Source organism: Rhinoderma darwinii, chromosome 3 (genome assembly GCF_050947455.1).
Source record: "Rhinoderma darwinii isolate aRhiDar2 chromosome 3, aRhiDar2.hap1, whole genome shotgun sequence".
In the NCBI taxonomy this organism is placed as follows: domain Eukaryota; kingdom Metazoa; phylum Chordata; class Amphibia; order Anura; family Rhinodermatidae; genus Rhinoderma; species Rhinoderma darwinii.
Window position 1 is genome coordinate 329,423,355 of NC_134689.1, and position 141,986 is coordinate 329,565,340.

General features: G+C 43.4%; 1 protein-coding gene across 2 annotated transcripts; it reads left to right on the forward strand.

The window, feature by feature from the left end:
• Positions 1–48,318: 48,318 nt before the first annotated feature.
• Positions 48,319–115,428, forward strand: DIS3L (DIS3 like exosome 3'-5' exoribonuclease). 2 transcript variants are annotated; one of them, XM_075858316.1, is made up of 17 exons: positions 48,319–48,394; positions 75,445–75,598; positions 92,171–92,299; positions 98,379–98,514; positions 99,766–99,942; positions 100,026–100,104; positions 100,696–100,872; positions 101,011–101,180; positions 101,419–101,580; positions 101,763–102,007; positions 105,159–105,251; positions 106,204–106,731; positions 106,910–107,064; positions 112,063–112,229; positions 112,331–112,476; positions 113,592–113,763; positions 114,708–115,428. In XM_075858316.1, the coding sequence occupies exons 2-17, from the start codon at positions 75,555–75,557 to the stop codon at positions 115,008–115,010; spliced, it is 2,883 nt and encodes a 960-aa protein (XP_075714431.1). In that variant the 5' UTR covers positions 48,319–48,394; positions 75,445–75,554; the 3' UTR covers positions 115,011–115,428. The 2 variants fall into 2 exon arrangements, with proteins under 2 accessions (XP_075714431.1, XP_075714430.1); XM_075858315.1 differs by lacking the exon at positions 48,319–48,394 and adding an exon at positions 71,061–71,301.
• The last annotated feature ends 26,558 nt before the right edge of the window (positions 115,429–141,986 follow it).

Below are 141,986 nucleotides of genomic sequence, written 5' to 3' on the forward strand. Positions count from 1 at the left end.
AGTACCGGGAAGAGCTGGGTACAATCCAGCATCCGACCATCTGAAGTGAAGGGCGGGTACTGGGGTGGCCGCAGGCTGGTAATATCAGGCTCAGAATGGCCAAAAACCTGTGGCCCTTCCCACCCTGGTTATGCTAGGCTGATGCTGCTTTATTGTATCTGGCTGGTTATGAAAAATGGAGGGGATCTCACGTAATTTTTTTTCTATTATTTTTATTTTTTTAAATGACGTGGGTTTCCCGCTATTTTTCATGACCAGCCAGATACAATAAAGAAGCTGCAGCCTAGCATCACCAGGTTGGGAAGGGCCACTGTTTTTGTCCCTTCCCAGCCTGGTAAAACCAGCCTGTGGCCGCCCTGCTGCCTTACCGTCGCTTCAGATGGTCGGGTACTGGATTGTATTCCCCTCGCGGCACTGAGAACCGAGGTAATAATAGGGGTTAGTGATAGCCTTTTTACTGGCTAATGCTAAGCTCCTCCTTAGTAATGGACGCTCTCAATCAGACAGCAGCCATTACTAAGTCCATAATAAAGTATTAAAAAAACAGACATAAGATTTTTTTTTTATTGAAATTTAAACTCCCTCATGCAACCCTCTTTCAACTTTTTTTTTTTTTTAAAAAAAGTAGATCATCGAAGTAGTCCAATGAATCTACGACGTAGTCCAAACGCTCCAGTGCAACCTACCAAAAAAAAGTTAGCAGTATAAAAATTTAAAAAACTTAAATTTGCCACAATAGAAACTAGAGGTCAAGGAAAAATAATTCCCCTTCATGTAACTCTGCTTCCTGTCAACTGAAAAGTCATCCGCCAGAGGGAAAAATGTTTCCCCATGGTGGAGTACAAGAAAGTCTAATTCCCAGGTGAGGCTTTCTTGTACTCCGCCATCAAGAAACATTTTTCCTCCTGGCGGATGATTTTTCCGTTGACAGGTAGCAGAGTTCTTACGCAGCCTTGTTAGGGGGGCAAACTCCCCAATTGCCCAGTGCCCCCAGAATGGGCCACTACTCTTGGGCCAGTGCTGTGTGCTACTTATATGGTCTGCAGATTTCCTGTGTATAACTGGCATCTACCTTTATATGGTCACTGTATGGTGGTAATATTGGTCTATATATAGTGTGTTTTATTCACTAACAGTATCGTGTTTATTTTCTGACACTGTGTTGTAGTAATATGTGATCTTGTTTTTTTTTCAGTATCAATATGGGGGTATTATTCAGTCACTATATGGTTATGGTGTGGCGGTATTATTCAGTAACAGTATGGGGGTATTATTCAGTAACAGTATTGGGTATTATTTGTAATGTTGGTCTTACAATCTATGTAAATTACTGTGGTGTGGGCTGTGGGGAAGTATGAGTGTGGCAGCAGATGATCAGGCTAAAAGACAGTCTGCAGAGTGGCATGTGATGTACTTTGACATGTAGGTGATACTTATGTGTAGGGTGTGGGCCCATAACTTGTGTACAGCCCAGGGCCTAAGATCATAATAATCCACCACTGGCATCGAGCCAGCACAAGCAGACCACTACAATACAGCAGGTAGAGCAAAGAAACCAGCCCAGGACGTGCCGCTTCAAAACAGCGCTAAGCGCGATCCGTCCTGGACTGGCCTGAATGTAACTGCAGAGAGTGATGCCGCAAATGAGACCGGCTGCCGAGGAAAGATATGGGGCAGTGCAGTGCAGACCGTACTATTTGCACTGCACTGATTGGTAGTAAGAAGAATTCTTTAAATCTTTTCTATACTTCAAACAGCACTTTAACAAATAAACATCAAATGTTTTCCTATTTAAAAAATTTATATATTGCGTGTTTGATGTGTAAAGCTAGTAATGAGAAAACTGCGATAGATTTTGGGGGGCGCCTTTTTATAGTTCACATCAGGCATCAGAGGGGCTAGGTTCACCCCTGGCACTGTAGATTGTGCCCACATAGATAATGCTACAGTGCCCACATAGTGCCACAGTGCCCACTGTAGATAATGCACCAATGTCCACATGTTGCCACAGTGCTCACATATAAAGTGCCATAGTGCCCACATATAAAGTGCCCATGCTCACATAGATAGTGCCACAGTGCCCATGTAGATAATGCTGCACACAGTGCCCATGTAGATAGCACTACAGTGTTCCCCCTAGATAGTGTGCATATAGTGCCACATTGCCCTTGTAGAGAGTGACACACCCCTTTGAAGATAGCACCACACACACACCCCTAGATAGTGCCACACACACCCTGTAGATAGCATCACACACACACCATGTAGATAGTGCCACACTTTACCAACTGCAGATAGCGCTACACCCCCCCCCCCCCCTGTAGATAGCGTTACACACACACCACCCTGTAGATAGTGTCACATACACCACACCTTGTGGATAGAGCTACACCCCCCCCCCCCTCCCCTGTAGATAGGGCCACTGGGGCTCCCTCTAGGAGTGGATTTCCGCTCCCAGAGGAGCCCCTGACGTCACTGTCCATATATGGATAGTGACGCCAGGGGCGTCCTCCAGGAGCGGAATCCACGTCCAGAGCGTCGGCAACGCTCTGGCTAGGAATTCCGCTCCAGGAGGAGCCCCTTATGTCACTGTCCATATACGGATAGTGACGCCAGGGGCTCCTTCAGGAGCAAAATTACCGGCCGGATCTCTGGCCGGGGATTTTGCCATCTCAAAGCCACTTTCCCTTGACCAGTTTGGTTAGATACAAAGCCAGAGCAGTGAACTGAATCTTTGCCCTGGGTAGAGAATATTACAAGTGCCATTGTTACTCTCTGTATGGATACAGATATACTAAAAAAAATCCTAAGATTTTCCAATGTAATGTATCGTGAATATATCTATATATATATATATATATATATATATATATATATTTCATAGGACTTGTCCACAGGAAACCTACTCTTTACTGAGCCCCATTTCTTAAAGATCAGTCTTAGTATATTTAGCACTCTTCTGTGTTGTGCCTGGGAGATGCAGCGTCCCCACCTTGTACGTTGGTGACATTTGGAATCTTTGTGGTGGTCACCCCTACTGAGCACCATAAATACAGGATTGATTGATCCATTCCATCTTATACCCTTTTGTAAATCTGGAACAAAGGACAAGCTATATCTGTAGAGGACTTCGAAGTAGGAAGGATGGAGCCCTGCAGAGCTCCAAGAAGCTTGATAGAAAAGCATGACATGGCTAAGAACGGCCATATGAGGCCATCTCCAAGGGCTGCAGTTCTTGAAACTTTCTGTCTGAACTCTTTTAGTTTGGAATATGCAGTTCACTTACTGATAACGTCTGACCAGGATATATCATTTTACAAAAATGTTTTATATTTGACCTTATCTGGTTTACCCTCACCATTAATGCTGGAAGCTGTGCCCATTTATTCTATGTAACTAATTTATCAAATTGGAAGTCATCCAGATGGGCTCAATAAATCACACTCCGGAAAATATTAGTTCACACCTTCATTATTTCCAGTGGAAACGACAGTAACCCCCCTATGATGGGCCTTTATTCACCTCAATAGCTTGAATCTAATTAATGGCATATGCCCCTGTCATCTACATGCCACCTGTCTGTTTAAGGACCTCAAAAATAAAATAGTTACTGTTCTGCATAGTCAGAGCTATTGGTTATATTCAATGTTATATAGTTGTAAATTGTTTCTATATTCCAGGGAAAGTCCTGGGTTTAATTAGAATTATTGTGCATTATATATAAATTGGGATACATGTATTATGTAACTATCTAGCTATCTATACTGTGTATATATTTACACTACCGTTCAAAAGTTTAGGGTCACTTAGAAATGTCCTTATTTTTGCAAGAAAAGCACAGTTTTTTTCAATGAAGATAACATTAAATTAATCAGAAATACACTCTATACATTGTTAATGTGCTAAATGACTATTCTAGCTGCAAACGTCTGGTTTTTAATGCAATATCTACATAGGTGTATAGAGGCCCATTTCCATCAACCATCACTCCAGTGTTCTAATGGTACATTGTGTTTGCTAACTGTGTTAGAAGGCTAATGGATGATTAGAAAACACTTGAAAACCCTTGTGCAATTATGTTAGCACCGCTGTAAACAGTTTTGCTGTTTAGAGGAGCTATAAAACTGACCTTCCTTTGAGCTAGTTGAGAATCTGGAGCATTACATTTGTGGGTTCGATTAAACTCTCAAAATGGCTAGAAAAAGAGAGCTTTCATGTAAAACTCGACAGTCTATTCTTGTTCTTAGAAATGAAGGCTATTCCATGCGAGAAATTGCCAAGAAACTGAAGATTTCCTACAACGGTGTGTACTACTCCCTTCAGAGGACAGCACAAACAGGCTCTAACCAGAGTAGAAAGAGAAGTGGGAGGCCCCGCTGCACAATTGAGCAACAAGACAAGTACATTAGAGTCTCTAGTTTGAGAAATAGACGCCTCACAGGTCCTCAACTGGCAGCTTAATTAAATAGTACCTGCAAAACGCCAGTGTCAACGTCTACAGTGAAGAGGCGACTCTGGGATGCTGGCCTTCAGGGCAGAGTGGCAAAGAAAAAGCCATATCTGAGACTGGCTAATAAAAGGAAAAGATTAATATGGGCAAAAGCACACAGACATTGGACAGAGGAAGATTGGAAAAAAGTGTTATGGACAGACGAATCGAAGTTTGAGGTGTTTGGATCACACAGAAGAACATTTGTGAGACGCAGAACAACTGAAAAGATGCTGGAAGAGTGCCTGACGCCATCTGTCAAGCATGGTGGAGGTAATGTGATGGTCTGGGGTTGCTTTGGTGCTGGTAGAGTGGGAGATTTGTACAAGGCAAAAGGGATTTTGAATAAGGAAGGCTATCACTCCATTTTGCAACGCCATGCCATACCCTGTGGACAGCGCTTGATTGGAGCCAATTTCATCCTACAACAGGACAATGACCCAAAGCACAACTCCAAATTATGCAAGAACTATTTAGGGAAGAAGCAGGCAGCTGGTATTCTATCTGTAATGGAGTGGCCAGCGCAGTCACCAGATCTCAACCCCATAGAGCTGTTGTGGGAGCAGCTTGACCGTATGGTACGCAAGAAGTGCCCATCAAGCCAATCCAACCTGTGGGAGGGGCTTCTGGAAGCATGGGGTGAAATTTCTCCCGATTACCTCAGCAAATTAACAGCTAGAATGCCAAAGGTCTGCAATGCTGTAATTGCTGCAAATGGAGCATTCCAAGACCAAAGCAAAGTTTGAAGGAGAAAATTATTATTTGAAATAAAAATCATTATTTCTAACCTTGTCAATGTCTTGACTATATTTTCTAGTCATTTTGCAACTTATTTCATAAATATAAGTGTGAGTTTTCATGAAAAACACAAAATTATCTGGATGACCCCAAACTTTTGAACGGTAGTGTATATTTTAATATATATATATTTCTATTTCTGCCTATCATTATTGTTATTTGTGCAGTTCGTGTACTTTGGATGATGGCATGACTGGGGAGGGTAGGTAAGCCAGACATGTCAGGAAAGGAAAGAGTTGGTACCTATGCCAGGCCAAGGAAGAGCAGAGCGACAGCAGCGGTAAAAGTAGGCAGCATGGCTGAGGATATGCGGCTAGGGGGATCTGCTTTTAGTGTATATATTGCACAGCAGTGCTTGGTGGGTTCTGTGTGGTAGGTAGGATTTGACTAGAGTAAGTTTATGCACCTAAGTGTGGGCCCCAGATGGTTTAGTTTAATGTTCATTTGAGCTAGGACAGAATGAGCATTCAACCAAATATTTTTTTATAAATTTACGTTTCGACTTATATTATCTTGTTTCAAGAAAACGCATATAACTCTCTCTTGAAGCAAACTGCTAGGTAAGCTAAAACCAGATCCTGAGATAGACTATTCCACAGCTTTACTGCTTTTAAAGAAACTTTTCTTCTGTCTTTTCCAGTGAGTCTGTGTGCCTTCTTGTCTTTTGACGTGACCTTAAAGTGAGCAACTGTTTGCCATTTTTAGTTCGGTCAATTTATATATTTGTACAAAATGATCCCCTTAGACATCATTTCCCAAAAGATGATGCTGCCATATACCTCATTGTAAGCACTGAGCAGGCTCATTCTCGAAGTTTCCTGCATGGCGAAACTGGCAGCCTGTATTACTGCTTCAAATTTGCTGAAACATATCATAATTAGAGTTTTGGGTGAAATAACTTTAAGATAACAGTGTAGGATTAACCAAGGACTGAATGTAGCATGGGAAAAATTGCCCTACAACCTAATCCTCAACATACATGCCTTCTTTTGCGATAGCAACAAGTGTAGTATTATATAGGCAATAATAACACTGTTATTTAGGCACTGTCTAGCACTGTAATGTACTTACTGTAACGCACTATTATGTAGCCACTGTATAGCAACCGCAGCATTAGCAATAGCGACCGCAGCATTTAAATCGTTAGAAAGAGGGGGGCGACCCCCTCTAACAGCTCATCGCGCCCCTCGCAATGCAATCGCGGGGGGCGATGGTTGCTACGGCTGCTTGGGGGCCTAATGAAGGCCCCCAGGTCCGCCATCTTTGTGCACCTATTAACCTAATAACCTAATAGATGCCTGTCAGAATCACGATATACTGCAATACATTAGTATTGCAGTATATCGTGCAAGCGATCTAACGATCGCTGGTTGAAGTCCCCTAGGGGGACTAATAAAAAAAAAAGTAAGGGCATGACCACACGTGGCGGATTTCCTCCGCAACTGTCCGCATCAATGCCGCACAGAATCTGCGTTGCAGATTCTGCTGCGGATCTGCACAAAATGTGCAGTAAATTGATGCGGACTAGCTGCTGCGGACTGCGGTAAAAGTACTTCCCTTCTCCCTATCAGTGCAGGACAGAGAGAAGGGACAGCACTTTCCCTTGTGAAAGTCAAAGAAATTCATACTTACCGGCCGTTGTCTTGGTGACGCGTCCCTCCTTCGGCATCCAGCCCGATCTCCCTGGATGACGCGGCAGTCCATGTGACCGCTGCAGCCTGTTATTAGCCTGTGATTGGCTGCAGCCGTCACTTAGACTGAAACGTCATCCTGGGAGGCCGGACTGGAGACAGAAGCAGGGAGTTCTCGGTAAGTATGAACTTAATTTTTTTTTACAGATACATGTATATTGGGATCGGTAGTCACTGTCCCGGGTGCAGAAACAGTTACTGCCGATCGCTTAACTCTTTCAGCACCCTGGACAGTGACTATTTACAGACGTCTCCTAGCAACGCTCCCGTCATTACGGGAGCCCCATTGACTTCCTCAGTCTGGCTGTAGACCTAGAAATACATAGGTCCAGCCAGAATGAAGAAATGTCAAGTTAAAAAAGCAAGACGTATCCGCAGCACACATAACATGTGCATGACAGCTGCGGACTTCATTGCGGAAATTAGAATCTCCATTGAAGTCAATGGAGAAATTCCGCCATGAGTCCGCCACTGCTCCGCAACAGACAGAGCATGCTGCGGACACCAAATTCCGCTCCGCAGCCTATGCTCCGCAGCGGAATTTTACGCCTCGTCTAAACGAACACTGCTAAATTAAAGTGTAAGTCAATGGACAAACGGCTCCGCTGCGGATTAACGCTGCGGAGTGTCCGCAGCGGAATTTAAGTGAAATTCCGCCACGTGTGAACCCAGCCTAAAAATGAGTTAAATATAGTTGTTTGTTTTTTTTTGTGTAAAAAAAGTATTTCAATTAAAAGTTAAAAAAATATAATTTTCCCTCTAGAGCATAGTAAAAAAATAAATAAATAAACATAATTGGTATCGCCGCGTCCATAAAAGTCTGAACTATTACAATATATCATTATTCAGCCCGCACGGTGAACGCCGTAAAAAAAAATTATAAACACCAGAATCTCTATTTTTTAGTCACCGAATCTCCCACAAAAAATGAAATAAAAAGTGATCAAACCGTCGCATGTACATCAAAATGGTATAATTAAAAACTACAGTTTAACCCGCAAAAAATAAGCCCTCATACCACTTAACTGGTTGCCGACACAGGACGAGAATGCTCATCCTTGGTGGCGAGTACTTGGTGCATTAGGACGAGCATTCTCGTCCTGTCTGACAGCCGTCTGTGCGCGCGATCGAGAGCGGGGCAACGGCTGTAATACACAGCCACGGCCCTGCTCTAACAGTGGAGAGAAGAGAAACATCTTATCTCCGCCGTTAATTCTTTGAATGCTGCGATGAAAGCTGATCGCGGCGTTCAAGCAGAGGGGACTGCACTTTCATCGCGTCACAGAATATAACTGTGACGCGATCAAAGCCCATAACTTGTATGGCCAGACAGCCCAGGGTCCATTGAAGGACCCCAGGGCTGTCTGAACATATTTCCTGTTGTTAGGGCATACTGAGGTATGCCCTAACAACTGCCTGTGTACAATCAGTACACAGGCTAATGTACTGGCATATAGATCTATGCCAGTACATTACAGTTACAAAATCAAAATCAAGAGGATAAATCCCTTTATGGGATTTTAAAAAAAAAGTTAAATGAATGTAAAAAAAATAATGATAAATAAATAAAAAGTAAAAAAAAAAACAGAAACACACATTGTTTTTATAATAAATAAACTTTTTAAAATATTAGTCGCAAAACATGAAATAATATAGACATATTTGGTATCGCCACGACCGTAACAACCTAAACAACAAATGTATAACATTATTTATGATGATCGGTGTATGGTGTGAAAAGAAAAATATTAAAACTGCTGCAGAACTGCTTTTTTCTGCATTTTCGCCAAAATTAAAATTTATAGAAATTAAACGATAATGTATTTGTACCAAAAAATGGTACCTACATAAAGTGCAACTCGTCCCGCAAAAAACAAAGTCTCATACAACTACGTTGTACAAAAAATAAAGGAGGTATGAGCGTCGGGATGCAAAGAGGGAAATATAAAAAAATTGTTCTGTTCTCAAGGCCAAAATTGGCCGTGTCCTTAAGGGGTTAATCGACGGAAAAGTTATGGCTCTCGGAATTTGGCGACACAAAATAAATTTTTTACACTTAGGTTTTTACTTGTAAAATTAGTAAAATATACAAAAAAACTATACATATATTTGGTATCGCCGTAATCGTATTGACCCACAGAATAAAGTTAACATGTTGTTTTAATTGCACAGTGAATTCCGTAAAAACGGCGTGCAAAAAACCATGGAGGAATTGCTGTTTTTTTCATTTACTACCCCACAAATAATTTTTTTCCCTTTTCCTAGTACATTATATGGCAAAATAAATGATGCTACGAAAAACTACAACTCGTCCCGCAAAAATCAAGCACTCATAGGACTATATCGACGGAAAAATAAAGACGTTATGGTTTTTGGAAGGTGGGGAGGAAAAAACTAAAATGAAAATCTGAAAAAGGGCTGTGGCGGGAAGGGGTTAAAGCACCATAAGTCGTTATAATTAACACAGTACGTGTAAAAATGCATTTGCACATTTACATTCCAGTTTAGTGTACAATTTTTATATATTGTACATAACTAAATAATTGAAATATGCTTAGTAAGAGTAACATCAGGTTTTTCATGATGTTCTCACGCAAAAAAAAACTGCTTCCACTGTAATCTCTGTTGGGACCTATCATCTCTCTCTCTGGTTGTCATCAAATAAACATAACACTAAACTAAGAAATTACTGTGAAAAACAGCTCAGAAATAAAGACATTCAACTATTAGGGTATGTTCACACGGCCTATTTACGGACGTAATTCGGGCGTTTTACGCCTGGAATTACGTCCGAAAATACGTCTTGAAAGCGTTGACAAACATCTGCCCATTGAAAGCAATGGGCTGACGTTTGTCTGTTCACACGAGGCGTATATTTACGCGTCGCTGTCAAAAGACGGCGCGTAAATAGACGCCCGCGCCAAAGAAGTGTCATGTCACTTCTTCAGACGTAAATGGAGCCGTTTTCCATGGACTCCATGGAAAACCAGCTCCAGTTACGTCCGTAATGGACGCGGCGTTCAAGCGCCTGCACATGCCGTTACGGCTGAAATGACGGGGCTGTTTTCTCCTGGAAACAGCCCCGTAATTGAACATACCCTTAGGCTGCAAGGAAAAAAAAGAGGGTCCTTCACATTCCTGCTTTCTCCATGATTGACTAGAGTGCCATAATGGTACTGGTTTAGATAAGGTGGTGGGACTTAGAATTACTTGGCACCGTTAAAGACAGAGCAAAGTGGGAGGCTTCTGCAGCAGCAAGATGCCTCCCAGGCAGTAACAAAGTCACTTAAGTCCTGGCTTTTTTTCCATCTATTGTTTACTTGCTCTAGTCCCTAGAGACAGGGAAGGGAGAAGACAATTTTCACCTACCTTTAATCGGAACACTATAAATACAGCCCTCACTGGGAACGTGGTTGCCTCTACTGCTCTGGGCCTTGGGCAATGCTGAGACTCTGTCTGGACTATCATTCTACAGTCAAAATTACTCAGATCCCATTTCGGTCTGATCACAATTGAACTTCTTGACCTTGTGTCAATGCTTTAAAGCTGCACATGATTGGATCATTAGCTATTTGCATTCAGGTATCAGCTATATATATATATAGTGAGCAGCGATAGTGTTTATATTTACAGGCATCCTTTAGATATTCTCTAATAGCAGTCCATTGTAAGAACGCTCATAGCATTACACAGTGTGATCCCAACATGGTCAATTTGGGTAAAGCTCAGGTCTATAGATGCATACGCAGTGAGCAGCGAGCAGTACGAGGTACTGGAGATCGAGGGAGTTGATGCTGTCACATCCAGACCCAGCATAAAAGGAACTAAAATTATTCCATCATGCCAACGACAAAATCAATTCCTCTCTGATGGGGAACATTGAATATAAATCCTGAACCCTGTGATGTTGCTGAGCTGTGCCTTGAAGTGGATGGAAATGCCATCTGATTTATGAAGACTCCTAGAGTGATGAGTTCAGCTCACGTATATTATGCCTTAATAAGTGGCCTCACACATACCACAGAGTGTCTTATTAACCTCTTCATTGCCAGGATAACGCCGACAGACAAATGCTTGTTTTGCTTGGTTTAAATATTATTAAGATAAGAAAGGACTGTGTATAATCCCTCAAGTATTCTATACAGTTTACATTAATATGATTTTACAGGAAATATTACAGCGGTACAGTTACTATGGTTAAATGTACTATATCGGCCTCAAGAATAATCATGACTAGTGCAATCTCAACAGCGTATTTTGCAGAACTAGTCATCTATAGAAAGCAACAACTCCATACTACTGGGCCTTATTAGCAAATATGGACTATCTTCCAAAGGAGACATTTTCAGTTAACTATAGGGTAACTGTTTTGTTGACCATACCATACCCCCCGCCGCCATCCTATCTCCTTTTAACCCAGTAACTTTAGTTATGTAATTTGGATTACAATGGCTATAATTTGTGTGATGAAACCTATATAACAAAAACGTTCCTGTTATCTTTGGTGGCTGCTTAAATAAAGCCCTTGGGCTGTCTCATGCCATAACACTCAGGTGTGACTGCTACCTTTGGGCATAGAAATAAAAAGAGGATGACCACATAGAAAAATTCAAAATAGGGATCATGTATGCAGAAAATAAAGTCCAAAAAGCAGAGGTCCTTGACCTTGGTTAGTTTGTGAGACGCGTCTCAAATATAATAGGTGCTGTTGAGCCACACTGAATATTAAAAGCTAAAAAGACTATCCAGGTGTAAAAGATCTGCCAGGCACAGCGGGGTTAACTCCCAGAACTAATCAGTCAGCACCTGAGAATACATCCCTGAGACTGACTCCTGCTTCCACCATTCAGGCTGGCAGGCTTAGGAGTGGGAGAGCCTATCGTAACCTGGCCAGACTCAGCTAGCTCCCGCCCTCGGTCTATTCAAGCCTGCACTTCCTGTCCCTCGGTGCTTGTTATTGCTTTTGTTTCTTTCCTTGTGGTTCCTGGCCCAGCTACAGCTCCTGCTATTTTTGATCCTGCTCCATACCGACCCTGGCTTACCGACTACTCTTCTGCTTTTCGTTTTGTACCTCGCACACTCCTGGCTTGACTCGGCTCGTTCACCACTCTGGTTGCTCACGGTGTTGCCGTGGGCAACGGCCCCTTTTCCTTGCTTGTGTTCCTTGTATGTTTGTCGTGTTTGTCGTGCACTTACTGAGCGCAGGGACCGCCGCCCAGTTGTACCCCGTCGCCTAGGGCGGGTCGTTGCAAGTAGGCAGGGACAGAGTGGCGGGTAGATTAGGGCTCACTTGTCCGTCTCCCTACCCCCTGCCATTACATAATAACAAGCCCATACCTAGTCTACCCCTGGTCCCTGACACCACTATGGATCCCCGTGAGACCCTGGCTCAGCAAATTCAGGGTCTCTCCCTACAGGTCCAGGCCCTGGCTCAGAGGGTCAACCAGCCCGATGCTACCCTGGTAGTTCCCCGCACCGCACCTCTTGAACCCCACCTCAAGTTGCCCGACCGGTTCTCAGGGGACCGGAGGACTTTTCTCTCCTTTCGGGAGAGTTGTAGGCTTTACTTTCGTTTAAAGCCTCATTCCTCAGGTTCTGAGAGCCAGCGGGTGGGTATAATTATGTCCCGGCTCCAGGAAGGGCCCCAAGAGTGGGCCTTCTCCTTGGCTCCTGACGCCCCTGAACTTTCCTCCGTTGATTGTTTCTTTTCTGCTCTCGGACTTATTTATGACGAGACTGACAGGACTGCCTTTGCCGAGAGTCAGCTGGTGACCTTAAGTCAGGGTAAGAGACCTGTTGAGGAGTATTGCTCTGACTTTCGGAAGTGGTGCGTAGCTTCTCGGTGGAATGACCCTGCCTTAAGGTGCCAGTTTAGGTTGGGTCTGTCGAATGCCCTGAAAGACCTGCTAGTTAGCTATCCCTCTTCTGACTCCCTAGACCAGGTTATGGCTTTAGCGATACGACTTGACCGACGTCTCAGGGAACGACAACGTGAACGTTTATGTGTTTTCTCCTCCGACTCCCCCATGATGCCTCCCGAAGCTCCGTTGCTTCGTTCCTCCCCGAAAGATTCAGAGATACCTATGCAACTCGGGGCCTCCGTGTCCCCCCAACTACGTAGAGAATTCCGCAGGAAGAATGGTCTCTGCTTCTACTGTGGGGACGACAAGCATCAAGTGAACAACTGTCCTAAGCGTAAGGTTGCAGCCAGAGAACTTCCGCGTCTCAGTGATCATCGGGGAGGTCACTTGGGCGCACAGGTATTTCCCGTAAATATGAAACGTACTAAGATCTTGCTTCCCTTTCAGGTCTCTTTTGGTGGTAGGTCTGCTACCGGCAGTGCTTTCGTGGATTCAGGGTCCTCTACTAATATCATGTCTGTGGAATTTGCTATGTCCCTTGCTATGCCTCTTATTGATTTGCCTAAACCTGTCCCGGTAGTGGGTATCGACGCCACTCCTCTTGCTAATGGTTATTTTACACAGCATACCCCTGTTTTTGAACTCCTTGTTGGCTCCATGCATTTGGAGCAATGCTCTGTACTGTTGATGCAGGGATTATCGTACGATTTGGTTCTAGGTCTTCCCTGGTTGCAGTTGCATAATCCTACGTTTGACTGGAATACTGGGGAGCTTACCAAATGGGGTAATGAATGTTGTACGTCATGTTTTTCTGTTAATTCTATTTCTCCCCCTAAGGAGGCGAATACGCTACCCGAGTTTGTTCAGGACTTCGCTGATGTTTTCTCTAGGGAGGCCTCCGAAGTGTTACCTCCTCATAGAGAATACGATTGCGCTATCGAATTGGTACCAGGAGCTAAGCTTCCTAAGGGTAGGATATTTAATCTTTCTTGTCCCGAACGTGAAGCCATGAGAGTGTATATCCAGGAATCCCTGGCCAAGGGTTACATTCGTCCCTCTTCTTCTCCGGTAGGTGCTGGCTTCTTCTTCGTGGGGAAGAAGGATGGTGGTCTTAGGCCATGCATTGACTACCGTGGCCTGAATAAGGTCACGGCAAGGAACCATTATCCCCTTCCTTTGATTCCTGATCTCTTTAATCAGGTTCAGGGGGCCCAATGGTTTTCTAAATTGGATCTACGGGGGGCGTATAACCTTATTCGCATCAAAGAGGGGGATGAGTGGAAGACTGCGTTTAACACGCCCGAAGGCCATTTCGAATACCTCGTCATGCCCTTTGGGTTGTGTAATGCCCCTGCGGTCTTCCAGAATTTCATAAATGAGATTTTGAGAAATTACCTGGGGATTTTTCTGGTAGTGTACCTTGATGACATACTGGTGTTTTCCAAGGACTGGTCCTCCCACGTGGAGCATGTCAGGAAGGTACTCCAGGTCCTTCGGGAAAATAAACTGTTTGCCAAAACCGAAAAATGTGTGTTTGGGGTACAGGAGATTCCATTTTTGGGTCAAATCCTCACTCCTCATGAATTCCGCATGGACCCCGCCAAGGTTCAGGCTGTGGCGGAATGGGTCCAACCTGCCTCCCTGAAGGCGTTACAGTGTTTTTTGGGGTTTGCTAATTATTACAGGAGATTTATTGCTAACTTCTCGGTCATCGCTAAGCCCCTTACGGACCTCACTTGCAAAGGTGCTGATCTCCTCCACTGGCCTCCTGAGGCTGTCCAGGCTTTTGAGGTCCTTAAGAAGTGCTTTGTCTCGGCCCCGGTGCTGGTTCAGCCCAACCAAATGGAGCCATTTATCGTGGAAGTTGACGCATCTGAGGTGGGAGTGGGGGCTGTGTTGTCCCAGGGTACCAGGTCCCTCACCCATCTCCGCCCCTGTGCCTACTTCTCCAGGAAGTTTTCGCCAACTGAAAGTAACTATGATATTGGCAACCGCGAACTCTTAGCCATTAAATGGGCATTTGAAGAGTGGCGCCACTTCCTGGAGGGGGCTAGGCACCAGGTAACGGTCCTTACCGACCACAAGAATCTGGTGTTCCTAGAATCTGCCCGGAGGCTAAACCCGAGACAAGCTCGATGGGCGTTATTTTTTACCAGATTCAATTTTTTGGTTACCTATAGGGCTGGGTCTAAAAATATTAAGGCTGATGCACTGTCGCGTAGCTTCATGGCCAGCCCTCCTTCGGAGGAAGATCCTGCTTGTATTTTGCCTCCAGGTATAATCATTTCCTCGATCGATTCTGATTTAGTCTCTGAAATTGCTGCTGATCAAGGTGCAGCTCCCGGGAACCTTCCTGAGAACAAGCTGTTTGTTCCCCTGCAATTCCGGCTAAGGGTACTTAGGGAAAATCATGACTCCGCACTATCTGGCCATCCAGGCATCCTGGGTACCAAACACCTCATTACCAGAAATTATTGGTGGCCTGGGTTGCCTAAAGACGTTAAGGCCTACGTCGCCGCTTGTGAGGTTTGTGCTAGGTCCAAGACTCCCAGGTCCCGACCAGCGGGCTTACTGCGTTCGTTGCCCATTCCCCAGAGACCTTGGACACATATCTCCATGGATTTTATCACCGATTTGCCTCCATCCCAAGGCAAGTCGGTGGTGTGGGTGGTGGTGGACCGCTTCAGTAAGATGTGCCACTTTGTGCCCCTCAAGAAACTACCCAACGCCAAAACGTTGGCTACCTTGTTTGTCAAACACATCCTGCGTCTCCATGGGGTCCCTGTCAATATTGTTTCGGACAGAGGGGTACAATTTGTTTCATTGTTTTGGAGAGCCTTCTGTATGAAGTTGGGGATTGATCTGTCCTTCTCCTCTGCCTTCCATCCTGAAACCAATGGCCAAGCGGAGAGGACTAATCAGTCTCTAGAACAATACTTAAGGTGTTTTGTCTCTGACTGTCAATTTGATTGGGTCTCTTTCATTCCCCTCGCCGAATTTTCCCTTAATAACCGGGTCAGTAACTTGTCAGGGGTCTCTCCTTTTTTTTGTAATTTTGGGTTTAATCCACGGTTCTCCTCCGTTTCACCTGGTAGTTCCAACAATCCTGAGGTAGAGGTCGTTCATCGGGAACTGTGCACAGTCTGGGCCCAGGTTCAGAAAAACCTAGAGGTGTCCCAGAGCGTACAAAAAACTCAGGCTGATAAAAAACGTTCTGCTAACCCCCTGTTTATGGTCGGGGATCTGGTGTGGTTGTCGTCTAGGAACTTGCGTCTCAAGGTTCCGTCCAAGAAGTTTGCTCCCCGGTTTATTGGGCCGTATAAGGTCATTGAGGTCCTCAATCCTGTCTCCTTCCGGCTGGAGTTACCCCCGTCTTTTCGGATACACGACGTGTTTCATGCCTCCCTCCTCAAACGCTGCTCCCCGTCCTTGGCTCCCTCGAGGAGACCTCCTGTTCCCATCCTCACCCTGGAGGGGGTGGAATTCGAGGTGGCCAGGATTGTGGACAGCAAGATGGTCCAAGGCTCCCTCCAGTACCTGGTCCATTGGAGAGGATACGGGCCCGAGGAGAGGACTTGGGTACCCGCCCGGGATGTTCACGCTGGGGTATTGGTCAGGAGGTTCCACCTGCGTTTCCCCAGTAAGCCAGGTCCACTTAGAAAGGGTCCGGTGGCCCCTCATAAAAGGGGGGGTACTGTAAAGGATCTGCCAGGCACAGCGGGGTTAACTCCCAGAACTAATCAGTCAGCACCTGAGAATACATCCCTGAGACTGACTCCTGCTTCCACCATTCAAGCTGGCAGGCTTAGGAGTGGGAGAGCCTATCGTAACCTGGCCAGACTCAGCTAGCTCCCGCCCTCGGTCTATTCAAGCCTGCACTTCCTGTCCCTCGGTGCTTGTTATTGCTTTTGTTTCTTTCCTTGTGGTTCCTGGCCCAGCTACAGCTCCTGCTATTTTTGATCCTGCTCCATACCGACCCTGGCTTACCGACTACTCTTCTGCTTTTCGTTTTGTACCTCGCACACTCCTGGCTTGACTCGGCTCGTTCACCACTCTGGTTGCTCACGGTGTTGCCGTGGGCAACGGCCCCTTTTCCTTGCTTGTGTTCCTTGTATGTTTGTCGTGTTTGTCGTGCACTTACTGAGCGCAGGGACCGCCGCCCAGTTGTACCCCTTCGCCTAGGGCGGGTCGTTGCAAGTAGGCAGGGACAGAGTGGCGGGTAGATTAGGGCTCACTTGTCCGTCTCCCTACCCCCTGCCGTTACACCAGGATTTGTTGACAACAGCAGGGGAACCGCATGCAGGAGTACCGAGAGCACTATAGGGCACCATAGCCACTAGTTGAGGAACACTGTTGTAGACTTAAAAGCATCCTGATCCTCAAGACGATTTTCATCTTCCTAATTTGCCAATGTTGCAGCACTTGTGGAGAGGGAAGCCTCCAGGAAAGGGTATTGGGTTTGCCTGTGCTGGCGCGTTTCTTCTCATGGGCCCTTTAGAAACTACTTGGCATGTACGCTCTTGGGAAAGGGAGATATGGAAAACTAAACCTTCTACTTCAATAAATACGAACGCCCTTTCTCCTTAGCTATCTATCCGTATACATCTTCAGTTGATAAAGTGCGTAATGTAATGTTTACAAAAGTAGCAAAATATTACAAAATATTATATGCTAAATGTATTGTGCATGAACGCAGAGTATAAGAAATTCAGAAAGCATTGTTCATCAAATAACAATCATTTCTCTATAATTACTTTGTTTAATAGCACACCCAGATTGAATTTGGTCTGGTGCACTCCTTCAGGCTCTTTGTATCCCAGTGAGAGATTTGCAAAAGTCAAGGTAACTTGTTGTTTGTGTTGACTATGTGAAGTAATTCCTTGTCTTTAAATATGGATGATAAAATCACAGACAATGGGGGTCATTTATACAACTGGACAGAAACTGGGGAGATGCTATACATACACTGGAGGAGCTTCTATTCCTTAACAGTTGTCAGAAACTTAAATAAAACCGCACCATTACACTTAGTACAATTTAACATTTCCAAATATTAAGTGAATTCCACCCTAGCTACTAAGATATGACATACAGATCATAAAAGAACGACTTTGGGTTGGCTATTCTGTGTGATCTTAGTAAGTGTTTCATGATGAAGACTGGTGGATCTTTGGATCTACGATTAGGAAGGTCAGAATTTTACACCGCTCTCCTTCAATGAATTGTTTGGGCCCACCAGACACATGAATGCCTAATAACCTGTGCTATTATTGGTGTCAGTGCTCATCTTTCTTTTCTTACAGTTAATCCTGCAAGCCATTTGAAGTTCACCGGCAGAAATGAAACACATTTCTATCACTAATGACAGAGCAAGTTTCAAGAAGTTCTTTGGCAGTCTAGAACTTTTTCTTGGGATTGTATGCATGTACCAATTATAGTCAATGCCACCTTGCATGGCTTTGCTTAGTATATTAGTTATCATTATGGGGTTCTGCTACACTAGATTGTTGTTAGGCTTCAATTGATCATCAAAATGTGAATTGCTATGTAAACAGGCTGTTTAAAGGGGTTGTATCATCACAGAAAACCATTTTTGTCTGAGAGGCACCTACCGATGCCCTGGCAAATGCCTATTCTCGTTAGATTATCATTTCCCCTGCAGCGGCCAAGAATGGATTTCCGCTTGCTAGCAAGCTCGCTGCTCTGGCTCATAGAGGGGGTCTCCAGCTGGAGACCCCACTCTATGTTGTCCATATGTCCTAATAGGGCATTTAAACAGCGGTTCTCTTGATGGAACAACTCCTATAACTTGACTCTATTTAACATATGTATTTGATGATTAGAATGAGACTATTCTTATCATACGGGTTGACAGAATAAGGCTTTACATACTGCACTGATTTTTGAAATAATATACTGCACTGTACGTATTGCTGCCCCCATCCCCAGAATACGCTGAGTTTAGAATAACTATCTTTAGACCAGGTTCAGACTTGCCGGATTTGTAATGGATCTTCACTGCAGAGTCTGCATTGGAATCTGCAACAAATGACAGTACAGTTTTTAAAACCCCATTCACGTATAGCAGAAAAAAAAATCTTTGCAATACGGTGGATTTTCAAATACGCAGCATACCTATGTTGTGGAATTGCCACTGAAAAACTCTGTTGTGTCTGAACCCAGCCTTCGAATGTTGCTTTTATAGTGTCCCAATGGGTCCCATTGGGGCTCACATCTACTATGTAATACAAGTAATAAAAATGGGGGCACTGTGATTGGTACTATCATGGGGGCACTGGGAATCTGGAATAGTGAAGCATCTGAAAATTTTGACTCAAAAGTTGGGTGGGTTGAATAGTAATGCAAATATTTAAAATAAATCAGTTATGTAACAACTAGAAAAAAATGCATAGAAGACTGCACCTCTTATATCATAGAAAAATCTTTATGACATCACAAAAATAAGAAAAACAGACATTTGTGTAAAACAATTAAAAAGTGTGCAAACGTGCCTAGCCTCGCACTCAGTAGGGTTAGGAAACATTTCACAAATGAGAGAGACAAATGATCAACCATAGAGTACTTTATATTTCTAAAATGCACAATAATAAGAAAAAGTAGCAATAGTTGCCAATGAAACGAAAAAATGCAAAAAGACACAGAAACCCAAGGCCTAGACATACAGTATCGAGAATACAGATATGGCAAAAAAATATTTAGAAAAACTTCCAAACAGGCATGTTCATAACACTATAACTGCAATTCTGGATCTTCATGCACTTGTGCATATCCAGCGTGGTCATCTTCTATACAGCACCACCCAGGGGCATAACTACTGCTGTAGCAGACATAGCAACTCCTATGCCACCCATGGACTTAAAGGGGCCAGAGCCGGTATATTTTTTTTTCTTCCACAAGGTGGGAAACATTAAAAACGAAATAATATAGTCGTCATGTTTCCCTATGTTGACCACCAGAGGGAGCACTTCCCATAATTACAGCAAGGTGAATGAGGCAATGCAACCTGACTCACAGCTGCTGTAAATACGGGAGGGACACTATCCCTACTAGCAGTGGCGTAGCTATAGGGGTCGCAGCCAGTGGCGTAGCTATAGGGGTCACAGCGGTTGCCATTGCGACGCGGGCCCCCAAACCACATCGATAAAAAGTTATTATAGTAACTCGGGCCACGAGCCCCTGTTAGTATAGTAACTGACAGTACTTACCTTCCTGGTTCCGGAGAGCAGCGGAGGTCCTGATGTCACAGCGCTGTGCGCAGCGCATGACGTCACAACGCTATGCGCCACGCACAACATCGTGATCCTGGATAGAGTCAGGACAGAAGAGGAGGGTAAGATTAATATCCCGGTCTGCTGAAGCTGATTGGCGGGGTCCATCTCCCGGGAGCCGGCCAATCAGCTGTTTTGAAGGGGCCTCAACACTCGTACGAGAGCTGCTTCCCCTTCATTCCGGTCACTTCATTCCGGTCACTTGCTCACACTGTGAATCCGTGTCGGCGATTCACAGTGTGAGCGAGTAAGGGAAATGAAGGGGAAGCAGCTCTCGTACGAGTGCTGCGGCCCCTTCAAAACAAGTAATTGGCGTGCTCCCGGGAGTCGGACCCGGACACATTAGCTATTGATGGCCTATCCTTGTGGTAGGCTCAGATACAGGGTCACACAGACAGTATCACACATGGGCCCTGTATCTAAGCCTAACACGTGTTACTAATCGTTTTTTGTGTGTTTTCTTACAGGTTCGGTCGTTGGACTACGTCGGATTCCAGGACTACTTCGATGACATCTTTTTTTTTATTAATAAAATGGTTAATGAGGGTTGTGTGGGTTTTTTTTTATTTCAATAAAATATTTTTTCTATGTCTTTGTGTTTTTTTTTTAAACTATATTACTACCGCCTTAGTAATGGCCGCCGGCTGATTCACAGCATCCATTGCTAAGGCGGGGCTTAATGTTAGCCGATGCAGAGGCGAACACTAACCCCCTTTATTACCCCGGTACCCACCGCCACCAGGGGTGCTGGGAAGAGCAGGGTACGATCCAGTGCCTGACCATCTGTAGTGATGGTCGGCCACTGGGGTGGCCGCAGGCTGGTATTATCAGGAGGGGAAAGGACAAAAACAGTGGCCCTTCCCATCCTGGTAATGCTGCCTGCTGCTGCTTTATTGTATCTGGCTGGTTATGAAAATGGGGGGGACCCCACGTCATTTAAAAAAAAAAAAAAATAATAATAATTGGAAAGAACGATGTTGGGTCCCCCCCAATTTTCATAACCAGCCAGATACAACACAGCAGCAGCAGGCAGCATTACAAGGGTGGGAAGGGCCACTGTTTTTGGCCTTCCCCAGCCTAATACTACCAGCCTGCGGCCACCCCGGTGCCTGCCCGTCACTACAGATGGTCGGGTACTGGTTTGTACCCGGCTCTTCACAGTACCCCTGGTGGTGGTGGGTACCGGGGTAATAATGGGGGTTAGTGTAGCCTCTGCACCGGCTAACATTAAGCCTCGCCTTAGTAATGGAGGTTGTCAATCAGCCAGCGGCCATTACTAAGGCGGTGATAATAAAGTTTAAAAAGATACAAGCACATAGAAAAAATATTTCATTGAAATAAAAAAACACAACCCTCATTAACCATTTTATTGAGAATAAAAAAAATGCCGTCATTGAAGTCCTCGTATCCGAAGTCCAACAACCGAACCTGTAAAAAAAACACAAACACACAAAAATAATCAGCAACACATAAAGAAGCAAAATTATTATTCTTACCTATCCTGGGTCCAGCGCTGGAGCCGCAATGTCAGCGAGCTGGGCCCTGTGTCTAATCCTATCATGTGTGATACAGTCTGCTGAGCTGTGTATCTAATCCAATCATGTATGATACTGTCTGCTGGGCCCTATATCTAATCCGATCATGTGTGATACTGTGCTGAGCCACTGTATCTAATCCTATCATGTGTGATACTGTCTGCTGAGCCACTGTATCTAATCCTATCATGTGTGGTACTGTCTGCTGAGCCACTGTATCTAATCCTATCATGTGTGATACTGTCTGCTGAGCCACTGTATCTAATCCTATCATGTGTGTACTGTCTGCTGAGCCACTGTATCTAATCCTATCATGTGTGGTACTGTCTGCTGAGCCACTGTATCTAATCCTATCATGTGTGATACTGTCTGCTGGGCCACTGTATCTAATCCTATCATGTGTGATACTGTCTGCTGAGCTGTGTATCTAATCCTATCATGTGTGATACTGCCTTCTGAGCCACTGTATCTAATCCTATCATGTGTGATACTGTCTGCTCAGCCACTGTATCTAATCCTATCCATAGTTTATAGGGTCGTAGTGCTATAGATATGCTATGCTGTCTCATATACACACTTTTTTTTGGGCGGACACATATGTATTGGGGCTATTTCCCGGACATTTTAAGCCCTGAGGGTATGTTCACACGGCAGCGTCCGTTACGGCTGAAATTACTGTGCTGTTTTCAGGAGAAAACAGCACCGTAATTTCAGCCGTAATGGCATGTGCAGGCGTCTTTTGCTGCGTCCATTACGGAAGTAATTGAAGCTGGTTTTCCATGGAGTCCATGGAAAACGGCTGCATTTACGTCTGAAGAAGTGACAGGCACTTTTTTACGCGCCGCCTTTTGACAGCGACGCGTTAAAAAAAATGACCGTCGGCACAGAACATCGTAAGACCCATTCAAATGAATGGGCAGATGTTTGCCGACGCTTTTGAGCCGCATTTTCGGACGTAATTCAATGCTAAAACGCCCGAATTACGTCCGTAAATAGTGTGTGTGAACCCAGCCTTAGTGACGCCCCCGGCTGCTAGTGCTGCATTGTTGGGTCACTTAGGAGACCCAGCGATGCAGCTGAAAGCGGACCGTCGGCCATGAGAAGTTTGCGAGGGGGCGGGGCCCAGTAAGAATTTTTGCATCGGGGCCCATGAGCCTCTAGCTACGCCCCTGGTGGGAAGGGTCACTGTTTTTGGCCTATCCCATCCTAATGCTAACAGCCTGCAGCTGCCCCAGTACCCCTGGTGGCGGTGGGTACCGGGGTAATGATGGGGGTTAGTGTTAGCCTCTGCACCTGCTAACATTAAGCCCCGACTTAGTAATGGAGGTCGTCAATCAGCCAGCGGCCATTACTAAGGCGGTAATAATAAAGTTTAAAAAAATACAAGCACATAGAAAAAATTGAAATAAAAAAACACAACCCCCATTAACCATTAACCATTTTATTGAGAATAAAAAACGCTGTCATTGAAGTAGTTCTGGAATCCGAAGTAGTCCAACAACCGAACTTGTAAAAAAAACACAAACTCACAAAAATAATTCATAACACATAAAGAAGCAAAACAATTATTATTCTTACCATTCTGGTCCAGCGCTGGAGCCGCAATGTCAGCGAGCTGGGTCCTATATCTAATCCAATCATGTGTGATACTGTCTGCTGAGCCACTGTATCTAATCCTATCATGTGTGATACTGTCTGCTGAGCTGTGTATCTAATCCTATCATGTGTGATACTGTCTGCTGAGCTGTGTATCTAATCCAATCATGTGTGATACTGTCTGCTGAGCTGTGTATCTAATCCTATCATGTGTGATACTGTCTGCTGAGCCGCTGTATCTAATCCTATCATGTGTGATACTGTCTGCTGGGCCACTGTATCTAATCCTATAATGTGTGATACTGTCTGCTGAGCCAATGTATCTAATCCTATCCATAGTTTATAGGGTCGTAATGCTATAGATATGCTATGCTGTCTCCTATACACACACACATACGAACACATATTTTTTGGGGCTGACGCATATGTATTGGGGCTATTTCCCCTGACATTTTAAGTCCTTAGTGATGCCCCTGGCTGCTAGTGCTGCATTCTTGGGTCACTTAGGAGACCCAGTGATGCAACTGAAAGCTGCAGACCGTCAGCCATGAGAAGTTTGCGGGGGACGACGACCCGATAACAGCTTTTGCATCGGGGCCCATGAGCCTTTAGCTACGCCCCTGCCTACTAGCTGCGACTGTTTTATTGTATCTGACTGGTTATGAAAAGGGGGGAACCCACGTCGTTTTCTTCAATTATTTATTGATCATTTAAGAAACACAAAAAAAGAACATGGGGTCCCCCCCATTTTTCAGAACCAGCCAAATATAATAAAGCAGCCTAGCATTACCAGGGTGGGGAGGACCACGTTTTTTGTCCCTTCCTAGCCTCATAATACCAGCCTGCGGCCACCCCAGTGCCCGACCATCATTCCAGATGGTCAGCTACTGGATCATACCTGGCTCTTTCCGATACAAGTGGTGGCGGTGGGTACCGGGTACTAATGGGGGGTTAGTGTTAGCCTCTGCACCGGGTAACACTGAGCCCTGCCTTAGTAATGGACGTTATCAAACAGACATCTGCCAGTACTAAGGCGCTAATAAAGGATTAAAAAACACAAACACATAACAAAACATTTTTTTAACGAAATATAAAAAATTCCCCCACACAACCCACTTTGACCATTTTATTTAAAAAAGAAAAATGTAGGTCATCGAAGTAGTCCAACAAATCTAAGATGTAGTCCAAACGGTCCAGCGTAACCTGCAAAACTAAAAGCAAAACAAAAAAGTAAGCGGTATGAAAAATGAAAAAAACTCATATTTCTGTACTCTATATTCTATTGTGGTGCACGGGACGTAGACATGTGCCAGAAATATTAATATTAATAATTCTGGCACGTCTTGGAGGTCCCTTGCGGCAGAAAAAGCCAATACAGGCACTCCTAAAGTGAGTCACTGCTTTCAGGAGCGGATTAAGGGTACCATGGGCCCCGGGCACTTTTTCAAGTCTTGCCCCTCCCCCACGAACTCTGAAGACGCTGTACCGTATATATTTGCAGATTTCTGTTTAGGCGGCCACAGATCTGGAACGGTTTTGAATTAGCTGTAAAAGCAGAATGAGCCATACAGAAGAGAAAAAGCAGAATATTTTGAGACACTAAAGTGGTCAGAAGCTTTATAACTTTTTTATTTTTGCGTCAATGGAGTGGTGTGTGAAGGATCATTTTTTTTGTGGGAGGAGTTGTAGTTTTTATTGCCACCATTTAAAGTACCATATAATGGGTGAATTGGAAAAAACTTAAATTCCTCCATGGTTTTCTGGGTTTAGTTTTTACTGTATATATTTACCTTCTTAGACCCAGAACCAAGCGCAGTACATATATACCACACCAGAACCAAGCTCAGTACATATATACCACACCAGAACCAAGCTCAGTACATATATACCACACCAGAACCAAGCTCAGTACAAATATACAGACCCAGAACCAAGCTCAGTACATATATACAGCACCAGAACAAATACAGTTCATTACAGAGATCATTTGCAAATTCAGTTTAACCTCTGCTGTATAAATTTGTACGACATAAAACAACAGCTCCCAGTATAGCCTGAACAATGGTTAGGTTATGCTGGAAGTTGCTATTTAACAAAAAAGAATGCTACCATCCGTCATCTCGCTGCAGATCATACAGTGACTACAGTACTGATCAGTCACAGGGAGAATAAAGATTTACATTGAGTGACTCACAGGTGATGTCTCAGATTCTTTTTCTCTTTTTTTCTCCATCCGGTCCAGACTTCTTCCGGGCACGGCCCATTTTTGCAGTTTGCAGCTCAGATTTCTTCAGCTCCTCACTTTTCCAATATTTCCGCACCTATAAATGAAGATTACATTTCTCATGATGCCACACTCTAAATATAATAGTATCATAAACTGTGCCCCTGAATATAATAGTACTTTACACTGTACACCTGAATAGAATACTACTATACACTGTGCTCCTGAATATAATAGTACTATATACTGTGCTCCAGAATATAATAGTACTAAACACTGCACTCCTGAATATAATAGTACTAAACACTGTACTCCTGAATATAATAGTACTATACACTGTGCTCCTGAATATAACAGTACTAAACACTGTACTCCTGAATATAATAGTACTAAACACTGTACTCCTGAATATAATAGTACTATACACTGTGCTCCTGAATATAACAGTACCATACATTGTGCGCCCCTGAATATAATAGTACTATACACTGTGCTCCTGAATATAATAGTACTATACACTGTACTCCTGAATATAATAGTACTATACACTGTGCTCCTGAATATAATAGTACCATACACTGCGCCCCTGAATATAATAGTACTATACACTGCACTCCTGAATATAATAGTACTATACACTGTGCTCCTGAATATAATAGTACTATACACTGTGCTCCTGAATACAATAGTACTATACACTGTACTCCTGAATATAATAGTACTATACACTGCGCCCCTGAATATAATAGTACTATACACTGTGCTCCTGAATATAATAGTACTATACACTGTGCTCCTGAATATAATAGTACTATACACTGTGCTCCCGAATATAATAGTACTATACACTGCGCCTCTGAAAATAATAGTATTATACACTGTGCTCCTGAATATAATAGTACTATACACTGCGCCCCTGAACATAATAGTATTATACACTGTGCCCCTGAATTAAATTGTGTCAAACACTGTAAAGTAAAACTCCACATACACTAATAATGCCCCCTGTAGATAGCGATAATCACAATGTCCCCTGTAGATAGTGCCAGTTACAATGCCCTCTGTAGATAGCGCCAGTTACAATGCCACTTTTAGATAATGTCCCCCGTAGATAGTGGCAGTTACAATGCCCTCTGTAGATATGTCCCCTTTAGATTGTGCCAGATACAATGCCCTAAATAGATAATGACCCCTGTAGATAGCATCACTTACAATGTCCTCTGTAGATAATGTCCCCTGCATCTTTTACTCCCAATACTGCCCAGGACAAAAAAAAAACATTCTCACCTGTCCCTGTTCCCGCTTCTTCCTCCAGCGACGCAGGACTGGTCAGAGACCAGACGGCGTCATCCAGCGTAATGGCATCATGACATCATCACGCCGACTATGTCATTAGTAAAGCGCCGAAGGGGAGGAGGGGAACGGATAGTTCCCTGTCTCGCCAGCGCTACAGTAAGCTACAGTAATATAATTGGGTGAGAGGTCCCGCTTCACTCCGGTTCTCTGAACCGGCTGTAAATTTAACAGCCGGTACGGGAAAACCGGGGCGAACTGGGCCCCCTTCCAGCCTTGGCCCCGGGCACTTGCCCAGATTTCCCTCATTATAATACGCCCCTGACTGCATTAGCTATGTGACCGGGGTTACAATCGGTCACATTGAAAGCAGGTCAGTGGCCTACTTTTAATGTGACTGCAGGTGACCCCGGTCACATTGAACTGTCTATTCATAAGAAATTGATGGCCTATTCTCAGGATAGGCCATCAAAATCTGATCGGCCGAGGTCCGATTCTCAGTACCCCCGCCGTTAAGCTGTTTTGAAGGGGCCGCATCGCTTCAACAAAATGGCGCCCATCTTCCCTGTTAAAGTGAGGGTCACTGTGAACTGCGCATGCACTGCTAGAATGGCTCCAGCTTAGGCGATAGAGTCGGCTCCCGTCCCTAGTCTCTTATGGCCAGGGTGTGTGCCATATAGCACCTGTGTATGTGTCGTGCAGAGACACATACACAGATCCTAATAAAGATGGCTGCCCCCACAAAAGTAAAAACATAGTCATAAATAAAATTACATTAGGAAACACATTAAAATAAGTAGAACAAATTTGCCCATAACTTAAAAACACATCAAATAATATAAATGAAAAAAATATTTGTGACACTTTTCCTTTTACCCATAACCATCCTAGACCACCATGAATAATTGATATCAAGATTAACCCCTTCATACCAGAGATACTAAGTATTAACTGCTTAGCCACTCTAGACCCCCAGAAATATTACAAGAATAATATCACTAGCCTTTATACCAGGGGTCTCAAACTCGGCCAGGTAAATGGGCCGCACATAGAACAAATTTGAAGTTGAGGGGTTGAATTACTATCAAATTTGATGCAATACAAAATTATTGTTAATTACTTATTTGAACTACTATAACATTACTACATTACTATAATACTGCATTACTATAATACTACATTACTATAACAATACTATAATAATACTACATTACTATAACAATACTACATTACTATAATAATACTACATCACTATAATACTACATTACTATAACAATACTTTATTACTATAATACTACTACATTAATATAACAATACTACATTACTAGAATAATACTACATTACTATAAAAATAGCGCTAGGTTTAAACTTACCGGAAATTTGCGAGTTTACTCCACGTGCTTATTTGAACAACCCAGTTTTGCAGTTTAAGTATCGCTAAATGTAGTCTAGCTACTCAGTTGGCAGCATTTGGCAGACACAAGAATGTAAAGATTGGACAGCCCCTTTTTAGATAGTGCCACAGTGCTCTCTGTAGACAATGCCACAGTGCCCTCTGCAGATATTGCCATAGTGCCCTCTGTGGATACTGCCACAGTGCCCTCTGTGGATACTGCCACAGTGCCCTCTGTGGATACTGCCACAGTGCCCTCTGTAGATAGTGCCACACCCCCTGTAGATAATGTCACAGTGCCCTCTGTAGATAATGCCACAGTGTTCTCTGTAGATGGTGCCACATTGCCCTCTGTAGATGGTGCCACATTGCTCTCTGTAGATGCCACACCTCTGTAGATAATGCCACAGTGCCCTCTGTAGATAATGCCACAGTTCCCTCTCTAGAAGCAGAATCCCCGACCAGAGCATTGGCAATGTTCTTGCCGGGTATTCGTCTCCAGGAGGAGCCCCTGACTTCACTGTCCATATATGGACAGTAAAGACAGGGGCCACCTCTGGGAGCGGAATCCCCGGCCAGAGCATTAGCAACGCTCTGGCTGGGGATTCCGGTCCAGGAGGAGCCCCTGACGGGACAGTTACATCAGGGGCTCTTCCAGGAGAGGATTCCCCGTCCAGAGTGTCGGCAACGCTCTGGCTGTGGATTTCACTCCTAGAGGGAGCCAGTGGAGCTATCTACAGGGAGGGGGGTGTAGCGCTGTCAACAGTATGGGGTATGTGGGGAGCGATCTACAGGTGGGGGGGACACTATCTACAGGGGACTGTGTGGGCCGCTATCTACAAGATGGTGGCACTTTCTACTGGGGGGGTGTTCGGCACTTTCTACAGGGTGTGTGTGTGTGTGTGTGTGTGTGTGTCACTGCTCCTTTGGTCTGCTCTCTGCTGTCCCGAGGATGTCTTGGGAGCTTCGGTGCCCCGCATGCCGCAAATGACAGCCTCACGGGCCGCATGTGTGATACCCCTGCTCTAAAGCATTCTATGGAAATATGTGTGCTGTAGTACATGTAGAAAGTTGGCAAAGGAAGTATATCAGGGGTGGAGGAGGAGAAGAAGGAGGAGGAAGAAGGATAATTTGACAGTCTCTGTTATGGGCACCAACACACTTGGAACCCCCCTTTACTGGAGGTTTTAGTTAAATAGTTGCTATATAAAGGACATACACAGTTGATATTTAATACATACAGTCTTTCTTAGACAATATGTAGGGATTTGAAGTTACATTTTTTTCCTGCCTCTGAGTAAATAACTACAACATTATAGATACCTGTGACAGTGACATTTCTCTTCTCTGTAGAAATGCTGAATCAAGGGATCCAAGAGGTCGCATCCTGATGTGATTTGTAAAATGAAGGAAGCAGACACGCAATACTAACCCTGCACCTTTATGAAGTGCAATGAAGACATGTTTGTAATATTACAAGGGCATCAAGGCATAGGCCACAGTTCACCTCTAAATGGAGATGGTTGTGACTGCAGAAACTACAGTAAGTTTGTCCAGCACTGAAAATGGTTGGTAAGGGGTAATGTGTAATGGACATAGTATTTAAAAAGCAATTCCCTCAAATAAAAAATTAGAAACATAACTTCCTTAGTTGTCCTCTTGTTTGACGTATTTGACGCCCACTAATGGTAGTCATGAAAATGCTGATGGTTTGTCACCCTTTTTTCCACAGACAATTAGAGGGGTTGTCCCAGAATCGACAATTATTACCTATCCACAGGACCGGTGATAATTGGGGGCACTAACTCTGGGACCTTTACCGATCGCGAGAATGGAGGTCCCTAATCTCGGTTCCTCCTTACTGTTCGACCGTAGTGAGGAGGACTTTTAATGGAGTAGTGGTTAAACATACGTGCTGCCACTCCATTAAAATTCTATTGGAATGACGGAAATAGCCCAGTACCGTGCTCGGCTGTATCCATTAGCCCCATAGACATTGAATGGAGCAGCGGGAACATGCTCGAATGCCCTTCCATTCAAACTCCTCCTGATTTTAAAGATGTGCAGTGAGGAAGAACTGGGAGTTTGAGACCCGTGTTCTTGCAATCGGTGGGGGTTGCAGCACTGAGGCCCACACCGATCAGAGAATTATAACCTGTCCTTCTGGGACAACCCCATCAATGGCAAATAATTATACATTGCTATGGAGAGATGCATTCCCCTTCCTCCTCTCCTATTGCAATGCTCGTGTAATGCTGGAAAAAAACGCCTCGACGAGTGTTTTGACTAATTTTTGTCAAACCACTGTGCAAAAACCATCTGGAGCAGTTTTTGCAGGAGGAATTTTCCTCCTGCAAAAAACTCCGTGTGAACATAGCCTTAATGTCTATGGCCAGCATTAGTGCCACAGTAGTTCTGGACTCAAAAATGATATGTTTAGTTCTGGCATTTTATTCATAAAACCAGAAAACTCACTATTAGGAGATCTATAAGCACCTCTGAAAATGGGGAGAGGCATAGTGCATTGCAGAATGACAGAAAATGTGAACTTAAATAGTAAGGTAAATACATCTTTTACATAAATCATGTGATGTGATTAGAATCCACTTGCAATGCTATATCTGTTTGGAATACCATGGGCGTGTGGGGGGGGGGGCAAAGAGAGCAGTCACACTGGCCCTTCTGCTATATAAATTAACACCAGTAATATAAAAGGCAAATGGTAGGTGGGATCCCTGTTACAGATTTTGCACTGGGGCCTAGAAACTTTGCGGAATACTATGCATAGCTAGTAAATGTGTCAGGAACTGAACTTCCTGGACTTAAACTCTGGACTCTCAAATCTTGCTTTGGAGCCTTGACTGCTCTGCTACAGAGAGCATTTATTGTTCTAGCTTTGTCCCAGCATTTGTTTGATGCTTTGGTGATTATTTAGTGATGGCACCTGCTCTGTGGCCAATTACAATATTTGTCTGTGCCTGATTATTCTGACTTGGTAGTAATCCAGCTTTCCTGTGCATTACCACTATTGCTTTCCTGTGTAGCGAACTTTGCATACGTCTGAACACTGCTAATCTTTCACTGCTGTGTACCGCACTATGCGTATGTCTGACCACTGTTGATCTCTCCCTCCTGTGTACCAAACTCTGCATATGTCTGACCATAGCTGATCTCTGTTTTTTGTATCCTGAACTCGGCATACATCTGACCATGGCTGATTTTCCGCCCCTGTATATAAAACCCTACATACATCTGACCACGGCTGACCTCTCTTCTGTGCACCAAACTTTGCATATGTCTCCCCACGGCTGATCTCTCTCCTGTGTACCAAACTGCGCATACATATCTGGCCTGTGAACCGAACTCTGCAAACATCTGACCACGGCTTATCCCTCTCTTCGTTGTACTCCTTCACCTACAGACCAGCCGTCATTTGGGGACTATCCTAGTGTCTACGACCTGGGAATCCTCTTGCAGCAAAGTCTATACCCCTTGCGGGGTTTCAGAGTGAAGACAATGTAATTCCTTAGACTCCGCACCCAAGATTAGACTGCGCTAACCCAATTATGACTACTCCTCATTCAAGCTTGCTACATGACAACTCCTTGAAGTGCAACTCTTAAGGCGCTACAAACTCTGCATTATCTCTGACTATTATTGTGAACTGTGTCGTTGCCTCGCCTATTGTATTTCAGGCCCACATACCAGTATCGTTACACAGTATATGCTACCTACATTCAGTGGTAAATTTGCACGCTCACCTTTCTAATATTAGGTAGATGCTGGAAACAGTTCTAAGGGATTCCGCTCCATGTTGACATAATAGCATTATGCAGTTTCTTTAAATCTGTTGTGCCGAGAATCTACTGTACATCCAAAAATGCTATACCAGACTGAAATCTGTTGAGTGTACAAGTATTGGAATCACTGAATCTGTTGTCATGCTGATGGATGCAGCTTAAGACATTCGCTTTTTGACATGTCACGTTATCTTAAAAATAAACATGAGAAGATGCTATAAAAACCTAGAGGAAAAGCGAGAAAATACCACGGCGCAGATCACAAGCGAAAATGAGGAGACAAACAATGGTGAAACTGTTGCTCACCTTTAAGAGTTGTGCAAGTAGTAGGCACAACTCTACCGTAAGCAGGTAGTAATGCAAATGGGTGATGTAGCTGCAGCTAGGTCCAAACCGGTGGTCCACAGACAACCGCACAAAGAGACATTTGAGGAGAAAAATTGAGGACCAACGTACACGCTGCTAACATCAAATTGGAGTCCAGACAGAAAGGTGATAAATGGGATTTATTGGGTTTAAAAATAATAAATAGGCAATTAGATATGCTACGCGTTTCAACGCTGGACTAGTGTCTTCATCAGGCTTGGTCACTTGGCCTGATGAAGACGCTAGTCCAGTGCTAGTCCAGCGTTGAAACGCGTAGTCTATCTAATTGCCTATTTATTATTTTTAAACCCAATAAATCCCATTTATCACCTTTCTGTCTGGACTCCAATTTGATGTTAGCAGCGCTCTACGTTGGTCATTAATTTTTCGCCTCAAATGTCTCAAGATGCTATAAAGGTTTGAATATGATCAGTAACAATACTTAAAGAGGCTCTGTACCACATTATAAGTGCCCTATCTTCTACATAATGTGATCGGCGCTGTAATGTAGATTACAGCAGTGTTTTTTATTTAGAAACACGATCAATTTTGACGGAGTTATGAACTATTTAATCTTTATTCTAATGAGTTTCTTAATAGACAACTGGGCGTGTTTCAGCGTCATACACTTCTGTCCATTCATGTAATCAGCACATAGTGATCTTGCTAGATCATGATTTGCTGTCCCTTACTCCCACATTAACGTTACTAAAGTGTCTTGAGAGTTAATAGACATCGCTTCCAGCCAGGACGCGATGTCTATTCACAATCCCGACACTTCGGTAACGTTTGTGTGGGACTTAATGACAGCAAGTGTGATCTCGCGAGATCATGCTGTAAGCTGTTATATACAGCATGATTTCACGAGATCACGCTTGCTGCCATTAAGTCCCACACAACGTTACCGAAGTGTCGGGATTGTGAATAGACATCGCGTCCTGGCTGGAAGCGATGTCTATTCACTGTCAAGAAGACACTTCAGTAACGTTAATGTGTGAGTAAGTGACAGCACATGTGCTGATTACATGAATGGAGAGAAGTGTATATGACGCTGATTGGTCAGCGTCATACACTCCTCTGTACAACGCCCACTTGGTCAAAAAGTAAAAACACGCCCAGTTGTCTATTAAGAAAGTCATTAGCATAAATCTAAAATAGATCATAACTCCGTCAAAATTGATCGTTTTTCTAAATAAAAAACACTGCTGTAATCTACATTACAGCACCGATCCCATTATGTAGAAGATAGGGCACTTATAATGTGGTGACAGAGCCTCTTTAAGTAGACTGATCCTTATTTGCATAAAAGGGTCTAATGTGTGCCACACCATTACAACAACAACAAACTTTCCATTGTTCAAAGTCAGTCAGATTATTTATCTTCCTGATTCTTGTGTTTGGTCTTGAACATCTATGTTCGCATATTTGCATGCTCTGTGTTCCTGCATCATTGCCACTAGCTGAAAGATATTTACATTATAGGGGTTAACTGGTGAAATAAAATTGATGGCCTTTACTCAGGATTGGCCATAAATAGCTGATCGGTGGGGGTATTACTCTTGGCACCCCTGCCGACCAGCTGTTTGAAGGGGCCTCGCCACTCTGGAGCATTGAAGGGGAAACAGTGCCTCTTCCCCTTCAAACAGCTGATCGGCATGGTTCCTGAGGATAGGCCATAATTTTTACGTCACTGGATAACCCCTTCAACAAGCAAGTGTACAGGTGTACCAAATAGTGAACCCAATGTGTATGTATGTTCATATGATGCTTCAGGTATTTCTAGCATATTAGCTGGCATATGCAAAACCTCATCAATTTTGACAATGTGTTGATGGCATGACATTTTGCTGATGGAGGGACAATATTTTTTTTCCAATTTACAGAACCCTTATGTCAACATTGTTAGCTATACTTCCCTTTAAAAACAGTGATCAGTTAACTCAATGATACCTAATCTTCACCAATGCATCAGTTCTACAAAAGATAGTTACATTTTCCTGCAGCATCTCTTTTTTCTCCTTTGAAGAACAGTGGATGAGTCCTGAACATTATGCCCTTCCCTGAACTTTTTTAAACATAAATAAACATTCTGTCTAGTGGTATGGGGCTGCCCGACAGTCTGCTGTTGGGAAAAACATTGATCGGACAGATTGTATTTTACCTGCATAAATCAATTTTTCCCCTGAAGAATTCAACTCCCCCTACTCTAATGAGATAGCATGCACCGCATTCAGATAAGCCAAACATGCAATGTCTATGGCTGCCGTAAGTCGTGGGAATTATGTGTCTTTTACTTTCTTCTACAAAGAGACTTCCTAAGTAAACTTGATCACACAACAGCGATTGATTCTTGTAATGGCCTAATAAACTGAAGATGTTCTCACTCATGAACTTGGCTAAGCGGTAAGAAAGAAAGTGGTAGCAACATTTCTACTACATCAGAATCTATATTTTCCCATTTATTTATACATTCAGTATACATGGAACCTCTCAAATTATTAGTGTGAGTTTTTGCTCTTGCCAAGTAGCCAGCTGATGTCTGGTTAACAGTAGACAGTGACCCAGAACAATAGTTGTTCCATAGCCTTGATATGGTCCCACATAAGAAACATTCATTTTCTTTTATTATTACATTGTGCCTGAAGGAGCATTGTATCTACATTATTATTAATGTGCTTCTAGCCAGAATCAGAGTGCTATGACTGTATTGTGCAAAATCTGAATGTTCTTGAGTACTAGCAAAAGCCAAGACTACGGCATCAAAACAGTGTACTTCTATCGATTAGCCGCGACTGTATTTCTAAGACTTCTCTGGTTTATTTTAGGCAACATTCACAGAAATCTGACTTCAAAAGAATGGTAGCCTAGAAAAAATTTAGCACTGATGGATTTGCTCTATAGTTCTCAGGAAAATTTAAAATTGTGGTCCAAGATGGTAATCTTCACAAGCGTCAGCCTAAGGCTGGATTCATACGAGCGTGTTCAGTCCGTGACATACGGTCCACCAGAGGCGTAGCTAGGTTTCCAGCACCCGGGGCAAAGATTCAGTTTGGTCCCCGTCCCCCCCCCCCCAAACCTCTTTCTTGACATCTCCTTCCCCCTCACCATGTTGATTTTCTCTACCAATCAATAAGGTGTCATTTTTTTCCCAATTTTTTCTTATGTAACTCGACCATAAAACTATTTGTACATTTTAAAAGCAATATAGTTCTATAATCAACACTGGAACCAAGCTCATTACATATATACAGCACCAGAAACAAGCTCAGTGCATATATACAGCATCAGAACCAAGATCATTACATATATACAACACCAGAACCAAGCTCAGTACATAAATACAGTACCACAACCAAGCTCATACATATATACAGCACCAGAACAAAGCTCAGTACATATATACAAAACCAGAACAAAGCTCATACATATATACAGCACCAGAACAAAGCTCAATACAAATATACAGCACCAGAACCAAGCTCAGTACATATATACAGCACCAGAACAAAGCTCATTCCATATTTACATCACCAGAAAAAAGCTCATACATATATACAGCACCAGAACAAAGCTCAGTACATAAATACAACACCATAATCAATCTCAGTACATATATACAAAACCAGAACCAAGCTTAGTACATAAATACAAAACCAGAACCAAGCTCACTACATATATAGAGCACCAGAACAAAGCTCATTACATATATACAGCACCAGAACCAAGCTCAATATATATACAGCACCAGAACAAGCTCATTACATATATACAGCACCAGAACCAAGCTCATTACATATATACAACACCGGAACCAAGCTCAGTACATAAATACAGTACCAGAACAAAGCTCAAACATATATACAGCACCAGAACAAAGCTCAGTACATATATACAAAACCAGAACCAAGCACATACATATATGCAACAACAGAACCAAGCTCAGTACATATATACAACACCAGAACCAAGCTCAGTACATAAATACAGTACCAGAACCAAGCTCATACATATATACAGCACCAGAACAAAGCTCAGTACATATATACAAAACCAGAACCAAGCACATACATATATGCAACAACATAACCAAGCTCACTACATATATACAGCACAAGAACAAAGCTCATTACATATATACAGCAGCAGAACAAAGCTCAGTACATATATACAGCACCAGAACAAAGTTCATTACATATATACAGCACCAGAACAAAGCTCAGTGCATATATACAGCATCAGAACCAAGATCATTACATATATACAACACCAGAACCAAGCACAGTACATAAATACAGTACCAGAACCAAGCTCATACATATATACAGCACCAGAACAAAGCTCAGTACATATATACAAAACCAGAAATAAGCTCATTACATATATACAGCACCAGAACAAAGCTCATACATATATACAGCACCAGAACAAATCTCAGTACATAATTACAACACCAGAACCAAGTTCACTACATATACACAGCACCAGAACAAAGCTCATTATATATACAGCACTAAAGAGCCAAGCTCAATACCTATATACTGCATCAGAACAAATCTCATTACATATATACAGCACCAGAACAAAGCTCATTACATATATACAGCACCATAACTAAGCGCAGTGCATATATACAGCATCAGAACAAAGATCATTACATATATACAAGACCAGGACCAAGCACAGTTCATAAATACAGTACCAGAACAAAGCTCATACATATATACAGCACCAGAACCAAGCTCGGTACATATATACAAAACCAGAAATAAGCTCATTACATATATACAGCACCAGAACAAAGCTCATACATATATACAGCACCAGAATAAATCTCAGCACATAAATGCAACACCAGAACCAAGTTCACTACATATATACAGCACCAGAACAAAGCTCATTATATATACAGCATGGGAGCCAAGCTCAATACATATATACAGCATCAGAACAAAGCTCATTACATATATACAGCACCAGAACAAAGCTCATTACATATATACAGCACCATAACAAAGCTCAGTGCATATATACAGCATCAGAACCAAGATCACTACATATATACAAGACCAGGACCAAGCTCAGTACATATATACAGTACCAGAACAAAGCTCATACATATATACAGCACCAGAACAAAGCTCAATACATATATACAGCACCAGAACAAAGCTCATTACATACATACAGCACCAGAACAAAGCTCAGTACATATATATACAGCATCAGAACCAAGATCATTACATATATACAACACCATAACCAATCTCAATACATAAATACATTACCAGAACAAAGCTCATACATATATACAGCACCATAACAAAGCTCAATACATATATGCAGCACCAGAACAAAGGTCAGTGCATATATACAGCATCATAACAAAGATCATTACATATATACAACACCAGAACAAAGCTCAGTACATAAATACAGTACCAGAACAAAGCTCATACATATATACAGCACCAGAACAAATCTCAGTACATAAATACAACACCAGAACAAAGCTCACTACATATATACAGGACCAGAACTAAGCTTATTACCTATATACAGCACCAAAACAAAGCTCAATATATATATACAGCACCAGAACAAAGATCATTACATATACACAGCACCAGAACAAAGCTCAATACATATATGTAGAACCAGAACAAAGCTCAGTACATAAATACAACACTAGAACCAAGCTCACTACATATATACAGCACCAGAACAAAGCTCATTACATATATGCAGCACCAGAACAAAGCTCAGTACATAAATACAACACCAGAACCAAGCTCACTAAATATATACCGCACCAGAACAAAGCTTATTACATATATACAGCACCATAACAAAGCTCATTACATATATACAGCACCAGAACAAAAGCTCATTAAAGATATACAACACCAGAACAAAGCTCAGTACATATATACAACACGAGAACCAAGCTCAGTGTAAAGGATCTGCCAGGCACAGCTTCTGTGTCAACGCCCATAGGTAATCAGTCTGCACCTGCTTCTATGTCTGTGAGACTGACTCCATCTTCCACCACTCAGGATGGCAGGCTTAGGAGTGGGAGAGCCTATCACAGCCTGGCCAGAGGGAGCTAGCTCCCGCCCTCTGTCTATTTATACCTTCCTTTCCTGTTCCTCCTTGCTTGTTATTCTTCTCGTTTGGTTTCCTGGCCCTGCTGCAGCTTCTGAACTATTTGACCCTACTTCATACTGACCCTGGCTTACTGACTACTCTCCTGCTCTGCGTTTGGTACCTCGTACACTCCTGGTTTGACTTGGCTTGTTCACTACTCTCCTGCTCTGCGTTTGGTACCTCGTACACTCCTGGTTTGACTCGGGTCGTTCACCACTCTTGTTGCTCACGGTGTTGCCGTGGGCAACTGCCCCTTTTCCCTTGGCTTCTGTGTATCCTTGTCTGTTTGTCTGTCGTGCACTTACTGAGCGTAGGGACCGTCGCCCAGTTGTACCCCGTCGCCTAGGGTGGGTCGTTGCAAGTAGGCAGGGACTGAGTGGCGGGTAGATTAGGGCTCACTTGTCTCTTTCCCTACCCCATTCATTACATAATCACAAGCCCATATACCTAATCTACCCTGGTCCCTCACACTACTATGGACCCCCTTGAGACCCTGGCTCAGCAAATGCAGGGTCTCTCCCTACAGGTCCAGGCCCTGGCTCAGAGGGTCAACCAGCCTGACGCTACCATGGTAGTGCCCCTCACCTCACCTCTTGAACCCCACTACAAGTTGCCTGACCAGTTCTCAGGGGACCGGAAGACCTTTCTCTCCTTTCGGGAGAGTTGTAGGCTCTATTTTCGCTTAAAGCCTCACTCCTCAGGTTCTGAGAGCCAGCGGGTGGGTATAATTATGTCCCGGCTCCAGGAAGGGCCCCAAGAATGGGCCTTCTCCTTGGCTACTGACGCCCCTGAACTTTCCTCCGTTGATCTTTTCTTTTCTGCTCTCGGACTCATTTATGACGAGACTGACGGGACTGCCTTTGCCGAGAGTCAGCTGGTGACCTTACGTCAGGGTAAGAGACCTGTTGAGGAGTATTGTTCTGACTTTAGGAAGTGGTGCGTAGCTTCTCGGTGGAATGACCCTGCCTTAAGGTGCCAGTTTAGGTTGGGTCTCTCGGACGCCCTGAAAGACCTGCTAGTTAGCTATCTCTCTCCTGACTCCCTAGACCAGGTTATGGCTTTAGCGGTACGACTTGACCGACGTCTCCGGGAACGACAACGTGAACTTTTTTGTGTTTTCCCCTCTGACTCCCCCATGATGCCTCCTGAGGTCCCGTTGCTTCGCTCTTCCACGGAAGACTCGGAGGTACCTATGCAACTCTGGGCCTCCGTGTCCCCCCGACAACGTAGAGAGTTCCGCAGGAAGAATGGTCTCTGCTTCTATTGTGGGGATGACAAGCATCAAGTGAACACCTGTCCTAGGTGTAAGAATAAGCAGCCGGAAAACTTCCGCGCCTAAGTGATCATCGGGGAGGTCACTTGGGCGCACAGGTATTTCCCGTAAATATGAAACGTAATAAAATCTTGCTTCCCTTTCAGGTTTCTTTTGGTGGTAGGTCTGCTACCGGCAGTGCCTTCGTGGATTCAGGGTCTTCTGCTAATATCATGTCTGTGGAATTTGCTATGTCTCTAGCTATGCCTTTGATTGATTTGCCTAAACCTGTCCCGGTAGTGGGTATCGAATCCACTCCTCTTGCTAATGGTTATTTTACACAGCATACCCCTGTTTTTGAACTCCTTGTTGGCTCCATGCATTTGGAGCAGTGCTCTGTACTGTTGATGCAGGGATTATCGTTCGATTTGGTTTTAGGCCTGCCCTGGTTGCAGTTGCATAATCCCACGTTTGACTGGAATACTGGGGAGCTTACCAAATGGGGTAATGAATGCTTGACGTCATGTTTTTCTGTTAATTCTATTTCTTCCCCTGAGGAGGTGAACACGCTACCTGAGTTTGTTCAGGACTTCGCTGATGTTTTCTCTAAGGAGGCCTCCGAAGTGTTACCTCCTCATAGAGAATACGATTGCGCTATCGATTTGGTACCAGGAGCTAAGCTCCCTAAGGGTAGGATATTTAATCTCTCTTGTCCCGAACGTGAAGCCATGAGAGAGTATATCCAGGAATGCCTGGCCAAGGGTTACATTCGCCCCTCTATTGCTCCGGTAGGTGCTGGCTTCTTCTTCGTAGGGAAGAAGGATGGTGGTCTTAGGCCATGCATTGACTACCGTAACTTGAATAAGGTCACTGTAAGGAACCAGTATCCCCTTCCTTTGATTCCTGATCTCTTTAAATCAGGTTCAGGGGGCCCAATGGTTCTCTCCCTAAGGGTAGGATATTTAATCTCTCTTGTCCCGAACGTGAAGCCATGAGAGAGTATATCCAGTATAACCTTATCCGCATCAAAGAGGGGGATGAGTGGAAGACTGCGTTTAACACGCCCGAAGGTCATTTAGAATACCTCGTCATGCCCTTTGGGTTGTGTAATGCTCCCGCGGTCTTCCACAATTTCATAAATGAGATTTTAAGGGATTACCTGGGGGTATTTCTTGTAGTGTACCTTGATGACATACTTGTGTTTTCCAAGGACTGGTCCTCCCACATTGAGCATGTCAGGAAGGTGCTCCAGGTCCTTCGGGAAAACAAACTGTTTGCGAAGACCGAAAAATGTGTGTTTGGGGTGCAGGAGATACCATTTTTGGGTCAAATCCTCACTCCTCATGAATTCCGCATGGACCCCGCCAAGGTCCAGGCTGTGGTGGAATGGGTCCAACCTGCCTCCCTGAAGGCGTTACAGTGTTTCTTGGGGTTCGCTAATTATTACAGAAGATTTATTGCTAACTTCTCGGTCATCGCTAAGCCTCTTACGGACCTCACTCGCAAGGGTGCTGATCTCCTCCGCTGGCCTCCTGAGGCAGTCCAGGCTTTTGAGGTCCTTAAGAAGTGCTTTATCTCGGCCCCGGTGTTGGTTCAGCCCAACCAAATGGAGCCATTTATCGTGGAGGTTGACGCGTCCGAGGTGGGAGTGGGGGCTGTCTTGTCCCAGGGTACCAGGTCCCTCACCCATCTCCGTCCCTGTGCCTACTTCTCCAGGAAGTTTTCACCCACTGAGAGTAACTATGATACTGGCAACCGCGAACTCTTAGCCATTAAATGGGCACTTGAAGAGTGGCGCCACTTCCTGTAGGGGGCTAGGCACCAGGTAACGGTCCTTACCGACCACAAGAATCTGGTTTTTCTAGAATCGGCCCGGAGGCTAAACCCGAGACAAGCTTGATGGGCGTTATTTTTTACCAGATTCAATTTTTTGGTTACCTATAGGGCTGGGTCTAAAAATATTAAGGCTGATGCACTGTCGCGTAGCTTCATGGCCAGCCCTCCTTCAGAGGAAGATCCTGCTTGTATTTTGCCTCCAGGTATAATCATTTCCTCTATTGAGTCTGATTTAGTCTCTGAAATTGCTGCTGATCAAGGTTCAACTCCCGGGAACCTTCCTGAGAACAAACTGTTTGTTCCCCTGCAATTCCGGCTAAGGGTACTTAGGGAAAATCATGACTCCGCACTATCTGGTCATCCAGGCATCCTGGGTACCAAGCACCTCATTGCCAGAAACTATTGGTGGCCTGGGTTGCCTAAAGACGTTAAGGCCTACGTCGCCGCTTGTGGGGTTTGTGCTAGGTCCAAGACTCCCAGGTCCCGACCAGCGGGCTTACTACGTTCTTTGCCCATTCCCCAGAGACCTTGGACCCATATCTCCATGGATTTTATCACCGATTTGCCTCCATCTCAAGGCAAGTCGGTGGTGTGGGTTGTAGTAGACCGCTTCAGTAAGATGTGCCACTTTGTGCCCCTCAAAAAACTACCCAATGCTAAGACGTTAGCTACCTTGTTTGTCAAACACATCCTGCGTCTCCATGGGCTCCCTGTCAATATTGTTTCTGACAGAGGGGTACAATTTGTTTCTTTGTTTTTGAGAGCCTTCTGTAAAAAGTTGGAGATTGATCTGTCCTTCTCCTCTGCCTTCCATCCTGAAACTAATGGCCAAACCAAGAGGACTAATCAGTCTCTAGAACAATATTTAAGGTGTTTTATCTCTGACTGTCAATATGATTGGGTCTCATTCATTCCCCTCGCCGAATTTTCCCTTAATAACCGGGTCAGTATCTCGTCAGGGGTCTCCCCCTTTTTCTGTAATTTTGGGTTTAATCCACGGTTCTGCTCCGTTTCACCTGGTAGTTCCAACAATCCCGAGGTAGAGGTCGTTCATCGGGAACTGTGCACAGTCTGGGCCCAGGTTCAGAAGAAGCTAGAGGCGTCCCAGAGCATACAAAAAACTCAGGCAGATAGAAGACATTCTGCTAACCCCTTGTTTATGGTCGGGGATCTGGTGTGGCTATCGTCAAAGAACTTGCGCCTTAAAGTCCCGTCCAAGAAGTTTGCTCCCCAGTTTATAGGGCCGTACAAGGTCATTGAAGTCCTCAATCCTGTCTCCTTCCGACTGGAGTTGCCCCCATCTTTTCGAGTTTACGATGTGTTTCATGCCTCCCTCCTTAAACGCTGCTCCCCGTCCTTGGCTCCCTCGAGGAAACCTCCTGTTCCCGTTCTCACCCCTGAGGGGGTAGAATTCGAGGTGGCCAAGATTGTGGACAGCAAGATGGTCCAAGGCTCCCTCCAGTACCTGGTCCATTGGAGAGGATACGGGCCTGAGGAGAGGACTTGGGTACCCGCCCGGGATGTTCACGCTGGGGTATTGGTCAGGAGGTTCCACCTTCGTTTCCCCAATAAACCAGGTCCATCTAGAAAGGGTCCGGTGGCCCCTCATAAAAGGGGGGGGTACTGTTAAGGATCTGCCAGGCACAGCTTCTTTATCCACACCCATAGGTAATCTGTCTGCACCTGCTTCTATGTCTGTGAGATTGACTCCATCTTCCACCACTCAGGATGGCAGGCTTAGGAGTGGGAGAGCCTATCACAGCCTGGCCAGACGGAGCTAGCTCCTGCCCTCTGTCTATTTATACCTGCCTTTCCTGATCCTCCTTGCTTGTGCTTCTTCTCTGTTGGTTTCCTGGCCCTGCTGCAGCTTCTTGAACTACTTGTCCCTGCTTCGTATTGACCCTGGCTTACTGACTACTCTTCTGCTCTGCGTTTGGTACCTCGTACACTCCTGGTTTGACTCGGCTTGTTCACTACTCTCCTGCTCTACGTTTGGCACCTCGTACTCTCCTGGTTTGACTCGGCTCGTTTACTACTCTTGTTGCTCACGGTGTTGCCGTGGGCAACTGCCCCGTTTCCCTTTGTTCTGTGTTTCCTTGTTTGTTGTCTGTTGTGCACTTATTGAGTGTAGGGACCATCGCCCAGTTGTACCCCGTCGCCTAGGGCGGGTCGTTGCAAGTAGGCAGGGACTGAGTGGCGGGTAGATTAGGGCTCACTTGTCTGTTTCCCTATCCCTGTCATTACACATATATACAGCACCAGAACCAAGCTCATTATATATACAGCATGAGAACCAAGCTCAATACATATATACAACACCAGAACCAAACTCATTACATATATACAGCACCAGAACAAAGCTCATTACATATATATGGCACCAGAACAAAGCTCAGTGCATATATACAGTATCAGAACCAAAATCATTACATATATACAACACCAGAACCAAGCTCACTACATATATACAGCACCAGAACAAAGTTCATTACATATATACAGCACCAGAAACAAGCTCAATACATATATACAGCACCAGAACAAAGCTCATTACATATATGCAGCACCAGAACAAAGCTCAGTACATAAATACAACACCAGAAAAAAGCTCACTACATATATACAGCACCAGAACAAAGCTTATTACATATATTCAGCACTAGAACAAAGCTCAGTACATATACAACACAAGAACCAAGTTCATTACATATATACAGCATCAGAACCAAGCTCAGTACATATATACAGCATCAGAACAAAGCTCATTACATATATACAACACCAGAAACAAGCTCAGTACATATACTGTATACAGCACCAGAACAAAGCTCATACATATATATAGCACCAGAACAAAGCTCAGTACATAAATACAACACCAGAACAAAGCTCACTGCATATATACAGCACCAGAACAAAGCTCAGTGCATATATACAGCATCAGAACCAAGATCATTACATATATACAACACCAGAACAAAGCTCAGTACATAAATACAGTACCAGAACCAAGCTCATACATATATACAGCACCAGAACAAAGCTCAATACATATATAGAGCACCAGAACCAAGCTCATTAGATACATACAGCACCAGAACGAAGCTCATGTAGCCCCCCTGTAGATAGTGCCCCACATATAGCCCCTCCCTGTAGATAGTGCTTCACATATAGCCCTCCCCTGTAGATAGTGCCCTACATTGATCTCCCCCTATAGTGATCCACATATAGCCCGCCCACCCCTGTATATAGTACCTCACATATATCTCCCCCTATAGGTCTCCATAAATAGCCCATCCTGTATATAGCCCCCTATAGATGTAGCCCACCCCTGTATATAGTGTCTAACATATAGCCCACACATGCAGATAGTAACCTACATATATCTCCCCCTATAAATAGTGCTCCACATATAGCCCACCCCTGTATATAGTGCCTCGCATATAGCTGCCCTATAGTGCTCCACATATAGCCGAACCCTGTATATAGCCCACCCCTGTAGATAGTAACCTGCATATATCTCCCCCTATAAATAGTGCTCCACATATAGTCCACCCCTGTATATAGTGCCCTGCATATAGCTGCCCTATAGTGACCCACATATAGCCCATCCCTGTATATAGTGCCTCACATATAGCTCCCCTATAGTGCTCCACATATAGACCACCCCTGTATATAGCCCACCCCCTGTATATAATGCCTCACATATAGCTCCCCCTATAGTGTTCCACATATAGCCCATCCCTGTATATAGCCCCCCCTGTAAATAGAGCCGACCCCTGTAGATAGAGCCTCCCCCCTGTAGATGTCACTCACATTTTTATTAGGATAAAAAAAATAAACGTTACACTCACCTTATTCCCGTTCCCCCTCAGAAACGCAACAGGCCGCCATAATTGACGGTGCGGCCCTGGTACCCCCCCACCTTCCTTCTTAGTTGCGCCCGGGGCACAAGCCCCGCCTGCCCCACCTAGCTACGCCCCTGCGGTCCGCATGACGGCCGCATTTCCCAGACCGAACACACTGTAGGGAGCCGGGCTCCTAGCATCATAGTTATCTATGATGGTAGGAGTCCCTACTGCCCTCTCGGAACTACTGTCCCGTACTGAAAACATGATTACAGTACGGGACAGTTTTCCCGCAGCGAGGCACCGACACCTAGCGTCATAGACAATTATGATGCTAGCAGCCCGGCTCCCTGCAGTGTGTTCGGTCCAGGAAATACTACCGACATACGGACCAAACACGCTCGTGTGTGGGAGGCCTTAGGGGTTTGCACCTGTGATTGCACAGGACTCATCAGATGGCTTGCGACCACCACAATTCTTTACATTTATTTTATAGTAGTGTTATTTAGACATTGTAGAGCACTGTTATTAGATAACTTTATATATGGAACTGTTATATGGTGACTATGTTGGTATTATTTGATCACTGTATGTTGGTATTTACTTTTTTTTTTGCAGTGTAGGGTATTGCCACTGTCATTTGGGTACCATATTTCATTTATAACTGGGCACATCCCACAACAGGCCAGCTCTGATCCACACAAGGCATCTCCATATTTTCTCTAAAGATTAAAGTTAAAGAATTGATTTCAGCTCGTTCCTAAAAATTACATACAGAAGAAATGTGACTCTATAAGTGCGACGGTCCACTGGTAACAAAGGTCATTGCTTTAACTAGATTACTGGGTTTCATGAAAAAAAAACATGGTTAGGCGGAACTTGCCAAAAGCGCAAGATGTGTCTTCACGCTGCTTCATTTAACCTACTGCTTTATTAGATATTATCGTACATTTTCTGACATGGGTCACATCAAAAGACTACTCTACCTGTCTTTGTAACATGCAAGCCTGACAGCGCTGACCTCCAGGACTGGAGGTGGCCATAGTAGGGCTGAGAATACTCCACCACCCGCTATTTTGCCTTCCGCCACGCGCCATCTTTTCTGCAACCATACAATGGGGTCGTTCCCTGCAAAGAGCCTAGGTAAGGCTGCAACCTTCCCCTTTTTGCCTCCAGCCTTTGCTATGTGCTGGGGTTAGATAGGTATTGACACCTCCTGCAGAATGCACCTTGCACAGCCTCCCTGCTGTATATGAATCACTTACATTTAAGGGGGTTCAAGGACTGTGTTTTTGGATGGTATAGGGGTTCACTCTATAGACCCACACTTAAAATGGTTTGTGTGGTCACACACTTTTTGTTTACACCTTGATTAGCCCTGGTGCTTTTAACTCATTTGTGTCTTACTTAATGATTTGTAACCTACTTTAGCCACTTTACTGCACTTTAAATTGTATCCTATTGTTTTCTCTTATGATTATTATGAGATGCTACTTAGCTGTACTGTACTAATCTACAAGTACCCTACTGTTAATATACTTTATTGTATGGTAACTCTTCTTATTGTTAACACTTGAACATGAATAAAAATAGAATTGAAATGAACAAAAAACTTTGGGGGAAAAGAAATTTGAATTATTAGTTTAATTTTCCTAGAAAGATTTTTTTTCCATTATTTGAAACACAGTATAAACCTGCATTTCTGCTTTGCTTGACCCATCAGCACTGACGGTATCTCACCTTTGTACCCGTTTTTAACATGAGCAGTTTCTACAGTATTTCATCTCCAGAGTAAGCATGTAATTCATAACCCTCTCACGCCATCTAGTGAGACTGTCTACAATACGGTGATAGACACATTATTTTTCATACAACACAATTCATCACAATGCAAACAGGTTAACTAAATGGCCTTTAATGTTTAATTGACTGCAAATGACATGTGTTTGTTCTAAGACATAAATCCCCGGCTCCCAGCAGTGTTATTAGAGTTTATAAGCATTAGCCTTCCGCCCTTTAACTACAGTCTATTAATGAATATACTGTACAATATACTGTACAGGAGAGCAAATTTTCAGAGTGAACCTGGATTTTTAAGTACGATATTCTGTGCATAACACGAATCCACAAATGTATTATTTATCCATGTTGCCGTGTTTGAGAGTAATAGAAAGATTTATGTGTTAAAACCTACTTCTCTGACCTCTGGGTCTAGTGAATTTCTTTATTCTGCAATTATTCTAATACTGGCTCTAGCTGGAAGCTTTTGATCTTAAAATTAAACTGTATACTTCTATGTTGCTGCTTTTAGACTAACAATATTTTTCATATCCATAATGGATATATTTTCTGATGGCACAAAAATATTTCATTTCAATAGCAATCTCTAATAGAGCACCATATGGACAGTATAAAAAGAAAAGAAAGCCATGAGGAAGGACGTGTAGAGCGTCTGAAACGCGTAGGCACCTATCTACCTATCTCTAAACTCAACACTCGGGATTGATTTTGTTTTAATATCCCAATAAAATTGGAACCATGTTCTATTTTAAATGATTGCGCTGGATCATCTACTTTTGTTCGTTTTTTCCCAGCTGTATTTAGGACTGAAACCTGTATCCATGGCCGCCATCAGGGAGGTACTGCCGGTACTGCTGTCAGGGGCCCGGTCAAAAATTCAAAAAACGGGGGCCCGTGCTCCACTGCCGGAATGCATTTGCTCACCGGCCCTTATGATTTCACTTTGGTGAAAGGAACAGGTCCCATCACGGAGCCGGGGCCCGTTGTTTGCATCAGAGTAAAATCATAAGGGCCCGCTGTTCACATAGAGCCCGCCCCTCCTCCTCCTCTACAGCGGCGTGACAGCGCGTGTGGAGGAGACGTCATGAAGGTGGCGGGAGGTTTGAATGCAGTGGAGGCGACAAGCAGCAGCAGCAGAAGAAGAAGAAGAAGAAGAAGAAGACGAAGACTCCTGACACAGTGAGTACAATATGTAATGTCTGTGTCACTATGTAATGTCTGTCTGTCAGGCTGCTGCTGCCCGGAGCCTCCTCACATCACATCCCCACAATAAAAATCAGTGTTACCCATGTCACACTATACACTCTCAGCTCTGCTTCATATCCTTGTATCGCTAGTAGCATTTCTTACCTCTTATCTCCCGGGCTGTGTATCAGAGGGAGAAGACAGGTTTATTGTCCCGTCACGGAGCACAGGAGATAAGAGCCATCGCAGAGCGTCTACTAGTGATACAATGCTATGCTTCAGTGTCCGGAGGATCATACAGACCTGGGTAAGACACTTGCTTTCTACGGAGGGGGGGGGGGGGTTAGATGACAATGGGGACAGGGAGATGAGAGGGTAGGAGATAATAATGGAGGGTGGATGACACTGAAGGAGACATTATACTAGGGGGATGATAACTGGGGGAAAAGAGGATATCTGAAAGGAGGGGTAGAGGAAGGAGAGAGGATACGTGGGGGAGGGGGAGAGATCTTTAAGGCTATGTACACCTTTTTTTTCATACAAAAAAGTTTATTAGTGTGTGTTATGAAACTTTGTAAATACTTTTTATTAAAAATAATTTTTACTTTATGTGATACAGCTGCTTTGTATCCTGTATACAGAGCAGCTCTATCGTGCGCAGAGACCTGTATCTGTCAGGTCCGGGGGACTGACGGGTTCAGTGTCGGCGGGCCAGGATCCACCTGTTATCGATCAAATCTAAATTATGAACAGGGACACGCAGGACCCGCTGACCTGACAGATAAGGCCTTATTCACACGACAGTGAAAAAAATGTCCATTTAAAACAGATCAACTGTCAGTTTTTCATGGCCATTTTGCATCAGTTTGTCTCTAAATTTTCATCCGTTTCAAGTCCATCTGTCCGTTTTTAATGGCCGTTTGACATCCATTTTGCATCAGTTTTTCATGGCCGTTAAAAAAACTGATGAATTTCATTGGTCAGGCTTTTTTTGTCCCAACCCCCTGAAAACAACCAAAGGAAGGTCACATGTTCACCTAGACAATATTTACAGCCTCCCTGTAGATGATGCCACACGCCCCCTGTAGATGATGCCACACGCCCCCTGTAGATGATGCCACACGCCCCCTGTAGATGATGCCACACGCCCCCTGTAGATGATGCCACACGCCCCCTGTAGATGATGCCACACACCTCCCTGTAGATGATGCCACACACCTCCCTGTATATGATGCCACACCAGCCTCCATGTAGATGATGCCACACACCTCCCTGTATATGATGCCACACACCTCCCTGTATATCATGCCTCACACCTCCCTGTATATGATGCCACACACCTCCCTGTATATGATGCCACACACCTCCCTGTATATGATGCCACACACCTCCCTGTAGATGATGCCACACAGCCTCCCTGTAGATGATGCCACACAGCCTCCCTGTAGATGATGCCACACAGCCTCCCTGTATATGATGCCACACAGCCTCCCTGTATATGATGCCACACGCCTCCCTGTATATGATGCCACACGCCTCCCTGTATATGATGCCACACGCCTCCCTGTAGATGATGCCACACCAGCCTCCATGTAGATGATGCGACACCTGCCTCCCTGTACATCGTGCCACACCTGCCTCCCTGTAGATCGTGCCACACCTGCCTCCCTGTAGATCGTGCCACACCAGCCTCCCTGTAGATCGTGCCACACCAGCCTCCCTGTAGATCGTGCCACACCAGCCTCCCTGTAGATCGTGCCACACCAGCCTCCCTGTAGATCGTACCACACCAGCCTCCCTGTAGATCGTGCCACACCAGCCTCCCTGTAGATCGTGCCACACCAGCCTCCCTGTAGATCGTGCCACACCAGCCTCCCTGTAGATCGTGCCACACCAGCCTCCCTGTAGATCGTGCCACACCAGCCTCCCTGTAGATCGTGCCACACCAGCCTCCCTGTAGATCGTGCCACACCAGCCTCCCTGTAGATCGTGCCACACCAGCCTCCCTGTAGATGCCACACCAGCCTCCCTGTAGATGCCACACCAGCCTCCCTGTAGATGCCACACCAGCCTCCCTGTAGATGCCACACCAGCCTCGCTGTAGATGCCACACCAGCCTCCCTGTAGATGCCACACCAGCCTGCCTATAGATCATGCAACATACTGACGAGAGCAGCGCCGTCTCTCCTCTTCTTCACTTGTGGTCACTCGTCTGCACGGGATCTGGCTAGGCAGTGCGACGGGGCGATGACCTCATCGAGGCGCCTTCAAACCCGAGTGACCACAGACGAGTGACCACACCTGAAGAAGCGCCGCAAACGTGAGTATGCCAACGATAGCCAGCAAGGGAACTAGTAGTAGAGTTCTATGGGGGCCGTCAGGCCGTTAAAACGGCCAAAAATAGGACATGTCCTATTTTTTGACGCCCATTATTCACGGGTCGTTAAATGAACGGCCGTGTGAATGCACCCATAGAATATCATTGTTCTGAAAACGGCCATGTGAAAGAGGCCTAAAGGTTTCAGTGCATGATATAGCTGCTCTGTATCTCATAAAGTAAAAATATATATTTTTTAAAAGTATTTACTAAGTAGCACCAAACAGACTGCTAAAACAACAAATACCACACTCACTTTACATAGCCTTCAAACATGTGGTGGGTAGAGACAGGGCCGGCCTTAGGATAGATGGCGCCCCGTGCAAAATTATCTTTCGGCGCCCCACCCCATCATAAAAAAAATGGCCCATAAAAAAAAGTATAATGCCCCTTTAGTTCCTCCCATACAGTATAATAATAATATATTATAACCCCTTCAAGGACACAGTATTTTGTCCTCTAGTTGTGCCCACACAGTATTATGTCCCCTAAGTGCCACACACAGTATATTGCCCCCTGTAGTGTCCCTACAAAGTATAATGTCCGCTTAGTGGCCCCCACACAGTATAATGCCCCCCTCCCCTTCCTGCCACACACAGCCCCCCTGTAGATAGTGCCCCCTGTAGATTGTGCGATACAGCCTTCCTTTAGACAGTGCCATACAGCCCCCACCTCACCCTTGTAGATCGTGCCATACATCCCCCCCTCCCCCTTGTAGATCATGCCATACAGCCCCCCACCTCCCTCATGTAGACAGTGCCATACAGCCCTCATCTCCTCCTTGTAGACAGTGCCATAAAGCCCCACACCTCCCCCTTGTAGACAGTACCGTACAGCCCCCACCTCCCTCATGTAGACAGTGCCATACAGCCCCCACCTCCTCCTTGTAGACAGTGCCATAAAGCCCCACACCTCCCCCTTGTAGACAGTACCATACAGCCCCCACCTCCCTCATGTAGACAGTGCCATACAGCCTCCCCACCTCCCTCATGTAGACGGTGCCATACAGCCCCCACCTCCTCCTTGTAGACAGTGCCATAAAGCCCCACACCTCCCCCTTGTAGACAGTACCATACAGCCCCCACCTCCCTCATGTAGACAGTGCCATACAGCCACCCACCTCCCCCTTGTAGATCGTGCCATACAGCCTCCCAACTCCCTCATGTAGACAGTGCCATACAGCCCCCCACCTCCCCTTGTAGATCGAGCCGTACAGCCCCACTCCACCCCTTCCTTGTAGACAGCGCCCCCAAACAAACAAAACAAGTTGTACTCCGCTAGGCCCCGTTCCCACGATGAACTGAGCTGCTCCACGACGGGATCCTTGCGTTGGCCGGGGTGATCCTGCAGCCTAGTACAGAGTTTCCCAACATTTTCGGACTCGAGGCACCACTGGAAAAAGAAAATTTCCTCAGGGCACCCCTACTTTAGAGAAAGACAGAAAATGGCTAAAAACAAGCACTACACTCGTAGGTCATGTTCACACAGCGTTTTTTGTAAGGCAAAAAAAATCTGCCTCAAAATTCCTTCAGGAACTGACAGCGTTGTGTGACCTTTTTTTTTTTTTTCTTTAAGCTGTTGAAGCGAATGCAAAAGATGCAAGAAAAAAAAGCTCCAAACGATATTTACTACCTCCTATTAATTTCAATTGGAGCTCAGAGGTGGAAACCACTTGAAGAACATCAGCTCCCCACTCCCAGTAAAATAATCATCGGCCCCCACTCACAGTGAAATGACCATCAGCCCCCCCACTCACAGTAAAATGACCATCAGCCCCCCCTCCTCACAGTAAAATGACCATCAGTCCCCCCCTCACAGTAAAATAACCATCAGCCCGTCACTCACAGATTCCCCCTGTAGATAGTGCCACACAGGCCCTTGTAGGTAGTGCCACACAGCCCCCTATAGATAGTGCTACACAGCCCCCTGTAGATAGTGCTACACAGCCCCCTGTAGATAGTGCCACACAGCCACCTGTAGATAGTGCCACACAGCCCCCTGTAGATAGTGCCACACAGCCCCCTGTAGATAGTGCCACACAGCCCCGTTATAGGTTGTGCCACACAGCCCCCTGGTAGGTAGTGCTACAAAGCCAAGTGGTAGGTATTGCCACACAGCCCCATGGTAGGTAGTGCCATACAGCCCCCTTGCAGGTAGTGCCCCACAAAACCCCTCTTATAGATAACACCCCTCCTTCCTGTAGATAGCTGCACTGTAGCTCCCTGAAAGAGCAGAATCCCCCTGTGGCCAGGAATTCCGCTAGTGGAGCGCTCCACTTGATGTCTCTGTCCGTATATGGACAGTGACATCAGGGGCAACTCCTGAAGCAGAATCCCAATCCACAGCGTTGCCGACGCTGTGACCGGGGATTCTACTCCAGGAGAAGCCCCTGTCGTCTGTGTCCATTTATGGACAGTGACGTGAAGGGCTTCTCCTGGAGTGGAATCCCCGGACACAGAGTCGGCAACGCTGTAAACGGGGATGCCCCTTCAGGAGTTGCCCTGATGTCACTGTCCATATACGGACAGAGACATCAAGCGGAGCACTCCAGGAGTGAAATCCCCGGCCACACAGGGATTTCGCTCCTTCAGGGAGCTACAGTGGTTCTAGTAGATTACAGTGCAGGGAGATACCTCCCTGCTCTGCTATAGTACGCCGCCGGCCATGGGGGGGCCTTTTCCAACGGGCGGCACAGGCGCCCTCATGCCCGGTGTCACCACCCATGCCACTTTCTGTTCTCCCAGAAATTCCCTCCTCCTTCCCCCGCTGAGCCCTGGCACTTAGTCTCTCCACCTTGCCCCGATACCCACCAGCTATCTCTGCCCTGCCCCTCCAAAGAGATCTCCTACTAGTTTGCTTTTCACCGCTGCCTTACCTCCGACCCCTTTACTTTGTGCCCGCCCCAATAGTGAGGGGGGCCCCAGACTCCTTGGCTGTATGGGGCCCAGAAATTTCTGATGGCGGCCCTGCCTGTATCTGTCAGGTTGCCATAAATGTCAGACAGATGTGGGTCCCACCTCTGGGACCCGCACCTTTCTCTAGAACGGGGCTGCTGTTCCCGATGCTAATGTGATTTCCAACCATGTAAGTAGAAAACAGAGCTACGCTATTTCAATAACTCCCATAGAAGTGAATGGCAGTTACGGAAGCAGCGTAGCATGCGAGCTACGCAGTTTCCTTAACTGCCGTTCACCTCACTGGGAGTTACGAAAACAGCTTAGCTCAGTGAGGTATGCTGTTTTCTTCTTACCTTGTCGGAAATCACAAGTGGCAGCGGGGACACAGAAAGGTAGAACAGGGTTCAGGGGGCCCCATTCTAGAGATAGGTGCTGGTCCCAGAGGTGGGACCCGAATCTATCTGACATTTATAGCATATCCTGTGGATATGCCACAAATGTCCCTTATGGGGAAACCCCTTTAACCCCTTAAAGAGGCTCTGTCACCAGATTTTGCAACCCCTATCTGCTATTGCAGCAGATAGGCGCTGCAATGTAGATTACAGTAACGTTTTTATTTTTTAAAAACGAGCATTTTTGGCCAAGTTATGACCATTTTTGTAGTTATGCAAATGAGGCTTGCAAAAATCCAAGTGGGTGTGTTTAAAAGTAAAAGTCCAAGTGGGCGTGTATTATGTGCGTACATCGGGGCGTTTTTAATACTTTTACTAGCTGGGCGCTCTGAAGAGAAGTAACATCCTCTTCTCTTCAGAACGCCCAGCTTCTGACAGTGCAGATCTGTGACGTCACTCACAGGTCCTGCATCGTGACGGACACATCGGCACCAGAGGCTACAGTTGATTCTGCAGCAGCATCAGCGTTTGCAGGTAAGATCGACTTTTGACCCCACAAGTATTGTGTAAAAGATAATGTGCAGCAGATGGTGCAGAGTGAGATTTTCAATTTTCTATATATCTATGCCATTTCAGTGTCCGATATATTGTGCCCAGCATATGCCACCGGAGACATACACCCCATAAACTGTAATGTGGGTTCTCCTGGGTACGGCAATACCCTCCATGTGGCTGTTAACAGCTGTCTGGGCACACAGTAGGGCCCAGAGGGGAAAGATGAGGGGGATAAGCTGTGCGGAGGTCATCAGGATAAGTAAAACTGGGGTAGATTGAAAATCAAGGGATGTGTGATTAAAACATACTGGTTTTTCGGGACACGTGTCACATTGATATATTGTGTCCTTCCTTATCCCCCTCTTATAGCAGACTTTGCACCTCTTTTGACTTTTTCCCTTCTTGCCAGTTTGGAGAACTTCTCCTGGAAAGTGTTGCCCTGGTACGATATGTGTGGCCTGAAGTACTGGGTGTCCCCCTTCTTGGTCACTAAAGATTAGGTTCTTGATAACCACCTCTTGAAATTCCAGGAAAGTTCCCGTCTGGCCTGCACATCGACGTAGCATGTATGCATTGTCCAATGCCATCTGTATGATGTGCACGGCCAGCCTCTTATACCACACCGCATGGCGCTGTAGGGCTTCAGGGCTTGATCTGACAAGTCCACCCCTCCCATGTACCTATTGTAGTCCAGGATGCAGTCTGCTTTGGGGGTCTCTGTACTGGTACCTCATACAGGTACATGGGTACTGGTGCGGCCATGTATTGTTGTCAATACAAGGACATCTATCTTGTCCTTGTACTTGACACACAATATGTTGCTGCTGGATTGTGCCCTGCTCTCTCCCCTTCTGAGTGTTTGCCCAAGCAGTGTCTTAGGGAGGCCTCTCAGGTTTCTTCTAGCAGTGCCGCATGCCGCAGTACTTCTGGAAGCGAGGCACTTGACGAGTGGGACGCTGGTATAAACATTATCCAGGTAGAGGTGGTAACCCTGGTCCAGCAGTGGGTGCACCAAATCCCACACAATTTTTGCATTAACTCCCAGTAGGGGGGGGGGGGGCATTCTGGGGGCTGAATACTGGTGTCCTTCCCTTCATATATCCTAAATTTGTAGGTATACCCTGATGCACTCTCGCACAGCTTAGACATCTTCACGCCATACCTTGCCCTCTTAACCGGCAGGTACTGGCGGAATTGAAGCCTCCCTTTAAAATGTACCAAGGACTCAATAGAAATACACTTCTCGGCGGTGTATGCTTGGGAAAAGTGGGCACTGAAACGGTCTAATAGGGGTCTCCGTTTATACAAACTGTCAAAACTGGGGTCATCTCGGGGTGGGCGCTGCTCATTATTAGTATAATGTAAGAAGCGAAGTATTGCCTAATTTATTTATTTTTAGGTTCCAGTTCAGTTCTTAAGTTGCTTTGAGGGGCCCATATATTAGACACCCCTATCAAACACCTCATTTTAGAAACTAGACCCCTCAAAGTATTGATAACAGCATTTAGAAAGTTTATTAACCCTTTAGGTGTTTCACAGGAATTTAGAGCAAAGTAGAGGTGAAATGTAATTAATTAAATGTAATTTATTAGGCACCATGTCCGGTTTGAAGAGGTCTAGTGGTGCAAAAACAGTGGAAACCCCTCAAAAGTGACCCTATTTTGGAAACTAGACCCCTTGAGGAATGCATTGTAGTTTTCTTGGGGTGCATGCGACTTTTTGATCAGTTTTTATTCTATTTTTAAGAGGCGTGGTGACTAAAAAACAGCAATTCTACTATCGTTTTTTATTTATTTTTTTACAGTGTTCACCGTGCGCCATAAATGACATATTCACTTTATTCTGCGTGGCGATACGATTACGGCGATACCATATGTTTATAGGTTTTTTATGTCTTATGATATTTGCACAATAAAATACTTTTTGTAAAAAATCATTTACTTTTTGTGTTGCCATATTCTAAGAGCCAGAACTTTTTTATTTTTCCATCAAGAAAACCGTGTGATGACTTATTTTTTGCGTAACGAACTGTAGTTTCGATCAGCACCATTTTTAGGTACATGCGACTTTTTGATCTCTTTTTATTCCATTTTTTGGGAGGTGAAGTGACCAAACAATTGTGATTCTGGTACAGTTTATTATTATTTTCTTTTATGGCGTTCACCGTGCAAGATAAATAATAACATAATTTTGTAGTTCAGGCCGTTACAGATGTGGCGATACCAATTATGTGTCGTTTATTTGTTTATTTATTTTTATTAATAATAAAGGGCTGATAAGGGAAAAAGGGGGATTTTTACTTTTATCACTTTTAAAACTTTTATTTTCTTATTTTTACACAACTTTTTTTTACTTTTTTACACTTTTTTACTTTGTCCCACTAGGGAACTTGAGGGCAGGAGGCCCGGATCACTATTCTAATACACTGCACTACGTGCGTAGTGCAATGTATTAGAGCTGTCAGCTATTCGCTGACAGCAAGCATAGTGGGTCCTGACTTTGTCAGGACCCACTAGGCTTCCATCGCTCACGTAGCCAGAGTCCATTGTTAGGACTCTGGTTGCCATAGTAGCCATCGCCGGCCGCTATCGTGTAGCGGGCCGTCGATTGTGGCTTAACCCCTAAGAAGCCGCAATCGCTATTGAACGCGGCTTCTAAGGGGTTAATCGGCGAGGACCACCGTAATCGGTCCCTGCACACTGAGCTGTGACAGCCGGCTGTCAGAAACAGCAGGTATCACAGCTCAAACACGCGCCGAGGAAAGATGGCGCCGTGTTAACTCAGGTCAGTACTATTATTGAGCTGAGCGTGAACGATGTGCTCAGTGCGATGTAATAGTACTAAGCTGAGCGGGAAGGGGTTAATTTACTAGGAGAACATAGTTGTTATGGAGGTTATATCTGATGAACCCCTAAATATCAATACGAGCTTTATACCGGCAATCGTCATGCACTTACTCAGCGTACAATAGGAACCTTGACTTATTCTACAGGAAGCTCCTGTTCACTAAGAGCATTAATGAACGGCATTAGTGTGAAGAAGAGTCAATTATCAGATTCTGCTTTGAAGAGTCCTTTATTATTATTTCCAATATGATGTTAATACAATAATCTGTGAGTTCTCAGTTTTGTGTGAATATAGAAAATAACTCCCACCCAGGATTGTTACGTGTCTCCTGATTACACATCTTATGCCCTGTTGACATTGCGTTTGTGACGTCTGTTTAGCGTGTACTCCAATAGTCCGACGGAGGCCAAAAGTGTATCATTTTGGGCTCCGTCAGCCTGGTATACGTCGGTATATTTTTTTTTGAAGGATGGAATAGCATAGTAGACTATGCTGGTCCATCTTGCTGTTGCAGCTTCACAGCCTACCTTTAATGTATATGTTGGGGGCTTTTTCCTTAATTATACATCAAACATAGGCAAAAAAAATGTGATGTGAACTAGGCCTAACTTTTGCTTTTTAAGTACAACATTTAATAATCTCCTGTATTAAAGAGGCTCTGTCACCAGATTTTGCAACCCCTATCTGCTATTGCAGCAGATCGGCGCTGCAATGTAGATTACAGTACCGTTTTTATTTTTAAAAAACGTGCATTTTTGGCCAAGTCATTACCATTTTTGTATTTATGCAAATGAGGCTTGCTAAAGTCCAACTGGGCGTGTTTAAAGTAAAAGTCCAACTGGGCGTGTATTATGTGCGTACATCGGGGCGTGTTTACTTCTTTTACTAGATGGGCGTTCTGCCGAGAAGTATCATCCACTTCTCTTCACAACGCCCAGCTTCTGGCAGTGCAGACACACAGCGTGTTCTCGAGAGATCACGCTGTGACGTCACTCACTTCCTGCCCCAGGTCCTGCATCGTGTCGGCCACATCGGCACCAGAGGCTACAATTGATTCTGCAGCAGCATCAGCGTTTGCAGGTAAGTAGCTACATGGACTTACCTGCAAACGCTGATGCTGCTGCAGAATCAACTGTAGCCTCTGGTGCCGATGTGTCCTCGCTCGTCCGACACGATGCAGGACCTGGGGCAGGAAGTGAGTGATGTCACAGTGTGATCTCTCGAGAACACGCTGTGTCTGCACTGCCAGAAGCTGGGCGTTCTGAAGAGAAGTGGATGATACTTCTCGTCAGAACGCCCAGCTAGTAAAAGTAGTAAACACGCCCCGATGTACGCACATAATACACGCCCAGTTGTACTTTTACTTTTCAACACGCCCAGTTGGACTTTAGCAAGCCTCATTTGCATAAATACAAAAATGGTCATAACTTGGCCAAAAATGCTCGTTTTTTAAAAATAAAAACGTTACTGTAATCTACATTGCAGCGCCTATCTGCTGCAATAGCAGATAGGGGTTGCAAAATCTGGTGACAGAGCCTCTTTAAGTTTATCATTATCATTCTTTAGTATTTGAACAGAAACTACACGCAAGATGCTGTATGCTGGACGAATCACGCGTCCCTATCTGGCAGTCTGATGGGCGAGTCTGCATTTGGCGAATGCCAGGAGAATGTTACCTGCCTGACTGGATTGTGACAATTGTAGAGTTTGATGGAGGAGGAACCTCCTCCTTAGAACTGGTACAGGCCTGGACAAACCTTAGCCATGTGTAGGTGCCAATAATAAGATTGTCCCAGAGCTCCTATTCGTATCAAACTCTCTTGTCACTCATCCTCCAGATGGACTAAAATTCGATAAATGTGACTCGTGTGTCAGTCCAGATTTCCTTGGGTTTTATTCTCCTGGTCGCTTCCTTTACTGCCTTCTCATTAAATACTCTCTCTAGATGCTGTGGTCGGCGAACAGGCTCTCCACATTTCCTCCTGTATCCATGCCTCCAAACCACCTGTGGACCTCTCAGTGTAGCCAAGCAGTAACACCGATATCAGTGAGAAATAGACCACAAATCACTAAATAGAAACGAAAGCTTCCTCCCCACGCCTTTCATGTGAGGGTATGTTCACACAGCCTATTTTCGGACGTTTTTTGGGCCGTAAACGCCCGAAAAATCGGAAGCAGAACGCCTCCAAACATCTGCCCATTGATTTCAATGGGAAAACGGTGTTCTGTTCCGACGGAGCGTTTTTCACTGCGTTTTTTTACGCGTAAAAAAACGGCCGCGAAAAAGAAGTGCAGGACGTCTTTGGAGCCGTTTTCCATAGACTCTATTGAAAAAAGCTCCAATAATGGCCGTAAAAAACGCTGCGAAAAACGCAGCGAAAATCGTGAGTGGCACAAAAAACGTCTGAAACTCTTCTCTTAAAAACGGCTCCGTATTTTGAGACTTTTTGACTCTGCGTGTGAACATACCCTAATACTTACAGGAGAGGAGAGCCCAATGGATAGAGAATTTTTATTTTTATTTTAAAACCAACTAGTAAAAAAGCACAGCATATCCCAAAAATCTCGACTGGTTTCGCTCTTCCAGCTTTCTCAAGTGATCATGTGAACAGGTCTAGGTGCCAGCTCCAAACGTTAGGAGCCAGTATGGACAAGCTGAGGGGCGCGGTTCCCGCAGGCGGGTTGAGGATCGATCAATGCACATTAGAAAATTAAAACAATATCCATCAAACAAACTGCAACCAGTGACTTACCCCACAGTAGTCAGAATATAGCTATTATTGCTAGTTACAGCAGCGTCCTCCCCCCTCTCCTGTAGAATAAAGAATTGAGCCACCCTTCTATCATGCAGCAAAAAATTGTTTAACCATTCAACGGCCGAGCCATTTTTTCGTTTTTACGTTTCAATTTATCACTCCCCGCCTTCCAAGAGCCATAACGTTTTTATTTTTCCATCAATAAAATGGTGTGAGGGATTATTTTTTGCGGGAGGAGCTGTAGTTTCTATTGAAACCATTTAAAGTACCATATAATGTACTGGGAGACAGAAAAAAAAAAATTTGTGGGGTAGAATTGGAAAAAAACTAAATTCCTCCATAGTTTTTTGGGTTTTGTTTTTACGGCTTTCACCGTGCGGTAAAAACGACAACTTAACTTTATTCTGCCTCTCAATACGATTACGGTGATATGAAATTTATATTGTTTTTTTTATATTTTACTGCTTTTACAAAGGAAAAACTATTTTTTAACAAAAAAAATTCTGTTTTTCATCGCATTCTGAGAACCAGAACTTTTTTATTTTTCCATCAATTGAGCGCTGTAAGGGCTTATTTTTTGCGTGATAAGCTGTAGTTTTTATTGTTAACATTTTTTTTGTCACTTTTTATTTAATTTTTTTTAGTGCTAAGGTGATTAAAAAACAATGATTCGAGTGTTTTCATTTTTTTTTACGCCGTTCACCATGCAAGTTAAATAATGGTATGTTGTAATAGTTCGTACTTTTACGGATGTGGCGATACCAATTTTTTTATTTTTGACATTGTGCTTGGGGAAAAATGGGAAAAGTTATTTTTTTTAACTTTAAATATTTTTTTTGCACTTTTCAAAATTTTATTTTACTTTTTTTTTTACACATTTTATTAGTCCCCCTAGGGGACTTGAACAAGCGATCGTCAGATCGCTGGTACAATACACATGTATTGCAGTATATTGTCATTTTTACAGGCTTCTGCTAAACGATGCCGGAGACAGACCTGGGGGCCTTTATTAGCCGCCTCCCTCCTCCTAACGGTTTAAATGCTGTGGTCGCTATTGACCGCGGAATTTAACTAGTTAAACAGCCAGGAACAGCACGATCACTGTTCCTGGCCGTTAGAGCAGCGTATCAGCTGTAGTACACAGCTTAAAGCTGCAGTGTATGGAGCGGGAGCCCGCGTGAGCGTCAGCCCGCTCCAAACATCAACCCCCCCCTCTATGACGTGTATTTTCATCATAGGTCTTTAAGGGGTTAAACCTCACTCTCCTCTCCACTTCCCCAGTAGTCACAGTTGGCCCCACACTCCACTTACTTCAGTATCTCTTCCCCACTAGTCATAACTGGCCCACACACCTACACATAGTCACAGCTGGTCCTCCAACTTCTCCAGTAGTCACAGCAATCCCGCAGCTGCCCAGTAATCACAGCAGCCCCCCACTTCTCCAGTAGTCACAGCGGCCCCGCACCACTTCTCCAGTAGTCACAGCAGCCCCCCACCTCTTCTCCAGTAGTCACAGCGGCCCTCCGTCCACTAATAAATCACAGCAGGGCCACACACATCCAGAGGAGCACACAGCACCAGTGCATTTGGCACAGGTTGGAAGGACCCAACCACTGAATGGCTGAAGGTCAGAGAGCAAAACCTGGTTGCCAGGGACCGGGCAACCAGGTTTTATTGAGCCTTCTCTGACGTGCACATAATTTATTAAACAGTTTTTACAGCCTACAAAAACATATATCAAAGAGGACATACTTCATGCTTAACAGTAAACTAGAGGATGTGCCTTTCTTCATACAGCAAAACTGAAATTCTATGACCTTGTTCTCTTCTCATACTGTTTAGATTGGCACAGCTCTGTATATAAAGACTTCTCGATAAACTGTGAAACCCTTTTGCAAACTCTGAAAGGAATAAGTGTTTGCCTATAAGGGCACGTTCAGACGTGGCGGAATTGCTGTGGATTTCCGCTGCGGACAGTCCGCACTGGAAATCCGCAGCTGACAGTCTGTCCATTGGTTTCCACACCTTCTTAGTTATCTTCGTGCAAACGTTGCTGACAACTCGGACCATAGGCTGCGGTGCGGAATTTGGTGTCCGCAGCATACACTGGCTGTTGCGGACTTGATGCGTACTTGTGGCGGAATTTCTCCATTGACTTCAATGGAGTTGCAAAATTACGCAATGAAATCCGCAGATGTTATGTGTGTTGTGTTACGGATTGCTTTCGCGACCAGGATATTTCTTCATTCTGGCTGGACCTATGTGTGTCGAGGTCTATAGCCAGACTGAGATGAAATGTTTTAAAAGAGATGTACTCTTCACCTGAATCCGCAACGACTAATCCGCAGCAATTTACTTCACATTTTAGGCAAAGGCGCAAAGGAATCTGCAACGCAGATTATGTGCGCCATTGATGCGGAGTGTCTTCAGAACTCCACCATGTCTGAACATGCTCTAAAAGGTACTTTTTTTTATATGGTACATTTGTAGGAGTAATGTTTGAGAAGTGAAAAACTATGTAATACATCTTATTTATGAAAAAAATCTTATTCTTACTCACTTATCAGGCTCCACCCGTTTTTTTAACGGACAGCGCACGGACGTATAATACGCTCGTCTGAATAAGGCCTTAGTGTTATATCTCACCCCAGTGCTGGATTCGCAGCTACACTGCTCATTACTGCTGTATGATGTCCTCCATGCTGTTGCTGGTTCTATATGTGATAGATAGAGATAGAAGAGGAGAATCCTGCTCTCCTATGTGTGCAATGTATAGAAGACATGATAGCAGTTAGGCTCCGCCCACTAGCTCAGAGAAAACTGAGAAATAGAGAGAGAGCCTGCAGAGGGGAAAGTTGCTTAAAAAAAATGCAGCATACAAGTCATATAATGGCCAGAAATAGTGTTAGGGTTATTTCACGCAGCATTTTTTAGCACTGATTCCGACCCGGAAACTGCGTCAGAATCACCGCCAAGAAACGCCTCAAATTGCTCCCATTGATTTCAATGGGAGACAGAGGCTCCCCCCCGAGCGGCTTTGGCCACTTGTGAAAAAAAAGCGGCAAGCTCTTTCTTCGAGTAGTCTCTGCCTCTGGCCTCCCACTGAAATCAATGGGAGGCAAATAAAACATGCGGAGCATTTTTTGCCGACAGTTTATTCATTAGATTCAATGGCCGCGATAAAAAAAACACTGCAAAAAAAAAAAACACGAAAAAAAAAGCGTCAGCAAAAGCTGGTAATTCAAAATCTGCCTCGAAATTCCTGAAGGAGTTTTGAGACAGATTTTTTCTGCCTGTCAAAAAAACGCTGTGTGAACTAGGCCTTACTCTTCATGTACACACATTCGGCAGTATATTCTAAAAAGTCACCTGAAAGGTTAGGTATATGTGATAGATAACATCTTAGATGATAGTTTATTACATAGTAAAATATGCAAACAATGCATACCATCCAACTTTTGAAGATATAAAAGAGGCATAGAGACATATACAGAGGAATACATAGAGTACAGAGGGGCCATTTCTAAAATCACAATGGGCCTCAACTGCTGGTTTACATCAGCAAACAACCTGTCTGGCATGAAAAGCCAAGTGCTTCTTTGCCCCTCACTCCATTCCCATCCCTAGAACAAAAGAAGGGAAACATTATCCTCTGATTCTTCTTTCCTCTTCTTGTATTGCCCCTGCAGAGTAGTATCTCACCACCCATGCGGGAATGAGGTTGGGGTCAATCTGAGCTGGGATCCCCTTCTCAATGGGCCCTACAGCAGATGAAGGGGCTGCCTCTATGATATGTATGCTCAGATTTGGCCCTCATATGAAAGCTCTGTCTTAACCATGGATTTCACACTTCCAACCCCCTCCTTGATCCAATCCTCAAGGCAATACTGTATTTTAGCCAAAATGTCTAGGCCTAAGGGGGCTCCTGAATTTATACAAAAACACTCATAAGAGATTCTGTATTTAGCTCTTGTTTGGTTCCCCACCTTGTCTTCATCCTGAGGAGATTCTTTCTTACATTTCGTCTGCTGACCTATATTTCACCTTGCTGTAGAACATTTACATGTCATGTCAATTATATTAAGTGATAATGTAAATGATGAATGCATGTGTTTTACAAAATAGCTTCAAGTCTCATATTTATTGTCAGAACATCATAGCACTGACTTTACCAGGTAGACATTGTGGCGGCCATATTATGTGACAGAAATGCAAAATGGACTTAAAACTTAAACAAGAACTAAAAGGTGGTCACCCTTGAGACCGAGATATAGCGGCTCTCATCAAATATTGATAACATTATGCTGGACACCTGTCTGATCGTTTCTCCATTTTTCACCCTCTTCTCTGTATCTTTATTCAAAATAAGTTCCAGGCACAGAGGTATTCAGTAAATGGCTGGATCCCTCTAAAAGAGACTTGATTTCCACAGTAGCACAGGAGAACCCATTAATTTCAAAAGTGTGATGTGAATAACAGAGTGGAAGGGTCCTGCTTTTTTACTGAAGGGTCCGGTTATTTACAGTGTCACTATTCATTTAATCCTCCTAGAAAATAAAATAATACGTAAGCCATGTTCACACAGTATATGCTCAGGCTGAAAATACAAGAGAAAACATATACCAAAAGGGCACTCTTTTAGGATACACTTGGCATGTCAATAAATAGGTCAGAACAAGGGCCCAGTAGGTAGGGGGGCCCACTGCCACCATAAAAGCAGCTTTGTACTGTCTATTGAATTGCATGTAAGGACTGAGCTATTGACAATGAATTATTGATGAATTGTTAGAAAGACATGAGGGCGGAATGTTCTCTGGTGAGTTAATGGAGAGTAAGGCTATGTTCACACGGAGTATTTTGGGGGAGGAATATCTGCCTCAAAATTCCGTTTGGAACTTTGAGGCAGATTTTCCTCTCCCTGCACGCCGATTTTCGCCCCGTTTTTCGCCCGCGGCCATTGAGCGCCGCGGGCATAAAACAGAGCGAAATACGCTTTCTCTGCCTCCCATTGAAGTCAATGGGAGGTCAGAGGCGGAAGCGCCCGAAGATAGGGCATGTCGCTTCTTTTTCCCGCGAGGCAGTTTTACTGCTCGCGGGAAAAAGACGCCGACGCCTCCCATTGAAATCAATGGGAGGCGTTCTCGGGCCGTTTTTGAAGAGTTTTGCGACGCGGTTTCCGCGTCAAAAAACTCGGCAAAATACTCTGTGTGAACATAGCCTAAGGCTGGGTTCACACGACCTATTTTCAGACGTAATGGAGGCGTTTTAAGCCTCGAATTACGCCTGAAAACACGGCTCCAATACGTCGGCAAAAATCTGCCCATTCATTTCAATGGGTTTGCCGATGTACTGTGCGGACGACCTGTCATTTTACGCGTCGCTGTCAAAAGACGGCGCGTAAAATAACAGCCTCGTCAAAGAAGTGCAGGACACTTCTTGGGATGTAAATGGAGCCGTTTTTCATTGAATCCAATGAAGAACAGCTCCAAATTGCGTCCGTAATTCACGCCTCGCAAAACGCGAGTACGAGAAATTACGTCTGAAATGCAGGAGCTGTTTTCTCCTGAAAACAGCTCCGTAATTTCAGCCGTAATTTACGTTATCGTGTGCACATGCCCTTAGGGCAGTTCACACTGAGTTTTTTTGGCTCCGATTCTGACGTGGAAATCGTGTCGGAATCAGCGCCAAAAAAACGGCCGAAATCACCCCCATTGATTTCAATGGGAGGCAAGGGCTTTTTTTTTCCTGGGTGGTGTTTGGCCGCTCGCGGGAAAAAAAAGGTGGCCAGTCGTTTACCGCCTCTGACATCCCTCAGAAATCAATGGGAGGCATAAAAAAACGGCAACAATTTATTCTGAACGTATTTCACAGCTTTTTTTTGGCCGTGGTCCTTGCATTAGCTTCAATGGCTGCCGGTGAAAAATTCTGCAAAAAAAAAAATGCACAAAAATACGTGTAGGCAGTTCAAAATATGCATGACAATTCTTGTAGGTATTCTGAGGCAGTTTTTTTCTGCCTGCAAAAAAAACCAGTGTGAACAGGGCCTATGGAGCGCATATACTGTTCTTTCACGAGGGTCCTCTGCTGTCTATGTCCGCCACTGGATCAGAAACTATTCCTGACATGTATGCCAAACTTACATTACAAACATGATATGCACAGAGCCTTAACAACATCTGACCTTGGTGATTGCTTTTTGATCAGAGGCCCCACAAATGCTAATACGGGCACTTTCAGACGGCTTTAACCCCTTAACGCCGAAGGACGGATATATCCGTCCTCTGCAGCTGCTAGTTCGCGCAGGAGGACGAATATATCCGTCCTGTGATGGCGCGGGTACTGACAGTGTACCCACGCGATCAGCGGCAGGAGCACGGCTGTTATACACAGCCTGGCTCCTGCTGCAACTGCTGGAATCGAAGCGCGCTCCGATTCCGGCAGCTTAACCCATTAAATGCCGCTGTCAATAGTGACAGCGAAATCTAATGTGTTTGACAGAGGGAGGGAGCTCCCCCTGTCACCATCGCAAAGAAATCGCGGGTCGTCGTCGGGTTTCCATGGCAGCCGGGGGTCTAACAAAGACCCCCAGGTCTGCCTTCAGCATCTGCCTGTTAGGCGATGCCGGATGCATGGCCTAACAGATTGCCTGTCAGTTTTACATGGCAGGCAATAATGCTTTGGTATACTAAGTATACCAAAGCATTATATATGCGATCAACAGATCGCATAGTGAAGTCCCCTGGTGGGACTAAAAAAAAAAATTTAAATCAGTTAAATAAAGTTTGTGAAAATTTTTTTTTTATTACAGTCAAAATCAAATAAAGTGGTTTTATTTAGTAAAAGTGTCAAAACAAATCACACATACACATATATGGTATCCCCGCGATCGTAACAACTTGACCAATAAAATTAACACATTAATTAAACCACTGGATGAACGGCGTCCAAAAAAAACGCAAAAAACAACGGCAAAATTCTCTCTTTTCTCCCATTCCACCCATAAAAAATTAAATAAAACTTAATCTATAAGTCCTATGTACCCCAAAATAGTACTAATGAATACTACACATTGGCCCGCAAAAATCAAGCCCACATACGGCCACATAGATGGAAAAATAAAAAAATTACGGCTCTTGGAATGCGGCGATGCAAAAACAAGTAATTTTTTTCTAAAAGGGTTTTTATTGTGGAAACGTAGGAAAACATATAAAACCTTTACATATTTGGTATCCCCGTAAAGTTAACATATTATTTACGCTGCATAGTAAACGGCGTAAATTTATAACGTGAAAATTAATGCTGGAATAGCTGCTTATTTTCAAATCTCTCCTAAAATAAAGTTAATAAAAGTTAATCAATATATTATAAGCATCTAAAAATGGTACAATTACAAAATACAACTCGCCCCGCAAAAAACAAGCCCTTATACGGCTATGTCGACGGAATAAAAAAAAAGTTACGACTCTTGGAATGCGACCGTGAAGAAACAAAAAATAATCCTTGGTCCTTAAAGGGAATGTGTTGCTAGCAAAACATGTTTTTTTTTTTTTTTTAGTTAAACATTTAGTGTGTAGGTGATTAAACATTGTTCTAATTTTTTATTTTTTTTTCACGAGTCAGGAAATATTATAAATTGGATTCAATTTATAATATTTCCCAGCACTGGTCACTAGATGGAGCAATTCCCAAAATTGCAGCATTGCATGTGGTAAAGCAACCACATTGCTTTATGCTGCAAAATTGGGAAAAAATCCCTCGCTCTAGTGAGCTCTCAGAATCCCCGCCTCCTTTATCCTGGCTAGTGCCGGGAGAAACGAGGGGTTTGAACGGTCTAACCTCCTACACTGTGTGTCGCCATTTTTTGAGCTAACACACAGTGTAGAAGGTTTACATACACTAGTAAAACACACTGAAACACGAACATACATAGAAATCACTTACCTGCTCCAGTCGCCGCCGCTCCCTCCGGTCCGTCTGCTCCGTCTGCTGCCGCTGGTCCAAGTGCACAAGTCCGGAAGCCGCGACCGGAAGTAGTAATCTTACTGTCCGGCCGCGACTTCCGGTCCACAGGAAAATGGCGCCGGACGGCGCGCATTTCAAATTGGACTGTGTGGGAGCGGTGCATGCGCCGTTCCCACACACACGGCGTACACCATAGTGGATGGAACGGGCCCCGTTCGCATTCCCTATGGGACTGTAGCTGCCGTATTCCATGTCTGTATGTGTCGTTAATCGACACATACAGAAATGGAAAAAAAAATGCCAGCCCCCATAGGGAAGAAAAAGTGTAAAAATAGAAAAAAGTAACACACAAACACACAAATAAATATAATAGTTTTTAATAAAACCCTAACATAAAACTGATATAAAAAAAAAAAATTTGGTGACACTGTTCCTTTAATGACCGAGCAATTTTTTACGTTTTTCCATCGTCGCATTCAAAGAGCTATAACTTTTTTATTTTTGCGTCGACATAGCTGTATAAGGACTTTTTTTTTGCGAGACAAGTTGTATTTTATAATAGCACCATTTTGGTGTACATATAATATATTGATTTACTTTTTAATAACTTTTTTTTAGTGGGGTACTGGAAAAAAAACAGAAATTTCGCCATTTATTTAGCATCTTAATTTTACGCCGTTTACCATGTGGCATAAATAACATAATAACTTTATTCAGCGGGTCGTTATGATTGCGGCGATACCAAATTTATATGGATTTGTTTATGTTTTCCTACTTTTACACAGTAAAAACACATTTTTTTCAAAATTATTTGCTTTTGTGTCGCCATATTTTAAGGCCTCTTTTACACGAGCATGTTATTCGTCCGTGCGACGCGCGTGAATTTCACGCGCGTCGTACGGACCTATAATAGTCTATGGGGCCGTGCAGACAGTCCGTGATTTTTGTGCAACGGGAGTCCGTTGCAAAAAACTCACGACCTGTTCTATATTTGTGCGCTCTTCGCGCATCACGCACCCATTGAAGTCAATGGGTGCGTGAAAACCACGCATGTCACATGGAAGCACTTCCATGCGAACAGCGTGATTCGTGCAACAGCAGTGAAAAGGATGAATGACAACAGAAAAGCACCACGTTTACAAACATCCAAACGGAGTGTCATAATGATGGCGGCTGCGCGAAAAGCACGCAGCCGCGCATCATATGCTGATGACACACGGAGCTGTTAAGTGCCTTTTGCGCACGCAAAACGCCGTGTTTTTTGCGTGCGCAAAACGCACACGCTCGTGTAAACGAGGCCTTAGAGCCATAACTTTTTTATTTTTTGACCGATGCAGCTGCATGAGGGCTTTTTGCAGGACGACTTTTTATTGGTACCATTTTGGAGTAGATGCGACGGTTTGATCACTTTTTATCAAATTCTTTTGAAGGCATGATGAACAGAAAACAGCAATCCTGGCGTTGTTTTTTATTATATTTTTTACGGCGTTCACCGTGCGGGTTAAATAATGTAATCATTTTATAGTTGGGTTCGTTACGGACCGCATCTGAGGGGTTAAATATGATCGGAGACCACTGCTAGTGGTCTCCGATCGTTGCCTTGAAGCCCGAGGCTGTTACTAACAGCCCGGGCTTCAGCAGCACCCCGCACGATGCGGGAAAAGTTCTTCTGAAGTGCCGACGTGGAAACGCATCGCTTCAGAACTACCTATTGATTGCATGTTTAAGTCCCCTAGGGCAACTTAAAAAATGGCTCTAAGGGTATGTTCACACGAGGGCGTCCGTTACGGCTGAAATTACGGGGATGTTTCAGCCTGAAAACATCCCCGTAATTTCAGCCGTACCGGCATGTGCAGGCGCTTGAACGCCGCGTCCATTACGGCCGTAATTAGCACTGCTATTCATTGGAGTCAATGAATAACGGCTCCAATTACGGCCAAAGAAGTGACAGGTCACTTATTTGACGCGGGCGTCTATTTACGTGCCGTCATTTGACAGCGGCGCGTAAATATACGCCTCGTGTGAACAGACAAACGTCTGCCCATTGCTTTCAATGGGCAGATGTTTGTCAGCGCTATTGAGGCAAAAAATGCAAACATAATTGATTTTCTTTTTAACAAATTGCTTTTTCTTTGTATAAGTAGTAAAACATAAAAAAAAAACGACATAAATTTGGTATCGTCGGAATTGTAGTGACCCACAAAATGAAGTTCACATGTCGTTTTTACCTCACGGTAAACACCGTAAAAACAAAACCCAAAAAACAATGGAGGAATCGCTGTTTCTTTTTCCATTCTACCCCACAAAGATTTTTTTTCATTTTCTCAGTACATTATATGATACAGTAAATGGTGCAGTGAAAAAAATACAACTCGTCCCGCAAAAAACAAGCCCTCATATGGCTATAAAATAAATAAGAAAGTTATAGCTCTCGGAAGCAAAAAGGGAAAAACGAAAATGAAGAAAAAATTTAATTGGTTGTGTCTCCATACATATGAATAGATTAGATAGATAGATAGATAGATAGATAGATAGATAGATAGATAGATAGATAGATAGATAGATAGATAGATAGATAGATAGATAGATAGATAGATTAGATAGATAGATTAGATAGATAGATTAGATAGATAGATTAGATAGATAGATTAGATAGATAGATTAGATAGATAGATTAGATAGATAGATTAGATAGATAGATTAGATAGATAGATAGATAGATACCGTAGATAGATAGATAGATAGATAGATAGATAGATAGATAGATAGATAGATAGATAGATATTCATGACTTCCACATGACATGACTTTGCCGCTACTGCAGCACTAAGGGGGCGTCTTTGTCTAAGGTTTCAAAACATCTAGTACATGGGCGTGTCCTCGCTGGGCGTGTCTTCCCGCTCAGTCCTGTGGCTGCAAGAAGGCTAACCTTTCCGGGCGTAGAGTAGCAGGAAAGGCCCCGGCTCGGGCCCGAGCTAGGCCGCAGCTATGCTGAAGACAGAGCGGATCCTCCACTTGAAGACGCAGCGCGGCAGGACGTTGCGGGCGGTACGAGAACATTACCTGAGGGAGGACGTCATCTGCGGGAGTCCTTTGTGCCGAACCTGTGCCAGGGGTGAGAGCTGCTCCCACCCCATAATATGAGCACGATTGTGTGATGCCATAGTGGGGGCGCTAGGAATAATGCAGTGACTGTGCAGTGCGGGTATACTACTACTGTCTATATAGGAGTATTACCATAGTAATGTGCTGATAACATTCCCTCCAGTCACATTACGAGCATTACAACTGGAGAGTAAAATAGAGAATCGCCAGTTAATATTTGAGTTTCCTTCAGCCTTTCATAGTTCTATCCGGATCTGGAAAAGCTGGGTGACAAATAATATTATAGCCATGTCAGGTCCCGGTGTTGTCACCCAACTTTCCCAGACCTCTGAGTGACAAAGCTAGTTCTGCAGTTATCCAGCACCTGTCCACATGTCACTGTATTAGGAGTCTGGGAAAGCTGGGTGACAATCCCTGTGGGGGCATAAATGGCTGCAGTTTGCTACTAAATAGAGTTCTTAACAACTTGTTAGGAGAGGCTGACTAAAAATAAGTATTTACTGATGAGCCGTATCATACAGAGAATTCAATGGACCCATACTACATCATTAAACGTGGTATCACACCCGTATTATGGAGAGCGTTACTTCCATGGGGGCATAAAACACAACACAAACTGACTACCAGTCTGTAACATGGACCCTACTTATTGTACCACCTTGCGTGGTTCATGCACTAGATTCTGACATGTGAAAAGATAGCATTGTGTCTCTCACCAATTGCTACAATAAAGGGTCTGCAGCCCCCCTCCCCGTCTGTGTGCAATTTTATGGTATTTGAATGTCGTACAGGAGTTACCCACTTCAGGACCCCCCCCCCCCCCCCCTCTATGAACCAGAGCGGAAAGCTGCTGACAAGCATTTATCTGAATGCCACTATTTCTCCTACATCAGTCACATTTTCCCTTTTTGCTGGGGGTCTGAGGAGCAGGACTTGTGGTGATCCGCTGATTAGGGTTCACACGGCTTATTTTCAGCCGTTTTTCGGGCCGTAAATGCCCCGAAAAACGGCTGAAAATACAGAGGCTGAACGCCTCCAAACATCTGCCTATTGATTTCAATGGGAAAAACGGCATTTCGTTCCCATGGGGCGTTTTTTTTTACGTTGCCGTTTGTAAAAATGGCGTGTAAAAAGATGCCACTTAAGAAAGAAGTGCATGTCACATCTTGAGCCGTTTTTCATTGGGTCATTAGAAAAATAGCTCAAAAAAGGTCAGTTAAAAAAACGGCTGAAAATCAGAGGCTGTTTTCCCATGAAAACAGCGCCGTATTTTACAGCCGTTTTTTGTTTGAGTATGTTCACACACTAAAGGGGTTTTCCCATCTTAGATTGTGTTAAACTTTCTGCAGATACCACCTAAGCCAAGCTTAAAGGGGTTGTCCACTACAGGACAAAAGATGACCTATCCGCCAGATCAGTACATGATCTGTGGGGGTTCGACGGTCCGGGTGTCCGCACCGTTATGCCGCTTCGGCTGCCTCCGAGCATCGGACGTACGTGCCGGAAGCAGTTAGCTCCGGCCACTGAATAGAGGCTGAGCTGCAGTACTGCAGCTCTGCTTCTATTCGTGTGAATAGGAGCAGAGCTGCAGCACGGCGCTATACTATGTACGGAGCCAACTGCTTCCGGCTACGTACATCTCGCATAATGGGCCATAACATTTGGTGCCCCGGAGGTAGTCGAAGCGGCTTAACGGTGCAGGTTCTGGGTGTTGGACTCGCACCGATGATATACTGATGACCTATCGTGGATAGGTCATCAGTTGTTCAGTAGTGGACAACCCCTTTAAGCTTGGCTTAGGTGGTATCTGCAGAAAGTTTAACACAATCTAAGACGGGAATACCCCTTTAATCAGCTGATCACCACAGGTCCTGCTACTCAGACCCCCAGCAAAAAGCCAATTTTGCCAGGAGATAATGTGACTGCTGTGGGAGAAATGGTGGCATTCAGATGAATGCTTGTTAGTGGCTTTCTGCTCTGGTTCATAGAGGGGGGTCCTGAACTTGTCTGAGGTGAACGTCAGAAGTCTTCCCTACACGTACCTTCGACGGAAGGCCAAAACGTGATGTGAATGGGCCCTAAGCTGCCTTTAGTGTTTCCCCCGGGTCCCTGCATCCCACAGTTCCTTCTCCACCCCAAAGATTAAGATAAATAATACAAATGTATCTATTTTTGAAATACTGAGGTAGATCCCAATATGCTGACTCCAAACTGATTAGACACCTGTATGGCTTCGTTCACATCTGCGTTGGGACTCCGTTCATGGGTTCCGTCTGAGCTTCCGTCAGGGGAGCCCATGAACTGGATCCAAACAGAATCCATAGGTTTCCGTTTTCATCACCGTTGATTTCGATGGTGACGGAACTGGTGCAAATGGTTTCCGTTTGTCACCGTTGTTTAAGGGTTCCGTCGTTCTGACAGAATCAATACCGTAGTCGACTGCGCTATTCATTCCGTCAAAAGGTCAGAATCTATGGTTTCCGTTTGTTTAAGTCAGGGTTCTGTTGATGGGTTCCCCTGACTGAAAGCTCCAACGTAACCCATGAACAGGGTTTAACTGTGGGAACTGCTGCCCTGTTTTGAGTACAGCAGAACAGAACTGTTCCCGACCAGTTGAGCATGCTCGAAGCCGTCTTTTTTTCATCTGTATTGGCCTGTTCAGTGGAGGTCGGGAGCTAGTATTCATGCACAAGCTATGAGCAGTGAATAAGATAGGTGGGAGATCGGTGCAAGTATGGCCACCACTAAAAGAGACCAGTGGAAACTGTGTCTAGGGGCAACACAGAAAAAATAACCCAGTTGCTATTGGAAGTTGGTAAGCAGAGATCTCATGAATGAAGACGTTTAGAAAGATATATTTATTTAGCCATTAGCTTTTTATTTAAATTGGTTCTTTAAGATAGGAATACCCCTTTTAAAGGCAAGGTGTCATGAATTTTTTTTTTTTATCATATTGCTTTTAGTATGATAAAAAAATAAAAAATGTATTTATTTGTGTTCGTGTATTCTACTTTTTACATTTTTTTTTATTTTTACTTCTCTATGGGGGCTGCCATTTTTTTCATCTCTGTATGTGTCGATTAACGACACATACAGAGATGGAATATGGCACATACAACCCCATAGAGAATGGGAACGGGAGCCGTTCCATTCACTGCATCGTACGCCGTCTGTGTGGGAACGGCGCATGCGCCGCTCCCACACAGACCAAAACGAAGTTCGTTAGCAGAGCAATATCCTGCGCCATTTTTTACTGTGGACCGGAAGCCGCGGCCGGACAGTAAGATGACGACTTCCGGTCGCGGCTTCCGGCCATATGTTCAAGGAAGCGAAGGCGCAAGGAATAGGAGCGGAGGCGGCAGTGGCGACGGGAGCAGGTAAGTTATGTTTGTGTATGTGATGTGTGTATTATGTTCGTGTTATACGGTCGTCTGAGCACTGTATCTAATTCTCCTACACTGTGCATTCGCTCAGAAAATGGTGGCACACAGAGGAGGAGGTTTGAAGATTCAACCTCCTCCCTCTCCTGGCACTAGCCAGAATAAGGGAGGGGGGATTGTGTGAGGACACTAGAGAGTGTGTCTACCCCAAATTTGCAGCATAAAGCAATGAGGTTGCTCTACCACATTGACCAGCTGCAATTTTGGGAACTGCTCCCTCTAGTGACCAGCCCATGGAAATGTTATAAATTAGAATCTAATTTATAATATTTCCTGACTTGTGAAAAAATTAAAACAATGTGTAATCACTCAAATAATGATTGTTTAAATTAAAAAAAATATATATATATTCTAGCGACACATTCCCTTTAAGGATCTACCTTTTAGTCAATTCCCTTATATAATTCCCACTGTTTACTGGTTATAAATTAGATTCTAGATAAACCTGCTCTTTCTCAACTGTAGAATCAGTTGTTGTCATCATTCCAAATATCTGTGTTTTATTTATAGTGACGATGCTTAAATCTGTACAGAATATATTCACTCACCCTGCTGTCTGATATTCAGATCCTAAAGCCGTCTCCTAGGCAGGTGTACTAAGGCAAATATCTTGGGAAGCCGGCTAGTCTAAACATGTAAGCTCTGTGCTGTTGTCAAGTTATTGTGCATATAATATTGTGTTATTTATATCCTCCACACCCTATGCTGTACAGATGGGAAACATTTGTCTGAAGATCTTACTCACTATGTTGTCCCTGACTATCAAGTGCTTCGAGATTATCAGGAGGTGCTGGAGTTTACAGAGCTGCGAGGCATCATCTTCATGCAGACGGCATGCCAAGCTGTTCAACATCAGCGAGGACGCAGGTAAATTCTAAAATGAAATGTCTTTGGCCGCGAGATCATGCAAATGGAAAGTTTATATAGGTGGCAAATACAAATATAGACCAAGTGACAGCATTTCACACGGCCCCATGCACACGACCGTATATTTCATCCATCCGTAAATACTGTCTGCAAATACGGATCCGTAGTCCTTTATAGTCATCTGTAAATCATCCACATATACGGAACGGTGTCCGTAAATAAGTTCCGTAATGCATCCATGTTTACAGATCCGCAAAAAAACCAGGGAGGAATCATGTGTAATCCCCTGGCGTCGCATAGCAACGCATCCGGAATTACGGACAGCTACAGATGCACATCTGTAGGTGTCTGTAATTACGGAAGCACCCATAGTCTTCTATGGGGAGTCTGTGCCCTAATAACGGACAAAAAAAGGAAATTTTCTATCATTTCTACGGCACGGACACCCATCCGTAATAATACGGAAAGGTGTCCGTAGTTCATAGAAATTAATGGGTCAATAATTACGGTCCGTATTTACGGATGAAAAATACGGTCGTGTGCATGGGGCCTAAAATGTTAGTGTTATCTGACAAAACCCTTGGACTATACATAAATGCCTCAATTTTATGGTGCTAAATCTGGTTCTGACACTACAGAACTTCCCTAGGGGACGACAATGTTGTTTTTTGCTAAACGAGGAACCCCTTGTTACCACATTCAGTGATTTTTGTAAGTTTTTTTAATTTACCATATTGAAAAAGGAGGGAATATGCAACCCCTATGTGATGTTATATTGTGATGGCCAAGATTTTCCATAAGACCCCAGGGGGTTTGTGGACAGGCTCTTGTCTCACTGAGATGAGTGTGTAGAGCAAAGGCACTTTGATACTCTAGCAAATGTCGTATCACTACACCTTGAGATTTTGGGGGAATTACACTACCATTAAAATCAATAGGGCTCTAATACGCTGCCTGCCTTATTTGCAGAAATCAACATTTGAATGGAAGCCAAAGGGGCAGTATAGAACAATAGCCCATTTTTATTTTTTTTTAGAGGTTGGGGGCGGGGGAAGCATTGCTTACGGACCTTACTGATAAAATCTTCTAACATATCTCAATGACATGTCAACAGATGTTTTAAACATGCACATATTTGATAAAAAAACATATTTGTAATTTTCGAAATGCAGCTTCTATGCATTCACTATACATAGAAGCTACATCTCTGCGCTAACAGCCAAATTCGTCAGTGTACTGACTTACTGTGTCCCTCTGATGCCTTCTATTGATATCCAACTTGGATATGATTAGTAATAGGGTTATAGAAGGCACACCGTAAGCGCTGACTTGCGAGCCGTCAGTGCAGTTCACTGACTTATTTGCCTGTTAGCTCAGAGATGCAGCTTCTATGTATAGTGGATGCATAGAAGCTGCATTTTGAAAAGTAAACACCATTTTTAATAAAAGTCAATTACAAATATGTTTTCTTATCAATAAATATAAACATTTATTTAAAAAAAAAAATGCCCCCTAAAGGCGCTTATAGTCTTTTTGAAAAGTTTCCGTTTGGATTCTTTTGTTACTGTTGAATTAAATGCATTCAATGATTAGTTTCCCAGACTAATTTCTATTTAATAAGCCTAATGCAGTTTTATATCTGATGTGGAAGGAAAGTCAGACTGACTTAAATAAAGCATTGATCAATTAATAAATGAACACTCATTGCACATTAATGAAGTTCACAAATAATAGAACTTTATTCACATTTTGGATGACCGAGTCCAAGAGCCTAGATCTATTCTCCTCACCCCAGACATGCACAGGTATGGTTTGCTGAGAGGCCTCCTAGTTTTCGTGCTGTGCCCTAGAAATAAGCATTACAAGTGATCCAGAAATCATCTGCTTACCCCACCAATAAATTAGAACAGAGGAAATCAATATCGGAATCTCTGAGTGTACAAGTAAACGCGCTTTTCAATTTAAACATCTGTCTAGAAAACAATCCACCTCAGAGGGTGGAAGGAGATTAGTAATGGAGGCATTTAACATGGCTTTAGTGTAGATAAGAGACTGGAGATATTAAGTACAGAAATGAGATGGACCATTTTAATGTGTGAAATGGATCCGATATCCTTCCTCAGGGCATATTCATTTGTTAGTGTGGTCTGGGGGAAGCTTGAGAGGAGCAGAATTTTCTGTGGAAAAATCAATTGCATCTCATGTTGATTAAAGTGAGGTACTTAAGTCAATCAGCTACGAAACGATAACCTGAAAACTCAAAAAGCAGTTTATTCCAGGAAACCCTTGAATAAAAGGTGGGTGGATCAGTGGTGTTTTAGAAAAATGATATTTATTTTTGTAATATGCAGAACAATCGGATTAGATCATGGTTTAAGCCTCTGTTGTTTGTAATGCCATGTCGTCAGTGTCCACAGTCTTGCATGTTGGCATATAAGGATGGTAGTAGACCATGTCACTGAGCGGTGCTCATCAGGTAATCCCCCTTTTGAGGGATAGCCCCATCACATGTCAACCATTGGAGGTGCTTGTTCTCTTTCCAGTGAATGACTTTAAAGAGAACCTTTCACCTCCCCATACATGTGCAGCATGTAATGGGCAGGGCTGCACAAATCCTGGGGCACTTAAAAAAAATAAAAAATTCTACCCTCCTCCGTTATTTAGATATCGGTGCCGTTATATTTTGCCCCCGATGTTTAAACAACCCCCTGAACGGTCAATGGGGCGTGTACTGGCAAGGGGGCAATTTACTATGGCTGTGACACTGCCAAATCGGATATGGACAGTGCTACAGCAAGAGCGAGGATAGAGGAGAGAGTGTGCTCTTCAGCTTTCAAGATCAGTCTTCTGCCGAACTGGTAAGGAGCGTGTCTCTGCTACGGACAGTGTAAGAGCTGTGGAGAGGAGTGCGCGCATAAGCGCTCTCATCTCTTGCGAGAGATCAGTCTTGTACTTTGTCTGCCGAACTGGCAAGGGGCGTGTCACTGCTACGGACAGTGTAAGAGCTGGGGAGTACAAGACTGATCTCTCGCAAGAGCTGAAGAGATGAGAGCGCGCATGCGCGCTCTCCTCCCCACAGCTCTTACACTGTCCGTAGCAGTGACACGGCCCCTTGCCAGTTTGGCCAGGAGTTATCAAGGATTTAAAAATTGATGGCCTTTCCTTAGGTCAATATTAAATCCGTGGGGTCTGACTCTCTGCACCCAGGCCGACCACCTGTTTGAAGGAGTCATGGTGCTTGTATTAATGCTGCAGCTTCTTTATTGTTAACATTGGGTATTAGGCTGTGCATACTTACACACGCCATTACTTTCGTAGCGGCTGTGCATGGTATTGCAGCGTTGTGCCATTCAGGTTTATTCTCACTCAATCTGCCTATTGTGATATAAATTCATGAATGTGAACTGCTCTGCTGTAAGATTTGGTTTCCTCTTTGGACAATCAATAATCCTGGAAGATATTAGGGCCTGTTCACATCAGCGTTGGCTTTCCGTTCCAGGGTTCCGTCTGAGGTTTCCGTCGGGTGAACCCCGCAACGGAAAGTCAAACTGAAACCATTGCTTCCGTTTCAGTCACCATGGATATCAATGGTGACGGAAACATTGCTAATGGTTTCCGTTTGTCACCATTCCGGCAGGTTTCCGTTTTAATGACGGAATCAATAGCGGAGTCGACTGCGCTATTGATTCCGTCGGAAAAACGGAAACCTGCCGGAATGATAACAAACAGAAATCATTAGCAATGTTTCCGTCACCGTTGATATCAATGGTGACTGAAACGGAAGCTGTGGTTTCAGTTTGACTTTCCGTTGTGGAAAGCCAACGCTGATGTGAACAGGCCCTTAGACCTCTGAGAAATATGATGCAATGAGGTAGCGTGGGGGAAGAGCGCAGGTATAGTGTCTATATTCTTGTCCATGCTGGCCCCTATCCCACAGAAGATGTAATTGTACATAGCTTTCTTCTTAGGGCTGCCAGCTAGACCTTGGTTATAGACAATGAGAATGATTTATCAAAACTAATTCAAATTAAAAGTGGAGGGGACCAATTGGATTCCAGCTCTATCCTGCGTCCTTTAGGCTTCATGCCCACTTCAGTCTTTTTCTTCAGGGTGCTAGCCGTTTTTCAGACGGCTAGCACCCTGACCCATTCATTTCAATGGGGCCATGCACACTTCAGTTTTTTTGACAGTCCCGTTGCTCCGTTCCAACAAAAGTAGAGCATGTCGTACTTTTGTCCGAGATTCCGTGACCGTGAGGCCCATGCAAGTCAATGGGGCCGTAAAAAAAAAACCTGAAGGCATCCGTGTGCCGTCCGTATGTGACGGAGCCTTTGCCTAGCAACGGCCGGGCGGGCAGAGGTACACATACAGACGGATACTGCACTACACTAATCGGCAGCCCTTTCTCTCTGTCAGCACTGATAGAGAGAAGAGGCTGCTGATCAGTGCTGGAACGCAGCGATATTAAGAAAAATAAATTCATATGTACCCCGGCCGTTGTCTTGGTGACGCGTCCCTCTTCTGACATCCAGTCCGACCTCCCTGGATGACGCGGTAGTCCATTTGACCGCTGCAGTCTGTGATTGGCTGCAGCGGTCACATGGTCTTAAATGTCATCTCAGGAGGCCGGACTTGAGGAAGAAGCACGCAAGCAGGGAGTTCTGGGTAAGTAGTGACTTTTTTTTGGTGCGTTTTTTTTAAAAATGAACCATTAATCTATATTGTGAGTGCCGCGCATGGTATTCCCTGTCCAGCGGTAGTCTCTGTCCAGGGTGCTGAAAGAGTTAAGGGCTGCACTGATCGGCAGTAACTCTTTCAGCACCCTGGACAGTGAGTACCGCTGGACAGGGAGTAGCATGTGCTGCACTCACAATATCGTGTACATAGTGTGAACGGGTTTCAGTTTCCTCTTGGAAACTGAAACACGGAAGTGTACTCGGAGTACACACGGGAAGGACATGGTTCCAATCATGGAAAAACGGCCGTGAAAACGATGATGGAAGTGTGCATGAGGCCTTAGGCCAGATTCACACGAGCGTGTTCAGTCCGTGATATACGGTCCGAAGGTCGGCCGCATTTCCCGGACTGAGCACACTGCAGGGAGCTGGGCTCCTAGCATCATCGTTATGTATGATGCTAGGAGTCGCTGCCTCGCTGCGGGAAAACTGTCCCGTACTGTAATCATGTTTTCAGTATGTGACCGTAGCTCCGCGGAGAGGCAGGGACTCCTAGCATCGTACATAACTATGATGCTAGGAGCCCGGCCCCCTGCAGTGTGCTCAGTCCGGGAAATGCGGCTGACCTGCGGACCCTATATCACGGACTGAACACGCTCGTGTGAATCCGGCCTTATGAACATGAAAGAAAACCTAATTGATTGCTACACTGTATGGATTAATGTCCCCCCTCTCCCCTCCTCACACGTTCTCCTCTTTAGCCACTCTTCACCTACGTTTTAACTGAGCATACATGTGTTAATCACTCCATGTGCTCATACTATGTAAACTTATTTTTTATTAGTATGGAACCCCTTTAACCCCTTAACGACCAAGGACGAAAATGAACGTCATGGTCGGCTGCTAGTTCCCGCACCATGACGTTCATTTTCGTCCGCATTTCAAACTGTCACTCTGTGTAAACACAGAGTGACAGACCCGCGCTGACAGTTGTCCCCGACAGCTGAGACATCAGTCTTGCCGGACAGTGGACCATCGCCGCTGATTTCGGCAGTTAACCCCTTAAGTGCGGCGACGGATTGCCGTCGCCGCATTTAAGTGGTTTGAAGCACATCAGCAGCCCCCACGAAGTGATCGTGGGGGCTACCGATGCTTGTCACGGCAATCGGAGGTCAGATAATGACCTCCGGGTTGCCATGCACGGAAGCCTCGGAGGAACAGCCTCCGGCCGTTCCTCCTCTGCTTCCTGTCAGTGTGACAGTCACGTCACAATGACAGTTAGAGTACATTACACTACGTGTGTAGTGTAATGTACTCTAGCAGCGATCAAAGCTGCAAGTCTGAGTGTCCCCTAGTGGGACAAGTTAAAAAAGTAATAAAAATGTTTTAAAAAAAGTGTAAAAATAAAAGTTATAAGTTCTATAAACACTAAATGCTTTTTTTCCTATAATAAGACTTTTATTATAGAAAAAAATGAACACGTTAAAAAAGTACACATATCTGGTATCACCGCGTTCGTAACGAACCCAACTATAAAACTATAATGTTATTTTTCCCGCACGATGAACACCCCAAAAAAAATCAATAAAAAACTACGACAGAATCGCAAATTTTTTGGTCACCACCGCTCCCTAAATAAAGAATAAAAAGTGATCAAAAAGTCGCATGTACCCAAAAATAGTACCAATAAAAACTTCTATCCGTCCCGCAAAAAACAAGCCCTTACACAGCTTTTTTGACTAAAAAATTATGGCTCTCAGAATATGGTGACACAGAAATTTTTGTTTTTATAAATAAGTCATTTTATTGCACAAACGCTAAAAAAAAGGACCAAACCTATATACATATGGTATCGCCGTAATCGTACCAACCCGCAGAATAAAGTAAAAATATCATTTATAGCGTACGGTGAGCGCCGCAAAAAAACCCCCTAAAAAACGGTGTCAGAATTCCTGTTTTTTGCTCAGGATTGCAAAAAAATGGAATAAAAAGTGATCAAAAAAAATCGCATGTACCCCAAAATGGTACCAATGAAAACTACAGATTGTCCCGCAACAAATAAGCCTTCACACCACTCTATTGATGGAAAAATAAAAAAGTTATGGCTCTTGGAAAGCGGGGAGTGAAAATCTAAAATATGAAAGCAAAAAATGGATCAGTCCTGAAAGGGTTAATTCATTTCTAATGAAAAAACGTATGACAACATGTGGGGTATTTCCGTACTCGGGAGAAATTGCTTTATAAAAAAATGGTTGTTTTTTTCCTTCTTTATCCCTTGTGAAAATGAGAAAATGCAACATTTTAGTGGAAAAAATGTTGATATTAATTTTCGCGCCCTAATTCTAATAAACTCTGCAAAAGACACGTGGGGTGTAAATGCTAACTATACCCCTAGAAAAATTCCTTGAAGGTTTTTCCAAAATGGGGTCACTTTTGGGGTGTTTCCACTGTTTTGGTCCCTCCAGTGCATTGCAAATGCGACATGGCACCGAAAACCATTCCAGCAAAATCATAAATCCAAATGGCGCTCTTTCCCTTCTGAGCCCTGCTGTGGGTCCAAACAGCAGTTTATTACCACATATGGGGTATTGTCGTAATCGGGAGACATTGCTTTACAAATGTTGGGGTGCATTTTCTTCGTTATTCCTTGTAAATAATAAAAATTTCTATGTTGTTTCAGAAAAAAAGTACATTTTAATTCTTACAGACTAATTTCAATATATTTAGCGAAAAACCTGTGTGGTCAAAATGCTAACTATACCCCTAGATAAATACCTTAAGGGGTCTAGTTTTCGAAATGGGGTCGTTTATGGGGAGTTTCTATCGTTCTGGCAGCTCAAAGCTTCTCCAAATGTACTTTGGGGCCTAAAACATTTTCAAGCAAAATATGAGTCCTGAAAGCCTCCGGGTGTTCCCTTCCTTTGGGGCCCTGCCGTGTGTCCAAACAACGCATTAGGGCCACAATGTGGGTATTTTTGAAAACAGGAGAAAGAGGGTGATAGATTTTGGGGTGTGTTTCTTCATTTTCATGGTTGCTTTACAAAGAAATCGGTCTTCAAACAAATACTTTTATGAAAAAAGTGAAATTATTATTTTTTTCACCTGATATGCATTAAATTTAGCAAAGAACTGTGGGGTCAAAATAATTACTATACCCCTGAATAAATACCTTATGGGGTCTAGTTTTCTAAATGGGGTCGTTTATGGGGAGTTTCTATCGTTCTGGCAGCTCAAAGCCTCTCCAAATGTACATTGGGGCCTAAAACATTTTCAAGCAAAATATGAGTCCTGAAAGCCTCCGGGTGCTCCCTTCCTTTTGGGTCCTGCCGTGTGTCCAGGCAGCGCATTAGGGCCACAATGTTGGTATTTTTGAAAACAGGAGAAACAGGGTGATAGATTTTGTGGTGTGTTTCTTCATTCTCATGGTCGCTTTACAAAGAAATTGGTCTTCAAACTGATACTTTTATGAAAAAAAGTGAAATTATTTTTTTTTTCACCTGCTATGTATTAAATTTAGCAAAAAACTGTGGGGTCAAAATATTTACTATACCCTTAGGTAAATACCTTAAGGGGTCTAGTTTTCTAAATGGGGTCATTTGTGGGGGTTTCCATCAATCTGAGACCTATGAGCCTCTGAAAACCTGGCTTGGTGCAGGAAAACAAAATGTACTTCAAAATTTATAAAATTATTATTCAATTTGTAAGTCCTCTAAATTGCTGAAAATTTATTTTATTTTTTCAAAAGTGCTGCCAAAATGGAGTAAAGAGATAGAAATATATATATTTTTTTTTTTTAAACTCGTTTTATTGAAGGAGATACATAAACACCATGATACAAGACATTTCTGGGCCCCCGCACAGCGGACATGCCCTACATTAAATACAAAAGTGCGTGTTACAATATCATATCAGCAATGCATGGCATTACAATCTCTTTCAAATTTAAACAGGTAATAAACTAAAACATAGTATACAAAAAACCTTTTCACAATCGTTCATAGTGCATGGTGCTCCATATTTTAGAAGCAATAATATATCACCATATGCAGAAGACAGAGATCCCACAAATCTCGATTCCATCTAAGCGATCTAGGGTACCTATAATATCGCATCTCATCTTAAAGCTTATACATTACCCAAACAGATAGGAGAGGCAACCTCCTCCCTTCCCTTTACAACACACATTAAGTGGGGGCTGCTTCAAGAGCCCTAGATAAAGCATTGTTGGAGTAGGATGTGAGTTCAGAATTACACCACTGATCCCACACCCTATGAAATTTATCCGGACATCTTCTATTAACATACACAATTCGTTCATAAGGTATCATGGAATTAATCATTTCTATCCACATAGATTTAGTGGGAGTACGAGGATTCATCCACCTAATAGCAATAGCCTTCCTAGCTATAAATAACGTCTCTCGAAGGCACGTACGTGTTGTATGAGCATACATCCCATCCTCCACCAATCCAAATAGACAAACTCCTGGTTCCAGTCTAACTGGAACTTCCAATACCCGGGATAACAGGTCAGTAACTTCAGTCCAGAAAACCTGAAGCAGAGGACATTCCCATATCATGTGATGAAAATCCGCAGGTTCATAAGGACACCTATGACAACTGGGGTTAGGCCGTCTACCCATTTTAAAAAGACTGACCGGGGTAAGATAGCTCTGGTGTATGATGTAGAGCTGTATAAGCTTGTTGTTAATAGCAGGAGAGACGAATCTATGTGACTCTAGTAGATCCAATCTAGAATCCTCATCTAGGGATGGGATCAAGGTCTGCCACCTGCCCATTGCTGGGAGATCCGCTTTATTTGCCTTCGCATGTATAAGGTAAGAATAGATAGATGAGATTAATCCTCCAGGTCCCTGTGAAGAAATATATATTTAATTAAAAAAATTGTACAGTATGTGTGTACATATGTGACATATTGCAGTTAAAAATAGGGGAAAATGGTAACTTTTACAAAATTTCTTCCATTTTTCTATTTTTTAATTAATTTCCACAAATCGTATCAGTCTACTTTTACCTCTAAAATAAAGTACAACATGTGACGAAAAAACAATGTCAGAATTACTTGGATATTCAAAACTTTCAGAGTTATTCGCTGATAAAGTCAGACATACCAGATTTGACAAATCTGGCTTGGTCATTAAGGTACAAACATGCCCGGTCATTAAGGGGTTAAATCGTCAAACCGTGACATATCCCTGCCTCATGTAGTTACTATGATAATCTGTAAGTCTTGTGTCATAAAAATAATCTTTAAGCAGACTTCACATTGATTTATATATAAAAATATTGCAAGATATTTTAAGATTGATTTGATCAGAGCGCATTTGTGAAGCTTTTGGCACGGACGCATTTATTACTCATTTTGAGCGAGATATATATATATACACACATACATACATACATACATATATTTTTAGAAAGTCCATGTGAGAGGGAACAAATGATCACATGTATTCAAATTCCTGGAATGCTACGATCTTTTCTTCTATTATATATTTAGACAAGGTGATCTATTGATATTCTGATCAAGGAGGTGAGGGATACACACCCATGGGCAGCTCCTTCACACCTGAGCAGTCCAATGAGACATTAAGCCGTGAACGCGCTATCGACTGCTGAGGTGTGAAGTAGCTGCTCAGCGTTCCTGCTCTGCGTTTAGTCAACTAACCTACTGATGCCTATATACAGTGCAGTCAGAAAGACATCAGACCCTTTCAACTTTGTCACATTGTTTTGTTGAGGCCTTGTGCTAAAATAAAATACATAATGACAAAGTGAAAACAGAATGTTAGTAATCTTTGCTAATCTATTGAAAAGTAAAAACGAAAATATTGCATTGACGTAAGTATTCAGACCCTTTACTTTGTTAAAGCGCCTTTAGCAGTAATAACGGCCTCCAGTCTTCTTGGGTATATTGCCACAAGGTTTGTACACCTGGATTTGGGGGTTTTCTGCCATTCTTCTCTGCAGATCCTCTCAAGTTCTGTTAGGTTGGATGGGGGCAGTCGGTGGACAACCATTTCCAGGTCTCTCCAGAGATGTTCGATTTGGGTTCAATTCAGGGCACTGGCTGGGCCACTCAGGGACATTCACAGAGTTGTCCCTAAGCCACTCCTGTGTTGTCTTGGCTGTGTGTTTAACCCCTTCCCTCTGTGGCCACTTTTGACCTTCCTGACAGAGCCTTATTTTTTCAAATCTGGTGTGTCACTTTATGTGGTAATATCTTGGGAATGCTTTTACCTATCCAAGCGATTCTGAGATTTTCTCGTGACATATTGGACTTTATTTTTCTAGGACGTTACAAGGCTTAGAACTTTAGCAGCAATTTCTCACATTTTCAAGAAATTTTCAAAAGGCGATTTTTTCATGGACCAGTTCAGTTCTGAAGTGGTTTTCAGGGCCCTATATATTAGAAATCCCACATAAATCATACCATTTTAAAAACTGCACCCCTCAAAGTATTCAAAACAGCATTTAGAAAGTTTTTTAACCCCTTCATGCAAAATCACGTAACTGTACGTGATGAGGGTTAAGGGGAAGTATGGAGCGAGCTTGAGAAAGACCCTCCACTTGTCACGGGTCGAAACGTTGCCATTTTACTGGATGTTTGACCAATAAAAGAACTTATTGATTGAAACTTGGGAGACGTGTGCTGCTGTTCACCACGCTTTTACTAATAAATGGTGTTGTTTCTTATACCACTTTTGGTCCACACTCCGCACCTTTGCAGTTTGGGGAATTTTGCTGGGAAAGCATTGTCTAGGTATAATACGGGCAACCTCGCCTCCAGCAGATATGTTTGGGCCCTCCCCTTCCTTGTTCCCTAATTTTAGGGCCTTGATAAATCGCCTCTTGAAACAGAAGAAATGTTCCTCTCGGGCGTGCACAACTGCATATTTTCTTTCCTGACTTATTGGAGCCTTAACTTGACTTGAAGGTCCAACTGTTTAATGTTCTAATACATTGCACTACCTATGTAGTGCAATGTATTAGAACTGTCAGTTTTTCACTGACCGCAAGCCGATCAGGCTCCGCCTTCAGGCATTGTTAGACCTCCTGTTGCCATAGTAGCAGTCGGCAGCCTTGCCATCGCATGGCAGGGCTGCCGATTTGCTACAAACCACTAAGATTCAGCGATTGCTTTCGATCGCTGCATCTAAGGGGTTAATGGCAGGAATCTGAGCTAGCTCCGATTCCTCCCGATACAGCGGACACCCACTGCTGATGACGCTGGCTCAGCTTCTGAGCTGGAAACTGAGCCTGCGCCATCTTGCCGATGGTACCGGAAGCCTTTTAGGCCCAGTCTCCGAGCGGGGCATAGGAGGCTTCCGTTGCTGGCAGACCGGGAGGCCAGTATTGCAGCGATCACGTTGCTGGGGTGTCGGTGGCTAAAAACCCCTCACATGCTGCGATCTCTATTGAATGCAGCATCTGAGGGGTTAATCGGCCATATCGTAGGCTAGATCCGATCCTGGCCGTTACATTAGGGTGCCAGCTGTAACATACAGCTGGCACCCGGCAGTGATGTTGCGTGCTCAGCTCCTGAGCCCGCATTATCACCGCAAATTAATGGTACTACGCTTTGCGGGAAGCCCTGCCCGACAGCGCCGTATATATACGGCGGATGTCGGGAAGGGGTTAAGGCCATTGTCTGGTTGGAAGGTGAACCTTCGGCCCAGTCTGAGGTCCAGAGCACTCTGGATCAGGTTTTCATTAAGAATATCTCTGTACTTTGCTCCATTCATCTTTCCCTCAACCCAGACCAGTCTCCCTGTCCCAGCCGCTGATAAACACCCCCACAACATGATGCTTCCACCACCCTGCTTCACTGTAGGGATGGTATTGGGCAGTGCCTGGTTTCCTACAGACATGACGCTTAGAATTGAGGCCAAAATATTCAATCTTCGTCTCCTCAGACCACAGAATCTTGATTTTCACAGTCTAAAAGTCTTTTAGGTGCTTTTTTGAAAACTTCAGGCGACTTTCATGTGTCTTTTATTGAGAGGCTTCTTTCTGGTTTCTCTGCCATAAAACCCAGATTAGTGGAGTGCTGCAGTAATAGTTGACCTTCAGCAGCACATTTTTTTTTGTACCCTTCTCCAGATCTGTGCTTCCACACAATCCTGTCTCTGAGCTCTACAGGCAGTTCTTTCCTCCTCATGGCTTGGTTTTTGCTCTGATATGCATTGTCAGCTGTCAGACCTTATATAGACAGGGGTGTGTCTTTCCAAATCATGTCCAATCAAATGAATTTACCACAGGTGGACTCCAATCAAGGTGTAGAAACAATTCAAAGATGATCTAGAGAAATGGGAGGCCCCAGAGCTAAATTTTGAAGTGTCATAGCAAAGGGTCTGAATACTTATGTCCATTCAAAATATGAGTTTTTAATTTGCAAACATTTCTAAAATTCATTTATCACTATGGGGTATTGAGTGCAGAATGATGAGGAAAAACTTTTTTATTTTACTTTAGCACAAGGCCTCAATATAACAAAATGTGAGAAAATTGAAAGGGTCTGAAGATTTTCCGAACGCACTATATGTATGTATATATATATATATATATATATATAATGTATGTATGCTTGGAACATCTAGTGAGTGTGTGCAGATGTTTCCACCCTTATCTTGTGTTAAGTTATGCAATTTGTCACTGCCATTTCAATACAATCTTGCACCATACGTTAACGTGTTTTTTAACATGGGAGTCAACAGGCGACAAATGGCATCAGTTAGAGACATCAATCACAGCTAACCAGCAAAAAAATGTATACATTAAACGTACATGTTTTTTTTAACATGGGAGTCTATGGGCGACAGATCGCTGACTGATGGCATCTGTCAGAGGTATATATTTTTTTTTTTTACATGTTTAACTGGTTCCCGACCGCTGGCTGTGTTTTTACGGCCAGCGGTCAGGGTCCTTAAAACCCGAGCCATAGACTTTTTACGGCTTGGGTTTTAACTTGCTGCCCGAGCGATCGGGCAGCTGAATGTCGGGTCTCCAGCTGTCAGTGACTGCCGGGGACCCTGTGGAGAGGATAGAAGCAGCTTTCGCAGCTTCTGTCTTCTCTGATCACTTGTACACACAGCTCAATGAGGGCTGTGTATAGGAATAGAGGCAGCGGCCGCACCGCTGTCTCTCTATTCCTCCCGGTGTTCATGTGACTGGTCACATGATCGCCGGGTGCCATTACTGACAGACTGCTGCTGGGTCTTACTAGACCCAGCACAGCCCTATTAGTGACAATCGTCACTATGAGAGGGCTGATTTCCCCTGTAAGGGTATGTTTACACGAGGTCATTACGTCCGTAATTGACGGACGTATTTCGGCCGCAAGTACCGGACCGAACACCGTGCAGTGAGCCGGGCTCCTAGCATCATAGTTATGTACGATTTTAGGAGTCCCTGCCTCGCTGCCGGACAACTGTCCCATACTGAAAACATAATTACAGTACGGGACAGTTGTCCGGCAGCGAGGCAGGGTCTCCTAGCGTCGTACATAACTATGATGCTAGGAGCCCGGCTCCCTGCACTGTGTTCGGTCCGGTACTTGCGGCCGAAATACGTCCGTCAATTACGGACGTAATGACCTCATGTGAACATACCCTTACTGGGGCTGCTGTGCAGCTCCGGTTACAGTGGAAAAGCATGGTTTAAAAGAAAAAAATATATATATAAAAGTTCCCCAAAGGTCTTTTTTGACCTTTTGAGGGACAGACCATAGTAATAAAAAAATAGTAGAGTGCAAAAAATTTTTAATAATAAATACACATAAAATACCCACCCCAAGAAAAAAGGTCGTTTCCCCCCCCCCCCCGCCAATCATTGTTGTAATGCTAGCGCTGACCCAATTACCCCAATATAGACATGTAATATATTAAAATTTACGGTAGACAATGACGATCACAAATAAAAGGTCTATTTTAGGGTAAAACTGTTATTACCAAAAAAAAAAAAAATAGCTGAAACTTAAAAAAAGCTTATTTTTTTACTATTATTTTCAAAATTTAAGAATAAAAATTCTAAAATACCAAAAAGGATGTGTATAAAAACGATAAAAAAAGAAACCTGCATTGTCTATGGAAAAAACATCGCAAAAATTACATCGTTAGCCCAACAAATAAAAAAGTTATAGCCATTTAACTAACGCATGCTAAAAAGGGATAAACGATGTCTGGTCCTGAAGGCTCAAAATAGCCCGGTCCTGAACTGGTTAAAATCTCGCACCGCATATCTTTTGTATATGTTGGGTTTAGAGATAAGTTAAGGGCGGAGGCATCTGTGTGTAAGCATGTTGTGAGCATTTGTATGTGAGCATGTAGGGATCTAGTGTATGAGTGGCACTATTATGTGAGCTTTGTATGGTATCTTTATTTGTATATCATTTTGTTTAAAAAAAGATGTAGCACAATGATTTAAAGGGGTTGTCCACTACTGGACAACTGATGACCTATCCAACGCACAACACCGATGATATACTGATTACCTATCCGGTGGAAAGGTCATCAGTTGTTCGGTAGTGGACAACCCCTTTAAAGCTGTTGTACAGGATTAGAATAAAATGCCTGCTGTCTTCCAAAAATAGCATCACACCTGTCCAGAGGTTGTATATGGCATTGTATCTCCGCTCCATAGAAGTCAATGGGTTTCAGCTGCAATTCCATATACAACCTGTGGACAGGTGTGGCACTGTTTTTAGTAGTAAGTAGCTATGGTTTTCTAATTTTGTATAATCCCTTTATTCTGTACCTCCAGTTATAACAACATGTTTTGTTATCCCAAACTAAGTTTAATTGTGCCACCCAGAAACTGAAGGAACATAGCAGGAGAGGCTTCCATCTTTGTATGGTTGTCTGGAATATAGGACTGTCCATGTTGTGTTTCTCGGAGGCACATTTAAACTTCAGGTGCCAGCGCCAAACATGAAGGTAGACTTTAAAGGAGGCAAATTCAGTCTCCGTGCCCAGGGCAGCGCAAGCTGTAAATACGTCTTTATTTCTGAACACCATTTTACTGTTTACCTTCAGACTGTTCAGTAACTATGAAAATATATGGTTACTTATCTCATACTCTTTAGATTAGGTGGACATAGGTCATGTTCTCTTCCCAATTCTTGGCCTACCATTGGATTATTTTGACATGCAATGTTTTGTTTGCCATATTCTTGTTAAACAGATTCACCTTTACAATGGAAACCAAATGCACCCACTTAAAAATTTGCCATACTGGGCTAGAAACGTACAAATACAATTAACATCCATTATATATTCCTCCGACAGGGTTTTATCCAGAGTGGCCATAGAAATGATAAATATGCACTTTATCTCCGCAACAAATTTGATTTGTGTAACGATTTCCGTTCAGATATGGCTATCAGTGAACCTCACAGCTTTCCCGTTTTATGAAGTTTAATGGACAGCATCCAGACGTGCTCTGAGAAACTTAACTGCTTAACGGTTATTGAGCTGCGGTTCCTTTTACCTATTTATAATATTTTTAGCGCATTTTTAATTGATTTAAAACCAAGTCAAATGCTTTTTGCACAGGCCATTAAATCGGATTAGGAAAAAGGTAAAACCTCATTGACTTCCATGTTTTCAGCTTTCTTAGAGATTTGAGAAGGTGTTGGATACTGGTAGTATCAGATTCAGAAGAGCAGGTGCAGGCTTTACGATAGGAGTAGTAGTTGCTGATGCAGTGAATGAGTGCTTTAGTGATATCTATAGTTTCTACTATCACATGAATATCGCTCCAGCCCACAAAATATCTACTTATATTATTTGCGGGCAACATGCAGATTAAATGCCTTCTTTCTGTATTAGATTAATAAACATTAAGTTGTATTAAATGTAACATTTTGTATTTCCAGGCAGTATAAAAAGCTGCGTTCTATGTTTAGTGATGCACGACGTGACTGCGTCTTTTTCCCAAACGAGTTCCAGCATTATGCCTATCTTCCCAGAGAGATGAGAGAGTCTGTGGAAGACTGGCAGACCAGGTACTTTGCATCTAATATTCACCTTTTATTAACTACCCTTATTTAAAGCAGGCTTAATATTGTGTCAACTCTGTTATTATTTTAAGGCTTCGTTCACATCTGCGTCGGGACTCCGTTCATGGTTTCTGTCGGTGGACCTTTCCGTCAGGGGAACCCAAGAACGGAATCCAAACGGAAACCATAGGTTTGAGTTTGCATCATCATTGATTTCAATGGTGACGGATCCGGTGCAAATGGTTTCCGTTTGTCACCGTTGTTTAAGGGTTCTATCGTTTTGACACAATGAATAGCGCAGTCGAGTACAGTATTGATTCCGTCAAAACGACGGAACCCTTAAATAATGGTGACAAACTGAAATCATTTGCACCGGATCCATCGCCATTGAAATCAATGGTGATGCAAACGTAAATCTATGGTTTCAGTTTGGTTCCCCTAACGGAAAGCTCAGACGAAACCCATGAACGGAGTCCCGATGCAGATGTGAACAAACATGCAAGCTATTTTGATTGTACTTTGCAATGATCTGCAAAATGCCCCCAGAAATTTTAAATTACGTTGGGACCCCACCCTGTTTTTCAACTTTGCTTTCCCGGATTCAGGACAACATGAATTTATGAAATGGAACTTTTAGACATCAGCCCCACTACGTTTAAAGAGGAGCTGTCTGCACTCCTGACATGTCAGTTTTTGTAAATACTTGCTTTTGCCGTAAAATAAAAATTCTGGAGAATATTTTCTTAGAACCCTGCGTTTTCATTCCTCTGTTATTCCTCCTGGAAATGTGAAAATATTTTGACAATTGGATGTCCGTTTCCCCTTGTCAATGGGGCGTATGATATTTTACCTAGTCTTTAACAGGGTTGAGGTCAAACTGTTCTCCTTCCTGACTGTCTTAAAGGAACAGTGTCATCGCAAATAATTTTTTTATATGTTAAAGATGTTAGTGCTTTAATAAAAACGTTTATATTCATTTGTGTTTTACTGTTTCTTATTTTTACACTTTTTCTTCCCTATGGGGGCTGCCATTTTTTGTTCCATTTCTGTGTGTGTCGATTAACGACACACACAGACATGGAATACGGCAGCCACAGTCCCATAGGGGACTGCGAACGGCTCCCGTCCCATTGACTGCCGTGTACGGCGTCTGTGTGGGAACTGCGCATGCGCCGCTCCCACACAGTCCTATTCGAAATTGGCGCCGTCCGGCGCCATTTTCCTGTGGACCGGAAGTCGCGGCCGGACAGTAATATTACTACTTCCGGTCGCGGCTTCCGGACTTGTGCACATGGAACAGCGGCAGCAAACGGAGCGGACGGGCCGGAGGGAGCCACGGCGGCAGGAGCAGGTAAGAGATTTCAATGTATGTTAGTGTTTGTGTGTGTTTACTACTGTATGTAAACCTACTACACTGTGGGTTACCTCAAAAAATGGCGACACACAGTGTAGGAGGTTAAACCTTTCAAACCCCTCGTTTATCCCGGCACTAGCCAGGATAAAGGAGGGGTGGATGCTGAGAGCTCACTAGAGCGAGGGCTTTTAACCCAATGTTGCAATGCTGCAATTTGGGAACAGCCCCATCTAGTGGCCAAAAATGGGTAGTATTATAAATTAGAAATAATTTATAATATTTCCTGGCTCGTGCCAAAAAAAATAAAAAAAATTTGAACAATGTTTAATCACCCACACACTAAATGTTTAAATTTTAAAAAAAAAACATGTTTTTCTGGCAACACATTCCCTTTAAAACATGTATTTTTGATAACCGGAAGTTAGTCAGTGGAAAAGACCCTATTAGGGGCGTTAATATTCGAATGGCTCCTGTTAACAGGATTTACCCAAAAATATATAGGCAGCAAATAGAGTTCCCAACTTCATTAAAAATCAGTTCAAAGTCTTAAACCCCTTTTCTCCCTGTGTATGCCACGGCTTGCAGGTTATACTTGTGAACTATTGCGACGCAGTAATGGTGCGTGCTCAGGAGCTGTTCCCATGCCATCGCGTGTAGATGCTGGCTATATTGCACAACAGACAAACCCCTCTAATGGCTGGGATCAGAGAGAAGATGTTTAACCCCTTAGATGGCTGCAGTCAATATCGGCCGCAGCACCTAGGCAGTTTGACAGAGGTCGGAGGCTCTCGTGGTTTGCCCTTCGGCCCTCCTGTGACGCAATCTCTGTTGTGCCGATGGGTTGCCATGGCAGCCGGGGGACTAACAAAGGCCCCCAGGACTGCCCTAGCTATGTGCCTATTTGGATATGCCAGAGGCATGGCCTAATAAGTTTCCTGTCAGTAGTACATCAACAGGCAATAATGCTTTCTTATACCACATGTTCCAAAGAATTATGCAAGCGATCAAACGATTGCTGCTTAAAGTCCCCTAGTGGGACTAATAATAAAAAAGATAAATAAAGTGTTAAAAAAAAAAAAATTATTGTACAAAATTAAAAATTATATTAATTTAATCAGTAAAAATAGTAAACTTTGGAATGGCGCTTCCAGACTATTTCTGGGCAATTGAGATACATTTTATGATTGGGTTCTCATGATTGATAAATCAAATGATGGCACGAATGATCCGCATTTAAATCTCCCTGCACTCTCGCCTGTATTGGAAAGTAGACTGCAGCAAGGTCTGGCTCACTTGCAGTTACATTGGGTTGCAGTTCAAGTCGGAGTTTTGCAAAACAAACCTGTGGGTTCCAGGACATTATTTCTGACATGCTGTTCCCCATCTAGCGTCACTGCAAGGTTTTGAGAGTTGGCAGACTTTGTATCCCTAAACGCTGAATGACATGTACCCGCAGAATATTCCACACTTTTTCATGGAACTGCAGCAGAACCATAACCTCCCTGTAACTTCTACCACTACCTTCAAATCTGGCACGTGTTGGCTTCGCAATTCTCTCTTTTTCGTACACCTGCATATCTCATTATCCATTGATAGGGATATTTAAGTCACAATTCCCCAGGGCTTTAGTTCCGCATTGTATATTTGCCTGTTCCTGAAAAACATTGTAAACTACCTTTTGAAAATTATTGACAAATGGAAAGCACAAATACCAACACTCAATGAGACTAATTGATGATTTATTGGAATCACATATTAAGGTTTCATTGTCTGTTGACAAACAACTCATAAAGTTGTACATTATTCATCAAACCTACTTTACTCTGACAAGGCTTTTCAGAATGTTCGGGCAACAAATGCAGAGTGTCCTAGGTATCACAAGCCACATTCAGACTTTTGGCATATGATCTGGGCTTGCCCCCCAACACGCAGATTTTGGTCGTCAGTAGTAGACTTTTTGTCTACTCTCCTTGACCTTCCAGTTCCACATAATCCAAAGGTCTGTTTACTTGGTCTCCTATCAGATGGTGTACGGACGCATCACATCTAAAAAAAATTACGAAAATACTAATTTTAACAGCCAAATGTATTGCATTAAGATGATATAATTACATTACACCTACCCTTGATATGTGGAAATTGAAAATCAATCAAATACTGCCATATGTGGCGATCATATTTAAACATAGGAAATTTTGTGCCAAATTTGGTTCAGTATGGAGACTTTGGTGCGAATATCCCCTATCCAATTACACACCACCAGGTATGCGAAGGGCACTTTCCAGACATATACTTCCTTCTCAATCCCTACCGAGAATTTCTCCGTTCCTGCACTACATCTGTAGTCCAGTGTTATTTGCTTTGCCCTATGATAACGTGCTTTTACAGGTTCTTATGTACCAGGTAACTGCACTGATTCCTCTAAATTTTATATATGACTGTTTTGTACTCAACGTTTTTTGTTCTACAGAAAAGTAATAATTTGGATTATTCTACTTCTATGTAGTTGTAAAATTTGTTGTATGTTCTGCTATTTATTTAATTTAAAAAAAATAAAAAAATGGTGCCAGTAAAAATTCAAACTTGTCCCGCAAAAAAACAAGCCCTCATTCTGCTTCGTAGACAAAAAAATTATGGCTCCGAGACTGCGGTTTCATAAAATATGTTTTTATTGTGCAAAAGTACTAAGGTCTCATGCCCACGACCGTATTTTTGCGGCCGCAATTTATCCGCATTTTTGCGGATAACTTGCAGACCCGTTCTATGGCCCGTTCTATGGCCCCATGCACAGGACCGTGATTTACACAGATTCGGACAGCAAAAACTCAGGACAAGTGATTTTACGGTCCGGATTTACCAATACTGGGGAATTATTGTGGATCCGTGAGTCCGGATGACACACTGATGCACAACAAGAGTTTTTTACGGTCCTATAGCCTGCAACGGACCCGTGATTTTGCGGACCACAAAACCAAAATGGTCGTGTGCACGAGGCCTTAAGAATAAAAACATACGTGCTATTTCTGCGCATGGCGCAAAAAAAAAAAAACAGGTGTCTGAATTGCTGTATTTTTGGGGGTTTGTTTTCACTTACCAACCCCCCCCCCCCCCCCCCCCCCCCCCCGTATCCCAAATTGGTTCCATCAAGAAATACAACGTCCTGCAAAAAACAAGTCCTTACACAGCTATGTCGATGCAAAAAAAGAGACCAAATAGGAATTACAAGAGTTTATAGCCTAATGATGGGTTGTAGGGAATTTTTTTTTTAACCTGCTATCCTGTTTTATTTTCTATTTGCTGCCACTATGAAGAGAAACCATTCTGATAATGTTAATTAATACATTACGGAATTGCAATAACAACATTTTCTGACAAGTACTTTTAAACCAGAGATGCTCATTAAGTCCAACTACTTTCTTACTTATTTTTCTTTAATCAGGGTTTTTTCCAGTGGTTGCCAGTGAAGGCATATCCTAGCGATATGACATCACTTACTGACCGCTGGGACCCCACAGATTACCACAATGCAGGAGCCGTTTCAATTTCCTGCACAGTGCCATGACCATTCAGGCGGCAGTCAGACCCCTACTGATCAGAAAGTGACAGCATACCCTAGCGATATGACATCACTTACTGACCGCTGGGACCCCACAGATTACCACAATGCAGGAGCCGTTTCAATTTCCTGCACAGTGCCATGACCATTCAGGCGGCAGTCAGACCCCTACTGATCAGAAAGTGACAGCACACCCTAGCGATATGACATCACTTACTGACCGCTGGGACCCCACAGATTACCACAATGCAGGAGCCGTTTCAATTTCCTGCACAGTGCCATGACCATTCAGGCGGCAGTCAGACCCCTACTGATCAGAAAGTGACAGCACACCCTAGCGATATGACATCACTTACTGACCGCTGGGACCCCACAGATTACCACAATGCAGGAGCCGTTTCACTCTGGAATTTATTTCCTGCACAGTGCCATGACCATTCAGGCGGCGGTCAGGCCCCTACTGATCAGAAAGTGACAGCACACCCTAGCGATATGACATCACTTACTGACCGCTGGGACCCCACAGATTACCACAATGCAGGAGCCGTTTCAATTTCCTGCACAGTGCCATGACCATTCAGGCGGCAGTCAGACCCCTACTGATCAGAAAGTGACAGCATACCCTAGCGATATGACATCACTTACTGACCGCTGGGACCCCACAGATTACCACAATGCAGGAGCCGTTTCACTCTGGAATTTATTTCCTGCACAGTGCCATGACCATTCAGGCGGCGGTCAGGCCCCTACTGATCAGAAAGTGACAGCACACCCTAGCGATATGACATCACTTACTGACCGCTGGGACCCCACAGATTACCACAATGCAGGAGCCGTTTCAATTTCCTGCACAGTGCCATGACCATTCAGGCGGCAGTCAGACCCCTACTGATCAGAAAGTGACAGCATACCCTAGCGATATGACATCACTTACTGACCGCTGGGACCCCACAGATTACCACAATGCAGGAGCCGTTTCACTCTGGAATTTATTTCCTGCACAGTGCCATGACCATTCAGGCGGCGGTCAGGCCCCTACTGATCAGAAAGTGACAGCACACCCTAGCGATATGACATCACTTGCAATCACTGGAATATGCCTTTAATTGTTAGAACAACCCTGAAATTACATGGAATGAATGTTAAAGTTAGGATGGTTTTTCTTTTGTCTACAGATGTATTTACAACTCTTGTGTCTGGTACTATCAGCACTGTCATGCTATGGTTCCTGTCATCATGGTGACCGAGAGGGAAGATGTCATCCGAAGATACAGCAATGAAACCGAGGGAGTTTATGTGTTATCATTTAAGGTGCGTGTGCGCAGCACAAAATATTGAGAGAAAAATCCAACTGTAGACAAGTACTATATCCAAATATTACAGCGTGCATGGTGGCAGGTTTGGAGCATTTTTTGCTCATCTTATGGCTGTTGTTGCACCTAGATATGTATTATTCTTTTGTTAGTTTCCTTTCTCTTCACTTGGTGTAGTGAGCCGTACAAATATTTTATATTGCGGTGCTATGTTTCAAAATCTAAAGCCATAGGCATGAGATAATTGTCGGCCAACTGTTTTTTCTGATTGTAGTCCTTTAACTAACTGGTTATGTTCATTAGTCCAACAGACCGTCTGCTGACATACTGATGAAAAGCTGATCTGCTGTGTTGGATTTTTCTCTGCACATAAAAGTCGTTAATGTTTCTAAGACAATATTGCGGGAGCTTAGTTCTTGAAGTGGTTGCGTTTCATGGACTTTGCATGTGTTTACCACCACAGTGTTATGTATTCAGGATTCATGTGATTCGGATCCCAAATACGCTTGAGTGAATGAGCATGTTGGAAGATTGATTTTCATCTGTTGCCTGTTTTACATCTTATATAATGACCATTTTCATATTAGTAAATTTTATCCTCCTGTATTATGTACAAAATGTATGCTAGAAATTACCTATCAGTTACCCTGCGTCGTACAGCTCCGTATCATAGAATAAATTATTATTTTTTGTCCGATCCTTCCAGAATATGACAAAAAACAATCTTCAATGCCTCTGTGTAAATTTAGAGGCATACAGAGTGTATGTATATGTATGTGTGCATATATATATATCACACAAGAAAATGGTGACAGCACACTGCGAAAACCAATGCCACCTAAGCCACGAAGTATAAATAAATATGCATTACTGCAATCTACTTACAATAGGGATGTTCTTAGCCTACATTTTTATCAAATTGTGTGAGCCCACCTGCCACAACAAGGCGTCCTCCATAGGTGGGGACCGACTCTGCACATACACCCAGAACTGGGACTAAACCTACATATTCTTAGGGATGGTAGGAACCAGCATTAAACTAATAAAAATATATACACACACACACACACATTAATGTAGCGTGCAGCTCCGTGGCAAATTCTCTTTAAAAAGTGGTCTGTTATCATCAGGTTTTCATCTTTATCCTCTTCAATTTAATTTTATAAAATAAACTATAAATAAACCAACGTAGCCTTTCGTCTATACCTTTTATAGCAAATGTTTTTCTAACTTGTGGCTTTCATAACAGAATTACTTGGAAACCTTCTGGCCAGATCTGAAGGGTGCACAGGAACTTTACGAGTCTGTTCGGCAGACTCTCTATGAACGTGAGACTGATAGCCGGGAGAGTAATGGTAAGGAATACCAGGAACATCTCTCAGTGGAAGTTCTGGAAGCAGGCATTAAGTCTGGAAGATATAAGCAAGTGAGTCCGACACCATTGGTCAGAAGGGGGCAGTGTAGGAAGCAAATACTTTGTGGTGAGCTAACTTGTATCTCTCTGTGCAGGGTGCGCTCAGCGTTAACAAGCATCGCTCCCAGATGGAAGCATTTGTACGACTCCAGGGCTTGGCTGGAAAAGATACAGGTAACTGTTATACTCCTCATACTACTTAGGCCAGGGCTCAGTTATGTAAACGTGTACAAAGGTTGTGAATTGCCAATAAATTGCATTACACCAGTGGATCACTTGACATCACGTGAAAATGCAATGCCTTGAGTTCGTGATTATTGCAGTAAATCAATCGCACACCCTCCCCAACTTTTGAGAATTGCGGCTATCATATGTCATGCGAGTTTCCATGAGATCTCACGCGATTTGCTGTGGTGCAAACTGTCACTATGGAGCCGTGGCTCCTCTGCAATAAATTGTGTTTAATCGCAGTGCAATATTGCATGTATTTCTAAGTGGTCACATGATATTACATGTGTTCACATCACAAATCTGCAGTAATTGCTCCGCTTCTGAACCGAGCCTTAAAGCAGATCTGTTGCCATAGTATGCTGCCATATTTTAGATCAGCGTATTATACTTGCAGATCCACTGTACTATGCGACCAAACGGCACAACAAAAATATTTTGCTGTTTGGTTAATAGTGCCTTACACAGAATACAGCAAGCACAGTTATTTTTTTTGCTCCATCATCACACTATAACTGTGTACCATTCATTTCATAGACCTACAGAGTGATGTTCTGATCCATGGTACTAAGGCCCGGAACAGAGCAATCCATGGAGACACGGTGGCTGTTGAAATTCTACCTAAATGTGACTGGAAGGGGAGAATTGGAGCACTGTGTGAGAACGAGGCAGACGAGAGGGCTGTGGATACACAGAGTGAGGTTATGATAACTGGTGAGTAGGAGAGAAATGAGTTGTTTTTGGTGCTAAGCATTTGTCTGTTTTGTGCGTAGAACGTGGGCCATTGATCCATTCTCAGAGTACATGATGGCCATGAGCTTTTGCTACCATTTGTCACGTTTATCTTTTTAGGTCGTGTTGTGGGAGTGCTACAGAGGAATTGGAGGGATTATGTGGCTACTTTTCCATCTAAGGAAGAAATACAGACTCAGGGCAAAAATGCCCAGAAGGTTCTTGTGACTCCTTGGGACTTTAGAATCCCCAAAATCCGGATCAGTACTCAGCAAGCAGGGGCTTTGCAGGTACATTAAACAGAGATTAATGTATTACTAGATAGTGATAGTATAAGACTTCTATGCTTTATGTACATTCATGATTGTGACCGCACGAAAATTATTTTGTAATTCCTAAGTGTATTATTTTAGTTTGAAAAAAACGATAACATTTTTGTCATAACAGAAGTAGCATAATTTACTACAAAGAAACACCACGTAGGGGGGAATTAATAGTCAACTAAGTTTATTCTTTTCTTTTGATCAGGATTATAGGGTGGTGGTGAGGATAGATTCCTGGGAATCCACCTCTCTCTATCCAAATGGACACTTTGTGCGAGCTCTAGGACGTATTGGTGATCTAGAAGCGGAAATTGCAACTGTCTTAGTGGAAAACAGTATTAACATGAAACCTTTTTCAGAAGCCCAGGTCAGTTCTTCCCTCGTAATTCTAAATGACCAAGCTCCGTTTTACTACTGGAGAAGAAATATGCAATTTACAAAGTTTACAATTTTACAAAATTATATTCATAAATGATGTGGAAAATATACACTTATATTCACCATTTATAATGTCTTATTCAGAACGGTTATGTCCTTGTCTCTTAATAGCTTGCAGAAATGCCAACTAACAGTCCAGAGCATCCATGGCGGGTGTCCCCAGAAGAATGTGGTCGACAGGATTTGCGGGAAACTCATTTGGTGTTTAGTATAGATCCAAAGGGCTGTGAGGATGTGGATGATGCCCTGTCCATTCGTGCTCTGAAGAATGGGCATTTAGAGCTTGGTGTTCACATTGCAGACGTCACACACTTTGTGAAGCCAAACTCTTATACAGACATGGAAGCGAAAACCAGGTCTGTGAGATCCCAGAATTGTATATCCCAGCACATGAGGTCACATCATCTGCTTTGCTACCCAATGTCATATTATGTGAGGGCATCATGTAGGCAATTACGTTTTAAGTAATCATTTATGTGTTTAAGACCTGCAACGAAGATTTATGAAGTTTTATTTCCTCCATCCGTTCAGTTTTTTTTTATCAATGGACTAACTATACTAGATCCATACATTGTTGCTAACCGTAAAGTAACTGTCACAAGTCAATTCAGCTTATCCTGTAGCCTGTCCCCCAACAACATTTTCTAGTTTGCCTGTTAGTTTCAGTTACATAGTTACATAGTTCGTACGGTTGAAAAAAGACACATGTCCTTCAAGTTCAACCAAGGGATGGGAAAAGGGAAGGTAAAAATTTCTACACATAGGAGCTAATATTTTTTTGTTCTAGGAAATTATCTAAGCCTTTTTTAAAGCCATCTACTGTCCCTGCTGTGACCAGCTCCTGCGGTCGGCTATTCCATAGATTCACAGTAAAGAAGACTTGTCGCCTCTGCAGGTTGTCGCCTCTGCAGGTTGAACCTTTTTTTTCTCCAGACGGAGGGAGTGCCCCCTTGTTTTTTGAGGGGGTTTTACATGGAATAGGATTTCACCATATTTTTTTGTATGTGCCATTCATATATTTATATAAATTAATCATGTCCCCCCTTAGTCGTCTTTTTTTCAAGGCTAAATAGGTTTAATTATTTTACTCTTTCCTCATAACTTAGATTCTCCATGCCCCTTATTAGCTTCGTTGCTCTTCTTTGTATTTTTTCCAACTCCAGGGCATCCTTTCTATGAACTGGAGCCCAGAACTGAACTGCATATTCTAGATGAGGCCTCAGTAATGCTTTGTAAAGTGGCAATATTATATCCCTGTCCCGCGAGTCCATGCCTTGAAGCAGCTGATTGACACTGCATGCTGTTATTGAGTTTATGATTTACAAGTACACCCAGATCCTTCTCAACATGTGACTCCCCCAGTGTAGCTCCCCCTAGGACATATGATGCATGCAGGTTGTTGGTACCCAGATGATTAATCTTACATTTATCTACATTAAACTTCATTTGCCAACCGGATGCCCAAACACTGTTTGTTTAAATCCACCTTTAATTCACGAATATCTTCCATGACTGAACATTACTACATAGCTTAGTGTCATCTGCAAAAATAGAAATAGTGCTATTAATCCCATCCTCTATATCATTAATAAATAAGTTGAATAATAGTGGTCCCAGCACTGAACCCTGGGGTACACCACTTATAAGCGAGTAATAAGTATAACCGATAATTCAGAGTAGGAATCATTGACCACAACTCTCTGGATACGGTCCTTGAGCCAATTCTCAATCCAATTACAAACTATATTTTCTAAACCTATAGTCCTTAATTTACACATTAGACATCTATGAGGGACAGTGTTAAATGCCTTTGCAAAGTCCAAAAACACTAAATCCACAGCGGCCCCTCTGTCTAGGCTTCTGCTTACCTTTTCATAAAAAGAAATCAAGTTGGTTTGAAAACTTCTGTCCTTAGTAAAACCGTGCTGGCTATCACTTATAATACTATGTTTTGTCACATAAACCTGTATATAGTCCCTCAATAGCCCCTCAAACATTTTCCCTACAATGGATGTTAAGCTTACTGGTCTATAATTACCTGGGGAAGACCTAGAGACCTTGGCACCACATTTGCCCTGCGCCAGTCCCTTGGCACTATACCAGTCACTAGAGAATCTCTAAATATTATGAAGAGGGGCACAGAAATAACAGAACTAAGCTCTTTAAGAACTCTAGGGTGTAGCCCATCTGGTCCCGGGGCCTTGTGCACATTTATTTTATTTTATTTAGCTTGGACCATATCTACATTCATCCAATTCAGTATATCAACTGATGTATTAACAGCACTGGCACCGGCTACATCAGCTGCTCTTTCTTCTGTTGTATATACAGAGCGGAAGAACCGATTTAGTAACTCTGCCTTCTCTTGATCCCCTGTGACCAACTCCCCATTACCATTATTTAGGGGTCCTACATGTTCAGACCTTGGCTTTTTTGCATTTACATACTTGAAGAATTTTTTGGGATTTGTTTTACTATCCTTGGCCACCTGCCTTTCATTTTTTATTTTTGCTGATTTTACCTTTTTACAGATTTTATTAAGCTCTTTATATTTTACAAAGGCTACAGATATACTCTCAGATTTGTATTTTTTCAAATGCCCTTTTGTCATGTATTGCCCTTTTTACAGAGGGTGTAAGCCATGTGGGGTTTAATTTTAGTCCTTTATACTTGATACCTATAGGAATAAATTTTGCACTATAATTACCCAAAGTAGATTTTAAGATCTCCCATTTATCATTTGTACCATTATTTGACATTAGTTCTTCCCAGTCCATATCCTGAATTGCCGCCCTCATCCTGGGGAGTTGTATTTTATTAAGTCATTTCTTCAACCTCAGGGAATGGGACGTTATCACTCAATCAGGATCGTCGTTTACTAGCCAGAACAGAGCCAATGCAAACAGAAGCTCTTATTATTTATTCCTGCTACTTCTATAGCTCCAACATAATCCGCAGCACTGTACAGACGTTGTTCTTACTTTACTCTCTGAATTGGAGTTCACAATCTAAATTCCCTATTAGTATGTTTTTGGGGTGTGGGAGGAGACCAGAGTACCCAGAGGATACCCACACAAACATGGGGAGAACATACAAACTCCATGTTGATTTTGTCCTTGGTTGTATTTGAATCCAGGACCCCAGTGCTGCAAAGCAATATTGCTTTCCACCGAAGCACACAATAATTTAGCTGGGTAAAGCTTCACTTGAGAGCAATAACAAGTGATCACTGGGGTCCCAACAAGGGAACCCCTGTAACTTGATAGTTAATTTGGGGCATACTTGCTGAAAAGGGGTGATCCTAAGTGGACATCTTCTTTAAGATGTCAGCTGTTCATGTGTTACACTTTTCTTAAATTACTGATAAATTATATATATTTTTTTCTCCCTTTTCGCATTCATGTATTTATTATAATTGGTGACAAATTAAATCCACTATCACCCCTAACTTCCTGTCACCTGCCACATTTCTATATGCATTTTTTTTTTCATTGCTTCCTTACACAGGGCTACCACTTACTACCTTGCTGACCGTCGCTATGACATGCTGCCTCATATCCTCAGTGCAGATCTGTGCTCCTTACTTGGTGGCGTTGACAGGTAAATCTGCAGAATGTATACGTTTTGTAGCCGTATTCATAATTCTCACCAGTATATAAAATGCTCAAACCCCGTTTCTGAAGAAGAGACTGATGAAAAGTCCTTGGATGCTGTATGGATTTTTTTTGCAAATGCATTGATGTTTTTTTTTCCCTGCAGTTGATGAAGTATAAAAAAAATTCTTGGAATTTTATAAATTTCCCTACAGAATATTTTTTTCTTACTGTAGCAAAATTCCCATTTATACGACTGCATATGATATTTCCAGGTGATTACAGATAAGGCGAAGGAGGAAAAATGCTATAACTGTAGTCTGACAATATAAATATGGGACCCTAAATATTCCCATCGTTAGAATAGGTTGGAAATCGTTCTGCTGGTATAATAGACGCACATATATAGTCACAAATGCTCGTCATCAGTCATTTTGTCCAAATTATCTATACGACTAGGAAGCTATAAACTCCAGCATCGTTTTTGTCGGCTTACGTTTATGGTTCAGATAATAGAGCAGTCATTTTATGTATTTTGATATTCTGCCGGACAATAGTTATTCCTTCCAATATCCACAGCACCATCTAAAGTCATAAATGTGAACTGTGACTCGCATAGTATGTAATGAAAGAATACAACATTGCTCTAGTTAGCAATCGATACGTTAATTATATTGGTTCTGCACTTGGATGCCTTTGTGTTTATTAGACCAGCAAAAAGTGTCCCATGTATTTCTCATGTGCTTCATACTACAATGCATAATACACCATTGGTGACATTGATGAAATGTGATGTCTGCTCCATTTATACAACCTGTTACACTATTAAATACTAGATTCTGATTGGCTTCAACTAGTTACACAATTGACCTCTTTTGCCGTTGTTTGTTAAAGTTTCTTAATGTTTGGTTTTTTTGTCTATATTTGCGCAATGAAAATCTACACTTGTTTCCACCCAGGTATGCAGTAAGTGTAATGTGGGAGTTGGACAGTGCAACATATGAAATACGAAGAGTGTGGTATGGAAGGACCATCATCCGCTCTTCCTACAAGCTAAGTTATGAGGTGGCTCAACAGCTGCTGGATGGAGATCTTGAGCCACTTAGCACTGAGCTTGAGCTTCAGCCTCTTTCACAGGACTCTGTTCAACTGGATCGTCTCTTATGGGCAATACGTAAACTGACTGAGGTCGCTCGAGCTGTCAGGTCACGGAGGGATATGCATGGCGCACTGGAGTTGGAAGGGGTGGAAATAAGAGTTCAGTTGGGGGAGGAACATAGCATTGATGATCTGGTTCCTAAACAGCCTTTGCAGGTTCATGAGACTATAGCAGAATGTATGATTCTAGCTAATCACTGGGTGGCCAAAAAAATTTGGGAGAGCTACCCTCAACAGTCATTACTCAGACTTCACCCACCCCCAAGACAGGAATTTTTCAAGGAGCTGAAAGCGAGTGCTCAGGCAAAAGGATTTTCTATCGATACACGGTGAGTTCAATACTTGGCTACATATGTACATTATTCCATGTGGTGTTGGTCTAATACTAAACATAGTCATTGCCTGCACCTTGCTCTGCAGTCAGGTCTGCTCTAAAAACTATTTTCCATGTCATCATGTCCCGTTAATGTATCCAATATATCAAATCCTTTATATTCTCTTTTTTAGCACAAACAAAACATTGGCTGATTCTTTGGATAAAGCAAATGATCCAACTGACCCTTTGGTGAACCGGTTATTGCGAGCAATGGCGACACAGGCCATGTCCAATGCTCAGTATTTCTCCACAGGCTCATGCACAGAGGATGAGTTTTATCACTATGGTGAGTGCCATGGTCTTTGAAATGCTTGCACATTTATCAACGGTTCTGACAACCATATATCCAAAGCTATACATGACTAATGCAAAGAATAGATATTCATTTGTGAGGCTTTGTTTCAGCTTGGACCGTGGATCAAGAAAAAACGCTTTTAATTCGGAAGGCACTTGTTTTTGATGTATTCGTATAGAGTAAGGGTGAATTCACACGCTGCAGATTTTCTATGCGGATTCTGCAGCAATTTACAGTACAATACATGTGGATGGGGTTTTGAAAGTGGGAACGACTTTGCTCATATATCGCATTGTTGGTTTGCAATTGTGCCTATTGTCCAATTACAATCCAGGAATAAGGAAACGCATTGGGACGTTGTGTTTGTTGATTATCTATCTGTAGGGTATACCAGGGTACATTAGGGAAAGGCCCCAGTGCAGGACTTCCTTTTTTGGGGCGATAACTCTGCTATAGGACGTCAGGCTGTGTCCAGGTAAAACTTTCTATTTCTGATATGCACTTCTTTAAACGAAAATATCTTTGCAACCGCTTTGAATATCACAACTTTTTACTTTTATTTTTATTCACACGACTTATGAGACTTTCATTTTCTAGATTTAGTTTAATTAATTCCATGTTTTTAATTTTTATTATGAGCAGACAAATCATAAACAATGTAAAAAAAATCACTCTCTTGTATTTTTTCTTAAATATATTTATCTATCTTATATGTATATAGATACATACATACAGGGCCGCCATCAGGAATTTCTGGGCCCCATACAGCCAAGATGTCTGGGCCCCCCCCCCCCCCCCTCCATTACCGGGGCGAGCAACGGAAAGTGTGGCAAACACGTTTGTACGTTATACGCATTAACTAATTTTGGTGCTGATGTCAATTACAGTAATCAAAACCATGAAGCAGGCAGTGACCGGTTAATGCTCTGGATTTTGATCTATTTAGCCAAATTGTATCCCACTGTATGGCATACAGTGGGATACGTCGCCCGGGGAATGGCCCAGGGGAAACTCCTGAAGTCACTGTCCATGAATGGCAGTGACGTCTGGAGCTTTCCCAGGGCTGGAGCCTTCTACTAGCGCTCCTCCCAGGGACTATGGCGCTGTTCCTGCTGTCCCTATACGTAAGTCGGCAACGCTCTGGCCAGGGATTCCGGCTCTGGAGAATTCCCTGACGTCACTTTACATATATGGTAATTTGGGAAGTTTGAGGAAAAAACTGATTTTCCCTGGCGCTGCTCACTGGTAAAACCCTTCTTGAGTAATGAGGATTTGAAACAAGCAAATGTAATATCAGATATTGTTTTAATTACTACGCGTTTCCAGGCCAGACCGGCCTCTTCATCAGGTAAATTACAAATGCATTTGCAGCCAGATCAGCAGAACTGATCACCTATCTGTGGCATTTTTACTATATCATTTACTATGATTCACTATGTGCGCTCTTTGTTGTTTTTTTCTCCTCTGCTGTTTAGTGACTTTACATATATAGACAGTGATGTTAGGAGCTGTCCCAGGGACAAAGTCCACGGGTAGAGCACTTGTGATGCTCTGCCTGGGGACTCCGGAATAGCAAAGTCTACTACGCTATTCCATTTTTCAAAAATAAGGTTTACCGACGTCTACCAGCCCGACGGAGGCTAAAAGGACATAATGGAGCCCTGTGAATTATCGTCTACGTTGTATATAGTGTACGTTAGGAGATTTCCTGACGTACACGATAAACTTAGGGCAACAACGTGATGTGAAGGGAGCCTTAAGGGAGGGGGGAGCGCTTGTGAGGATGTAAGGAGAACTAATGCTCCGTTCTTACGTTGCCATTAAAGTTCAATGTGTTTTTCAACAGCAAAAGTCTGAGGTTTTCCCTTTGATTTCTGACGCAGATGTTCCACAAGCGTGTAGCAGATCCGCACAAGAATAAGACCCTGCTAACACAGAGTTTTTCGCTGCGGAAACCACGTTGGAAACTGCAGCAAAAAACGTCCGAAATCGCCTCCTTTTGATTGCAATGAGAGGCGAAGGTGGTTTTTTCCCGCGAGCGGAAAAAAAAGCGCGCAGGAAAAAGAAGCGACATGCCCTTTCTTCGGGCATTTCCGTCTCTGACCTCCTATTGACATTAATGGGAGGCAGAGAAAGCCTGAAGGAATTTCGAGGCAGATTTTTCTGCCTGCAAAAAACTGTGTGAACAAGGCCTAAGTCCCATTGTCATTCGAAGTTGCTTATCCTCAGCTTTTCCATGCAAAATAAGTAGCCTGCTACTTATTGCTGTGGCGGATTTCTTTTCATGGTGCGGACAAAAATACACGTGGAAAATGTTTCGTAGTGTGTGAACTGGGTTGCGGAATCCTCATATGCATGGGAGGCAGAATCATCGGCATGTCATCGGAATCCGTATCAAATCCAACATGTGTGAACGCGGCCCTAGGGTGAGTTAAAAAAAAAAACTGTTAGGCCAAATGCACACAATAATTATTACGTGCAAATTTGCAGCGGGTATTTTCAGGAGGCAAATCCGCAGTGTAATACAGGACCAGCAAAGTATATGAGATCAAGAAAGCTCATCTACGTGTCGCAGATTTTTTCACAAAAATTAACCTGCGGTGTGTATTTGAAAATATGCTACACGTCAATTTATCTTGCGTTTCCACTTGCGAATTGTTTGACTAGTTTAAAAAAAAGTAAAAAAAAATCTGCAGTATAAAACCTGCACCTATTTCCGCATCAAAATGTAAAAATCACACCTAAAAACGTATCAAAAAACGCAATATTGGTTGCAGATTTTACCTGCGGATTTTGTGCACCTAATTCCTCAATGTGTGCGTGTAGCCTTACAGATTTTGCCTAGGATTTACATCAAATTAACCTTTACATTGCAAAGGATGAAATACCTCTTCTGTAAGTCCTCTCAGGGCCCCAGCATTAGTTACTTCAGGGTAAGGAATGGGCCCTATTACATTGCAGGGTGCGTTCCTTTCTCCAAGTGACTAAGGCTGGGGCCCTCATTCAAATGTTTAAAGCAGCTGAGAAGCGGGCAGGCTCCTATTTTTTCATCATGTATACATATACGCTGTACAGCTCTGTAACAATTAGGCTGGGTTCACACAAGCATGTTACGTCCGTAAAGGGAGCCGGGCTCCTAGCATCATAGTTATGTACGACGCTAGGAGTCCCTACCTCTCCGTGTAACTACTGTACCGTACTGAAAACATGATTACAGTACGGGACAGACTAGCGTCGTACATAACTATGATGCTAGGCGCCCGGCTCCCTGCAGTGTGTTCGGTCCGGGACTTGCGGCCGAAATACGTTCCGTCCTTTACGGACGTAACATGCTCGTGTGAACCCAGCCTTAGTCTTCGCTCCTAGTCAGCCTGGATCGCTGTGAGCGGAGAGTAAAGAAGGCTAAAAGGCTATATGTAGGTGACCGTAATGCTTTTTATTTCGAAAAACGATCTATTTTATACCACTTTATGAGTGATTTTTAGCTTTATGCTAATGAGTTTCTTAATGCCCAAGTGGGTGTGTTTTACTTTAGACCAAGTGGGCGTTGTACAGAGGAGTGTATGACGCTGACCAATCAGTGACCAATCAGCGTCATACACTTCTCTCCATTCATTTACACTGCACTACCGATATAGTTATATCACTGTACAGCCACATACACAAACACTAACATTACTGAAGTGTCCTGATAATGAATATACATCACTACCAGCCTGGACGTGATGTTTATTCAGAATCCTGACCACTTCTGAATCTTTTCTGTGAGATTCGAGCAAGGCAAACGTAATCTCGTTTTGAAATGACAGGTTACATCGTAATCTCGTGAGATTACGTTTGCCTTGCTGGAATCTCACAGAAAAGATTCAGAAGTCGTCAGGATTCTGAATAAACATCATGTCCTGGCTGGAGGTAATGTATATTCATTATCAGGACACTGCAGTAATGTTAGTGTTTGTGTATGTAGCTGCACATAGCGATATAACTATATCGCTAGTGCAGTGTAAATGAATGGAGAGAAGTGTATGACGCTGATTGGTCAGCATCATGCACTCCTCTGTACAACGCCCACTTGGGCATTAAGAAACTCATTAGCATAAAGCTAAAAATCGCTCATAAAGTGGTTTAAAACAGATAGTTTTTCTAAATAAAAAGCATTACTGTCACCTACATTACAGCGCCGATCTTCTTATGTAGGAGATAGGGCACTTCTAATGTGGTGACAGAGCCTCTTTAATGACCAAGCAATTTATTTTCCAGTTTTTTTTTCCATTGTCGCGTTAAAGGAGCCATAACTTTTTTTCGTTTTTCGTCCACATAACTGTATGAGGGTTTGTTTTTTTGCAGGGCAAGTTGTAATTTTCAGTGGCATTTTTCAGGGTGCATATAATTTTATGGATTCAATTTTTTATAAACTTTTTTTGGTGGGGAGTGGGAAAACAACAGCAATTACAACATTTGTAACTTGTTACCTTTATACCAAATACCTTTTTACTGTGCTACCAAATATGTATAGTTTTTTGTTTTTTTTGCCGTTTTTGTTTTACGCTTTTTGCACAATATTTTTAATTTTTAAACGGAAAAATGTTTGCATCACCGCATTATAAGAGCCATAATTTGTTTATTTTTTTTCAAAGATGTAGCTGTATGTGGGCTTATTTCTTGTGGGACGAGATTTAGTTTTCATTTAAGGTACATGGGACTTATTTGATTATATTTTTATTATTTTAATTTTTTTTGCGGGGATTGAAAAAACAAACAAAGCAATTGTGTTTTTTCAGGTTGTTTTTTGTTTTTTTTTACACCGCTCACAATGTGGTTTAAATAACTAGTTAACTTTGTTGTTTGGGTCACTATAATCATATGTATGATACCATATATGTATTCTTTTTATTTCTTTTTTACACTTTAACAAAATAAAACTATTTCTTAAAAGCTTTTTTGTTTTGTTATCTCATTGTATCACACGTCTTTGTGTTTCTCTTTCAGGATTGGCGCTTGATAAATACACACACTTCACTTCCCCGATTCGTCGCTATGCTGATATTATAGTGCATCGGCTTTTACTGGCTTCTATCAAAAATGGTACAAGAGACCATCTACATGGAAACAAGGAATTAGAGGAGCTGTGCCGTCATATCAATGTTCGCAACCGGGTGAGAAAATAGGCCCATTATTCAGCTACATTTTGTCATCCAAGCTCTCATCTGTTTAACTAAACATCAGCAGCTGAACTTGCCATTCATTTACATTGCAGGCTGCCCAGCATTGCCAGAAACAGTCTACAGAGCTCTTCCAGTGCATGTTCTTCAGAGATAAAGACCCAGAGAGTGACCAGCGTTGTATTTGTGATGCCATAATATACTCCATCCGCACCAATGGAGTCTTACTGTTCATTCCAAGGTAAATGTATTTCCATATTAAAGTGTAATATTGTGATTATCTCTCAATAGGGTTAAAGGGGTTCTCTACTTTGGACAATACCTTTTTGTTACATGGGTACCCCACCAATAAGCAGATCACATGGTGTCCTGTTGCTATAGGAAGCCCTAGCTTATATAAGCATTGCCCTTTTATAGTTTTTTTTTTTTGTTTGTTACTAAGAAGAATTGGGTCAATCTACCGATCCTTCTGGATTTAACGGATCATCAAATTATCACTTTATCATCAGTTTGTCCTTGTCCCCTCAGAAAACAAATTTTAAACATGCATAATAATGCGGCAGGTCGTCCTATTTTGTCTGGTATGAAAAAAAAAAAAAAAGTACCAACAGTTACTTGATTTTTTTAATATAGTAAAGAAAACGAAGACTGGTCAGTTTCCCTGACATGTCTATTTTAGTAAATATTTGCATTGACCATGAAATAATCCTAGAGCATCTTTTCTTAGAACTCTCTCCTTGTTAATAGAATGTGTCCATACACACTCACACTGTCCAATCATATATATATGTGTGTGTGTGTGTGTGTGTGTGTGTGTGTGTGTGTATATATATATATATATATATATACCAATAGAAAAACGGCAGCACTCTAATACAATGTGCAGGTTCCAGTAATGGAGGGTGCCAGCTGATCGTCCCGATCCAAAGACCATACGTATATCCAAAAAGAAAATTCAGCAGTACTCCAACGATCAAGGTGAAAAAAGGGTGAAATTTATTGTGCCAACATGGCAATGCAACGTTTCCGTCCCACCTTGCTTGAGAAAGGTCCCAAGGTGGGACGGAAACGTTGCATTGCCATGTTGGCACAATAAATTTCACCCTTTTTTCACCTTGATCGTTGGAGTGCTGCTGAATTTTCTTTTTGGATATATATATATATATATATATATATATATATTATGTATATCTAATTTTTTTTATCGCAAAATTGCAGTATTATATATGGCAATGATGCTTAGCCCAGCATATGTGCTGGTGAAGGGTATTACATTTTATTTTTCGCTTCTGGAGCAAAACCTTAGCACATGACACACCACATTATTTAATCATCACTTTTTCATCATTAACACAGATATGGTGTTAAAGGACCAGCATATCTGAAGAACACTGAAGGCCTAGTTTTATCATTTGGTGAGGATTCTTGCAAATGGACAACTGGATCCTTGAAGCGTCTCCCTGACCGAATCACAGTAATCACAGAGGGAGCAAAGGAAACCTCATTCTGTTTATTTGACCATGTGACTGTGAGTAAAACAGATGTTTTCTTACCACATCCAAACCATAATCTTATCACTACAACCACTTGTCAATGTTGCACACTAGATTTAGGAAGGGGGAAACGATAAGTCAATAAATTTGTAACTTTTATTGTGGAAACATTTTTGGTAAGAAATTATATCCTGGAGTTATTTCAATAATCTTTATAAACACAATTTCAGCATGGGTTTATGAGGAAGCGGTGAACTCTCCTTCCCGATCATTGCCCTGTGTAAACAGGGCAACGATCAGCCGATGAATGGGCAAATGCTCGTTCATCTGCTGATCTGCTCGTTTACGCAGCATTAAATATTATACTTGTTGGCAGCACATCTCCCTATGTAAACAGGGTGATGTTCTGCCAACATGATGAAAATGTTTGGGGTCGAATGATTGTAGTAACGATCGCTCATCCCTATACATAACCAAGCATTGCTCCTTGTGGAAGGAGCAAAAGAGCGCCGATCTCGTTGATCGATTTCACAGTCCATATTGAGCTGTGTATTAGGACCTTAAGAGGAGGTATGTTCATGACTGGACCTGCGTGAGACAATGTATGTTGTATATCTCAATTAATCCAAAGCATTTGATACTTTTCCACATAAAAGGTTGGTATATAGATGGCATTGCTGATCGTTAAAATGATTAATAGTTGAAATTGTTAGAATTGACTGTGTGGCACTAAAATAACGACTTCTGTTGCGCACCACTGGGCCGGCAAAAGCGGTCGGCATAACTAGGTGCCCCCTTCTGAGAAGCCTGTAAATAGAAACCTAGATCTGAGCTTACTGACCCTCTGGTTATTGAAGCGAAGAGGGTAAACTGCTGTAGGTTTTGCAATATTGCAGGAAGTACTGTGTATATATATATATATATATATATATATATGATCCGTTCCATCTCACTCATTCTGGTTATTGCTCTGTACTAGGTAAGGATTCGGATACAGACGTTCCGCTTTCATACAGACCGAATCCGCTTGGAGATCGTCAGCAATGAACCCCATGTTACTCAGGAAGCACAGCCCTCCATAGCTAGCACAAACCATGCCAAAAATGATCTGGTCAGAGAGGTTACTCGTACAGCAATAGAGGCTCAACTTGCAAAGGAAGAGGATGCAGAGAAGAGAACTGACCAGCAACACCAGGAGTACCAGCAAACAAAGGGAAGAAGCCTGTACTCGCTGCTGCAGCAAGTTCATGAGCTGGCACTTCTTGACGTGTCCGAACAGTAATCTTGGTCATGATGTTTAATAGTGGAAGTCACAGCCCTCTTAACCTTTCACTGCCTGAATGTTCAGAACAAATGTACAGTAGATTAGTACCAGTTTTTTTATCAGAATGTGGGCAAATATTTATAGTATTTTGGGTTAGGGAGTCTTAATGTGGCAGTTTTTATGTTTTAAGATTATTATATATATATATATTTTTTAAAAAACTATAAAACAGTACTAACTGTTTACAGCATATGTGTCCTCAGGACTTGAATTCATGTCTCTTACGGGTTAGGATTTGGAATTCTGACTCTAAAACCTGTTCAGCAAACTTAATGGGAATGCACATTTGCTATGTACATTGTTTTATCGTTTCGCACAGGATATTTTTCTATATAAAAAAAATCTATATAATAAACCATTGTTTTCCCCCATTAAATATCTTTCGCAACTTCTTTTAACCCCTTCCTGCCGCAGCCCTTTTTTTTGCGGGAGGAGTTGTAGTTTTTCGTAGCACCATTTATTGTGCCATATAATGCACTAGGAAACGGGAAAAAATTATTTGTGGGGTAGAAAATGAAAAAAACAGCGATTCCTCCATGGTTTTTTTGCTCCCCATTTTTACGGAATTCCCTGTGCAATTAAAACATGGTAATTTTATTCTGCGGGTCAATACGATTACGGCGATACCAAATATATATAGTTTTTTCTATATTTTACTATTAGGCTGGGTTCACACGACCTATTTTCAGACGTAAACGAGGCGTATTATGCCTCGTTTTACGTCTGAAAATAGGGCTACAATACGTCGGCAAACATCTGCCCATTCATTTGAATAGGTTTGCCGACGTATTGTGCAGACGACCTGTAATTTACGCGTCGTCGTTTGACAAACGACGACGCGTAAATTGACTGCCCCGGCAAAGAAGTGCAGGGCACTTCTTTGCAACGTAATTTGAGCCGTTCTTCATTGAACTCAATGAAGAGCAGCTCAAGATATACGAGCGTCACAGACGCCTCGTATATTACGAGGAGGAGCATTTACGGCTGAAACGACGCAGCTGTTTTCTTCTGAAAACAGGCTGTCATTTCAGCCGTAAAAGCCAGCTAGCGTGTGAACATACCCTAACAAGTAAAAAACCGAAGTGTAAAAAATAAAATGTATTTTGTGTCGCCATATTCCGAGAGCCATAACTTTTTTTATTTTTCTGTCGATTAAGTGGTATGAGGGCTTATTTTTTGCGGGATAAGCTGTAGTTTTTAATAATACCATTTTGGTGTACATGCGACGGTTTTATCACTTTTTTTTCATTTTTTGTGGGAGATTTTGAACTTTTAAATTTTTTTTTACATAAAAAAAACCCAACTTTTTATTTAACTCCTTTTTTACTTTTTTTATTAGTCCCCCTAGGGGACTTCAACCAGCGATCGTTAGATGTGCTGCAGTATATCGTGATTCTGACAGGCACCTTTTAATAGGTTATTAGGTTAATAGGTGCACAAAGATGGCGGACCTGGGGGCCTTCATTAGGCTGGGTTCACACGACCTATTTTCAGACGTATACGAGGCGTTTTTTGCCTCGTTTTACATCTGAAAATACGTCTCAAATACGTTGTCAAACATCTGCCCATTACTTTCTATGGGTATAACGCTGTATTGTTCCCACAACGCGTAATTTTACGCGTCGTACGGCAATTAAGACGCGTAAAATTACGCCTCGTAAAAAGAAGTGCAGGACACTTCTTTGGACGTTTTTGGAGCTGTTTTCTCATAGACTGCAATGAAAACAGCTCCAAAAACGGACGTAAAAAACGCCGCGAAAAATGCAGCGAAAAACGCGAGTTGCTCAAAAAAACGTCTGAAAAGCAGGGGCTGTTTTCCCTTGAAAACAGCTCTGTATTTTCAGACGTTTTTGGTCACTACGTGTGCACATACCCTTAGGCCCCCAGGCAGCCATAGCAACCATCGCCTCCCCCCCGCGATTGTGTTGCGGGGGGCGCGATGAACTGTAAGAAAGAGGGGGGGCGACCCCCTCTAATGATTTAAATGCTGCGGTCGCTATTGACCGCAGCATTTAACGAGTTAAACGAGCAGGATCGCGCTCGAGCGCGATGCCGCTCGTTACTCTGAAGTGTCGGCTGTAACAAACAGCTGACACCAGCATCATATGGAGCGGGTTCACTCCGTGAGCCCGTTCCATAATTCCCCTACCCGACTTTGGCGTATGGATACGTCAAATGTCGGGAAGGGGCTAAAGGCCCTATCAAAGACTGAACTGAATTCAAAACATTACAGAAATGCCTGCAATAAGGTTAGAAAAAGAATAAAATCCACACCATAGGGTGAGACACGATAAAAGGGTATATGTAGGTAATGTGGCAGCAGCTTCCTCAGCATCTACCAGATAACTGGCATTGCAGGTATCAATCTAATGAGGGTCTGCGATATCCTCAAAGGTTTTATTCAGGCAATGCTTTTTGAAACTGGATCAGCTTCTACCCCAGGTCCATACATGTATACAATCCATTTGGAAAGTCTTCAGACCCTTTCAAATTTATTATGTTGAGGCCTTGTGCTAAAATAAAATAAGTTTTTTTTCCCCATCATTCTGCACTCAATATCCCATAATAACAAAGTGAAAACAGAATGTTAGTAATCTTTGATAATTTATTGAAAGGGAAAACTAAAATATTGCATTGACAAAAGTATTCAGACCCTTTACTCAGTACTTTGTTGAAGCACCTTTGGCAGTGATAACGGCCTCCAGTCTTTTTGGGTATATTGCCACAAGGTTTGCACACATGGATTTGGGGGTTTTCCACCATTCTTCTCTGCAGATCCTCAGGTTGGATGGGGACCGTCGGTGGATGGAAATTTTCAGATCTATCCAGAGATGTCCGATTGGGTTCAAGTCAAGGCTCTGGCTGTGCCACTCAAGGACATACACAGAGTTGTCCCTAAGCCACTCATGTGTTGTCTTGGCTGTGTGCTAAGGATCATTGTCTTGTTGGAAGGTGAACCTTCGGGCCAGTCTGAGGTCCAGAGCACTCTGTTTTCAATAGTTTTTTATTAAACAGTTTTGTAAAATAATAATATAGTAATAACACAGACTCGCAGAGTCTCAACTTTTGCATTTCAGTAATACAATTAAACAAAGTATTAGACCAACATGGCCTCCAATAAATCTCACATTATATATCTGTCATGATGTCAACACTCCTGCCAAATATATAGTATATAAATGTATTCATTGCTAACATAGGTAACTATCCTTGACATCACATTACTTTATAGAGTACCTTAACATGGCCTCTATGGAAGAAAGATAAGAGAGAGAAAAAGAAAAAAAAAACAACCAAAACACACACAATAATCAAAAGGAGGATAAGGAGGGGGGAAGGAAAGGTGTAGGGTAGAAGGGTTTCATAACCATCTCTATGTATTCACGAAGATGTGTGATTCCTCCATGGGTCCCAAATGGCATCAAATTTGTCTAATGTACCAGCCAGCAGATGTGTTAGGCGGTCATTAACCATTATCCATGAGATCTTAGCGATCAACATATCCATAGACAACGTGGGTGTTCGCCAAGCCCTAGCAATAGTTATTTTAGCTGCCAGAAACACATATCGGAGAAATTTACGTGCGGGGGCCCGAACCTCCGGAATAGGACCGCATAGCAGTGCCGTAATCACATCCTTGGGGGGTTTGACTTGGATCACTGTGTTAATAAGCTGGTATACCTGGTTCCAAAAGGTGGCAACCATTGGGCACTCCCATAGAATATGCATTAGCGTGCCCTCCGCGCCACATTGTCTAAAGCAGTGCATATCCACCGATGGGTTAAATCGAGCTATACGAGTAGGGACCATATACCATCTCATTAATACCTTATAACCTGCTTCCACCAAGGATGTATTGATAGATAGTTTCGAGGTCGTACATGCCATCTCCCGCCACTGCTCCAATTCCACCCCCGTACCTAAATCGTGTTCCCATCGAGTCATGTAAGGGAGTTTACCTTCCGGAGTAACCAGATCGGAATATATCGTGGATATTTTACGTCGTAGGCCAGAAAGCCAGCACAGCCGTTCAAAAGTGGTCAATGTACTGATGTCCCCCCGCCTGGATTTCCAGTCCAACAAGAAATGGTGTATCTGGATGTATCTAAAATGCTCCGATGGGGGCATCGAGTGTGAGTCCTTAAAGTAATCCAAAGTTCTAATGTCCCCCCCTATAAAGAAGTCCTTAATCCTGTAAAACCCCTTATTGAGCCACCACCGGAATTCCATTCTACGCAGACCCGGAGGAAAGGCAGAATTACCTGTGATAGTCATGAGCGGATTATGGGGTGATTTAATATGAAATCTCTTTCTAAGCGAGTCCCACAGCTGTAACATCTGAGAAAGCACAGGGGAGAGAACCGGAGGCCTGTCCGAGGACTCCATCCACAGTAACGTTTCCAGCGGGAAACTGGTACATGCGGCCGTTTCAATTTGCGTCCACTGGGGGCAGTATGGTCTCGCATACATATCTGTAAATTGCGCCAGACGTGCTGCATGGTAGTAATGTTGGATATTGGGAACCCCCAGACCCCCCGCAGTTTTAGGGGTAAATAAAGTTTGTCTCTGTATTCTCGGTCTTTTAGAACCCCAAATAAACGACATAATGAGCCCTTGGATTTGTCTAAGCGCCTTCTGAGGGACCACAATAGGGAGCGTGCGAAAATAATATAGCAATCTGGGCAAGATCGTCATTTTGATGGAGGCAATACGACCAAACCATGAGAGATTAAGAGGGGACCATCTAGTAAGATCTGTAGCTATTTGTTGAAAAAGTGGAGGGAAGTTGTCCTTGTAGAGGGACTCTATGGTGGGCGTCAATTTGATACCTAAATACGTCAATCTACGTGCATCCCAATGAAAATCAAAGTTAAGTTTTAGGAGCTTCACTACCCCGATTGGCAATGTAAGATTCATTGCCACCGACTTGGAGTGGTTGACCTTAAGCCCAGACAGCTTGCCAAACTGATCAAGAATATGAAAGAGATTCGGCAAGGATGTAAGAGGTGTCGATATGAAAAGCAGAATGTCATCCGCAAACAAGGCACATTTATGTTCTACTCCTCCCACCTTCACCCCCCTAATGTCGGGAGAATTTCGTATGAGATTGGCCAACGGCTCAATAGCCAGCGCAAACAGGGAAGGCGATAGCGGGCACCCCTGTCGCGTTCCTCTGCATATTGGAAAGGCTCCCGACATAAATCCCCTAGAATTTATTTTTGCTGTAGGAAGACAATATAAGATCTTAAGAATAGACAAAAAGCCTGAACCGAAGCCCATTCTTTCAAGGACATAAAACAAATAGTCCCAGGATAGCGAGTCAAAGGCTTTCTGAAGGTCAAGGCTTAATAACATACTTTGACGTCCGAAAGTACCATCCCACCCCGAACGAACAGCTGAGATAATGTCCACAGCCCGTCTCGTCTGGTCCTCCGCCTGGCGGAGGGGTATAAATCCCGCCTGGTCCTTATGTATATATGTGGCGAGGAAGGAATTCAATCTAACCGCCAGAATTTTTGTCATAATCTTAAGATCCACATCGAGAAGGGATATCGGGCGATAGTTGGCCTGGTCTGTATGATCCTTATGAGGTTTGGGGATTAAATGTATGTAAGCTAAATTCGAAAAAGGAGGCAAATTATTACCCTCCCGATAAGCATTGAACAGTTCAACCATGTGCGGGGCCAAGACCTCCCTAAAGTGTTTGTAATAACCTGAGGAAAACCCATCTGGCCCCGGGGCTTTGTGAGCCTTCAGATTTTTAATAACATCCAATACCTCTTCCAAACTAAATTCAGCATCCAGTGTTTCTCTATCCCCTTGGGAAAGTTTAGTAGGGAATGTTGTTTCCAGCAAGACCTTAGCCTTATTTTTATCAAACTGAGGTGGTGCTGAGTACAAAGCTGAATAAAAATCCTGAAAGGCCTTTAAAACTTTTGTGGGATTCTGTGATAAAGATCCATCCGCCAATCGCAATTTCGGTGGTGTTGAGGTGTTAAATCGGGGCGTGAGGCGTCTAGAGAGTAATGTTCCAGGTTTATCCCCTTGTGAAAAAAACTTATGTTGTGACCATCGCAGACTTTTTTCCGCCCAGCTTGTCAGACATAAATTTAATTCGGTTCTAGCTTCCGCTAATTTTGCTTTAATATCTGCTGAGGAGTCTATTTTAAATTGCTTGGACAGATCCGCAAACTTCCTCTCCTTTAACGCCAGAACCTCTTTCAACCGTTTCTTATTACGCGAGGCTATCTGGATGAATTTCCCCCTAATCACTGCTTTGTGAGCCGCCCAATTGGACATAATTGAGGTGTCTGGTGCCTTATTAAGTAGAAAATATGTGTCCAAATCCCTTTGGATTTCTTTAACTATCTCCTGATCCGATAGTAGTGACTCATTCAATCTCCAAGAGGAGATAGGCGGTCTCCCACATAAATCTGACAGCCGAACCACAATCGGGTCATGATCAGACCAGGGTGTAGCCAAAATCCTAGCATCCGTGACCTTAGGGAGTAAGCTAGTTGACATCATAACATGATCAATACGGGTGTGAATATTATGGGCTGAGGAGAAATAAGTATAATCCCTTGCTGTGGGATTAAAATCCCGCCAGACATCTATGACATCCACCGAATGAAAGAAACGTGCTACTTGTATGCTGGTTGACGTAGGAGGAATAAGTCGCACCCTGGATGCGTGGGATTTATCCATGGACGCGTCCAAGGCGATATTAGAATCCCCACCCATAATTATCGGGCCCTCTATCGATGAGTGGAGCTTGCGCCACATGCCTTGGAAGAACGCCGGTTGATTGGAGTTCGGGGCATAGTAGTTAATAAAGGTTATTGGAGATTCGTGTAACAGACCCGAGACCAGGATGTACCTGCCATCCGGGTCAGAGATCGTTTTGTGAGGTGTAAACGGGACCGACCGAGACAACCATATGCCCACTCCCCTGTGCTTAGTAGAGGCACTAGCCAAAAATTTTTGTGAGTAATGTCTATGAAAGTACGATGGAACAGAGGAAGTAGAGAAATGCGTTTCCTGTAGAAATAGTATATCAACATGAGAGGATTTATAATACAAGAAAGCTTTTCGACGCTTGATCGGGGAATTAAGGCCCTGCACATTATGTGTGAGTAAACTATAGGTCTTAGCAGATTCCAGGGCCGCCATCATAGAGCAGGAGGTAGAACCATGTGCTGATTGGGATCCAGCCATAGAGACAAAGGTCAGAAATAGGAAAGAAGGGAAAGGGAAGGGAGTAAAAGACAGAACAAAAATAGGACAGACACAAAGTATCAATAGTACCGAACATAGTCTACCGACTAGGCAGTCAAGAAAAGACTGCGAAAAGGGGGGCAGCAGACCGTCGTGAAGGCACAGCATTTCCGAAAATATATATCCAGACATTCAACCCCTTAACCTATATCATCCCTGAGCATAATAGGCATTCACATGTTAAATATAAGGTAAAGCAAACTTCACATTTTTAAACAAACATATCTGTAGCCGGGATACCAACTCACTGCGACCTTGACACATCAAGAACCTTCCTCGCCTTTTTCGGGCCAGCTTATAAACAAACTTTCATTACTATAAGTGGGAATCCAAAGAAACAAAAGAAAATCCCCTCATCCACCCCAACGTATGGATCCCCGGCTCCCAGTCCGCTGAGAACTGCAACTGGCGGTATCCGGCTGAAACTCAGCATCAGTGTTGTTTGAAGACATCTCCGGCCGATATGAAGAATAAAGAAAAAGAAACTAACCGCTTCTATATTCGACCTCCTATCCGTCATGGCGGATTCAATTGTTGCCGACGAGAGTCCACCCTCTGTTCCCGAGGTACCTCTGGACGGCCTCCTTGGGTGCGCCATATTGGTGACAACGGGGGATCCTGTATGGGGAGTCGGGAGGAGCTAGACTTATCCTGGGATGGTAGAATATGTAAGTCCCTCAGCAGATCCTCTCCTTCCTGTAGCGTAGAGAAGCCATATTGCCTATTATTGCGCATGAACAGGAGACGAAATGGGAATGCCCACCGGTATGGGATAGCATGGTGTTTGAGGGTCTGCAGGATAGGACGAAGCATCCGCCTTTTTTGAATGGTTTGGGGAGCCAGATCAGCAAATATCTGTACCACTGTATTACAAATGGTGATCACCGGAAGCTTCCTAGCTCTTTCCATCACTTTCTCCTTAATCGAATAATAGTGGAGTTTCACTATAATATCTCTGGGAAGTCCATCCCTCCTCATGGCCGTCAATGCTCTATGGGCCCGGTCAATTTCCATATGTGATTCCGATATATCAGGTATCAAGGTAGTGAGTAGCATACGAACCACCGCCGGTACCTCCGTCTGAGATTCCGGGACCCCTCTGATCCTGAAATTATAGCGTCGGGATCTGTTTTCCAGGTCCTCAATTCTGGTGTTCGCCTCCTCCAATTGCTCCTGCAGGTCCTCCATAAATCTGGTATTCTGGTTAACTCTTGCAGTTATGGAGGTCATTTTGGTTTCAATAGCCTGCATATGAGCCCCCACTTTGTGTAAATCTTGGTGTACAGCGGCTATCTTGGAGCTTATTTCCCCCATCTGAGCTTGCATAGCTCTCGATATGCAGGAAAAGATGGCGTCCTCTGTCAATCCGGAAGTAATGGCCGGCGGCATGGGCGAGTGCTGTGACACGTGAACGGGCGCTGGCTGCGGCAGTCCCAGGTCTGGGATCGGGCCCTCTTCTTGTAAATCCTCCTGTGCCTGCGATAGTGATGTACTGCCATGCTCCCGCAGGAGCACAGGATAATCCTGTGATAACACCGATGTGCTGGGCTCTATCTGTGTCACCTGCTGCTGCTGCAGCAGGCCTTGCTCCGCCATGTTCGGCGCCGCCATCAGCATGTCTGCCACGGACCTCTGAGCCTGGGTTTGCTTACCCCGTCTTCCGCTCCCTCTGGCCATAGGTGGATGCCCGGGCCTCTAAGGTACTTCTCCTTTCTTTTATGGGTCTCGATGTCTGCTGTTAGCGATATATATGCTGGGATGCCTTCACGAGGTGCGGAGCCTGGTTAGAACGCGTCCACCATGTTCAGCTGCGCGCATGCGCCACCGGTCCAGAGCACTCTGGATCAGGTTTTCATTAAGAACATCTCTATACTTTGCTCCATTCATCTTTCCCCCAATCCTGGCCAGTCTCCCTGTCCCAGCCACTGAAAAACACCCCCACAGTGTGATGCTGCCACCACCATGATTCACTGTAGGGATGGTATTGGGTAGGTGATGAGCAGTGTCTGGTTTCCTAAAACCATGACCAAGCCATGACGCTTAGAATTGAGGTCAAAAGTTCAATCCTGGTTTTATCAGACCACAGAATCTTGTTTCTCACAGTCTGAGAGTCCTTTAGGTGCTATTTTTGCAAACTTCAGGCGACTTTCATGTGTCTTTTACTGAGGAGAGGCTTCTTCCTGGCCACGTTGCCATAAAGCCCAGATTGGTGGAGTGCTGCAGTGATGGTTGACCTTCTGGAAGTCTCTCCCATCTACACACAGGATCTTTGGAGCTCAGCCAGAGTGACCATTGGGTTTGGTGGGGCGGCCAGCTCCAGGAAGAGTCCTGGTTGTTCCAAACTTTTTCTATTTAAGAATTATGGTCTCTGTGCTCTTGGGAACTTTCAGTGCAGCAGACATTTTTTTTTGTACCCTTCTCCAGATCTGTACCTCCACACAATCCCATCTCTCAGCTCTACAGGCAGTTCTTTCCTGCTCATGGCTTGGTTTTTGCTCTGATATGCATTGTCAGCTGTGAGACCTTATATAGACAGGGGTGTGTCTTTCCAAATCATGTCCAATCAAATTAATTTACCACAGGTGGACTCCAATCAAGGTGTAGACACGTTTCAAAGAGGATTTGGAGAAATGGGAGGCCCCACAGATCAATTTCAAGTGTCATAGCAAAGGGTCTGAATACTTATGTCCCAATCGAAATTAGAGTTTTTCATTTTTAATAAATTTGCAAACATTCCTAAAATTCTGCTAACACTTTGTCATTATGGGGTATTGAGTTAAGAATGATGGGGAAAAACTTGATTTTTATTTTAGCACAAGGCCTCAACCCAAAAAAAGGTGAACTGTTCTGAAGACTTTCCGAATGTACTGTAGGTAACATACAAACTTTTTTTCATAGGAATGTGTGTCCCAGAGACAGAATGGGTCTAGTCCAGCGCATAATATATTACAAAGTAAACAAAAATGAATATGGTACTCAAACTAAAAGCAAAGTATTGCATTGTATGGAGATAGATATATATATATATATATATATATATATATATATATATCTATGTACAGACTTGGCATTATTGTTAGATGCATATGAATAGCAGGTTTTTTTTGTGCACAAATCAATGGTTACTTAGTAAATTAAAAACACATCTGAATCGCCACCTTGTTGAGACATAGGTGTTATCATGAATATTTTAATATCACTTCTATATGAGTTTTGGAGGCTTCTACTGTGATATGGTAACGTATACACATTGAGAGATGAATGTTGGTGGTTTAATAAGTTAATACACTACGTTAAATAAAAATAGGGAATGTGTTTCCTAATATTATGGTAGCGTATTATTATTGTTATAGTCCAGAACGGAGGCACAGAGTTATTGTTTATCCATCTCCATGTTTATCTATGGAGGCCTTATGGTTCATTAGGCTGTAAGAGGCGTTTGTTTATCTTATCTCCATGGCTATTGGGAATCATGGTGAGTATGACATATAAATATGCTATAAAAAGATCTGGTGCTATCGAAACCGTTAGTGAGAATGCAATAAATATATAATACGTTCGCATGATTTGGGTATGGAATAAGGGGACCTTACAATAAATATGTTGGAGGAACTATCTAAAGCAAATAATTTGCTGGGAAGGGAGTGAGGAAATAAGGGTATACTGTGCTTTCAAAAACAGCAGCAAAAAGCTTTGTGTGAATGAGAAGTCATAAATTCAGTCACAAGTAACATTTAGCCATTGATCGTGTAAACCATTCTTTGTACTTTAGACTTAAAGGGGTTTTCCCACCAGGGACATTTATGACATAGCCACAGGATATGTCATAAATGTCAGATAGATGTGGGTCCCACCTCTGGGACCCACCTTTACAATTTTGGCCGAAAAAACAAGTGGCGATCAATGAGAGCTCGTTCATCGCCGCTAGTTTGCTCCTTTCAGAAGGGGCCATGACCAGTAATGCATGAGGATGAGCGATCTTTACTCAGATCGCTCGTCCATATGCATTTCCATCATGTCGGCAGCACATCTCCCTGTTTACACAATATTTATGGCTGCATAAACGAGCAGGTCAGCCGATGAACGAGCTTTTGTTCGATCATCAGCTGATCGTTGCCCTATTTACATACAAACGCCCATTTGCCCGTGTAAAAGAACCTAAGCTAAGACTAAATAGCTCAGTGGCTGTGGGCAAGGTATGTCCTGTAGGAGGAACCACTTTTTCATTTCTTAGTTTCAAGCCTCCTAGTGGCAACAGCATATACCCACGGTCTGTGTCCCCCAATGGAAGGAACAAGAAATATAGATGCAACTGAGATGAGAAAAAACAAATGACACCGCTAGAATATTGCTGAAGAGTTAGCTTGATTATGTGCAAAAATAAATAAATTAAAAAAATTGCCAGATACTGCTTTAATAAGGCGGTCTTAAAAGTACAGCCATAGGAGAAATGTCGGCATCCAAGTCCAATTAGGATCAGGACTTCTCATTACAATAATTCCTTGCCCGGTGAGAGGGTCCAGGGGGAAATCAGACCTGATCCTTTTTTACATGAACTACCACAAGAGATGGCCCTTTGCAGTGATTGGTTTCTTGGGAAAGAGTAGACGGCCCAGCATGTCCTTGACTAAGAGGGAGACCTAGGAAGGTGGGTCAGTTTCAAGGACAGGGATAATGCCCAGTCTGGCCCAGTGGCAATAGACCAGTCTTTTTGCTTACTGTAGGAGTGTGTTTTGTTTCCTAGCAGACCAAAGTAAAGACAGTCATTACTTCCTAAGTGGAGTAGACTATTGCTGCACAGTACTGAGTGGTTTTATTGTTTACTTTACACCCACAGTTTTTTCAGTATATGGTGTAGTGACCTCCATCTACTGCAATGTCTGACAATAAGGGAGAACCTTCTCACCAGACAACCATTAGACTGGATTCACACGAGCACATTACGTCCGTAATGGACGGACGTATTTCGGCCGGAAGTCCCGGACCGAACACACTGCAGGGAGCCGGGCTCCTAGCATCATAGTTATGTACGACGCTGGGAGTCCCTGCCTCTCCGTGGAACTACTGTCCCATACTGAAAACATGATTACAGTACGGGACAGTTGTCCGGCAGCGAGGCAGGGACTCCTAGCATCGTACATAATTATGTACGGTCCATGCCTGCTCTAAATGCAGTACGGTTTCCCTGTGGTCAGATTTCGGCTTTCTTTACAGTAGTGTTCAAAAAATCTCAGTCCAATATCATTAACCTGATAAATGAATGTTTTTGGTAGAAGTGATATTTCTACATAACAAATAATTTACTTGTACGTGTAGTAGAAAAAACACAGCCAACAATTCGGACATGCAGGCCGCTAATTCTGAGGAATTGAATCATAAGGGTATGTGCACACAAGAGTGGCTTTTACGTCTGAAAAGACAGACTGTTTTCAGGAGAAAACAGCTGCCTCGTTTCAGACGTAAAAGCTCCTCCTTGCATTATGCGAGGCGCCTTTGACGCTCGTAAATCTTGAGCTGCTCTTCATTGACTTCAATGAAGAATGGCTCAAATTACGTTGCAAAGAAGTGCCCTGCACTTCTTTGCCGAGGCAGTCATTTTACGCGTCGTCGTTTGACAGCTGTCAAACGACGACGCGTAAATGACAGGTCGTCTGCACAGTACGTCGGCAAAAGCATTCAAATGAATGGGCAGATGTTTGCCGACGTATTGTAGCCCTATTTTCAGATGTAAAAAGAGGCATAATACGCCTCGTTTACATCTGAAAATAGGTTGTGTGAACCCAGCCTTAAATGAAAGGGGCTTCTTCAAAATAATAGCAGTGAGGACTTAAATTGGTGACGTCACTCATTCTGTGGAATAACAGGTGTCAATTTTGGCCCTTATTGGATGTAGGAGGGTGGCAAATGTTGCACATGTTGGTTATAGTGCATTTCCTTCTGAAATACTGGGGAAAATGGGTCGTTCTAGACATTGTTCTGATGAAAAACGTACTTTGATTAAAAAGTTGATTGGAGAGGGAAATACATATCGAGAAGTGCAGCAAATTATAGGCTGCACAGCTAAAATGATATATGAAATACCTTGAAGTGGTAACCAAAACCTGAAAGACGCGGAAGGAAGCAGGGAACTACTGTTCAAATGGGTCGAAGAATAGCCAAAATGGCAAAGGCTCAGCCAATGATCACCTCCAGAAAGATCAAAGATCTGAAGTTACCAATCAGAAGGAGATTAAGTGAAGCCAAGTTACCAGCAAGAACTCCCCGCAAAGTCCCGGTGTTGAAAAAAAGACATGTCCTGAATAGGTAAAAATTTGCCAAGGAACATATTGACTGGCCCAAAGAGAAATGGCGCAACATTTTGTAGACTGACAAAAGCAAAACCGATGACACATGGAAACCACACTGATGCAACACAGTCATATGCGTGAAAAATTGGACAAGCTTGTGTGAATAAGGCCTTAAAATAATCTTAAATAAGTACTAAGGGTTCAATTAAATGGTCAGGGGTAAGAAGGAAAACTAATTTTGATGTGGAAACGGCATCGGAATCCACGCCAAAAAGCCATCCGGAATTGCCCCCCATTGATTTCAATGGGAGGCAGGGACATTTTTTTTCCCGAGTGGCTTTTGGCCGCTGATGGGGAAAAAATAATAAAAAAAAAAAAAGCGCATGTCCTTTCTTGTTGCGGTTTCTGCCTCTGACGTCCCCTTGAAATCAAAGGGAGGCAGAAAAATAGCAGAAAATATAGGAATTAGACCTACCGGTAATTGTATTTCCAGGAATCCATCATGACAGCCCCACAGGAGGTTGCCCTATTGACCTCTGTAGGGACAGGAAGACAGAGAGGTTAAAAGGCCCCTCCCACCACCCACTTGCCAGTGTTTTTCAATTACTACACCAGGATGGATGCAACCCTATTTTATTTCTAGGGATAATAACTGACATGTTAATTGCACAAATCAGAATTTCAATAAGGTAGGGAATGTAAGGGTGCTGTCATGATGGATTCCTGGAAATACAATTACCGGTAGGTCTAATTCCTATTTTCCAGTACATCCCTCATGACAGCCCCACAGGAGCAATACCAGATTATAATGCTCAGGGCGGGACTACGGATTGGAGGACTTTCCGTCCAAAACTTAAATCCGTATCGGACAGAACATCGAGCCTATAATGTTTGCAAATCGTATGATGGCTTGACCAAGTGGCAGCTCTGCAGATTTGGTCTATAGAGGCTTCTCTTCTTTCTGCCCAGGATGCCAAAACTGCCCTCGTTGAATGGGCTCTGATGCCTTGTGGGGCTCATAGTCCTTGGGACTTGTAGGCTTCTTGTATGGTAGTTTTTACCCATCTCGCTAGAGAGCCTTTTGAGGCTTTCTTTCCTCTATTCTTTCCCCCAAACAGGACAAATAGATTTTTATCTCGTCTCCAGGAGGAGGTTCTATCCAGATACTGAAGAATTGTTCGCCTGACATCCAGGCAATGGAATTTTTCTTCTTGTTGGTTTTTTGGATCTGGATAAAAGGAAGGTAGAATTATTTCTTGTTCCCTATGGAAAGCAGTAGATACCTTTGGAATAAAGGAAGGATCCAGCTTTAGAATGATCTTATTCTCTTGTACTTTTAGGTACGGTTCTATGACTGACAGAGATTGGATTTCTCCAATCCTTCTTGCTGACGTAATAGCAACTAAGAATGCAGCTTTTAGAGTTAAAAAATGCATACTAATTGTGTCAAGCAGCTAAAAGGGGGGCTCACAAAGAGTCGTTAACACTACATTCAAATCCCAGGTAGGAACTGATTTATTTAGGGAAGGTTTCAGTTTAGAGACCGCTTGAGTGAATCTTCTGATCCACCGATGTTCAGCCAGGGGAATGTTAAAAAAATTTCCTAAGCCTGAAATCTGTACTTTTAAGGTACTAGGGCTAAGGCCTTTTTTGAATCCCGATTGTAAAAAATCTAGGATTTTCGCGATGTTGGGAGAAAAGGGGTCTGGTCCTGGGTCTCCATACCAGGAACAGAATTTCTTCCAAATTTCTTGATAGATCTTTGAGGTAACTTCTTTATGACTTGATAAGATAGTTGAAATTACCTCATCTGACAGACCGTGGTTCCTCAAGATCTGCCTTTCAGGATCCAGGCTGACAATTTCAGAGTTTCTATTCCCTGAAAGAATAAGGGACCCTGGGAGAGAAGATTCTCCCTGACTGGGAGCATGATAGGGTCTTCCAACGCTAGGTATTTTACGATTGGAAACCAGCTTCTTTTTGGCCAATAGGGAAGAATAATGATGAGCTTTGTCAAATCTTCCTGGATTTTTCTTAATACCATTGGTATTAGAGGAAACGGAGGAAAGGCATAGGCCAGATCCATGCCCCAGGGTTGGGACAATGCATCTACTCCCAATGGGTTGTCTCTGAGATTTAGAGAGAAGAATGTCTCTACTTGGGAGTTTTTCCTCATGGCAAACAGGTCTATTTGTGGATAACCCCTTCTTCGGGTTAAGGACAGAAAGACTTCCCTGTTTAGTGACCATTCTCCAGGGACTCCCTTGTCTATGTTGTTTGTGCAGAGCCACCACAGGAGGGATGATTTCACAGTCTCGGAAATTTGAATTCTTGAATTCAGGGAGTTCTGTTTTCGATCCCACTGGGACAAGATCAGATTCTGTAAGGGTCTGGAGTGAAATTGACTCCATGGAATAGATTGGATGCAAGATGTCATCATTCCCAACATCCGCATACATTCCCTTATGGAACAGGCGTCTTATCCCCAAAATTTCCTTACTTCTGCCAGTAGGAGTATTTGTTTCTCTCTTGGGAGGAAGGAATGTTGAAGGGAGGAGTCTAGTAGTACTCCTAAGAAGACCTTCTGTTTTTGGGGAGGAAGACTCGACTTCTGAAAGTTGATTATCCATCCCAATTCCTGTAGTAGGGAAAGAACCTGTGACCGATGACTGTCTAAGATAGACGGAGTATCTGCCGTCAACAAGAAGTCATCTAGATATGGGATAATTACTATGCCCTGACTTCTTACGAATGCCATGATCTCTGCCATAATTTTTGTAAAAATTCTGGGGGCGGAGGAATTGCCGAAAGGGAGGCAGACAAACTGGAAGTGGAGAATGGAAGGACCGTCCTGAATTGCGAATCTGAGGAATCTCTGGTAAGCGCGGTGGATAGGAACGTGATAATACGCATCCTTTAAATCGATCGTACACATTGATGCATCTTCCCTTATTAGAGGAATAGTCGATCTGATAGACTCCATTTCGAATTTTCAATATTTCACCCACTTGTTTAGGACCTTCAGGTTGATTATTGTCCTGTAGGAACCGTCTGGTTTTTTGACTAAGAAGATTTTTGAATAGTGGCCTTTGCAAATTTCGTTGTGGGGAACTGGAGAAATGGCTCTCAATTTGAGTAGTTTCTGGACGTCCTGGATAAGGATCTGATGAAGGCCTTTTGCTTGGCACTGGGTTATTAGAAATTTCTTTGGAGGAATGGAGGAAAATTCTATTTTGTACCCTTCTTCTAAGATCTTTAGAACCCATGGGTTTTGGGTTATTCTTGACCATTTGGGATAAAATTGTAGGAGTCTTCCTCCTACGCTCTTGGCATCATTGCTTTGAGGGCTGAAATGAATTATTGGGGTTAAGGATATATCCTCGACCCCTTTTTCCTTTGGGGTAACTCCAGCGACCGGACTTCCCTTTCCCGCTGTAGTTCTGTAAGGTAGGATCCCTCTGTTGGCGAAACCTCCCAAACTGAGGGGTTTTTTTTGGTTTCTCTTCAGGAAACCCCTTTCTTCTATCTGCTGCATTCTCCAGCATGTTATCAAGGAGAGGACCGAACATCAGAGACCCTGTAAACGGGATAGAACATAATTTGTTCTTGGACTTCGTATCTCCTGACCACATTTTGAGCCATAATGCTCTTCTAGCAGCATTTGAGAGAGCCCCATTCCTGGTAGCAAATCTAATAGATTCCGCTGAAGCGTCTACCAAGAATCCGGTTGCCATCTTTAGTAAGGGTAGAGATTCTAATAGATCTTGTCGTGATGTCTTCATCATCAAATGGGTCTCCAGCTGGTTTAACCATATAAACATTGCTCTTGCTACTGATGTGGCCGCGATATTAGTCGAGATCAAAGCAGAGGAAGATTCCCACGCTTTCAGTAGCCCGTCTGCCTTTCGGTCCATGGCGTCCTTAAACTGCGAGGAATCTTCAAATGGGATTGCGTTTTTTTTTAGCAGCCCTGGCTACTGGGACATCTACTTTTGGGATCTCATCCCAAGGTTTAGTGTCTTCTGGATCAAAGAGAAGTCTGTTTTTAAAATCTCTTGAAATGAAGAGCCTTTTTTCTGAATCTTCCCATTCAGTTGTCACCATTCTTTTGAGATTTTAGTTTACCGGAAAAACCTTCGTTTTCTTTTCCGTTAGACCTCCAAACATCTCATCCTGGATGGTATGTGGTTGGTCTTCTTCGGGAATATCCATGGTTTCCCGTATTGCCTGAATTAAGGTATCAGACATCTCGGAAGAGAAGACAATTTTTTTCTCTTGAGTGGAAGAAGTTGAAGGCAAGAGTTCCTCTCCTTTTTCTAACTCATCCTCCGATAGGTAATAACACTCCTGCTCCGAGTCAGACCCCTGAGAGGGAGGACAATATTTTTGGTCCACTTCCATCCGTGGTCTTTTTGCCCGGCAGTGAGAGGGAGTTTCTTGAGGAGGGGCGAGGGAGGCTACTGACTGACTCACTTCTTCACGAATCATAGCCCTAAGTTCAGACATGAACGTTGGTTGTTCCTCTTTTAGTAATTTTGCAATACAATCCTGACACAATTGTTTCCTATGTGACTCTGGCAATTTTTTTTGCACAAGTCGCACATTTTTTAACCTTCTTTTTATCAGTTTGTCTCGGAGAGGAATCTTTATCCTAGAGAAAACAGAAGGTAGGTAAAGTATGGTGTGCATACATAAGGAGTCATAACCCTTACCCCAAGGGTGAGACTCACGTGACCCTGGGACATATCTGGAGTTCCGTCAGGACGAGGAAGTTCCATACCGCGACAGGTAACAAGCAATGCAATATGCAATCCACAAAAACAATCCAAGTTAGAGTTATCAGCTCTAACTACATACCTGTGTGTGTCCCTTTAAATGCGGGCGTTTTGAATTTCCCGCCTTCCAAGATGGCCGCGGACCGGAAGTAGCCCGACGTCATTTCCGGTCGGCTATTCGTTGGAGTGCAGCCGCCATAGCCTGCGACTGAGGCTTGCTATGCGGCGCAGCGAGGATCCCTGCCGGTGCGTCCAAACTTATGGAGCTGCCGGTCCCCGCCTGGTCCGCGGCCAGGCCGAAGTCTCTTTGGGAATCCCCAACCCCCACACACTACCCGAACCCTGCCTAGGATTCCTCCGGTAGGTGTCTTAGGGTGGGAGCTAAGGGACCTCTCGTTTGAGGGGTGTTAGCCTGGGTTTTAGGTGGAAGAGAAGGGGGAGTGCACGGACCCCCCGATCTTGCCCCCTGCCCGAGTTTTTTCCTGCCTTAACACAGGAGCGACATCTCTCTGCTCCTGACCCTGTGGGGACAGGAAGAACACTGGCAAGTGGGTGGTGGGAGGGGCCTTTTAACCTCTCTGTCTTCCTGTCCCTACAGAGGTCAATAGGGCAACCTCCTGTGTTGCTGTCATGAGGGATGTACTGGAAATAGCATTTACTTCGTGTTCATGAAATTCCTCAGTGCTCGAGCGCTGCCTGCACCGAAAATGTTGTCCCTGGGAAAACCCCCTCAATAATTTTTTGCTTCCATGTGTCCCCCTTGATGCTTGTGTGTGCTGTGAGCAGAATCGGTCTCCACCATCTGGCAGCAGATAATCCCTTCTTAGGCTGGGTTGACACAAGCATGTTACGTCCGTAAAGGACGGAACGTATTTCGGACACAAGTCCCGGACTGAACACACTGCAGGGAGCCGGGCTCCTAGCATCATAGTTATGTACGACGCTAGGAGTCCCTGCCTCGCTGCAGGACAACTGTCCCGTACTGTAATCATGGTTTCAGTACGGGATAGTAGTTCCACGGAGTGGCAGGGACTCCTAGCGTCGTACATAACTATGATGCTAGGAGCCCGGCTCCCTGCAGTGTGTTCGGTCCGGGACTCGCGGCCGAAATACGTTCCGTCCATTACGGACGTAATGTGCTCGTGTGAACCCAGCCTTACTCTCCCTGCAAAGGTAAGCAGCTATACTGCCATGCTACTGCCGAGGGTCTACGCCTTCCCTGGGAAGAAAGCTATTTCTATTGACTGCTCTGCAGTGAGCAGAGAATCACTATGGAGAGACCTGGCTGTGGGAAGAGTGACCGAGCCTGTGTGTCCACCAGCATTTAGTTCATAAGGTAGACACGCACATTGCTATACACTATATGTACTATGTAAGTAAATCTCCTCCCTCACGGGAGTGTTTTTTGGTTTTTTTAACAGCACGTCATTTGCAAACGGTTAGTTATTTAGGATCTATACAATATATTTAATGGTGGGACAACCCCTTTTAAGAAAACGATAGACTCTTCTAATGCACACACCACCCCAACAGCCTTCTATCTCCCTGGCACAGTCTAATGTATGTTACATTCCAAGTCATAAGTTTTCAGTGTGTACTTGGATTAGTATACAAGGGGTTGACAGCCCACATGCACCCTGGAACCTAGGAATGTAAACTCCTGTTCAGGTTTCCTTTCAATGAAGATCACAGTCTGGGAGAAAATGGCTAAAATGTGTAGTAAATCAAATTTTAAAAAGTGGTTTATAGAGGTTGTCTCAATGGAGTCTATGGAGGTCAGAGTGGGAGCCCTCAGACTGTTAGCCAGGACTAGAGAGAATGGTTCTTGTTCTGGCACACTGTCCAGCTGTTATTTTAGTTGGCATCGTTTAATACTTTGCTTGGCATTCAGCTAGGCCTGTAGTGATCTGCCTGAAGCCAGAGTTGTACAGGGTGGGCCATTTATATGGATACACCTAAATAAAATGGGAATGGTTGGTGATATTAACTTCCTGTTTGTGGCACATTAGTATATGGGAGGGGGGAAACTTTTCAAGCTGGGTGTTGACCATGGCGGCCATTTTGAAGTCAGCCATTTTGTATCCAACTTTAGTTTTTTCAATGGAAAGAGGGACATGTGACACATCAAACTTATCGAGAATTTCACAAGAAAAACAATGGTGTGCTTGGTTTTAACGTTACTTTATTCTTTCATGAGTTATTTACAAGTTTCTCTTTGTTTACAGCCATTGACATGTCGCAGAGGTTAACACGTGAGGAGCGGATAGAAATTGTGCTGATGTCTGGTGAACGCAGTACCCGGGTCATTGCAGCAAATTTCAATGCAAGACACCCTACGAGACCACCCATCTCCCATGCTACAGTTTGCAAACTGCTTGCCAAGTTTCGTGAAACTGGTTCAGTGTTGGATTTGCCCAAATGTGGACGCATGAAAACTGTCACTAATGAAGAAACATCAGTGGCTGTCCTAACTTCATTCAGCAAGAGCCCACAGCATAGCACTCGCCGCATGTCACTGGAGAGTGACATCAGTCGAACATCCCTTCGGCGGATATTAGCTACTCACAAATGGCACCCTTACAAACTCCAGCTGCTGCAGCATGTCAACGAGGATGACCCAGATCGGCGCACTGAATTTGCAGAATGGGCAAAACAAAAATTGGAACAGGACCCTCAGTTTACACAGAACATTTTGTTCAGTGATGAGGCAAACTTTTATGTGAATGGTGAAGTTAACAAACAAAGCCACCGCTAGTGGTCTGACACTAACCCACATTGGATAGATCCCTCCAAGACTGTTGGAACACAAAAATTTATGGTATGGTGTGGTATATGGGGGTACAAAGATAGTGGGGCCATTCTTCATCAATGGAAACCTCAAGGCCACGGGATATCTGAAATTGCTACATGATGATGTGTTTCCCTCTTTATGCACTGAAGCTGGCACGTTCCCTGAGTTTTTCCAGCAAGATGGTGCACCACCACATTATGGGTGTCAGGTCCGAGCATTCCTAAATGAACAGTTTCCTGGAAAATGGATTGGTCGTCGTGGGCTAGTTGAATGGCCCCCTAGGTCTCCCGATCTAACCCCCTTAGACTTTTATCTTTGGGGTCATCTGAAGGCAATTGTCTATGCTGTGAAGATACGAGATGTGCAGCAGCTGAAACTACAGATACTGGAAGCCTGTGCTAGCATTTCTTCTGCGGTGTTGCTATCAGTGTGTGAAGAGTGGGAAAAGAGGGTTGCATTGACAATCCAACACAATGCGCAGCACTTTGAACACATTTTATAAGTGGTCAGAAACTTGTAAATAACTCATGAAAGCATAAAGTAACATTAAAACCAAGCACACCATTGTTTTTCTTGTGAAATTCTCGATAAGTTTGATGTGTCACATGACCCTCTTCCCATTGAAAAAACGAAAGTTGGCTACAAAATGTCCGACTTCAAAATGGCCGCCATGGTCAACACCCAGCTTGAAAAGTTTCCCCCCTCCCATATACTAATGTGCCACAAACAGGAAGTTAATATCACCAACCATTCCCATTTTATTTAGGTGTATCCATATAAATGGCCCACCCTGTAGATTTAGCACCAAGCATGGCATCAAATACCCCCGGACAGGTTTTGCTTTGGATGGTTCCCCTGCTTTATTTTGACTGGATCCAGTACCATTTCAGTCATGCAACATACATATCCCTTATCAGGCTGGGTTCACACGACCATGTTACGTCCGTAATGGACGGAACGTATTTCGGCCGGAAGACCCGGACCGAACACAATGCAGGGGGCCGGGCTCCTAGCATCATAGTTATGTACGATGCTAGGAGTCCCTGCCTCTCCGTGGAACTACTGACACGTACTGAAAACATGATTACAGTACGGGACAGTTGTCCTGCAGCGAGGCAGGGACTCCTAGCATCGTACATAACTATGATGCTAGGAGCCCGGCTCCCTGCACTGTGTTCGCTCCGGGTCTTCCGGCCGAAATACGTTCCGTCCATTACGGACGTAACATGGTCGTGTGAACCCAGCCTTACAGTCGTCTGAATGCGGCCTTGGTCGTGTTTCAGGCGGCCATAAGTCTGCAGGTCCAGGACCTCTTAGGGTATATGTTCACACGCTAGACTAAAAACTTCTGAAAATACAGAGCCGTTTTCAAGGGAAAACAGCTCCTGATTTTCAGCCGTTTTTGAAGCCACTCGCGATTTTCGCTGCTTGTTTTACAGCCGTTTTTGGAGCTTTTTTTTTTCAATAGTCTAAAAATAGTCGAAAATAGCAATTAGACCTACCGGTAATTGTATTTCCAGGAATCCATCATGACAGCACTACAGGAGGTTGCCCTATTGACCTCTGTAGGGACAGGAAGACAGAGAGGTTAAAAGGCCCCTCCTACCACCCCTTGCCAGTGTTCTTCAATTACTACACCAGGATGGAAGCAACCCTATTTTATTTCTAGGGATAATAACTGACATGTTAATTGCACAAATCAGAATTCAATAAGGGAGGGAATGTAAGGGTGCTGTCATGATGGATTCCTGGAAATACAATTACCGGTAGGTCTAATTGCTATTTTCCAGTACATCCCTCATGACAGCACTACAGGAGCAATACCAGATTATAATGCTCAGGGCGGGACTACGGATTGAAGGACCTTCCGTCCAAAACTTAAATCCGTATCGGACAGAACATCGAGCCTATAATGTTTGCAAAACGTATGATGGCTTGACCAAGTGGCAGCTCTGCAGATTTGGTCCATAGAGGCTTCTCTTCTTTCTGCCCAGGATGCCGAAACTGCCCTCGTTGAATGGGCTCTGATGCCTTGTGGGGCACATAGTCCTTGGGACTTGTAGGCTTCTTGTATGGTAGTTTTTACCCATCTCGCTAGAGAGCCTTTTGAGGCTTTCTTTCCTCTATTCTTTCCCCCAAACAGGACAAATAGATTTTTATCTTGTCTCCAGGAGGAGGTTCTATCCAGATACTGAAGAATTGTTCGCCTGACATCCAGGCAATGGAATTTTTCTGCTTGTTGGTGTTTTGGATCTGGATAAAAGGAAAGTAGAATTATTTCTTGTTCTCTATGGAAAGCAGTAGATACCTTTGGAATAAAGGAAGGGTCCAGCTTTAGGATGATCTTATCCTTTTGTACTTTTAGGTACGGTTCTATGACTGACAGAGATTGGATTTCTCCAATCCTTCTTGCTGAAGTAATAGCAACTAAGAATGCAGCTTTTAGAGTTAAAAAGTGCATACTAATTGTGTCGAGCGGCTCAAAGGGGGGCTCACAAAGAGTCGTTAACACCACATTCAAATCCCAGGTAGAAACTGATTTCTTTAGGGAAGGTTTCAGTTTAGAGACCGCTTGAGTGAATCTTCTGATCCACCGATGTTCAGCCAGGGGAGTGTTAAAAAAATTACCTAAGGCTGAAATCTGTACTTTTAAGGTACTAGGACTAAGTCCTTTCTTGAATCCCGATTGTAAAAAATCTAGGATTTTCGCGATGTTGGGAGAAAAAGGGGTCAGGTCCTGGGTTTCCATACCAGGAACAGAATTTCTTCCAAATTTTTTGATAGATAGTTGAAATTACCTCATCTGACAGACCGTAGTTCCTCAAGATCTGCCTTTCAGGATCCAGGCTGACAATCTCAGAGTTTCTATTCCTTGAAAGAAGAAGGGACCCTGGGAGAGAAGATTCTCCTTGACTGGGAGCATGATAGGGTCTTCCAACGCTAGGTATTTTACGATTGGAAACTAACTTCTTTTTGGCCAATAGGGAAGAATAATGATGAGCTTTGTCAAATCTTCCTGGATTTTTCTTAATACCATTGGTATTAGAGGAAAGGGAGGAAAGGCATAGGCCAGATCCATGTCCCAGGGTTGGGACAATGCGTCTACTCCCAATGGGTTGTCTCTGAGATTTAGTGAGAAGAATGTCTCTACTTGAGAGTTTTTCCTCGTGGCAAACAGGTCTATTTATGGATAACCCCATTTTCGGGTTAAGGACAGAAAGACTTCCCTGTTTAGGGACCATTCTCCAGGGACTCCCTTGTCTATGTTGTTTGTGCAGAGCCACCACAGGAGGGATGATTTCACAGTCTCGGAAATTTGAATTTTTGAATTCAGGGAGTTCTGTTTTCGATCCCACTGGGACAAGATCAGATTCTGTAAGGGTCTGGCGTGAAATTGGCTCCATGGAATAGATTGGATGCAAGACGTCATCATTCCCAACATCCGCATTCCTTCCCTTATGGAACAGGCGTCTTTCCCCCAAAATTTCCTTACTTCTGCCCGTAGGAGTATTTGTTTCTCTCTTGGGAGGAAGGAATGTTGAAGGGAGGAGTCTAGCAGTACTCCTAAGAAGACCTTCTGTTTTTGGGGAGGAAGACGACTTCTGAAAGTTGATTATCCATCCCAATTCCTGTAGTAGGGAAAGAACCGGTGACCGATGACGGTCTAAGATAGACGGAGTATCTGCCGTCAACAAGAAGTCATCTAGATATGGGATAATTACTATGCCCTGACTTCTTACGAATGCCATGATCTCTGCCATAATTTTTGTAAAAATTCTGGGGGCGGAGGAAATGCCGAAAGGGAGGCATACAAACTGGAAGTGGAGAATGGAAGGACCGTCCTGAATTGCGAATCTGAGGAATCTCTGGTACGCGGGGTGGATAGGAACGTGATAATACGCATCCTTTAAATCGATCGTACACATTGATGCCTCTTCCCTTATTAGAGGAATAGTCGATCTGATAGACTCCATCTTGAATTTTCAATATTTCACCCATTTGTTTAGGACCTTCAGGTTGATTATTATCCTGTAGGAACCGTTTGGTTTTTTGACTAAGAAGATTTTTGAATAGTGGCCTATTTCGTTGTGGGGAACTGGAGAAATGGCTCTCAATTTGAGTAGTTTCTGGACGTCCTGGATAAGGATCTGATGAAGGTCTTTTGCTTGGTACTGGGTTATTAGAAATTTCTCTGGAGGAAAATTCTATTTTGTACCCTTCTTCTATGATCTTTAGAACCCAGGGGTTCTGGGTTATTCTCGACCATTTGGGATAAAATTGTAGGAGTCTTCCTCCTATGCTCTTGGCGTCATTGCTTTGAGGGCTGGAATGAATTATTGGGGTTAAGGATATATCCTCGACCCCTTTTCCCTTTGGGGTAACTCCAGCGACCAGACTTCCCTTTCCCGCTGTAGTTCTGTAAGGTAGGATCCCTCTGTTGGCGAAATCTTCCAAACTGAGGGTTTTTTTTTTGGTTTCTCTTCAGGAAACCCCTTTTTCTTATCTGCTGCACTCTCCAGCATGTTATCGAGGAGAGGACCGAACATTAGAGACCCTGTAAAACGGGATAGAACACAATTTGTTCTTGGACTTCATATCTCCTGACCACATTTTGAGCCATAATGCTCTTCTAGCAGCATTTGAGAGAGCCCCATTCCTGGCAGCAAATCTAATTGATTCCGCTGAAGCATCTACCAAGAATCCGGTTGCCATTTTTAGTAAAGGTAGAGATTCTAATAGATCTTGCCGTGATGTCTTCATCATCAAATGGGTCTCCAGCTGGTTTAACCATATAAAACATTGCTCTTGCTACTGATGTGGCCGCGATATTAGTCGAGATCAAAGCAGAGGAAGATTCCCATGCTCTTTTCAGTAGCCCGTCTGCCTTTCGGTCCATGGCGTCCCTCAACTGCGAGGAATCTTCAAAAGGGATTGCGGTTTTTTAAGCAACCCTGGCTACTGGGACATCTACTTTTGGGATCTCATCCCAAGGTTTAGTGTCTTCTGGATCAAAGAGAAGTCTGTTTTTAAAATCTCTTGAAATGAAGAGCCTTTTTTCTGAATCTTCCCATTCAGTTGTCACCATTCTTTTGAGATTTTAGTTTACCGGAAAAACCTTCGTTTTCTTTTCCGTTAGACCTCCAAACATCTCATCCTGGATGGTATGTGGTTGGTCTTCTTCGGGAATATCCATGGTTTCCCGTATTGCTTGAATTAAGGTATCAGACATCTCGTAAGAGAAGAAATTTTTTTTCTCTTGAGTGGAAGAAGTTGAAGGCAAGAGTTCCTCTCCTTCTAACTCACCCTCCGATAGGTAATAACACTCCTGCTCCGAGTCAGACCCCTGAGAGGGAGGACAATATTTTTGATCCACTTCCATCCGTGGTCTTTTTGCCCGGGAGTGGGAGGGAGTTTGAGGAGGGGCGAGGGAGGCTACTGACTGACCCACTTCTTCACGAATCATAGCCCTAAGTTCAGACATGAACGTTGGTTGTTCCTCCTTTAGTATTTTTGCAATACAATCCTGACACAATTGTTTCCTATGGGACTCTGGCAATTTTTTTGCACAGGTCGCACATCTTTTAACCTTCTTTTTATCAGTTTGTCTCTGAGAGGAATCTTTATCCTAGAGAAAACAGAAGGTAGGTAAAGTATGGTGTGCATACATAAGGGGTCATAACCCTTACCCCAAGGGTGAGACTCACGTGACCCTGGGACATATCTTGAGTTCCATCAGGACGAGGAAGTTCCATACCGCGACAGGTAACCGGCAATGCAATATGCAATCCACAAAAAAGAATCC

Bases quoted from the DNA above. Each gene is read 5' to 3' on its own strand.
- DIS3L (XM_075858315.1), top strand. From the start codon at position 71,175: ATGCTGAAGACAGAGCGGATCCTCCACTTGAAGACGCAGCGCGGCAGG. The intron at 105,252-106,203 runs GTAAATCTGCAG...GTTTCCACCCAG, and splicing joins TTACTTGGTGGCGTTGACAG to GTATGCAGTAAGTGTAATGT. The intron at 106,732-106,909 runs GTGAGTTCAATA...TCTCTTTTTTAG, and splicing joins GGATTTTCTATCGATACACG to CACAAACAAAACATTGGCTG.